Source organism: Gossypium hirsutum, chromosome D10 (genome assembly GCF_007990345.1).
Source record: "Gossypium hirsutum isolate 1008001.06 chromosome D10, Gossypium_hirsutum_v2.1, whole genome shotgun sequence".
In the NCBI taxonomy this organism is placed as follows: domain Eukaryota; kingdom Viridiplantae; phylum Streptophyta; class Magnoliopsida; order Malvales; family Malvaceae; genus Gossypium; species Gossypium hirsutum.
In genome coordinates, this window is record NC_053446.1 from 2,431,419 (window position 1) to 2,570,830 (window position 139,412).

At 31.7% G+C, this 139,412-nt stretch overlaps 12 protein-coding genes and 2 long non-coding RNA genes across 21 annotated transcripts; 4 read left to right on the forward strand and 10 right to left on the reverse strand.

Annotated features, from left to right (window-relative positions):
- The first annotated feature begins 10,213 nt into the window (after positions 1-10,213).
- LOC107941064 (receptor-like protein 4) lies at positions 10,214-18,453 on the forward strand. 4 transcript variants are annotated; one of them, XR_005919539.1, is made up of 12 exons: positions 10,215-10,471; positions 11,469-12,559; positions 12,706-12,853; positions 13,436-13,507; positions 13,684-13,755; positions 14,106-14,177; positions 14,251-14,328; positions 14,476-14,657; positions 14,756-14,888; positions 15,000-15,168; positions 16,684-16,747; positions 18,182-18,453. XR_005919539.1 is itself a non-coding variant. In XM_041102746.1 (10 exons), the coding sequence occupies exons 1-9, from the start codon at positions 10,402-10,404 to the stop codon at positions 14,875-14,877; spliced, it is 1,872 nt and encodes a 623-aa protein (XP_040958680.1). In that variant the 5' UTR covers positions 10,214-10,401; the 3' UTR covers positions 14,878-14,888; positions 15,000-15,347. The 4 variants fall into 4 exon arrangements, 3 of the variants coding, with proteins under 3 accessions (XP_040958680.1, XP_016730068.1, XP_016730067.1); XM_041102746.1 differs by lacking the exons at positions 16,684-16,747; positions 18,182-18,453 and having other exon boundaries at positions 10,214-10,471; positions 11,504-12,559; positions 15,000-15,347; XM_016874579.2 differs by lacking the exons at positions 16,684-16,747; positions 18,182-18,453 and having other exon boundaries at positions 15,000-15,347.
- Positions 18,454-18,668: 215 nt separating this feature from the next.
- On the forward strand, positions 18,669-19,755 carry LOC107941065 (ethylene-responsive transcription factor 12). The gene has a single exon (XM_016874581.2). It carries the CDS (start codon positions 19,040-19,042, stop codon positions 19,547-19,549), a length of 510 nt encoding a protein of 169 aa, XP_016730070.1. The 5' UTR covers positions 18,669-19,039; the 3' UTR covers positions 19,550-19,755.
- Positions 19,756-33,430: 13,675 nt separating this feature from the next.
- Positions 33,431-34,906, reverse strand: LOC107941067 (ethylene-responsive transcription factor 4). The gene has a single exon (XM_016874583.2). The coding sequence runs from the start codon at positions 34,450-34,452 to the stop codon at positions 33,718-33,720; it is 735 nt and encodes a 244-aa protein (XP_016730072.1). The 5' UTR covers positions 34,453-34,906; the 3' UTR covers positions 33,431-33,717.
- A 5,365-nt stretch (positions 34,907-40,271) lies between these two features.
- On the reverse strand, positions 40,272-41,437 carry LOC107941053 (uncharacterized). The gene is made up of 2 exons (XR_001695540.1): positions 40,866-41,437; positions 40,272-40,588 (listed from the first exon to the last, which is right to left on the reverse strand). It is a non-coding gene; the product is annotated as an uncharacterized lncRNA (long non-coding RNA).
- A 3,118-nt stretch (positions 41,438-44,555) lies between these two features.
- LOC107941057 (protein NUCLEAR FUSION DEFECTIVE 6, mitochondrial) lies at positions 44,556-47,057 on the reverse strand. Of its 4 annotated transcripts, XR_001695541.2 has the most exons (4): positions 46,755-47,057; positions 46,553-46,674; positions 45,334-45,406; positions 44,556-44,782 (listed from the first exon to the last, which is right to left on the reverse strand). XR_001695541.2 is itself a non-coding variant. In XM_016874571.2 (3 exons), the coding sequence occupies exons 1-3, from the start codon at positions 46,901-46,903 to the stop codon at positions 44,775-44,777; spliced, it is 279 nt and encodes a 92-aa protein (XP_016730060.1). In that variant the 5' UTR covers positions 46,904-47,057; the 3' UTR covers positions 44,556-44,774. The 4 variants fall into 4 exon arrangements, 3 of the variants coding, with proteins under 3 accessions (XP_016730060.1, XP_016730058.1, XP_016730059.1); XM_016874571.2 differs by lacking the exon at positions 45,334-45,406; XM_016874569.2 differs by having other exon boundaries at positions 44,556-45,406.
- A 5,819-nt stretch (positions 47,058-52,876) lies between these two features.
- On the reverse strand, positions 52,877-54,183 carry LOC107941059 (protein E6-like). The gene has a single exon (XM_016874572.2). It carries the CDS (start codon positions 53,969-53,971, stop codon positions 53,132-53,134), a length of 840 nt encoding a protein of 279 aa, XP_016730061.1. The 5' UTR covers positions 53,972-54,183; the 3' UTR covers positions 52,877-53,131.
- A 5,030-nt stretch (positions 54,184-59,213) lies between these two features.
- Positions 59,214-62,742, reverse strand: LOC107941060 (uncharacterized). The gene is made up of 9 exons (XM_016874573.2): positions 62,440-62,742; positions 62,209-62,336; positions 61,997-62,044; positions 61,753-61,866; positions 61,209-61,277; positions 61,026-61,079; positions 60,711-60,866; positions 59,767-59,847; positions 59,214-59,681 (listed from the first exon to the last, which is right to left on the reverse strand). The coding sequence occupies exons 1-9, from the start codon at positions 62,588-62,590 to the stop codon at positions 59,616-59,618; spliced, it is 867 nt and encodes a 288-aa protein (XP_016730062.1). The 5' UTR covers positions 62,591-62,742; the 3' UTR covers positions 59,214-59,615.
- A 2,615-nt stretch (positions 62,743-65,357) lies between these two features.
- LOC107941061 (uncharacterized) lies at positions 65,358-67,610 on the forward strand. The gene is made up of 2 exons (XR_001695542.1): positions 65,358-65,465; positions 67,409-67,610. It is a non-coding gene; the product is annotated as an uncharacterized lncRNA (long non-coding RNA).
- Positions 67,611-70,166: 2,556 nt separating this feature from the next.
- Positions 70,167-74,351, reverse strand: LOC107941062 (triose phosphate/phosphate translocator, chloroplastic). The gene is made up of 12 exons (XM_016874575.2): positions 73,738-74,351; positions 73,581-73,655; positions 73,368-73,433; positions 73,185-73,263; positions 72,428-72,548; positions 72,240-72,335; positions 72,025-72,137; positions 71,862-71,939; positions 71,630-71,746; positions 70,852-70,951; positions 70,663-70,763; positions 70,167-70,439 (listed from the first exon to the last, which is right to left on the reverse strand). The coding sequence occupies exons 1-12, from the start codon at positions 73,998-74,000 to the stop codon at positions 70,422-70,424; spliced, it is 1,227 nt and encodes a 408-aa protein (XP_016730064.1). The 5' UTR covers positions 74,001-74,351; the 3' UTR covers positions 70,167-70,421.
- A 3,309-nt stretch (positions 74,352-77,660) lies between these two features.
- On the reverse strand, positions 77,661-78,549 carry LOC107941063 (protein DMP4). The gene has a single exon (XM_016874577.2). It carries the CDS (start codon positions 78,345-78,347, stop codon positions 77,718-77,720), a length of 630 nt encoding a protein of 209 aa, XP_016730066.1. The 5' UTR covers positions 78,348-78,549; the 3' UTR covers positions 77,661-77,717.
- A 33,695-nt stretch (positions 78,550-112,244) lies between these two features.
- LOC107925134 (receptor-like protein kinase HSL1) lies at positions 112,245-115,991 on the forward strand. 2 transcript variants are annotated; one of them, XR_001691903.2, is made up of 3 exons: positions 112,274-115,082; positions 115,163-115,606; positions 115,689-115,991. XR_001691903.2 is itself a non-coding variant. In XM_016855709.2 (2 exons), exons 1-2 carry the CDS (start codon positions 112,469-112,471, stop codon positions 115,552-115,554), a joined length of 3,006 nt encoding a protein of 1,001 aa, XP_016711198.2. In that variant the 5' UTR covers positions 112,245-112,468; the 3' UTR covers positions 115,555-115,991. The 2 variants fall into 2 exon arrangements, 1 of the variants encoding a protein (XP_016711198.2); XM_016855709.2 differs by having other exon boundaries at positions 112,245-115,082; positions 115,163-115,991.
- Positions 115,992-122,120: 6,129 nt separating this feature from the next.
- Positions 122,121-128,257, reverse strand: LOC107925146 (guanylate-binding protein 3). The gene is made up of 14 exons (XM_016855728.2): positions 127,827-128,257; positions 127,027-127,188; positions 126,868-126,933; positions 126,641-126,784; positions 126,375-126,488; positions 125,927-126,028; positions 125,585-125,770; positions 125,325-125,414; positions 125,115-125,249; positions 124,898-125,020; positions 124,586-124,671; positions 123,863-124,475; positions 123,665-123,742; positions 122,121-123,474 (listed from the first exon to the last, which is right to left on the reverse strand). The coding sequence occupies exons 1-14, from the start codon at positions 128,088-128,090 to the stop codon at positions 122,434-122,436; spliced, it is 3,204 nt and encodes a 1,067-aa protein (XP_016711217.2). The 5' UTR covers positions 128,091-128,257; the 3' UTR covers positions 122,121-122,433.
- Positions 128,258-130,139: 1,882 nt separating this feature from the next.
- LOC107925023 (NAC transcription factor 56) lies at positions 130,140-131,181 on the reverse strand. Its single transcript, XM_016855594.2, has 3 exons — positions 130,902-131,181; positions 130,547-130,833; positions 130,140-130,460 (listed from the first exon to the last, which is right to left on the reverse strand). The coding sequence occupies exons 1-3, from the start codon at positions 131,083-131,085 to the stop codon at positions 130,140-130,142; spliced, it is 792 nt and encodes a 263-aa protein (XP_016711083.2). The 5' UTR covers positions 131,086-131,181.
- Positions 131,182-133,210: 2,029 nt separating this feature from the next.
- On the reverse strand, positions 133,211-138,981 carry LOC107924957 (glutaredoxin-C9). Its single transcript, XM_041102747.1, has 2 exons — positions 138,419-138,981; positions 133,211-133,609 (listed from the first exon to the last, which is right to left on the reverse strand). Exon 1 carries the CDS (start codon positions 138,900-138,902, stop codon positions 138,447-138,449), a length of 456 nt encoding a protein of 151 aa, XP_040958681.1. The 5' UTR covers positions 138,903-138,981; the 3' UTR covers positions 133,211-133,609; positions 138,419-138,446.
- Between the last annotated feature and the right edge of the window lie 431 nt (positions 138,982-139,412).

Consider the following 139,412-nt stretch of genomic DNA (forward strand, 5'->3'; position numbering starts at 1 on the left):
GTCTTAGATAAGAATATGAATGTGGCTTCGATGCTCAATTTGTATCTTAAATATCTATGTTGTTTATTTTACTAGAGCACACGTGTCAAATATTTTTTGGACCAAATGATGCCATTTGATCTGAGTATCAAATTGAGCATAAAAACCAAATTCAAGAACCAAATTAGAACAAAAACAAACCCAAATATCAAATTGAGTACTGATACCAAACTCAGATCGCTAAATAATATATTAACCCATTTTTATTCAGATTGTCAACAAGTGAATATAAAAAAAAAAGATGCTAAAAATGCCTCAAAAGACTTTCTTTCTTTGTTTGAGATCTTCTAATAATTACATTGAGCTCCGATTAAACTTAAAATCGAACTGGATCAAACCTAAACAAGAAGTAAACTTTCTTCATTATTAATTTTTTCTTACACGAAATCTGAATCTAAAACTTTACTTAAAACAATTCATCCTTAAACAGGAAAAAGAGAAAACAACCAAATTAATTTCCGACAGGGAAGGGGTGCCTTTTTATGTGTCATAATCAAAAGTCGCATTAAAATTTTTCACATGAACAACATGTACTCTAGCTTGCGCCGTTGGTGAGAGGTAACTGCTGTTTTTTCATATGTCAAATAGAGAAACAGTTAAAAAAAAAGGAGTTGACAGTTGGAATTTTCTAACATGTTAGTGTCTTAAAAACCACCTAAACAAGCTTCTTTTTTTTTTTTTTTTGAAATTATGGGTCTCTCTCATAAATCTTCAACTTTTATCTCGAATCTATCATGGAGAATAATGAGAGCATAAAACAGTAGCATTACGTACCGACCATCGTTTTCCTTATGCTTTGCCCATTGGAATATCGAAGGCTGTTTAATACTACAGCGAAAGCGTTTGTTGTTTTGTTCTTGTTGCTTTGCATCATATACCAAATTTGAACGGTTGGTCGACAGAATTGTGTTCAATATCGTCCTTTGGTTACAGTCCCTTTTTGATTCTGAGTCGAGTTATAAATTGGAAGAGGAGAAATTACGATTTGAATTCCGGTAATTTTTAAAATATTTTAATTAAATTATCAAAATATCAATATTATATTAATCAGCGGCTTAGATATTAAATGTTAGTTGAAATCAGATTCAGCAGCTTTTGATGAAGGTTGGGAATTAGCTTCTACGGCATGTGCCTAGAGATAGCGATAAGAACACAGGTTGCATAGCTAAAATGACTTTTGATGGAGAATATAGCTTGATTTATATGAAAAAACCTCTAATGTAATTAGCTTATTTTTATTCACCAAAAATTTAAACATATACATTCATTGCATGGACAAGTTTAGGTAGAAAACAATAGATTTAAGTTATCTATATGGTAGGTGTCATAGGTTGCGCATTCTAATCTCGGGACAGTAGGTATAAACACACTTAAGATTTGATCAATGTATTTTAATTATACTCCTCATCATGTCTGAATTAGAGTTTAATGTCCAACCTGACAATTAGGCTAATAGAAAATTGAGTGATACGATATAAAAATTTTGAAAACTCATTTACAATATTTCTATGATCAATTTAAGATTTAAATATAGTTTGATAACATCTTGTGCAATTAACCCTAGCTTCAATAATACTAACAAGAACCGAGAAAATTGATAAACACCGATTAGGGTGCTTCATATAATTAAAATTGCCACTAGACCAGATGGATGGTACAATACCCACCCATTAAAACATATAGTATTTGCTTACACAAATTTTTTTTCGACTGTGACAGATACCCTTCGTCAAATCTCTGAATAATCTTAACAAATATCATTCTATCTAAAATTAGGTCGTCAAGTTTAATTTTTTCGATAAGATTATCATGACTCACTATTAATAAATATTACTATCTTATCACATCAAGTCACATAATTAATAATTCATTAATCAAAAGGACTCGCGATAGCTTATGAATGTCTCCCTTAAATACATCATCAAAAATTCCATGACAAGGGACACGAATGAGATCATCAACTCTCTACAATCCCCTCGTCAGTTATGACTCTCGATCCACCAAGTGAACTGCCTCGACCCTTCAACTTCCAATTATATCTTTGTATGAATTCAACACCCAGAGATTATTAGGATTTCCAGGGTTTTATGATGAAAACATAATAAACATTAGAAGCATCCTGTGATTATTGATATAATTGCAGCTGCATTATAAGCATGAAAGGCTGTAGCCACGTGTCATGCGTTTAGAGTGTGGCCCGTGGTTCCCAATCCCACTCATGTCTCTCGGTTGATAATGCATGTGTTCCAAAATCTGATGAATTGACTAAAGTTTATTTTGATTTTCTATTTTGGAAAATAAAGTTGGAGCAAATAAGCCCAAGGTTCCTTTTCTTTCATAGATGAATCGAGTATGTGGACTATAAGGATTTGGATATCGAATATGAAGATTTAATATATTATCATTTTTTTTTGTCGGTTAAGTCTTAATTCGATTGATATAAGCATTGTTATCAATGCAGGAGGATGTGAGTTCAAATGTATTGAAACGCATTATCCTTTTATTTATGGGTTAAGGAGTAACCATGAATAGTTCTAGGTATTGTGTCAAAAAAAGAACAAATATGATCAGAACCTGTAAATTTAAAAAGATCAATATGATATACGAAGAGTAAATATATTTGTTCAAATCTATAATGAGTATTTTAAAAAATATCAATATGATATATGAAGAGTAAATATATATATATATAGCTCATAAACTCAGCAAAAACTTAAAAGTGAAAGTGGAAGATTACAAGTTACAATTAAGGGATAAATAACAATGGAATTACATTTTCTTTTAATTTGTAATGCACAAAAATAAAATTACAAACAAAATATAAATATAAAAAAAACAAATTTAGTTTTGGGGTTTAAATTTAATTTATTTGATGTATAAATGCATGCAAATATATGTTCAACATATTTTTATAATTATTTTCTTTATTGAAAATTTTTATAATTGTCTTCATTTACATACAACGATGATTAAAGCTTTATTATCGTATGACATGAGGTCAAATCTTATCATCTTAATATTGTATAAAAAAATATATTTTTTGTATTTTTCGGATCAAAATACATTATATCATTCTAAAATTAATTTTAAAATACTTAAAATTAAAATCTTAATAATAGCGAAAGAAAATCAACCTTTAATTTTATTTAAGAGATAAATCTCAAAACTATACACAAGGGACATAGCTAGAGGGGCAAGTAGTGGCCTTGGTCCCCCTAACTAAGGGTTATAATTTCTCTTTTAGTCCCTTTTAGTTATAAAGTATTCAATTTAAGTCATTTTTGAACAAAATTTTTAACTTTGACCCCCAAAGTTCTAAAATTTTGTCCCCCAATAATGAATTGCTGGCTTTGCCCTAGTACATGAATTTTGATTTTAATTCAAGTGTATATATTTAAAGAAATAAATACATCACTTTATTTTTATACTAGATAAATAAAATTATTTTCATATATAATATGTAAATATAAAATAATGTTTTATCGATAATTATGTTAATAATTTATAAAAATTAAATCAAATCAAAATTTTAAATATAAAATTATAATTCATGTATAACATTAATATTTAACCTAAATTCATATATGAATTTTATTCCTTTATTTAATAATTGATGCATATTTAGGACCAATTTAATCTCAATAAGATTTCAATTGTGTCTTCCAATCCAAAATGATTGGGCCACTGAAGAGAAAGAAGCGTACAAGGTCTGCTGGATGAAATTTTTGTATGTTCCTTTGACCCAACCTTCAATATATATATTAATGGAAACACTTAAAATTTGCATTTCTTTATTACTGAGTCTAACCATTTAAACCCCTTGCAAATAGTGAATTGATGAGGGAGTGGCTTTTTCTCTCGATTTTGAGAATAATCTAAAGGAATTTACGGAATTTAGGGGCTTTTCTTAGAATTGAGAGATAAAAATCCGAACATAAACACTTCAAGAACAATACCTCTATTGAGGGTCTGAAACTAACTTAGAGAGCGACCTCTCCATGAATAAACAAAAATTTGTCTCAGCCAGCCTGCAAGCTCATGCAAATGAGTGCAAAGAATTGTTTCCATATCAAATAACATCAAAACAGAAGCATTTAGAATTCGTTATCATAATAAATAAAAAAATAAAATGGGCATATTTGTTTCATTATTTTACTTCCCCCTGTTTCATTGGTAAATCCACCAAACAAATAAACCAAAACAAAGGCATTGGTCCAAAATATCCCAAAGGAACCTTATGTTATATAACCTTCGGGACTAAGAACCCAAATCAACAACAAAATCAATGGGAACCCACAAGCAAAACAGGATCTCCATGGATGTTGCAGCTGATAGTACTTCACTTGATTCACTCTCATTTGCTGGCCTCGTATGCATTCAAGATCAACAATCCAAGCCTCCTCCCCATACAGCCTATCACAGCAATAAAGATGACCAAGAGTTCGAGTTCATTTCCGGTACGAATCCTCTCGGCAGTAGCAAAGTGTCGATTGAAAACCATGCCACCGATCACGAAAGATCAGTTTCTCGTGAACCGAATCAAGGTAAAAAGGAGCAGAGTGCGTCTAGGTCATGGTTTGGGCAGAAATTGCTTCTATCATTCGTTTCCCCATGCAGGGAATGTCATGCTGTGAGGCCGACTACGAAACCACATACAGGGCCACAAGAAAGTAGTATCAAGTTACTTTAACTTCGAGCCTACTGTTTCTTTTCTGTTTGGTCCTTTCAGAATTGAATCAATTTAGAGTTAGTGTAGTTGAATAAAAGTTACATAGAGAGACCTTATATACTATACTTCATCACTGTTGATTCACTGTTTGGGTTAAATTCAGCAATATAACGGCAGTTGGTTTTTAGCACCATTATATAATTATCACTGCTCATTTATATATGATTCATCATCAGCCATGAATGGTGATTAAACTTGTGCTAATGGGGTGAAGCTTGACCAATAGATATTAGATAGTAGATACTCTGAATTTTTCAACTTCAACAATAGTTAACCTCAAGAATGACAACGGTTCAGTTGAAATCAGTTTTGAAATAATTCAGTGAGACAACCTAGAGGTGATTAAAGTTTTGTCCATGAAAAAGTCGACAGACTCAGGTGTTATCTTGCTCAGAAGGATTCAACGAATTTTGAATTTTGAAGGATAGTGAGCGATCATATACATACCCAAAAATTGCAATTTAATTGTGGATGAACTGGTAAAGATTAACCTTACATGGCAGGCAAGCTTATAGATTTTTGAATTGTCTCCTAAGACTGTGTCTATGGCTCTTCAACAAGACAAAGCATTTAGCATTTTTTAGCATTTGATTTGATGCAACTTTGTTTTAATTTTCACCAAAAAAAAACTCAAAATAGCAAATCAAATATAAAAGATATTGATGAAAAAAATATGAGTAAATAATTAATAACGATTCACCTGAAGACTAAGAGATAGAAATAATCTTTTAAGAGATGAGAGAGAAGAGCTCTCATGATTTCTCTAATATCGAGAGAAAGAATAAGGAAACTTTTAAGTCATAACTCATAAAGGGAAAATTTATATAACCCACAAGTTTCATGTGACAAACATGAGGTATATAAGGTTATGTATAAATGGTATATAGTACACGTGTTTGTAGTCATTCAACACTTTGATGATCATATTTGAAGTTTAACAAATAAAATAACAACAAACAAAAATGAATTTAATTTATTCAAATAAGTTGGATTAAATAATTTTTATATAATTTTTTTCAATAATTCAAATATAAAATTGACTATAAATTAAATAAAAACATAATTGACTCCATGTGAATAAAAATTTTAACATAAATAAAATCAAAATCAGATTGATATTTTGCCTCTCAACCCTAGCCAGCCTTGCTTTGCAGCAATGGTCTTGGGCTAATTTCTTTTAAGAAAAGCCGACTTTGTGAATGTTAAAAATATGATCCTTATCTCTTGCGGTATAAAGAATCTAATTCATATAAAGAAGGTTAAAATATGCTTTTGGTTCCTGTATTTTTTTATATATTTAGAATTTAGTCCACTATTTTTATTTTAGAAGATTTAATTTTTTTAAAAAAATCTAAGTCCAATTATAAGTATTATTAAAATTCTTTTATTAGAATCAAGTTTTTTACAACATCATTTTTTTATTACACGATTACCAAAAATGAGTTATTTTCTAATTTTAAAATGTCATAATAACAAATTTAATCGAAGAATTTTAATTATATTAACAATTGAATCCTAAAATTCAAATTATTATAAAAAAATAGTTGATAATACGATTATTAGTAATAATAATAATAAAATATACATCATATACAATTTTATCTAATTAGTCTAGTGCATATGTGTTAGATTATTCTCTCTTTAATATTTAATACTTGCTCTTTATTATCATATGTTGGTTATTGACCGAGTTCATCATCTGAATTTGAATCTGCATCATCAAAATTATCAATATCTCATTCTTCCATGTACTTTTCGAAGTATGAATCATCTCAATTCCATATATGATTTAAGTTATGAAATATGCAACATGCCAGTACGATCCAACGTTGTTCATTTTTTTGTTATACTGAGGTGATGTTGTTAATATAAAAAATAATTTTTTTAGAATAACAAATCTCTTCTCAACCACATTTTCGAAATATTAAATGTTTCAAATTAAAGAGTTAGCGAGTTGTCTATGGTGACTGTGTTTGACACCATTCTCTCAAATGGTATCGTACCCCACGGTATGGTGTAAGAAAACTTTTTGTATTTACATCATTAACATCAACCTTAAAATATTTGGGTTTACGGTCCAAAGAGTCTTTAGCTTTAATTATAAAAACATATATAAATTTAATTTGAAAAAAAGACTTATGCTAGGTTATATTCCATTTTTATAATACATAAATTAAATAAAAAATAATATCAAAATTTTAATATATAACATTTATAAAAAAAATTATAAATTGTTCCAATAACTTTCATAATACTTCTTATTAATAATATAATTTTTTTTACCATAACTTTATAAAACTATTTTTTTATAAATAAGTTATCATAAAAAAAAAACTATAACATTTTTATAATGTATAGCATGGACACATAAATAAATTATGTCCATACTTCTTGTCCATAAACTTTTATAAATATATTATAACACTTTTATAATATGTAAATTAATTTTTTATAATAAATTTTTTAGTCATAAATTTAGAATTTTTTAGAATTTAAATAATATAATTTTTTTGTTATATTTTTATAAAAAAAACATATTTTTTTAATAATATAATTTTTTAGGACTTGTATATAAGTAATTATTTGTCATAATCATCCCAAACACTCATTCATATTCATGTTTATAATATAATTTTTATAACATGTGTAAAAATAATTTTTTGTAATTGACTTTAAGTGTAATTACCGAGAAATTATTTTATAAACTATTCCACCACATCATCTATGGTCCCTTCCAATAATTCAATGATATTTCAATAATTTTTTCCATGTCATTAGCACATAAATTTTGTAATTTTTTACTCTGAACCCCGGACCAGAACCTTAAACCCCGAACCCAGATTCTTAAACCCTAAATAATCAACATGAACCTTGAATCCTAAACCACAAACTCTTAACCTCGAACCCTAAACCAGAACTTGAACTCCAAACCCGAACTCGAGCCCGGAGTTTCAAGTTCGGGGTTCAGTGTAAAAAATTACTAAAATTATGTGTCAATAACATGAAAAAATTTGCTGAAATGTCATTAAAAATTGGAAATGAACCATATAGATGATGTGGTGGGAAGGGTCATATAATAATTTCTCGTAATTACCTGTATTATTACTTCAATTCTCACTCTTCCCTAAAAATTAAAAAAATATAATTACATATAAATACACCGAAATTTAATTACCGATTTACTTTTGAAACACGATTTTAATGTTAAATCGTAATTTAATTACAACATGCAGATGCAACCCTGTCATTGTTACGTCGACACATGTGTTACAAATTTACAATACACCCCCCCCAACCTATCTTTTCGAAATACACAAAATAATTTATTTTTAAAGTCAATTAAATAAAAAATCCATTAAATTCCATTCCATCTAAAGAAATATCGGCCATAGATACGGATCGTATATTTATTTATTTATTTATTTATTAGAAATTATTTTATCTTAGTAATGTTTTGAGTTTTTCTTTTCTTTTCTTTCGGGAGGGAATGTTTACTTCTTTTACTTATAATAATAGTACAATACCTTAGAGTAAAAAAATAAGGATTAAATTGATAAAAGATATAAATATTTATATTTATCTAAATTAGGGTTCATGCTTATTTATTTACATTTTATTTTGTGAGAGTGTGACTCGCATTTATCGGAAAGTTTGCATGCACTTAAGACAACAATCAATGAACAGTCGAAGAAAGGCCAAAATAAGCCCAAAGTCGTAACGAGTAGGTAGGGCTTGTCGGGACAACACAATGTAAACCCCAGGCAAATGCGGCATCGATGTTGTGATGAGGAGAGCTGGTATGTCACGACGTCACAACGTATTCTCCTATTTGACAATCGCGTTTTAGGCTTCAAGCAGGACTGCTTCTCCCAGTTTTATTCTGATTATTCTAGAGATATTTTAGTATAATTAGAACTCTAATGGCCATTGTATTATTGTTTTCACATGCCAATTAGCAAAAGTTTTTCTTTTGAGAGCAACAAGATGTAGTCGCAAATAAGTTTTTGGTGAGAGATTCGTGGTAACTATGGAGAGAATTTTGTTCCCGAGTTAGGGTTTTATTTTCGGGGTTGGGTAATCTACGTTTAGCACATTTAGGTTTATTTTTTCCATATTTTACTATCGTTTGTTTACTCATTTAATAAAAGTTGAAACCTCTTTTACCTGCAGTTTTTATCCTCTTCAGAGGAGTCTTTCACGTAAATATCTATGTGTTTGATTTTTTTTATTTTACTCGTTTTTTTACTTATACGAGTAGATCCCAACATATTTCAATCCAATAATTATTATAATTAACTTTAACAATTAAACATCATAAATGCTATGGTAGGTTAACTTTAACACACATTGAATTGCATTATTTCAACATTAACTAATTTCGTTGAAGAAGGGTCCTTTGGGTGAGAAATTTAAAAGCTTGTCCATTTTCCCAGCCAACGAAATATCGATAATAATTGCTCTATATATATAATTAATCAAAATAATATATAAGGCTAGTCAAAATATTAGGTAGAGTTAGTAGTCAACGGCTACATAATTTTTAAGAATTTAATTTTGCTATTATAAACTTTTCATACATTGTTAATAAGTAACATCATGCAATTATTTTAATTTCATTTTTAAAATTGAAAAAAAATAGGAGGGCCAAAGCTAAACATTTTGTGTTAAAATGACTTAAATTGATAGATTAATTTCTTCAAGGGGTCGAAAAATATAAATTTCCCAAACAATTATACTAATCAATTAAGGGGCCAAGACGTTGGTCTAGAAGATAGCGTTTGGCATGGGAATCAAATTAAACATTGAAAAAGGAGATTAGATACTAAATTGAAAAAAACTTAAAATACAAAATTAAACATTGAAATTAAACCAGATACAAAATAGTAAATTAACCAAAAGGAAAAAAGAAATCATAACTTGACCCCATTTCTAAGTTGCTTTGTCGATAAAGGCATTACTGTGGCACATAACACTCCGCGGATTGCGCACCAAATCGTGCCCAAGTGAAAGTCAAAAGTCAACAAAGCAACTCCTCTCTCTGACCATCATACCATTACCCTCAACCGTCCGATCAAAAAGTCAAACAAACATCATAAGGTCATTTAAGTAAATTCAACAAAAATTTCGTTTCCTCCCTCCTTTTTCAGTTCTACTCGTCAGTAGTCACGTGCCTTTCATCGACGAGTTTGTTTCACAAATACATATATCACGTGGCATTATAGTAAATCAACTAAAAACTTCCCCTTTCTTTTTCTTTTTCACATCACCAGTCCACCACCAGGCCCCGCCACTAAATCTCCACCGCCCCACCATTTCGTAACCCACTTCCATCACCGTCTGATTAGACGGGTCCATTAACATTGATGAAACTCACCTGTCGCTGATTATCTCCAACTCTATTTGGTCAACTTAATGAAGAAAATTTTTAAATTCTCAACAGGTTTTGCTGCAATCACGTCCCCAGCATAAACACACACATACGCTCTTTCTCTCTAAAAAAGCAATAAATAATAATAATAAAAGATAAAAAAGAGAATGTGAGAAAATGATGAGACCATTGCCAAAAAAGAGAGAGAGAGAGCAAAAGAAACCACAGAGGAAGTGAATCGAAGGCTTAAACTTAAGCTTAAAAGATGCTGAGATTTACTCTATTATGGCTTCTCTTTTTCTTTTTATCTCTCGTTTCATCTTCAGCTCGGCCCGGTTAGCTTCTGTTACTGCATTTTTTTTAAAATAACATGTTTAATTTTGTTATCTGTGTTATTTTTAGTTCATTAGAGGTTCGGTTGGATATGTTTGATGTGTGAATTACATTTGTTTTTATTAAGCTTCTTGTAAACGAGTCTTGATTTTTTATAATTCAGTTTACGATTCGTTTTTTCTCTTCGGTGATTTGGTAGATTGGCTGGTTTTTGGAATGTGAATTTAGAGTTTTGTGTTGATTTTCAGTGAGTTGTGAGAATTACATTTATTTTGATTAAGCTTCTTATAAACGAGGCTTGTTTTTTTATAATTCAGTTTACGATTCGTTTTTTCGCTTTGGTGATTTGGTAGATTGGCTGGTTTTTGGAATGTGAATTTAGTGTTTTGTGTTGATTTTCAGTGAGTTGTGAGAATTAAATTTATTTTTTTTAAGCTTCTTATAAACGAGTCTTGTTTTTTTATAATTCAGTTTAGGATTCAATTTTTTGCTTTGGTTTGTTTGGTCGATTGGCTGTTTTTTTAAACGTGAATTGAGTGTTTCGTGTTGTTGTTCAGTGAGTTGTGAGATTGAGTCAAAAGGAACGGTATCGGGGGATATGAATGTGTTTTTTGTGGAATTAACAGTGTCTGGATCGAAAATGTAGGAAAAATAATCGAAAGCAAAATCATTAATGTACATTAAAAAAAAAGAAGAAAAAATTGCTGTGAAAAGAAAACAATTCTGCCATGGCCAGACAGAGGAACAACATGAATATTTTATGGTTTTCTTGTGGATACAGTTGTCCATGCCACAGGAATTTCTTCACCGATTACATATTACTATGTTGGTGAAATAGAATTCTATGTCAAATCTTTCTATGGACTTGTGAAATAAGAAATCAAAAGAAAATTATAAGCATTACCATTTCTTGCAACAGTGAGTTGTAGCTTAGAGTTTGTGGATAAAAGTGTATTCACTTTTCATATTTTATCTAATACATTCTTCTTATATGGTTAGTTCTTGGCATAAATGGCCATGTTTTCTTGCTGCAGCACCTTTTGCTATGCGCATAAGCTGTGGGGCTCGTCAAAATGTCCGAACAGCACCAACATATGCACTTTGGTATAAAGATTTTGGGTATACAGGTGGAATTCCAGCTAATGCAACAACTCCAAGTTTCATTACTCCGCCGCTAAAAACACTCCGATATTTCCCTCTATCTGAAGGTCCGGAAAATTGCTACGGGATTAATAGAGTACCGAAGGGACACTATACTCTGAGGATCTTCTTTGGATTAATTAAACAGCCTGATTTTGACAATGAACCTCTATTTGAGATATCTGTTGAAGGCACCTTGATTCATTCACTGAAGTCAGGCTGGACTAGCCATGATGACCAGGTGTTTGCTGAAGCCCTTGTGTTTCTTTTAGATGGCACAGTATCTATTTGTTTCCATAGCACTGGTCATGGAGATCCAGCAATTATTTCTATTGAAATTCTTCAAGTTGATGATAAAGCATACTATTCTGGTCCAGAGTGGGGGAAAGGTGTTATCCTGAAAACAACTTCAAGACTGACTTGTGGCACATCAAAACCAAGATTTGATGAGGATTATAGTGGGGATCATTGGGGTGGAGATAGATATTGGGAACCCATCAGAACTTTTGGCCAAAATGCTGACGAGCCGAGATCTACTGAAAATAGCATTAAACAAGCTTCAGATGCACCAAACTTCTATCCAGAAGCCCTTTATCAAAGTGCAGTTGTTAGTACTGATAGCCAGCCAGATCTAGCTTATACAATAGATGTGGATCCCAATAAGAACTACTCCATATGGTTACACTTTGCAGAGATTGATGCTTTAGTCACAGATGCTGGGCAAAGGGTGTTTGATGTTCTGCTTAATGGTGACACTATATTTAAAGAGATAGATATTTTGAAGATGAGTGGTGACCGGTATACTGCACTAGTGCTTAATACAACTGTTGCTGTTAGTGGTAGGACACTGACAATAACCCTTCACCCTAAAGAAGGCCACCGTGCTATCATTAATGCCATTGAAATCTTTCAAGTAATAGCTGCTGAGTCCAAAACTTCATCAGCAGAAGGTAATGCTTTCTTCTATTATTTCTGCAGACTGTTTATGCTGATGTGTGTGATTGGTCATTGGAAATTGTTTTTTACTGCAAATGACCAAGGTTCTTCATGAAAGGTGGTAGATATTTACTAACTTGTTGATAATTCCTGATTCTAGTTAGGGCCTTACAGGCATTGAAGAGATCACTGGGGCTTCCAAATCGTTTTGCGTGGAATGGAGACCCATGTGTTCCCAAGGAGCATCCATGGAGTGGAGCTGATTGTCAATTTGATAAATCTGGCAGCAAGTGGTTCATTGATGGCCTGTACGCTCTTGAGCATTTTCCTAATCATTGAGCTTTATTATTTATTTCTTCTGAGAATATCTCTTCTTTTCAGTATGCTTCTGTTGATGTCTATGCTATGGCCTATCCATTGTTCTTGATAGCTAAAGCTATTCTTGAACTGTTTTCAGCATTTGAGTTTGTTTGTGTCGTGTTAAAAAAATATGAGAACATGTGCATATGCGAGGAAATTATATTATCATGTGAGAAGAAATTATAAGTCAAAGCTGCTTCCATTGATCTCTTCTCTTCTATTTGGTTTTACCTAACCCATTCGGCCCTAATATCTGCACTTCATTCGTTCCTACATCATCTCTGCTCTCTGATTTTCTGAATGCAAAGGAAGCATCAATGATCATATACGCAAATTAGTTTTTGGAGGGGAAGCATCAATTACATATAGCAAGTGTTTCCTAGAATATATATGTATCCATTTTATGAGCCTAAAATATAACTGTTTTAAACTTATATTTGCAACTTTATCATTTAAAGCTTAATATACGTTGCCTTCACCAGTTATATGGGTTTACCATAAGTAATCGTCTTTTAATTTATGCATGACAGTGATCTTGCCAACCAAGGTCTTAAGGGGTTCTTGCCTGATGACATATCCAAACTAATTCATCTACAGAGCTTGTAAGTACAGATAGTTCTTTTCTAAGTTTCACTGACAGAAAAATTATTTTCCCTTGCTTGCTTTCTCGAACTATCTAAATGTTTTCGCATATTCTTAATTTTACAATAAATGAACCTCCTCTTCAAATATGCCTAATATCCATTTCTCTTGTTTATGTTGAGCTTGGCCTTGATAGAAACTTGAGTGGAAACACAATTCACGGGGTCATTCCACCATCACTTCGAACCATAACCAGCTTAGAATTGCTGTAAGTGTATCATGATTTCTTTTCCTTATTGAATATTCCTTTGATTGTAATGATTTGTGTATTTTCTGCATGAACATGCGATGTTGGGTTTGATATAACCATCATAACTAATGTTTTCTTGATCAGTAGCACATCCTTGGAGTTGTTTGTTGCATTCTTCTTTCAATAGCAATCACACTTGAAAGGACACTAAACTCTTGATGCTAGATATTGGCATTCTTTTCTTGAAGGAAACTTTGAGTTTAGAGTCTGATGTCTGGCTAAGAGAAGCACATGACTATTTCACTTTAGAACACATTTCGCTAGGCTCTATCAATGTTATTCATATGATGTCTGGATACAAATTGCAGGGACCTCTCCTACAATTTCCTCAATGGATCAATTCCTGAAAGCCTAGGGAACTTGACCGCATTGCGCAGATTGTAAGAATTCATTTGCTTGACCCGGAATCTGAACATACGACTGAAGAACCTGATTGAAATTGTGATTGTGCAGGAATCTTAATGGCAACTCTTTGTCTGGAAGAGTCCCAGGTGCACTTGGAGGAAGGCTTTTGAATGGAGCTAGCTTCAAGTATGTTCTCCCAGAATTTCGTTAGTATTTGCCTGAAATGTTTTTTATGAGTATCAAAACTGCCACATAATGATCATAAGTAAACAAATTCTTATACAAGACAAACAAGCACATGCACTTGCACATGCTTACTCTAGTTGCTTGCAGTTTTACTGACAATGCTGGTCTCTGCGGCATACCCGGATTACCTACATGTGGACCCCACCTCTCTGCCGGTGCAAAGGTTGGCATTGCCTTCGGTGTATCCCTATCATTTTTACTTCTTGTTATCTGTTCAGTTTGTTATTGGAAAAGACGGCAGAACATTCTTCGAGCACAGCAGATAGCAGGTTAGTACCTTCATGATTTAACAACTTAAAAAATTTATTTGGTGCTTTTTTCTCTCTTTTCTCTGCATTGCATATTCATATTTCATTGGCTTGTGCAGCAAGAGGTGCTCCATATGCAAAAGCAAGAACCCAATTCTCGCACGATATCCAAATGTCAAGGCACCATAATCATGGCCATACTCGGACAGCTGCTGAGAATGGACCAAGCTTGCTATCGTGATTAAAATCATAGTAATAATCCCAACTCTTCTTGTTTGGTTCTGCTAGCACCACAATCATTTCTTTAGCTCATGATGCTTCTGCCTAAATCTTCTTTATTTTGTAAAACTCTCTCCTTAAAAGGCCCCTATAGAATCACTTCGAAAAGGTCAGATACCCCAACAGTCACAAAAAAAATGCAGCAAAACTGAAGTACATTATCTTCTGTGATGTGTGAATTTTGGAAGGAAAATCATTGTCTACTCGCTCGGGTTGTGGCAAAGTGGGAAAACGGCGAACACCTAATTCTCATGTAAGCTTTGTTTTAGTCAGTTTAAATTCATTCTAATTGTTTCTTAGATATTTGTTTAGATTTTCACTTTAGCAAAATAGCATATGTTTATGTCAAATAGTCTTGTTTATAGATCAATATACAAATAATAATATACAATTATAATTTAAGGTCTTATTTATCCTATATTTTTTATGAAATTTTTCTGCATCCGATAAAAGTTTTCATTAAATTTGAATTCAAGTAATATTGAATTCTTAAACGCGAGACAAGTTTTCTAGTGCTGTTTTTTCGTTCATATGATTCGAATTCAAAATTTTTATCATTCGTCTTGATAGTAAAGGGTTTATCTTTATAGTTGTCTATTATTAGGGTAAAGAAAATTTGATTTAATGATTCCTAATTAAATTTGTTCATGGATTGAACCATTCGCTCAAGTTTGAAAGCCTGTTCGATTGTCTCGTTTAAAATATGGTTCGAGTTTGAGCTTGAACATTTAAAGCTCAGTCTCACCTTGGCTTATTTTTATTGTTTGTAATGTTTTTATATTATATTATATTTATATATTATATAATTTGTAACCTATGAAAATTAAATCTATAGTTGTATTATGACTAAAAAATGTTAATATGACTAAAATTTTAATAAATGAAAAATATATAAATTTATTAAATTTTAAATTAATAATAATATAAATATATAGTTTTTAATTTTTTTAAAATGAGTTAACTTAAAATAAGATTAAGTTTGTTAATTACAAATATGGATGAGTTTAAGTAAAATTTTAGTTTCATATTTGAAGTAAAGTTAATGGCAAGCATAATGTCTAATCCATGGAAATTTCTAGTTTTAACCCAGCCCAATTGATAGAGTCAAGGTTTTTTTTTTTTAATCAATTTTTCAATTAGTTGAATTGGGATCAGGTATAGAAAAAATCTACCCTACTCTAATATTAGTTTAAAATAATGGATATAAAAAAGTGATGTTACCATAAATATAGCTAAAAATAACTAATTGTCTAATTAAGAAGTATTATTATTATATTTTGATAAAAAAATTAAAAGTATAAAGGTTGATCTGTTTCTATAGTCATTATATTTGTATTTCTAAGAATTTAGTGCATTTGCTTTTTAAATTTTTAAATTTTGGTTTACCTTTTTTTTTGTTAAATTATTGTCGTGACATTTTAAAATATAAAAAAATTAATGTGATATTTACGATCAATAACATGATGACATATGTAGCGTGTCAAAATGTAAGGCTACCACGTATTACAATGATACGTTAGCGTATTTGAACGGTGTTAGTTAAGTGTTTAAAAAAATATTAAGTTGACTTAAAGTTTTCAAGTTCAAATATAAGATAGATCCAAAATAAATTCAAGTACTAAATAAATAGAATTTACAAAGTTGAGGTAGTTTTGTATATATTAATTTTGAGGCAAGTAATAATTACGTATGAATAGTAAATTCTAATTTGTTTTTAATTATGACGCCAAATTCTGCATTGATTGACATCATGCTTCGGTCTATGTAGGTTAGAGGTCTGACATTGTGATTTCCACGCAGCGAATCCATCTCCCTAAGTCCAAACAAATAAGGTATATGAATGTTTTTGTTAATAAATACAAAAACCGATATTTATTAAAATTAATTAATATATGATTTATAATAAATTATAATTAAAAACCGAACATGAATCTGAAAAATAATAAAAAAAATTTATTTACTTGATAAATTATTTTAAATTTTAGATAAGCCATTAGTAAATTGAAAAAAATACTCTCTTTTTGAGAGGTGTTGAGGTTCGGTTCTAAAAAAAAGATAATGCTCAACTTCATTTTCGACCCAACTTGATCGATTCAATAAGTTCATTTCACTATTAAAAAGAGAATAAAATATTAAAATATATATTATATTTTATATATTTCTAAAATTAAATTCATATTATGAATTTGTGATTATATTTTTCAAAAATACTAATTTTTTTAAATTTTTTAAAATATTTACATATTCGGTAAATTCATTAACCATAAAATTTAAAACTACTACATATCTAAAATAAGGATAGAACCCTCAGTGACTTCATTCTTATTTAATATTGATGTAGTGTAATAGCAAGACAAGAATCAACAGCCCTAAAAACATACAACATAAATAAATAAAATAAAATAATAATAATAATAACATCACGTGAGAAGGTGTCAGTAACCTGCAGTGATTTTCACCCCCCCTACCCCTTTCTTCCTTTCACAGTTTCTCTTCCCAACACTGGACTGCTGCTGCTACCCTTTTTTTCCTGACTCTCAAAACCGAGTCCAACACGCCACCCCACTTCACTCCAGACTCACTCCCTCCCCAACTCAAACTCGGTCCTGTCTCCTGCAACTCAGACACCTCCTTATGTACCTTCCACGTGGGGTCTCTATCTCTCTCCTCTGCTATTCACCCTCCCACTCAACTACCCCACACGTCATACCCTCTCCTCCTGCTCTCTGATCCTCTCTCTGCCATCTCCACCAGTCCCCACTCTTATATTAATCATCATCTTTTCTATTTCTTTTAGGCATAATACCTTTTCCCACCGTCCCACTTTATGAAAAACTCATTTCAGTCCCATTTATTTTTTTCACCTTTAAATATATGTTTTTTATCAAATCACTTCAAAATTTATAGAAAAATTAAATTTCTTTTAAAATTTTCTGTGGTAATATACATGTAAATTGCAACATGGATAACACGTCAATATTTAATTAATTTTTTATTAAATTTATTAAAAAAGTATAAAAATTTAAAAATTAATTAAATACTGACATGTCAATTCACGTATATGCCATGTCAATACAGTTAACAAACGTAGATTTTTTTATCCATTTTAAGGTGATTTGACAAAAAATAAAAGTTTAAAGACTAAAAAGAAACTAAAAAATGAATAGAGCCCTAAAATGATTTTTTTCGTAAAGTTAGAGGGTCAAACACGATATTATGCCTTTCTTTTATTTATAGTTTTTATACTGAAAGAATATTAAATGCAGGCGCCGCTGAATACCCGTACAGAGGAAAAAGAATAGGGCATACGTAAGCACCGGCGCTGAGTTCACTCAGTTGACAGACACACCTCCCCCCTCTGCTCCACACGTCTAATCAGGCGGCGGCTCTCTCTTTTCTTTATTTAAATATATTCTTATTTTATAATGGGTTAATGTCTTGGTTAGTCCTTGAGCTTTCATCTAATGGGCAATGTGATATTTATATAAAGAAAAGGTCTAATTTGATACAAAACTTTAATTTAATGATTGGTGGTGGGATTTGATTAAATTATTATTTCTTATTTTAAGCAATAAATAAAATTTTAAAAATTATATTCAAAATATTATATCAATCATATAATGACATTCATTTATACGTCCTTGTGAAGTCATCATGAAATTAGATGATATTAAAGCTTTGGGGTAGGTTGGTACATAATAGAATAGTAAGATTTCTAAAATCAGATTGATGATCGAATCAGTCAGATTATCGACTAATTCATAAGTCAATCGATCTAATTTTTTAATCACACCGATGCTCAAAACCAATTTAATCCAATTCAAACAACATTCCGGAATAGTATAGATACCAAATTGAATATTTTGGTTATACAAATACTGGATTAGATATTAAATTAAAGTTGAGGGGCTAACTATGGAATTAGCATTTAACATTTAAATTTGCAGTAATGGGTACGGGAGAGACCGTAGTGGGTCACTTCTTTTTAACTACAAACAAACGCACACAAAGTCCCCTCCGGTCTCCCTTTTCATATCATATTTACTTTTTCTTTTTTTTCTTTATATTTTCTCTTCCACTAATACTAATAACCCCCAAAGCTAAAACCTTTGAGCTTCTCTTTCATGGCGTCCTCAAGGGAAGGTCACTACAGAGGTGTAAGGAAGAGACCGTGGGGAAGATACGCAGCTGAAATACGTGATCCATGGAAGAAAACAAGGGTTTGGTTAGGTACATTCGACACACCCGAAGAAGCTGCACTCGCTTACGACGGAGCAGCTAGGTCCCTCCGTGGTGCCAAAGCTAAAACCAACTTCCCCACACCGTCTTCCTCTTCTTCTCCGCCGCCGGCTCTTTCTCTTGATCTTAATCTCGCTTCTCATAATCCCCATCGTTGGGCTTTAGCTTCACCTCATCACCATCACCGTTTTGCCGCCGTCGGTGATTTCCTTCAAGCTGGTGGTATTAAAGATATGAACTTTGGTCCCGACCCATCGTCTTCGACGAGACCCAATGTCCTCTCCGTTTCAACTTCCCCTCCGGTGACCGCAAATGGTAACACGGCGTCGTTTCTTGGGATTGTTCGACGTGGTTTGCCTATAGATTTGAATGAGCCACCTCCACTGTGGCTGTGAATGTGGTTTTTCTTCTCTAGGCATTTTGCAGGCTCCCTTTTTAACCTTTAACCCTTCCTTAGGCATCTTTGCTACTTCTGTTTAGTAATTATTCTGTATTTTGAGAACTAAGAATCATAAAAAAAAACATATTAAAAACTGAGGACCCTTTGTGTAAATATATGTTTTTTCCTTAACTTATGTATGATTTAAAACACTTTATCAGATGTTTTTATCTTCATTTTTTTATTTTACTGCATGAATATGATTTAATCGTCGATTTTAATCTGCTACCCGGGAACCAAACAGATACAGATACAGAATCTCTGTTTCTAAAGCCATAAAGGATGCATCTTTGTTGAGGAAAAAAAGAAAAAGCACATGCACGCGCAGGTTAGGTGCGAGTGGGGCTTGGACAGTTGGCGATGGCAGCTAACACTGTGTAAAGTTGGGGGGTGTATTTAGACGTGGTACAAAATGCGAACCAAAGCGTGTGGATTTTGCATTCCTATTATAGCTCGCGTGTTCAGAGATCTGGTTTACATTAAAGCAGCAGCTTATTGTTTAGACCAACTCGCTTCGTCGCGCGTTCTTTCTACTCTCCAGTTCCTATTATATTGCCCCCCGAAATATTAGTTTAGTTGATTTATTATTCATTTGCCAAGTTATTTTATAAAACTTTAAATACAATTTTATCATTGTTCTAGCAAAGGTTAATTTATTTTTAGTATGATGTCTTTTAACTTTCCTTTTTTCTGTCTTACATTATCGTATATTACTGCTATTATTATTTTTACACTAATTTTTACGTTAACTGCAAATAAATATACCGTCTATTTAGAATCTTATACATGGATCTTACAACATTTTCTACCCCTAGAATATTGGGTCGTGCTTTAACTTTAGAGTGAGGTACTTCTTACTTAAACCCTAATTTGCTTTTTCAAATAAAAATGGGATTTAAGAAAATGAAGGGAAATTTTGTAGAAAAGGCAAATGGTGGGGGTAGGATTCTTAGTTACACTCGATTTTATGGGAAAATGTGGTCCATTTTGTATCTTGTCCTTGCTTACCTACCTCTTGCATGCCTCAAAACCTATGAAAGTTATCCATTACGAATATAATATTTGCTTCTTTTCATATGAATCAATAAAAGAAAATATAATAACACTGTTGTGTATGATATTAAAGTTTCCTGGTTTAAGTATTAATTCTAATTAATAGTTTAGGTATCACATTGAACATTTTCAAAATACGTGTATTACATTATATATTTTATGAAAATATAGATTTCAAATAATGCACAAATTGATCGCATTAGATATTTTCAAAGTACATGTATCATATTGGGCATTTCATAAAAGTACGAGTACAAAATGATTACCTTACAGTACACCCACTATGTCGGTGACAAAAAATTATTGTTTGTGCTCGTAAAGAACCTCAAAATCATATCCATATTCGTTTGTTTAAAATTATATATGCTTGTATAATCTCTTGTTTGTATTAAATGTACTTGTTTTTAAACATCAAACAAATATGTTCGTGAACATGACACAAATATTGTCACGAACATATAATTGAACATGACCATATTTGTAAACAAATATACATTTAATCGTGAATAATAAGAGAAACATAAATAAACAGACAAACAATAGTAATATTATCAATACTATAATAACCGAACAATAAACAAGCTTCAATGATTTATTAAATGAGGTTATTCATGAACATTGGTGAATTAAAATGTCTTGTTCTTGTTCAGTTTGGTTAATAAACAAGCCTCGGAATCCTGTTCATGTTCGTTCACTTAATTTTACAAACGAATGCAAATGAACAAAAATCATCCAACACCGTATTCGCTTACAACCTTAATATATTCTAGTAATACTAACAATGATACAAGTCTGATATAAAAAGCACAAATTTGAAGTAGATTGATAAGCCAAAATCAAAAGCCAAATAGGGTTAAAACATAGTGGCAAAAATGTTAAAAGCAATGTACCATACTATTATTGCACTATGCTTTTTAAAGGATCATGCGGAATGGAAAGACTTTTGAGTCAAAATAAAAAAGGCAAATTGGCATATTGATAGCCTTCCATTGAATAGTTTCCACCCAAAAAAATTCCCATTGCCATATTGGTTGTGTACCCCCCATGGATAAATAAAGGCCAAAAGCATAATAATGTGGTTGAGGCGGCCTAGCTAGCTAGGGAATACCAACATTGGATCGTTTTAACCCCTAAAATGATGGCTTAGGGTTTGGCAGATCATGGTAGAAACATTGAATGGTATTCAAACCACATCATGGGAAGGTTGTCTTGTTGCAACAAAAGATAAATTAATGAGATGTATACATTAAAGATTGTTTAGGTAAATCAGTGAATACATTTATATTTGTAGGGTTTCTTTCAGAGTTGAAATTTGTTACAAAAGTTGAGTAATGTTGATACATGGTATCAACAGAAGACGAGATGGAGGGGTATGGAGTCCCGGTTCAGAAAGCAGAATCCAAACTCCGAAATGGAGTATCTGAGATTACTTAAATCATAGCTATTTTGGATCGATAATCAAATTAAATTCCGAGTCGAATTATTATATATTTTATTGTAATTATATAACAAGTACAAGCATCAATTTAAACCCAATCAATCTAAAGATCATATTGTAGTTTTAGTCTCGAGTACTTCTAATGAACTCACTCAGCAGCAAACCTAACATTTCCTACTTGATGTCTATACCTTCAATAGCAAATACCTCATACAAAAAGGAATAAATAACAAAAATTGCATCAAGCAAAATAACTCCAATAGATTTGCTTTAATACTCTTATGTTCATGGTTTTCATGGAAAATTGTAGTCCCTAGTTAAACTGAGTGACAATTAGTTTTTTGGTACTTTTCATTTCGGTTTTAAAAATTCATATTTGAGGTTTGTAATTATCTTCCTCAACAATTTTATCTTTAAGATTTGAGCATACGTCTCCCCTTAAAATACGTGTCTAACCAATACATCGATCACTTATTGCTAAATTTATGACAATGAAATAATCCCCTTTATATAACAATATCGCCCATAAATCAGCTCTATCTTTATCCCTAAAAAAAAGAAAAATCCTACTAATTAACAAATCTTCACATTTCAAATCAAATCTAATCAAATCTCTATTGAGTTAAAAATATTGACTAGTAAGATATGTTCATATTATTGCAATATTTGTAACATTCATTTAAACAACAATTTACCCAAGTTCAATTATCGTTTTTTTAAAAAATCACTTTTTTTTTAATTTCTCAAGATATCTTCTGTAAACCCATTAAGGGATAGGTGCTGATCACGAGTTTTAAAATTACTCCATACCCTCATTTAATTATCAACTCGCACGAGTAATATATTTATCATTATTTTATTACCTCGATGGGTTATATTTAAATAAATTTAACCTATGATTCATAGCATGTAATGAAAGCTAATAGTTTTCTCATTGACAACTTTTTCTCCTACATTTTTCATTATATATATATTCATCAACTACAAATTTAATGTTAACAATGTCGTATTGATCTCGACCTACCAATCTTAAATTATTTTATGTTCCATGCATATGATTACATTATTATCTAACCCAACAAACTTTCTTCAATCAATAATTTTCAATATCTCTGATTTTTTTAGAAAGATAAAATTTCGCCATTCAATCATTGGTTATCCATCTTTAGTTAGATAGGTTATAAACTATTGGTTAAAATATGTTGTTAGTGCTTATACTTATATAGAATTTGAGTTTAGTCCCTATACTTTAAATGCTAAAAATCCAATCTTCCTATTTATTTTGATTTATAAATCCTAATCTAATCATTATCTTCGTTGGCAGTTTTTGTTACAATTTATCAACCTAACATGTTTATTTCCTGTCAATCATATGTCGTACATCATACAAGGTCGACAAATTATGACAAAAAATACTTACAATTTTAATGACGGGTTGAGATTTTTAGATCAATAAAGTAGGAGGACTTAATTTTTGGCTTTTAAAATGTAGTGACTAAATCCCAAATACTATAAAATTAGAGCGACTAACATCATATTTTAACCTAAACTATTCAATGCATCTTTAAAAATAATAATTTAATCAAGGTACATTTCTTTTTTCAGTATCACTACAATATGAATTATATATGATTGTTGACCCTCTAACACGAAATTAAAAAATATTAATATAATATTCACAAAGAGCACACTAAAAACATTCTTTAACAAATAAATAATATAATCAGTAAAAATGTAGAGCATCACTTCAATACAAAACCAAGTAAATAATAAAGAATTACTGTCGTCACTAAAGCAAATTCAAGAACAAAAATGCAAAATTCTTAATAAATTAAACTAGAGAGATTAAATTCTTAATTTTGAAAAAGTAGAGGGATGAAAATAAAATTAGACCTAAAACACTATTGAAACATGTTTCGTGGTTCTAGTTGTAAAACAACTAAAGGCAAGAGGCTTTGTAGTTTAAGTTTAGGCGGTGGTGACCATAAATCAATTTGAAGAACACAAAAGATTACAACTTTGATTGATAACATAATGTATAATGTATGTAGGAGTAGAGGAGGTTCCTTCTCTAAGGTCAACATATGCCAAATTTACATCTCTTAATCAATGTTACTATCTATAAAATTCGAATCTAATTTATATGCACAAAGCAGATAAAAGTATCGTGAAAATTCGTATATTACAGGTTTACGTTTTGCACCCTTTACTTTAAAGCAGACAAATTATTCATTGTATGTTAAATCAAAAGGCAAATTAAAAATTACATCTATTTATACTGTTAAAAACTAATATAACTAACATAATAACTAGACAGTGACATGTACACTTCATCCTAATGTATATAGACTAATTTTTAATGGTAGAAATGGATGAAATTTTTAACACAAGGACTAATTTACTGTTTAATCTAACATACATGGACTAATTTATTCATTTTTTAATAGAAGGGACAACATATAATTCGACGCTCTTAAAACAGTGACCTCTATAGCACTTTTACCACACAAAGCATTGGAACCTTAATCACTTATGCCAATCCCATTAGCTTATTGCTTATGCAGAAAGACGTGCTACAACATATTTTATTTTCTATTTAAAGATTGAAAAGAGATAGTAATTTTTTTTAGGGATATCAAATTCGAACCCTAAATCCATAGCTTAGAAAAAGAAACGAGTATTGAAAAGGAAAGGGGGAGCTTAGTGAAGGTTTGGAGTTTTATGGGTTGGTCAGCATTTTGGGATTTGGGGCCATTTTTGTTGGACGGTGGCTTCGCTTTGCTTATTAATTTCATCATCCAAAAGAATTAAAAGGAAAAAGAAAATACATGAAGTAATTGTCAAAAACAGAAATCCCAATGAACCCACGTCATACCCATTTGTTCAAGCATTGATAATGATTTTGCAACAACTAGGCTTCATTTCTTCAAAGTTATCCCCAAACTATTGCATGGCTTCTAAATTAGACCTTCAACTTCAAAACCTTTTAATTGAATCATTGAAGTATCAGTTCATACTAATCAAATCCTTTTATCGATCTGACAATTAATTTAGGTGTTAAATGCCTATTCAAATATGATACGGAATTTTTTAAAGGTAGTGGATTAAAAGGTAAACACATGGGTACTTACAGTATCGATAACTATATCCAAACTAATCATTCGATAAGTATCCAGTTTCCTAATAAGTCGTTTTTTTTAAGTATACAGGCACAATAACAATTACGTACATATCCAAATCAATAAGTGAACTAATACTAAAAGTCGAACAATAAAAAAGGGAATCACAATGGAAGTTAGCGGTAATGCCGGCAGTTTGCTTATATATAAAATTGTATAATTTTGAGTTTCATTATTCTATTTTATAAAAACTAAAAATTTAATTCTTATAAAGAAAATTATATTGGTCTGTTTGGTAATAGGCTGATTACAGTAATTGGTTTAATCAACTGGTTCTATTAACCGTTTATTTAAAAGTGTTTAGTAAAACTTAACTGATAATGAAAGCTGATAAGTATCAAATGACAAATAAGGGTACGACACATTTTATTGCTAACGATTTATTTATTTATAATACTTTAGTCTTTATTTGGTGAAATTACTGAAATAAAACACTATTACGAAGAAAATAAAACACCCATTACGGAAATTACTTAGTGAATATTTTTGTAATTTTAAATAAACAAATTTTTTAAGTTCTTTAAGTGCAAATATTAACCTTGTGGAAATTGATAAATATTAATAGTGTATCGATATTAACCTTGTGAAAATTATGTCATGTTCTTTGTATGTAAATTAGTGATAATTATGTCGTGGCAATGTTGATTTTTATAGATTGACGGTTAAGGTTTTTTTTTTTTTTTGAGATTTACTTTGGACTTTGAATGTGAAAGTGAAAATGAGAGAATGGAAGCTACTAATATCTTAGCACATTTATTAGATTTGAGAGCATTTGGGGAAGGGAGTAATTTTTTAGCAAGTATGATCAGATATGTCATTGCACATATCTCATTCCCAATCAATTTTGAAAAAAGTTATCCATTCTGCCATTTTTTCTTTTTGAGGTTTTAACTCAATAAACTCTTACAGATCTCCATTAACCAATCATTACAATAGAGTGTTTAACTACCCAATCGTTTATTTGAGCTCAAATCAACTAAAAATTACTTAAAACACTGCTTACCAATCACCTCCATTAAGTGATAAGCATGTTCTAAGTGACTTATCATTTTCCACAATTTTCATTAAACAAATATATCAATTTTTTTTATCGTAAATTATTTGACTTAAAAAAAATAAATCTATAAAATGACTTATGTTCAATTTATTTATTTATTTTTCAACCAAGTCCTTAATTTATAGGTAAGGATTAAAAAGATATGTTAGTTGGGGGCAGGACTTAGGATCCACACACAAGGGAGGCTTTGTTTGGACGGTGGCTAAATCCCGTCCGCAAATTCGGTGGTCCCAATGTGGACAATCAAAATACATAATTAAATATAAGGACTTCACTTTCATCTTCAAAATTTCTTTATAAAAATACAAAAATTCAATTAAATCCCAAAAGAGAGAAAACACAATAATTATTCCATACATCTCCGTAACATGGAGGATAATGGGGGGCCCATTACGACCAATTTTCTTTTCTTTTACATTTAGGCATAATCATCATTTTGATCACCAATATTTATATTTTTTTATCAATTTAGTCCTAATAACACAGCTAACACGTAAAAGAAAAGGCTATATAAAAAGTGTGTTGACTAAAGTAAACGCTTTGTTAATTTCAAAGGGAGAAGAAAAAAGAGCAATGAAGAAAGGGTCAAATTTTGGTACTAGTCCTTATATTATGCCTAAGTTGCGTATTTTAATTCCTCTATTTTAATTTGGTCATTTCTCATCTTTGTACTTTTTAAATATGAAATTTCAATATTAATCAAGACAATAACAACTAAATTCATTAAGTTGAATTTTGCTATTCTCAAAATTTTGTATTGACAATATATTTTCATATGTCTAATGTCGTGTCAATTTGCTAGTACTCACGAAAAATTATATTATTTTAATTAATGAATTTAATAACTACTGCTTGAGTTAAGAATAGAATTTCAAAATTTTAAATAATAATAAGAATTGTACACGATCAAATTAAAGAATAAAAACTGAATCAATAACAAAACATAGTGTGGGACTAATAACATAATCTGACCTAAATGAATTAATTGTATCGTTATAGGTTATCGAAGGCAATCGACTCATTCGAGAGAAGTCTTTGAAGTATCGTCTATTGGGCAATTGATCGAACTCCCAACAATGGTTGTTACTGGGCTTGGGACAACTATGCTTAGTTTTAGTTACGAGCTTTGTCTCCCAATTCCATTAAGTGCCTCGAGTGAGAGCACAAAGCGCATACATCAACTATGGAAATGTTAGCATTTGCTATTGGTGGGGTTTGAACCTAGGTATTAATCTTACTGACAAATACCATATAAGGGCATGAATTCAAACCCTATCAAGAGCAAAATGCTTACATTTCCTTGGTGGGTGAAGGCACTCCCAACGTAAACCCTTCTAAGCTCTAGATGAAAGCAAGAGACTATTTGGGGCGAAAACTAAGCACAGAAACTTTGGATCCAATACCAATCATTGTTTGGGATTCAACTTGCTACTTGATAGACAATATTTCAAGGACTTCTTCTAAAAATGTCGAACCCTTCAACTTGCGTAACTGAAATTTCAAAACTCAGAAAGTAGAAACAAAATGTACAAAAATTAAGTTTACAACTCAAGGACTAATAACAAAATTGAACCATTTTAAATTCTAGGTATTTAGACAAAGAGAGGTCATTTTGGTATAAATATAATCTTTCGTGGAATCATAGTGGCAACCAATGAAATCCCAGCACGATGAATGATGGCAAATGGACAAGAAGTAGTCGGTTTGGATAGTGGTTTTGGACCAAGAGTACTATAATGTTGTTGAGCATAGTGGGGAACATGGAACGTGACCGCCGAACAACCTTGGCGGCTTACGTCTATGAACTTTAATGTTTGTTTTGTATTCTTCTCACCTTTGAAAGCAATCGCCCATGGCTACGGGTATCGCAATACTATTAAATATTTGCACTGAGCAGGATTGGATTGGATACGATCGAATTTTTATAAATTTTTTTAATTCGAATTAATTTTTAATTTTTAATTTTTATACTATAAGATAGTGGTATTTTTTTTTGAAAATTGATTTTTTTATATTATAGTCCTCTTAATAACGTAGTCTTTAGTATTAGGATGTAATTTCTCTCATTAAGACTATAAAGTGCTATGATTTTCTTAATAAAAAATTGGAGTTCATTGAAAAGAGGAAAAATCGCCTAATAACTACAATCCACAGTGAATAATCAAAACACTCTCTCCTCAAAAATACAGTTCGCTAAATGAGTGACCTTCCTTTAATAAACTAAATAAAACCAGAGGACATCATAAACACAGCTTTCAAGAAAGTAAATAAAGCTTTGAAAAAATCTTGAGCGTCCCAACTTCAGTCAGATGGATTTACCCACCAGCGATCTTTTCTTGCCGCAACCTCGGCAAAATCAAGCAGCTCCTCCACCCAGTATTTGTTCTTGTTAAAATCGAAGCCTTTGGTGGTCGGTTGAAGTGCCATAAGGTTCTTGTTCCTACTGGAAAATCTGAACCAACAAGCACTAAAACGAGTCGCAACTTGCTTTCCATCAACAATATAGGTGTTGATAACTAATCGGCCCGTTTAGGGTATTTATGAGTCTCTTAATAATTGTGTGTGCGTTTCCTTCACTCTTCCCCGATTAGACCTAATTTTTAGTAGTGTCGAAAAATATAGTTTCGAAATCTCATTTTTATAAATCGAGTCAATAAATATTAAATATGAATATTTACAAAGTTATTATATTAATGAATTAAATTTCAGTTAAATAATTTAATCGAAACTGTGATAAATTATGGCCTAGTGACTAAACTGTAAAACTTTAATCGTTATACATTTTTAATTAGGAAAAAGCTTGGGGGCTTAGATAACAATTATCCAAAGAATTAAGATAGTAAATAAACCAAATTAAAAAATATAATATTAAAATTTGATGTGGATATCATTAACTTAAGTTAATTAAGGATTTATGTTAATTAATTAATATTAAAACATGTTAATTAAAGTATAAATAATAAACAAAATGAAAAGAAAGAGAAAATGTTATCATCTTCAACCGGTGGAAACTGAAGAAAAGAAAGAATATTAATATGGTGTGAATTGATAAATATTAACCTTGTGAAAATTATGTCATGTTCATTGTATGTAAATTAGTGATAATTATGTCGTGGTAATGTTAATTTTTATAGATTCGCGGTGAAATTTTTTTTTTTTGAGATTTACTTTTAACTTTGAATGTGAAAGTGAAAACAAGAGAACGGAAGCTACTAATATCTTGGTAGTCCTTTATTAGATTTGAAAGCATGTGGTAAAGGGAGTAATTTTTTAGTAAGTATGATCAGATATGTAATTGTACATATCTCATTCCCAATCAATTTTGAAAAAAGTTGTCCATTCTGGCATTTTTTTGTTTCTGAGGTTTTAACTCAACAAACTCTTACAAACCTCTATTCACCAAACATTACAATAGAGTGTTTAACTACCTAATCGTTTATTTGTGCTCAAATCAACTAAAAATGACTAAAAACTCTATTTACCAATCACCTCTATTAAGTGATAAGTAGCTTCTATATATTTTAGATGCTTCAATGAGACACTAAGTGTCAAATTGATAAGTCCCAGGCACAACCTTTACTTCGGTTTTACTGTTGAGCTCTAGGTGCAATCTATAGATTTCGGATTCTTTGATGAGACACTAAGTATCAAATTAGTATGTTGGTTGAGACCTATGTATCTATTTAAGTTCGAGTCAAATAAAGAGGAGATATAAATTAGGAATTATTCAAATGATGCTTTAAATAAATTAGTGTTACGAAATTGTACTACAAATACAGATATGCGATATATGATTATTGATAGCATGTGGGGCCGGTATGGAAAGATAATTACAAAGTTTGAAGTTTGAAGTTTAAAGATTAAGTTGAAAAAATAATTAAGGGGGTGAGGAAAGTGTGTGGAATTACAATTTACAATTACACCTCTTGTTAGTTAGGTAAAGTTGTAACCACGTGTGAGGCTGTCAGGTTCTCCCGACACCGTACGTGTCTCTGACGGCTTTAACATTTTTCTTTGTTTCCTCATGATATGGGGCAATCCAATAATAGCAAAACTGTCTTGCCTTTGAAATTGAAGTTTCATAATTTCCTTTTTTTTTAATAAAAAATATTTATCTATAGCTAATAATAAAGTAGGCCAAATAAATAGCCTGAATAAATTTGATTAGACATTAAATAATATTTTCTGAGCCCATGAATGGCAAAATCTGTACGACGGTCGAAAACGACGTAGCATAAATCCCCAAAGCAAGTAAAGATGCGGGACAGCCTTCTAGAAAACTAAATAAAATAAATAAATAATAATAAAAACAGAAAATCAGCAGCCATGGAAATGAAAAGAAAATATTTTTTTTTAAAGAGAGACAAGTGTCACCTCATAGGAAACGAATTAAGGCAATATATGTATATAATGGTAAGCCGGCAGCCGCCCCACAATTCTTCAACCTAACCTAACATCTCCTTTATTACGATTCTTTATTTTTTTATTTTTTTTTATTATTTTTTGCCTCTTTCCACTTTATTGTATTATTATTTTGACGGTCGATTTTAGTACATACTTGTCCTTTTTTTTAAAATATATATATAATTTCTTTTTAAAAATGAATATTTTAGGGTTTCAAGATTCAAATACAATATTTAGATGTTAACGTTCGGTGTTTTAAAATTTAAGTTTTAAAGTTTAAGGTTTAGAGTTTCAAGATTTAAAGTTTAGAGTTCGGATTAAAAAAATGAATGTAACTTGATTCAAGGTTTCAAAGTCTAGGGTTTTAGGATTCAAGATACAATGTTTTATTGTTTAGGATTTCAAGGTTCAAAATATAAAATTTAGAGTTTAAGATTTAGTAGTTTAAAATTCAAGCTTCAAAATTTAGGATTCAGAGTTTCAAGATTTAAAATCTAGAGTTTAGATTAAAAAATAAATGTAACTTAATCCAGTGTTTTAGGATTCAAGATATAATATTTAAGGCTTAAAGTTTAGAATGTAGGGTTAGTTTAAGATTTAATATTAAGGGTTTATCAGTTCAAGATCCAAAATTTAAGTTTTGGGATCATTCAAAGTTTTAGTTAAAAGAATATGTGAATGATATAAAAAAATTAAAATATTATTAAATAATTGATAAAAAAAAAAGAAAAAGAAAACGCGAGGTTTGTATCTCATACAGTATAATGAAAATGAGAAATTATATTAATTACAAAACCAGCAACAATAACGAGGGGGAAAGCGAAATCTTTGACTTTCAGCATATGTATCGGCGACCAAAGACCGATAAACACAATAAAAAGCGGCAGCCGCGCATCCACACTTACCACTTCCAGCGCTTGCGTTCCACGTGGGCCCGGTCTTGTCCCCTTCCCCCTCCACCTTTTATTTATTTATTATTATTTAGTTTTGACGGTAAATGATTAGATTTTGGAAGTGGTAGAGACGTAAAAACAGATTCAATAGATCGGACGGCCGTATAACACGTGTAGTTCACACGCGAATCTCGAGAAGTTAAAAACATGGGAAAAAGTTTTTAATAATTATTGCCGGTCTCCTACTTAGAAACCCGCTCTTTCCGCTTACGCGCGCCGCTTGTTTTCCTCTTATAATATCACTCCCATCTTTTTACCCCCCCTTTTTTTACTGTTTATTTTGTTACTGTATAAGACATAGTAATTATGCTAATCTTATTAAATTTCGCAATTGTTTTTATTTTTCTAAAATTTTAAAATATAGGGTAAATAATTAAAATAGTCACGTTTATTTACCTCAAGCTATATTTTAGTCACTTATATTTGAAATGTTACATTTTAGTCACTGAGCCATTAATTTCTGTTTAACGGTGTAACGATAAGCTAACGTGCCATGTTAAATCATCATTTTAAACAAAAATTTTGGGTTAATTTGTACAATCAGTCCCCATTTTTTTTTCGTTTTGGGTAATTTATTTTTTTCTTTAATGTTAATTTAACTTTCCTTTTTCTTTTCCCATTTTCTTCTACTTCTTTCTTTTTTTTCCTCCATTTTTTATTTTTTAACATAAATTTTCTATGTTTTCAATTTGTAAAAATTAGTTCTATACTTTTATTTTTTTGAACAATTTAATTTAATTAACGGTTTAGTAACTAAAACGTGACAATACGATAACGTAAGCGACTAAAACGTAACATTTTAAATATAAGTAACTAAAATGTAACCTAAGACAAATAAAAATAACTATTATAATTTACCCAAAAATATATTAATAAAAATAATTGTGGAGTAGTCACCCATACCTAAGGTGTCCATGGGATGGGCCTGAACTAATACCGAAATTTTTTTGGGCCTAGCCCGAACCCGGCCCGACCCATGGACACCTCTACCCATACCAACTGAATCATTATCATCTTTACCCATTAAAAATATATATATTGCTATTTCCTAAGAATTTTAGTGAATCTTGTACTTTAAAAATTAAATTAAATTATTTACTGTTCAATTATTATAGTTGTTAATGGTTTTTAGAAAAGATTATGTGTTTATTTTTTTGTTAATAATATATCGAAGACAGTTTAATTAAAATTTAAAACTAGAAAAATTTTGACAGAAAATACTTATTATTTTAATGATTCAAATTTTGTTCTAATTTAATTTTTTACTAAAGTTCAAATTAAGATTGTTTTTTTGAGCTTGGGCCAAATTAAAAGTTTGTAATATTTTATTACAAAATTGAATTAATTTGGATTTCAAGTTTTGCTAAAAAGGTTGAAATTTTAGAGTTGCAATAATGTGTGAAATCAATTTCAAATAAACCCTAAATCAGAGGAATCTCTCATGGTGATTTAGTTAATCCATTACTTTCAATTGTGTTAAAGAAAAGAAAATACCAAAAAAAAAAAACAATCCTAATAATTGAAATTATAGTAACTTGCAAATTAAGAAAGTTGTTACCATATCACTTCAAAAAAAAAATATATAATTTCAGGTTTTTTCTATGGCGTTTATTTTACTGCAATATAGTTATAGTATTTAATTTTATTATCATCGCTAGTAAATGTATGGTCTATCTCGTGTATATAACTGGTAATTAGTATTTAGTATTATCCATTTTTTAAATAATTAACAAAGGTTAATTAAGAAAATTGCTCTTCGTAATTACTAATTAATTCATTGAAAATAAAAAAGAATTACAGAAATTAATATGAAACAACAGACTACAAACTAACGTTTCTCTGCTGCAAAAAAGGGAGGTTTTTCATCTACGTATTCACAATTTACGCCGCTCTCGCGTAATTTTTTTTTTGGGTATAATTTCTTGTCTAATTTTCAAATTTGGGACTAAAAAGAAGATTAACGATTTTAAAGATAGAAAATTGAAATTTTGTAGGTTTTTTTTTCCGGTTCTTGATATCGGCAATTTTAAAAAATAATAATCACGCGACTTCCGGAGCAGGTTGGTTGAGATCGATATTGAGAAGCGGTCGCCGTTTGATCTCGTGGTGGTTTAAATCAACGACGGAGGACGAATCTGAGTCGCTTTGTACACCAGCGTTGAAAGTTTCGTGATAATCACGGTGATCGAATCTCAACCGTTGTTGATACTGCTGTCCTTTCATAACACCGGGTCGGACCAACGCGTCGAAGTAAAAAACTTGGGGGGCTGCAACTGCCGGGACGCCGTTGGCGAAAAAACCGGTGACCGACGAAATTTGAGGGAAAGGAAGCCTGACGGCTGGAGATCCGTACCCGATGACTGCACCGTGTCCGAGATTGAGATCCAACGGTGAACACTTGACGACTGTCGGCGGCTCGTGGCTTGATGACTCCACGGTGCTACTCCGGCTAGGGCTGTGATTGTTATTGTTGTTGCTGCAGTTGGTATCGCCATTGTTGTTACAGTTACTACCATTGTTGAGGATTTCACCAGGGAGGGGGAAATTAGTCTTCGCCTTGGCGCCGCGGAATTCTCTGGCGGCGGCGTCGTAGGCCTTGGCCGCTTCCTCAGCTGTATCAAAAGTTCCAAGCCAAACACGGCTTTTCTTCCCTGGATCTCTGATCTCAGCGGCGTAACGACCCCATGGACGCTTCCTTACTCCTCTAAAATGAACCTCTTTAGTACACCCATTCCCGTTTCCCTTGACGTCCGCCGTTTTCTCCCTCGGCGCCATTTAGGAAGCTCCGTTTTAAGAGTGATGAAATTTTGTTGAGAGAGGAAAAAATGGTGGGGGAATTGTCGTTTGGATTTGTTGAAATTGGTGCAAGGGCACGACGATGTTTTTATAGAGGGGAAAGGACGAATCGGCGAGGAATTGAATGAAGAGGGGTGGCCACAGTCAACAACAGATTTGACTGAGAGAAAAAGATTGGTGCGTCATGGCAGTTTCGTAAGTTTCATAAAAAACCAGATTACGTGGCTTGTGGGGTTGTCTTGAAGACAGCATACTCTATCATCATTATCATCATCCAACGGCAGTTGTACTGTTCTTGTTTGTGTGCGGTGCTTTGGGCTACATATCACTCTCTCTTCCTTCACGTCATTTTCACTCACCTTGAAAATAAAACAGCAAACTCTAGCACTTACCCTTTGTACTAAAAGTTTGGTATACAATTACAGCCTAAATTTTAAATTGAGGATTGAATTTTAAAAAGTTTTAATCAGGTTTTTGAAGTATTACGAACTAAAGCGCAATTTTATCATTATACTAATATATAATTTCATAAAATCCAAATAGATTAAAAGATATTTTACCATTTTTGGGGCGTCTGACTACATCTCTGGTTAAATTCTCATATGAATGTGTAGCATATCGAAAACAAATGTATCAAATTGTAAAAAAGTAATTACCTATTGCATAAACAATATGGATCTGATACATTTAAAAATTTTATATAAAGTTTAGTATCATGTTCAAGTTGCTTATATAGCTTGTACACGTGTTTACTGTCTTATTTATGAACTTCAAATATACACTATATCAAAATTCAACCATCATTGAACACTTAAGTCAAAAGAAAATACTTGATTGATGCCATACAAATAGAATACAGATTAAATTAGGATATTTTAAATTTCATGGACCAATTAGTAAATTTGGGAATAATTTGAGGATGATTGATTAAATTTAACCTTCCTAAAAAAGTTTAGGCCGTAATTAAAAAAACGAGGCGCGTGAAGAAAAGAGGCGAAAGTGAGAAAAAAGGGAAGGTTGAACAAGTTGTCGGCATATTCTGCTAACTCGCCGTGTGACTTGGCTGTTTTTTCTATTCTAATTTCAAAAACTTCCTTTTTACTTAAATTCCCCTATTGAACCGCTCGCTTGGGGCCCAACTGGTGTTCGTCCCAATGCCCAATAACATCTCGCCACGTTTCTTTTGTTCCCTTTATGCGCGTTGATAGGCACTCCAACGCATGGCTGGCTATCCACATGAGTAGCTTCTGACATCTAGTGTCAATCTCACCCGACAACTCTCTTCCCTTACTCCCTTCATTCCCCGCGTCAATCGCACACTCTCGTTATAAAATTACCCCACTACCCTTCCAATTCCCCCCCTCTTATTTGGCCATTATAAATTAAATACTGTTGCTGCTAATGGATTTTTTTAACTGACTGTTTAAGCATCACGTTGCGTATGTTTGAATTAATGTATTGTAAAATTGTGGTTAAATTCTACTCTTAGTCTCTGTATTTTGTGAAAGTTATAGATTTAGTCATTATACTTTTATTTGATGGATTTTAGTTTCTCGATTTTTTAAAATTTTAGTCTAGACCTAAACAGTAGAAATTAAATCCATTTAGTTAAATTCAATTACTAGTCTTCCACCATGCGTACAATTGTAGATTTAGTACATTTTCTTTAATTAGATCAATCTAAGTCTCTATACTTTTTAAATTTTAAAATTTTAGTCTTAACATAAATAACAGTCGATAAGTCATTAACTGAAATTTTTTAGTAATATGTGAAAATAATAAACTGACATAATATTACACATATGATAATATGTTTTTAATGTTTGAAAAACACAGAGACTAAAAATGACCAAATAAAAAGTATAGAGATTAAATCCATGACTTTTTCTAAGTACAGGGACTAATAGCAAAATTTCACCTAAAGTTGTTACTTTGGGTTTTTATCTACCTAATCTTCACGTGTTTAGCTTTGATGGTTTTTTTATTATTATTTAAGGATAATATTGGATCAAATTTGCATAAATAAATCAGATAGATTTAAGTATCAAATTTAGATTAAAAAAAATTAAAAATGGCAACGTGGCGGCTACCAAGTGTATGGATGGAATAATATATATTATAGAATTTTGGCCTAATGGCGGCTGTGGGATAGGTACCTATAGTTCACATGATAAAATCCATTTTATCGAATCGAATTTATAATTATTTTTTATAATATAAATAAATCTTTTTACACTATAGTAATTAAAACAATTTTAAAATGTTAAAATATATATTTTAACAAACTCGATTGGTAAGGGTATTGTTGCTAATGTAGGAGGATGTGGGTTTAAGTGCGCTGGAGCACAATATCCTCTTATTTATGGGTTGAGAGGGGCTATGGGTGGTTCTAAGCATTATGTTAATAAGAACAGATATAAAATGATTTTCTTGTCAAACCTCAAAAATAGGGTTTTTATCAATTGTTTTAATTTCGAAATATTAATGGCTTGTGGTATGCGTGCAAGGGCAAAATTAGAATTTTTTTTAAGGCGGCCGAAATTAAATTATAACTTTTATCATAGCAAAAATGAAATATTATCATCTTAATAGCTTATATCTTTATAATTTTTAAAGGATTAAATCAAATTTTTATATTTTTAAGGGGGTCAAAGTGTAATTTTACCTTTACTAATTTAAAATTTTAAAAGACCTAAATGAAAAATTTCCATTTTAACCTAGCTTATATCCTTTTCAATACATAGAACATTTCAAATATGTAGGGAAAAAGAAAAAAAAAAAGAATATCAATGTTTTTTTTTAATTTTCTTAAAGAAAATCAAATCTAAAATTTGCAGACATCGTCGATTGAGTTTAACTTAATTGCATGAGTATTGTCGCCAATATAGGTAGACGTGAGTTCTAGTGCGCTGAAGCGCATTGTACTCCTATTTATGGGTTGAAGAAGGGTTATACATGGTTCTAAGTATTGTGTAAAAAAAACATGCATCTGGGTTCACCATAATTCAATTATGCTTGTTGACCATACATCGAACCATGTTTTTAGCATTATTCCCTCCTTCTTCCCCATCAAATGGACAATGGAATTCTCATGTTTTTGCAGTTCTGTAATAAGTCAACAAAAGAATGTGATTCCATACCACGTGCTTTTGTTTAGTCACAATAAGATTGTTTTATCTCTTCATCAAACAACTCGCTAAGCTGATCTCCAACAGTCCTACGACAATATTTGATAGAATCTCTATTCAGATAAAATGGACACATACATGAATAACCTTATTGAGTCCGAGTAGTCACGTACACACCGTCGCATCAAACTACATAGATCATACCATAACTCGTAACTCCATCGAATTAAAAGAACCCACATATATAAATCAAGGCCTTGACCGGAGAGACTAAGCAGCTTCACTACACCTGTTCCTGCTAAAATTAATGGTAGGTTTGGATGGGCGGTGCGTTTACCTGCTGTTAGTATAAAAACAGCAATGACGGTGAGATTAGATACTGTAGCGTGAGACAAAAAGTAAGTTAAATGTACCGCACCGCATCCAATCGTCTATCCAAACCCACCTTAAGTGGCCTTTATTACCATTCCATTAGTACTTAATTTCTTAAATATTATACGACTCTAAGCTTAACCGGGTGAACCGTTCCCAAACTTCATATCTAAAGCTTATATCAATAATGATCAATCATTACACTGAAATTACAATCAATAATTACGAGCATTGAATTAAATAACCTAAACCCAACTAGCTAATTAATCTAAATATGAAAGGTTTGTAGAGGGACTATTGACAAGTCCAAAAGAATGTGGCTAAAAGTCTAAAGAAAACCAGCTTCAACAGTTTGATAGTCAAGCTTAGTTCCAATGTTCAAAGCTGATGGGCTATGTTTTACTTGCACTTTCAGTTGGAAGGACCAAAAAGTTTCAGTTGGAACGAGGCCAGATTTTTAATTAAATTCGGAGTTAAGTCGAGTTAAATGTACAAATAGAAAAAAATTGAACCCAATATCTTACTCAAGAGATATTGACCTATTTACTATTTCACTTCAGCATTTAGTGATATTTAACTTAATAAAACCTACCCCAACCTCCACCCGATGTACCCCAAACATAACTCAACCTTGACCCTAACGAATCAGGTTGAATCAAAACCTATTGAATTTTAGGGTATTTTTCATCCCTAATCAAGTTTAGTTGAGAATTATAGTAAAACCTTATCATCACATCATCATATCATCATGGTGAGAATCTGACAAGATCATCAATCAACACTAATTATGCTTTAGACTTATTGAACATGGCGTGAAAGTGAAACCTAAGCCCATTGAGTCAGAAAAGACTAATTGCTGAAAAACGATAAACCCTAATAGCATTGCTTAAGTGTGATGGTGATTACACACGTTGATTCGATGCACTAACTCCCACTGATTTTAGTGGTGCCACTCTGTTTCAACTATCAGGCTCCCCCCACTAACCATTAGCCAGCCGCCATTGCCCCTCTCTCTCTTTCTCCTGTTTCACTCTATGTAATGAAAAAAACACAGTTCCACCAAACAATATTAGAATAATGTTTCAGTTTTGACGTTACGCTAAATCATTTGCTTGCAAGTTCTGCAACATTTTATATTTGGTCCTTTGGGTTGTGCTTCGATCATTATCACAATATCACCTTCTACCTGTATCATAAAACATCCAACTAACACCCACATCAAACACATAAAATTGTATACATGTTTCAGATACCAAATTTCAATTGTATTAAAGGTAAAACAAGCTCATTATATCTTAATATCTTCAATAAACAAATGTCAGTTTTTTTAGGTAGAAATGGGTAATGGTTAAGCCAAAAATTTTATGTTGAGATCAAAATTAAGTTACAAAAAATTTGAGGGTTTAAAATTCAACTTTATCATTATGTAAACTTAAGACTAAAACGTAAATTTATGATTTTTAAGGTTAGGGTTTCTTCGTAAACTGAAAATTAGGCTTCATTTTCAACATGAAGAATAATTAAGACATCAATGCTCCAATACAGGTGTAAAAATGGATGGATATATTACTGTTGCTGATATAAGAATGTGGTGCAAAGGCTGAACACAGTTCAGTCAATGAAGATTGGTAAGAGAGATCGGCTCTTTCAAGAGAAGTCTTTGAAGTATTATTTGTTATGCAATTGATTGAGTCCCCAACAATTGAAGGTATTGTCATGGTTTTGTTTCTCGTGCTCTACTGAGAGTCAATATGCCGTGACCAATTGCTTTAAGAGGGTTCACAGAAGCGAGAGTACCTCATACATACGTGGGCGCATGACCATCTACCAAGGGAAGAACCCCTAACCTATCTCATATAAATTACGTTTTAGGAAAGTTGGTAGCACTAGCCCAAATGGTACCACAGTTACAGGTTAAGTAAGCTTTAAGCCTATGTAAGCTCTATATTTATTCATGTGACCTATACTAACACTTCCCCTTAAACTTTGCGGGTCTACTAATTGAGGTGCTATGAGTTGACCCCTTATACCACATGGTGCTCCTTGATAGGTTCACCTATCACTCATTGATTTCTAGTTAGATCGACTATGTGTGTGAAGTGACCATGTCTTATAGGAGTTGTTGAGTTGTTAGAGGTAATGGATTTAGGTACTACTAAACGGAACAAATCTTGTGCCAAAAGAAGAGATGACGGCGAAGGTGATGGATCAGTGGAGTCAAATGAAGTCTCCGGCGGAGTGTCTGTAACAAGTATACAATCATCCATTTCGCTCCAAAGTGGGATCAAAGCTTTTCCCTTTTAGTTTTAAGGATACATAAATTTCATTATATTTGATACCCTCAAAATCTAAGATTTAATCAAAGATGGGGTACATAAATGGATAAAATACAGTATACAAAGATGATATTGCTCTATACTGAGGGCAAACAGCCTTTCCATTTTTGCTCTAACAATACATAATTATCATATTACATTTGATATTTGCCCAGAATCTAAGTTGTAATCAAATATTTACAAAAGCATCATGATCCACATCTCAATTTGCAAAAAGATAAATGAATCATCTCCGTTTTCTCCCCTTTTTGGTATTACCACCCAACAAATCCCAAGAAACTGAAAAACCAAACAAAGAATCACATGTCCAAACATTAGAATTTATAAACACATGACAAAATTATTACAAAATACTCAGTACCCAATTTATAGTTTTAGCAGGTGATGCTTGTGAAGCCAAAAAATTTCATCCAAAAAACAGAAAGTTGGGAATTTTCTTTTTTTACTCAAAGATCATTCCTTTTTGTAAAATAAAGCTTACCCAGATTTATTGCAAATTGGGACATGGTATAATTGCGAGAAAATTATAGAAATTGTTGAAAAAAATGAAACGAACCTGAGAGATCGAACAGCGAGATGTTGAGAAAGAACATGGAAGAAGAAATTGGCACCGTGGAGGAACACCACAACTCCCGTACACCCCAATACAAAAAGCTCCATCATCATTGAAAAATAATCAAAGCAAAGCAAGGATCCCTTCTTTCTCAACAAAGAATAAAAAAACAGAGCACGAGAAATCCCGAAATACAGTGAAGGAGAAGAGGCTGAAATGCTTATAAATTGGACTTTGTTTCGATGATGATTATATAATTAAAAATTACTAATAATAGGAGTGTTATTAAATTATTATTAATAATAATTAAAAAAAAGTGTTTTTTGGGTGTCAGAGTATGATCATATCCAATTCCTATAATAATGACTTTCTCCACTTTCTTACAACACGAAAAGGAGACGTGATTGGGTGATTGAAACTGTTTGGACGGCGGATATTTTTTACAATGTTTTTACGAGCGTGTTTGGCCGTGTGATTTTTCGTGGCGTACTTGACAATGGTGTAGCTTATGGGGGAAAAGGACAGAAGATAAAAGAATGGGTGAATTTTTTGATAGGTCCCTCTATTATAGGGATCTGATCAAATTAGTCCCTGTACTGTTAAAAAGACTAATTGAAATTGTTTGTTCTTTTATCATTTGTTAGTAAAAATAGCTAACTGTTAACTACTCTTATTAAAATAGTATAGGGATTAAATTGATTCATTTAATAATAAAGGGACTAATTTGATACTGTTCCTATAACATAGGGACCCCCCAAACAGTTTAACCATAAAGAAAAGAGAGAGAGTGAGTGGAATTGATTGGGGAAAATGGGAAGTACTATAATATGGTCTGCCTAACTATCGTTGTGGGTAATCGTTCATAGCCACAACCTAGCGACCGACCCGCCGCCACGAACCGCTGGGGTTGCACTCCTAGCTGGGTTTGGTTGGACTTTTTTTACTTGGGGCTGTTGGCATTTGCAAGTGGCCCCCCCTGCTTTAATATATAATTGGTTGTTTAAATTTTTTTTTATCATTGTTAACCGTTAATTATTCCTACGAGACATCTCTTCTAATTAATATTTTTTATAATTGGATTGGTGATTAAATTGATTAGATCATCGGTTCTAGATCCGTTTAGTTGATTTAGTTTAATTGAATAAATAGTTAAAAATCATCAAAAATATTAAAAATAAAAAACATTATTCAATCGACCCGCATCGATTCACCTCATTTTCCGAATTGATGCGCCAATTGATTTTCAATCTGACCGACCATTTCGGTCTAATTCCAAAAACATTGCTTCTAACTCATTATGGCGACATAGATTGTGTGTGAGTGCGTGTCGTATGGGATATTTTTAAGAAAAATCTAAAATATCATTTCAACTAGAAGCATAAGGTTAAAATATTTTGTTAGTCTCTATATTTTGATAGAATTTGAGATTTAATCCTTATACTTTTTATAGAATATGAAATTTAGTCCTTGTACTTGAAAGGTTGAAATTTAATTCCTCTTTCTTTCTAATCTAAATATCCCAATCCAATTATTAATATTGTCAGGATTTTCTATAAAAAAAAATCTCAACTTGGCACATTGATTAAGTTGTTTTCATGCAAAGCGATATATGATTGACAAAAGATAAATATGTTAAGTTAATAAATTTTGACATAAACTATCAACGACAATAATAATGTGACTGGGATCTTTAAATTGAAAAAGTAGAAGGATTTAATTTTTAACTTCAAAATACAGAAACTAAATCTTAAATTCTATAGAATTACAAGGACTAAAACCATAATTTAACCAAAACATATGACTAAATTATACCAAATTACAAAGATCAAATTATATGAAAATGAAGTATAATAAAGGACCAAACCCCTTTGATCTATAAATTATATCGAAAAAGTATTTTGTTTAATATGGTTTGTCTTTTTCTTTTTGCCAAGAGACCCCTTCCAATAAGAACATTATCCCCTTAGTCTTGTGGGTTAATATGATCTCTGTGAGTCTTAATTCATTTTTGTAATTAATTAATATACAAAATGAAGTCGGTGGCTTATTATAATATACACCCCCCTCTTCTTGGGTTTTTTTTCTTTTTTTATCAATGATGAGATGAGATTCCATTATTTTAAAAAATGGTGAGATAAGATGAGATTTAATTCATTATCATCCTCAACATTCTAATATAGATTGCTGTATGAGATGGGTGGGATATATATATATTTAACAATAATCTCATTGTAGATTTTTATTTTATATGTTATTTTTTATTATATATTCTAATATATAATGCGCTTAAGTGCACTCGAACCTGCGTCTTCCTGCACTAGTAACAATGCCAATGTCAACCGAGCTAAGACTCAATCGACCTATTTTTCAAAAAAAATTAACATTAATCTCATTATAAGTTCTTATTATATTTGCTCCTTTTTATAGAATACAATGCCTAGAACTACACATAATCCCTCCTCAATATTTAAATAGAAAGATAATTCAGCGCACTTGAACCTATGTTCTCTTGCACTGACAATAACACCAATATCAATCAAACTAAAACTCAATTGACATGGGTGGAATATATTTAATTGCAGTAAGACCATTAAAGTAATACATCATTCCCTGATTGAACCTCACGTTTTTTCTGTTCCACTTTGTAGAAGAATGTGTATTTTAGCCACACCAATATAACGTGACAACCCAACAAACTAATCCATGTTAGATGTGAGATTGCCATTGCCAGAAGGTGGCACGTGAGGGTTTTGGTGTAGTAGTTGTTTGCCTATAAGAAACTCGATGTCTCTTAAATAAGATCTCGAGTTTAAATTTGGTGGGTGAAAAAATAAGTTCGAGGATACTTGTTCCTTTTTAAATAGATCTAATCTCTCTTACAAATTTCTCTTAGTGTCAAATCTCACATTCAAGAATTTAATATGAATTTTAGTCCTTGAGCTATTATTAGATTCATTTTGGTATTTATACATTTTGTTGATCTACCTTAATACTTAAACATGACACAATGTCAAAATATCACATCATCGAACCTTTTACTTTTGCCAAGCCCAAAAACCAAAATGGGCCTAATTACAAAGTTCAAGGACTAAAAAGTTATATTAACTCTTTACATATCGGAATCCATTGATTAAACCCAAGGTTGTTTTTTTTTTCAATAAGCATGATTAATGTTTCATGGTTTTATGATAAAAATAGACTATTTCTTATAATTTTTAAAGTTAAAAAATCTTAATCTTAGTAAGCTTCAAAACATGACTTGAGACAGAGCGAGAGAGAAATGAGATGACGTTGAGAAAACGACAGGTTATTTCCTCACATTTTTAGGTCAAATTCATTTATCAGTCCCTATACTATGCATAGATTATAAATTTAATGCATGTATTTTTCAAATTAGTCAGTTTTAGTCCTTTTATATTTAAAATCTTAAAATTTCAATCCTAAACCAAATCGCCGTAGCAGTTAAATCTGTTATAACAAATTTTACCATGGGTCTTGTAAGTTCAAAATGTATTTTATTAGTTCTACTCTAACATGCATCATTAACTCACTCTGCAGCATCCAGATATCAATGCTACTTAAAACTAAAGACACCTGGTTTTGTTCTCTAAAGCATACTATCCATGGGGAACTACTTTGATCATATTAACCCACAAATGATATTAAAGAGCTTTAATTATTCAAGGAAGAAGAGACATTAAACCTGGTGATGATATATTTTTTGAACTTATAAGAACAGGAAAATTGAATGTATGTTTTTATCTGATACCTACTTCCAGATGCTCACAGAACAAATGTTGGGTAATAACATCAGATATTTCAGATTCGTCCAAGAAGAATACAATGCATCAAGTCCTACGAGGTTGATCGGAATTTTTCACGGAGATGAATAGCTCCGCATCCCAACCACAATCATCCATCTACAGTACAAAAAAAAGAGGAAAAAAAAGGTGTATGGTATTAGAAATGTATTTACCAGTTTATCCACACAAAAGAAGATATTCAACAGTATGGTTCTCATTTTGGCTGCATTTTATGAAGGACTCAGGTCAAATATCTCTTAATTGACACACGAAGAAAACAACTAGAAGATATCACTCTAGGATGGTTAAAGGTTCAAAATCTAGGGCTTGGGAAAGGCCAAGTGTGGAAGCATATGCCCAATTCATCAATTTCCAAGAACTAGAATATCCTGAGATTATAAATGTCTCTTGAAATCACAAGTTAGTCAAGATGTGAATGAAATTCAATATCTCTGGTTTATCTAACTGTAACAAACATTGATGAAAATAACCAAATATCATATTCATCAGCTGATCCTTCCTTTGAATCACAACACCTTCAAATGCACCTATTTATGGTTTTAATTCCTTACAAATTGTAGACTGATAAGAATGTCACTCATCAACTTGTTAAAGTTATGAACAGGGGAAAGCATCTAAAGACCCTACTAAAAGCTTTATTCCACCACCTTGTCTTAAGAGTGCATTTATCAAAACCTCTGCCCGAACTCTCCGATATTCATCATACATCATCATTGCAATCTGAGTGAAACAACAAATCATTATTGGTCTTATATCCACCTTATACTGGCATGAATAAGAACGTAAATAAGGTTTAGTTCACGTTAAGTTATAACACTTACTAACAGCTGAATAACAGTCTCAGCTCAAATATGCATAAGCAAAGCCTATATCATCTGAAAGTAAGCATCAGATTTCATGTATTTTTCTTTGAAAAGTTATAACTAAGTTGCATCACTGAGAGTCTTTTTAACCCTTTCCCATCCATACCATAGGTAAACAAGTAAGCAATTCTAAACATTCAGATAACCAAACAAAATGACAAACTACAACACACAATTCACTTTTCAGAAGCTTAACAGTAAATTCAAAATCAATCAGTTAACTGAATTAAAAATATATTTAGCAAGATTTCATCTGATGTTTCTAAAGCCATGAAATTGCAGGGCATAGCATTCAATCTCTTGCCATTTCACAATTATGATCTCCTCAAGCACTGAAGAGAAATTACAGTAGAAGTTCCAAAAAGTTTAACAATGAAAAACTAATGCAAGTCACTCCCTCTCTGTGCTTGCCCTTCATCTAGTCTGGTTTTGCCCTACAAAAGGAGAAAATAATTTACATTCTTCCATTTATTTACGAGGCAGAGAGCAATTACTACCTATCCAAAAAGGGGAGAGAAAGAAAAGATGAAAGAGGGAGTACAATTTGCTACATTTGGCTATTGTTTTTGAGTGGTTGATGCTAGTCTTAAAGTCGGCCGATTTTGCTTAGCAGATACACCCTACTTTCCCTCATAATTCTAGTTCTAATGAAATTTACAACAATATATCTCTTTCCTTCTTGGTATTTAATTGCCAATACTGAAGCTTATCACTGGGAAACCACAAAGTTTAGGTATAGCAATCATAAAAAAAAAAAAGGTTTGAATATTGTCATACGAGTGCACACACTTTTAACTCAAAGGATCAAACATGATTTTCTTTAATTTTGCTTCTATGAGTAGGATCAAATACTTCTACTAGGAACTTTAACTTTGACTCGATGAGGCATTATATCTTAATTCAATTTCCATTGATTCATTAAAAATAAGCTAGAAACTTTGAATCCTTTAAAATAATTCAACAGATCAAAATGAGAAGGAAAAAAGAAAGTGGATAGGAATACCTTCAGCGGTCCAATTGGATCTCCGGCGAGAAACAGAAAGCATGGAAGTCAACAAAGCCGAAGCAGTGGCTGTGTGATAAGGTAGCAGCGTTTCCACACAGCAGCTCATCTCCACCGGTGACCTTTTCAAATTCATTTTAGAACTATACTGCTAATTTATTTCATAAACGAGTACAAGAGAAGAATTAATAATATCCATTACCTGAAAATGCGAGCAGGAAACGAGTTTTGCTTAGAGATCCGAAAGGGCGAGCAAGCGGGTCGTGGCATGGACTTGGTTGCACCGGCGAGTCTCGCGGCCGCGGTCCCTCGGGTGGCAGCGGAACGGAGGACGGACCTGGCGGCGGACATTTTTGGTGGAAGATTTTGGAGGGTTTTTGTGTTTTGGGGCTGAAGGGTTTTAGGCTTTCGAGGGGTTTTTGCAAATCGGACTGTTTTTCTGTGTATGTGATCGTATGGTAAAGCTGTTGGTTCTTGCAAATCTAACTCGACACGTGGATAGCTCTTTTTTTCTAAAAAAAAAAAAAAGCCGAAAGGGCAAAACTATATACAACTAAGAAATATCATTCAACGCATCTACTGATGGATGAAATCCAGATAATTCAAACCAAATTCAAAAGTAACATTTTTATCCATCAATCAATGTGCAAAAGCAAAGCTAACAACATCAAATGAACCACAAACACTCAAGTCCTCACTAACAACACAGACTCTAGGATAATTCTGCAGAAACCCTTCTCAATGGCCTTCTGAACAGCACAAGCTAAAGCGACAGCCTCAGCTAAAGGAGTGCCAAAAGCTTCAGCAATCGAATAGGTGAAACCAGCTAGCACCAGTCCTTCATGGTCATGAACAATGCCTCCGCAAGTAGCACATCTTGTCTTCGCATTCCATGCTGCGTCAACATTAACGGACGTCGAGGTAACAATGGAGCATAAAGAAGGTTATGCACCAAGAACTCGTGATGGAAGGATCAAGTTCTTAACATTACATCTTGAGGGGAAGAAACTCGCCCCTGATGCATGACCTAATTCCTTGCCTCCCATAGTTGCCAGAGAAGCACAAGAAAACTAGTGAAGGCTTTTTTATCCAATATCTTCCCCATAGTCGTCTCGAGCCATTCGATCACATTGTAGAAATACAAACAAAGCAAATCATTATAAATACTACATAATGTTAATGCCTCCCTCGAGTTCGCCTCTTGGGAAAACATGTCATATCTCTCAATCATAGGAAGGATGTCAGGGCCAAGCGTCCACCCAAAAAGTTGAACTTTTGAAAAGGTTTTTACCCTCTCAAGTTCCTTCTATAAGATTCAACGAGGTCCTCAAACTATTGCACAAATTCTAACAAATGTCCCCAACTTTTGAATATCTGGTATGTTTTTTAGGTGATTCTAACAAATGTCCTCAAACTATTGCATAGTTTCTAATTGGTCCCTTAATTTCAAAATGAAATGATTAAATCTTCAAAAGTATTTGTAATTGAATTAATAATGTTCTTCCATCATTCTAACCTTCAATATAGGCATTAAATGTCTGTTTGTATTTAATGTGAAGCATATTTAAAACATTTAAAGTAAATTATAAACATAAATATACGTATAGCATGAACTATTTGAATCTAACATGATAAAAAAAATGTAATGCCAATAACATTTATGATATATATATTTTGATAATAGAATAGATTCAAGCAAAGTTGGTCAATAAGTACAAATATATTCAACAAAAGAACAAGGGATTCTTCTTGTAAGGATAGTTTGCACTTTGGTAGAAGGAAAAACATTGGATGATAATTTGTGAAATGTTATAGTTCATGGAGATTAATCTATTCAAAGTTTCGTGGTTTTCACTTTTAATAATGTCGTTTTTAAGATTTAAATTTGAGTTTTTCCTTTGAGAATGCAATGTCTCTTGCCATTACACTCTGCCACTTATTGGTTGATGGTGGATTATGAAATGATCTAAGCTTACTTTCATTTACTTTGTTATCTCGAAATCTTTGATACATCAAAATAACAATTTCTTCAATGACATCTATTTAAAAGATCTCATTATAGTGAAATTCGGTAGGATTCTTTTAAATCAATGGTTGAAATGAAAAGTGAGAAAAAAAAATCAATCCACCGTTTTGCATTAGAAGCATGAGTTTATCTTTTAACCAATTTAATCAATTTCAACACAAAAAGGAGAGAAACTGGTTTTCAAAGAAAATCAATGTATTTGATAACTGATTTAACAAGTTTCCAATCATCAGCACAATTTTACCCGTTTTTGACATTACTTGATCAAACGACTACAGTCTACTTATTATTGTCTTTTGACAACAACCAATAATTTTAAGAAAATACCGTAAGATTTCACTATAATAAAATCTCACATTAGACATTTACCCAATTTATTGAATGAAAATCCATTTTTTTTTTAAATGAATCTCTAAGCCCAATTCAGTTTGCTTTTTAGTTTCTGCCTCTCTGATGTTATGAGGTAGCTTGAAGGCCCCAAAATGGATGGGTAATGATCAACTGGACTCTGAATGCTGAGCCAACAGCCCTTTGGGCATTTCACTGTGTTTATCCACTTTGTTTGGATTTATTCGCAATAGTATTGTCGTTTTGAAATAAGAAAAGCAATGCGATTCCAAAAAGAGTCAAGGGCCTGGCCCCCGATAAAATGGTTTTATTCCAATTTTAGACCCTCTTAAAAATTATCAATTCAATTTAACTTTTTATAATGAAATTCATTTTTTCATCTTGTTCCCTCTAATAAAAAATTCCCGGCGTTGCCCTTGAAGAAAAAGGCTGGCAGAACACCGCGAACTCAGCCGGTTAGGGTTTAGAGTAAAATTGAGATAAGAAATATAAAAATTGAATCAAATTTTACCCCGCCCCGTCTACGCGTCAAAGTCCCTACAACTTGACCTAAAAATGGAAGATTGAGGAACATGCAATTACAGGTTAACAAATATCTAAAACTGAGGGACATTAAATAATTACCATGTGACTTTCTCCCCTTCCGAAATGGAGCAAATTGCAAACAATATAGCCATCATTATATGGCCAATATACCATCAGGAAATGCCCTTATTTTATGCCAACATCATGGGGCAATGAATCTCGTTTTCTCACCAGCCTGGCAACAAGTTGCTGCCCCTTACTTCCCAATTCATCAAATTATGATTTTGATCCTCAATCTTCCTCAAAATATTTAGGGTTTACTTCCAATAAGATATAATTTGATCTTTACTTTTATATGGTCATTAATTTAATTCAATCATTTTTAACTTGTATTTTGCTCCATTTATTTAAAAAAAACAGACAAATTAGCCCATGTATAATGTATGTTAGATCAAATAATAAACTGGTCATTTCTGTTAAAAATTGCATTCATGTCTATTGTTAAAAACTGACGTGACTGACTAAATAGCCAGACAATTTCATGTTGCGCGCCATATGTGCCTTATATTGATATACAATGATCGATTTTTAACAATCAAACTGGAGATAATTTTTTTAATGGAAGAACTAGTTTGTTCTCTAATCTAACATATAGAAATTAATTTACCCATTTTTTGAGTAATTGAGGTCAAATGCAATTTGGCTTATAGTAAAAGAACCTCCATAATACTTTTATCGACCAAAACATGTCAAATTAAAGTAAATAAATTAAATTTCAAATTTTGATATAGTAAGATGATCAAGATCATAATTTGGTTCTTCTCAATTAGATTTTTCTTTTTTTATCAACTACAATATAAATAAAAATGTCTGGATTCTATCATCTAAATACGTTTCTCTAAACAAATTTCTTCCAATCAGATGGACTTATTATTATTTAAAATGAATTTCATTATAGGTTTTTAGTATATCTGTTCCTTTTGATGCCATGCTTAGAACTATTTACAGGCAATCTCTAATCCTTAAATAAGAGAACAATGCACTTCAACGCACTCGAACCCACATCTTCCAGCACTGCTAATAATATTAAACTAAAACTCAATCTGCAATAAAATGGAATTATTAAATGAGATAAAGTAGGTGATGAAACCCTAGCTCATGGTCAGCTATTGTCCCCTTTTTAACTTCTATTTCAAGCAAAGTAGACCAGCAGATGGGAAAATTAATTTCATTTCATAACATTATGAAACCATATCAAACCCACCACCTTTCTTTCCAAGGCTAATCTGACCTAGCCTCCTTGTATTTATTATGACTTGTTGGTATTATGCCCTCATGTATTTTCTTTTTTAACCAGAATTTTGTTAATATTTGCATTAAAATGTTGGGAAAATAAAAAGATCTGGGTACAGCTAGAATCAATGGTGAGAGGTAGAGGGAACTGAAATAATGTGTGGGTGGGTGTAATCATTTGTTTCTTTACAGTACAGCACCAGTATTTTACATCTCTCTTCAAATTGGTCCATTTCTTTTTAAAATTAACCATTCAATTCCCAGCATCATGAGTGCTCCCACGATCATATGCTCCTATTTTCTCACATTGGGTTCCATATTAAGACACTGTACTGCTAGTTAGGGCACCCTGGTCCCAAAAATAATTACTAGGCTTAGCCTCACACTTTTGAAGTTTATCAATATATTATATTAAGGTCAGAACCTAACCCTTTATAAAAACTATAGTATTAAACATTAATTCCATGGTGACCATATATAAAATATAGACCTACACAACATTAGTCTTTGTATGGCTATATAAGTTCATATATGTAAGTCAAAAAGAAATTGGACCCAAAGCTTTAGAACACGAATAAAGTCATCATTTATCCGTCATTCACGGAGAAGATAATCCAATTCAAATGGATGATTTTTCACTTTCCTTTCCTTTTTATTATTTAGAGTTTTTTAATTATATGTTTCTTTCTAAATTCTTTAATTTTGAATTGATTGAGTATTAGTTTGATTGACATTGACATTGTTGTCAGTATAGGAGTACGTGGGTTCGAGTGCATTGAAGCACATTATTCTCTTATTTAAAAGTTAAGGAGGGACTGTGGGTAGTTCATAATATTGGATTCAAAAGATTAGATATAATAATACTAATCAATAGTGCAAGGGGTAAATTGCAAATCGTAAAATTGCTTATTTTTCTTATAATGAAAAGGGATTAAAACCTAATTTGCATAAAACGAGCAAGTAGAGCAAACGATCCAAAGGAAATCTCAATTAATGGGATTCTTAATTTCATTATTTCATTGCTTAATTCTGGGCAATTTGTGACTTGCCTAAGAATGATGATAAAGGATAAGAGCTTGAGAAAGGAAAGTCATGATATTTACTTTTTCATTGTCATGGATTTTAAAGTCCTACAAAATGTACACTATTATACAATTAGTCCTTTTAAGTATCAATTTCACATCTTTTGACTGCTAAATCACATTTATTTCATTCGGTGGAAATAATAGGAAACCAAATCAAAAAGTGCCTTACTGTCAAAGGCATGCACATGTATTTATATTTATTTTCAGCTATTGAATGGACCGCCGTATAAAAAGCACCATCAATGTACATCAACAGTCCCTATTCATATCTCTTTACCACATGCCAAATGGGTGTGTATTTATACCATTTATGACCCATGTTATTGACAATTGTTATCACCATCCAAAGATAAGATATCATCAACTATGGTAGCTAGCTAGTAATTTGTGTTGCTTGATTTGAGAATGGATTGTATCAAATTGAGATTTCATTTTATCTGTGTATCCCTTTTCAATAGGAGAATGATAAAAAATTATATTTTTTTTCTAAAAAATTCAAATCTAATTAAAAATACTAAAAATCAGGAAAAAATATTAATTTGTTATTCTCTTATTGAAAAATGATAGAGATGAGAGAGAATTACAGTTTTATACCATCCTTGAAATTGAAGAGAATCATTTATATATATATATGAAATCGAATAGACAAAGTACACAATCTCAAAGATCTTTACGAAGATGTATATATATATGAAAACTACTAGATAGAATTCAACTTTTTAATAGGCTTTGTCATGGGTTCATAAAACAAGAAGAAAAGATCAAAAACATGATTTAAGATTTTGTCAAGATTATCAATGATGAGAATCATATGAAACATCAATGTCATCATGAAAAAACTAATTAAAACTTGGATTTTTTTTTGTTGTCATTTTGTTCTTTAATTAAGCTCTAATAATTTTTTTGGACAATCACTTTATACTATTTATAATTCTTCTTTAGGACACTTCAGCTCACTCGAACTCACGCCCTTTCGCATAAACAACAATATTTGTACCAATCGAGTTAGACTCAATTATTATTTTTGTTTATTTTAATTGCACAAAATTAAAATAGGAAGAAGATATATATAATATTGGAACATATAATTACATTTTTATTGCATAACATTGTTTAAGAAAAGTAAAAAGCATAAGGCTCCCATATCATATCTTTTAGCATTTCAATATCAAAAGCAAAGGATGCTATCAAACCCTGCAAATAAAATAAAAAAAGATCACAAAGTAAAACACAAAACCCAATAAATAAAGCCTTTAATTCTTTACTCTCATTTTGCTAATTAATTAGCATATACGTATGGTTTCATGGCTCGAACTCTTCTTCGAACTCCTCTTGATTCTGATTGTACTTTCCCATGTTATTGTAACGGTTCTCGTTGAACTCGTTCCTCGAACCGACTCCCCTCGAGTTCTCGAACCGGTTCGGGTAGTAGTTGTTCTCAGAACCCACACGATAGTAGTACTTCCCATTCTCCAAGTACCTAGTATCACTCATACCTTGCTTCTCAACATTGTTGTACTCATTGTTACCATTGTAATAGTTGTTGTTGTTCTGGTTTTCCTTAGTACTCCATCCTTTCTCAGTGAACATGGCCTCATTGTTACCATTGTAATAGTTGTTGCTATTCTGGTTTTCCTTAGTACTCCACCCTTTCTCAGTGAACAAGGCCTCATTGTTACCATTGTAATAGTTGCCATTGTAGTTGTTGGTTTCCTTGGTGGTCCATCCTTTCTCATTGAACCTGGCTTCACTTTGCTGCTCAGTGTTCCCGTACGCATTTGTCTTGCTATAAAAGTAAGAGTCTTTGTTGTTGGTTTTGGACGCTGGGATGCTATTGTAGGGTTCATCAGGGTGGTATTTAACAGGTGTGACATAGGGTTCATAGGTTTCTTTGGTACTGGCGGTGCTAGGAGGGAGCTGACCAGACTCGTGACCGTAAAGCCCATAGCCATTTTGGGTCTCGGGGACAAACCTTGGCTCTTGCTCCTTCTTCCCCAAAGTGGTTTGTTCTTCTTTGTTGGTCACCTCTTTCTCATTTGTGTTAACACTTGGGATTTTGCTAAAAAAATCCCTACCATGTATTTCAACGGAGAAGAGGGCTAAAAGGAAGAAGTAAGAGATGAATTTTGGTGAAGAAGCCATTGGCAAAAAAAAAAAAAAAAGGGAAAGCAAAGATTTTGTAGGTAATGTAAGAGACTACACACTAACGAGGAATACGTGATGATGCAAAGTGCTTATATAGAAAGAGTGGAAGAGCAATGATTTTGTTTTCACTCTAAATTGTTAAAATTTTCTACTCAATTAACGGAGGGGGTGAAGATGGTTATGATTGTAGGGACTTGGATGAGAGAGAAATATCAAAAGAGGCCCTTTTACTTTGTGGTTTGTTGTTAATCAACCATGTTTCATTTATTTCATTCTCAATATCATGAACCCAATGTTTTTAAAATCAGAAAGAATCAAAAGTAATTAATATAATTTTATTAAAATCTCAACTCTTCCTAGATTCAAGTCACAAATAAATTATGTTTGCAATGTGTAAATTAATTACAAATATACCCAAAAATATATATAATTTTATTGTATATTGACATACATTATTATGCATAAAAAATATAAAATCCTTTTTTGCATATAAAAAACAATCATGGCATACAAAAGTTTATGTTAATTATTATATTTTAAAAGTGGTTTTTGTAAAATAAATCTACTAGGATTGTTTATAATTTCTATTTCCCCACAGTGGGAAACAAGTGAAATGTGTAAGCTTTATTTGTTTTTTGGTCACATAAGATTCCCTCCTCACACTCCACTTAATTCTTTACCAAACCTATTAATTAAGATCACTATTATTTGTGTATCAAACTATTGAGTGTTTCGTATCTTCTAAGCAAAACCCAATTTCATTTTATTTCAATATTTTAATAAAACTCATCAATTGTGTCTTAGCGTGTTGTCAAACTAGTGTAACGACGTGGATGGGTTGAGGAGGGATTATGAATAATTCTAAACATTATATATAAAAAAAAATAGATATAATTAGAACTTATAAATTTATTATTTCGTTTTTCTATCTCTTAAAAAAATAATAAAAGGGCAAAAAAAAATTAAAGTTTAAGAGATTTGAAGGAAAAATGTGTTGGGTGGCTGGTTGGATTTGGTAAAATTTAATCTAATTCAAATTAAGTTTTCGATTGGTTGAACTTAAATTTAAATTAAATAACTTAAAAATATTTATTTAAATTTAATTATAAAAAAATAATATTGATATAAAATTATAGATTTTAAAATTTTTTCAACATTAAAATTGACTACTTAAGTCGGTCGGATCGATCTCAAAAAAAGAAAGAATCAAGTCATTACTCGATCAAAATCGATTCATTAATTTTGGGATATTATTTTTAACCTAAACCCTCTTATATCTGGTAACTATATCAAATCTTAAAAAGCTTAGAACACATTATAATGGTGGGATAGGGAGGGGGGGGGGAATAGAGGGCATCGTGGGCTGTGGAAATTTAGAGATGAAAGGGAGCGGCGGATGATACTGCGAGGATTAAGGGGGAATTGGTGGGACATTAAACTATGTCGTTTAGCGGCTGTCTCCATGTTCTATTTTTCTACACCGTAGGTTGATTTTTTTTTATAAAAATTAATAATTGAATTTAGGTATAATTATATGTGCCTTATTATTATTTATAGGTTTTGATTATATCTGTTCTTTTTGACACAATGTCTAGAATAGGTATAGCCCCTTCTCAACCAATAAATAGGAGGATAATAGGCTTCAACGTACTCGAACTCACGTCCTCTTACATTGGTAACAATATCCATACTAATCAAATTAAGATTCAATCGACTATTGTTTTTCAATTTTTAAAGAGTGGTTAAGAATTGTAATTAATAATAACTTTTAATGATTAAAAAATATATTTTTATTAAATAAGAAAAAATATAATATAATATAATATAAAGAATTAAAACAAAATTTCACTTTATTAATTAAACACGTCTAATAATGTATTTACCCTAATAAGTTGCTTCAAATGCAAATAACTTCCATAGCTAGCAAGGAAAAAACAAACAAACATTCTTTAATTGTAATTGAATATTGGATACCAAATCTTTTTAAATAATCTTTAGTCAAATATATAAAATTTTACGAAAATTAATAGGATTTAAAAAATAATTGATTGAGTCTTAGTTTGATTGATATGTACATTGTTATCAATCCAGGAAGATGTAGACTTAAATACGCTGAAGTGCATTGAAGAATATAGAGAGAGGCCATAAGTAATTCTAGATATTGCATAAAAAATAACAGATATAATCTAAACTTATTTTTTTTATAATTATTCTGACTCACGTTTGAGACTCATGCAACGAAAATTCAAGCACCAATGTCTAAAGCAACATAAATATATATGAAAAAAAAGAATGTTGTCATTTTGTTTTGATAGCCAAATAACATGAAAGTGCGACTTAAAGTCTAATCTAAGGTTAATCTTGATTAACACAAAATGAACATTTTTCACATTAACATTTTTTGATTTATGGGTTTTTGATTATTCTTACCTGAAAATATTGCATTCCCATGTAAATAAAAAGTTTTGGACATATAAAAAATATCGTATAAAAAAGTATAAGGACTTAAAATGTAAATTAACCGACATATTAACAAATAAATGGGATGCAAAATAATCTTTAAAATTAAAGAAAAATACACATATTTTCTAGGTCAGTTTTATTATCTATTTTCGAGAAAAGATATAACGTGGTTTTTAATGTTTAAACTCACGAGTTAGGAAAAAAATTGTAAATTCTTACTCTTACTTTTGGTTTCTTGTTGCATCCCATTGATTCAGTGAAGTTTTAGTTGCGTGATCAGCGGCAGAGGTGCTTTCAGCCAATGCAAAGCATGTATCCATCAGAGCTGGCAATCAAACTCCTCCCACCTATTAACCTAATTTTGAAAATCAATGTTTGCCAAAAACAGACTAGTAAGACATGTATTTTAACATAAAAGAAAAAGCAAATTGAGTTTTAACTCGATTGGTATTGTTGTCAATGCAATAAGGCGTGGGTTTAACTGCACTGAAGCGTATTATCCTCCTATTTATGGGTTAAGAGAGGCTATGGGTAGTTCTAGGCATTATATCAAAAAAAAAAACAGATATAATCAAAACTCATAATTAGATTGTTCAGAAGAGAAGAAGAAAGGCACTATCGCTAACTTCAATTTACGTGAATCAGATTGATTTTGGATGTACTTAAATTTGATTTTAAATCTTTTTGAATTATTTTAAGTTTGGATTAGTTTAGGTATGAATTGTTTCTGAGTTCAAGTTATGTTTTTCCAGTTCTGGTCATCTCATTTTACTCCTTTATATCATTTTAAATTTGATATTTCGATTTTAGATGGAGCAAATTCAAGTTTTTAACATTTTATAATCAAATTATATGAGATCGAATTTGGATTCAAATTAGTTGAAAATACCCCCAAGTGTAGTAAAACACAAGCTACATGAAACAGGATGAATAAAGTCAAAGCAATTGGTCCCTAAAAATGAGGTAAAAGTCTAAGGTAGCTGCCTGCAAAATTCAACTAAACTGAATTCACAAAAGTAGAGTTTCTGTTAATGTGGTTGGGGTTTGGTAGGTTTACATTTCAAGGAAATTTGATGGGTAAAGTAGTTGTACATCAAATAAATTCAAAGTTATTAGTTGGGTTCAGTAATTCCCTACCAACATTTAAAATAAGTGTTGGTTTTGTAGTAATAAATAAGTGGGTGATGGACATATCAATTGATTGGTTATATCATTTTTAGTAGGATCAATTTCGGTTAGTTAGATTATTTTAAATTCAAGTTGTTTCGGGCTTTCATCATTCAGATTGAGATTTGTTTTTTTAGTATTATTCATGTTCGTTTTAGGGTCCATGTTCGGGATTTGTGGCTGTTCCTCTCAATAATATTGTCTTTAAGCTTCAAATTTAGGTTCTCCCTTTGAGAGTGCAATGCACCTTACCATTACATCCAATCACTTGTTGATTGTTTTGTCATTTTAAATGGATCGTTTTAAATTATTTATTTAAATTATTTTAAGCTCAAATTATTTTAGATATAATTCATTTCGATTTTAAATTTTTTGAATTAATTTAATTTTGAATTATTTTATTTTTAAAATAAATTAATTCGAATTCAAATAGATGCATTGGACCTGCTCATGGCATTGATAAGGTGTGGGCTAGGCGAAGGTCAAAATGCTACAATGAAATCCATGTGGTAAATAATGGTCCCAATGAAAGCACATCAAGAATCACAAGGGACCAAATAATCAAGAGAATTTAAGCACTTATGATTTTAGTAGTATTATGGATGGTCTTATATTAAGAGTTAAAAATGAATAAATTAATCTTTATACTTAAATTAAAGAGTAAGTAGATACTTCCAACAACTTTCATCCATTTTTATTGTTGAAAACCAGCATGATTGATAGAATAATCGAACAGTTACACTTGATATGTCATGTGTATCTCATTTTAACATATAGGGACTAGTTTTTAATAGTAGAAATGAATAAAATTTTTAACAAAATGATCAATCTACCCTTTAATCTAATGTATAAGAAATAATTTACCTATTTTTTAATAGAACGAGCAAAATACATTTCGACTCTCAATGACTAATTCAATTAATAAACATCCCTTTACCCCACCATTTCCCTTGCCATCAATCCAATTTTATATCTTTCAAATTTCAAATTTGATTTTATTTAAAATTTTAATATTCAAACTCGATAAAGAAAATCTCCAACTCGTATCTAATCCGCCCTGCTCCACCCTGATATAATAAACAAATTCTTTTATAAAAACTTATAGAAGTTTTTAAAAATCTAATTAAAAAATAAAAACAGTTATAAAATTAAAAAAAAATATTTGGATAAATTATTTGAGGAAAGACATCTTATTATAGGTTCTGATTATATCTATTATTTTTGGCACAATACCTCGAACTACTCATAACCCTAACCCATAAAATCTGCTTTTACAAGGTATGATTTGAATTTTTTGGGTGATTGATAGTTGGGGGCAGTTGGACCTCCTGGAAATCTCTGAGACCCTTTTTTGAGTAAAAAGAGAGACTTCCCACTTGGGCTAAAGAAGGGGGACTTCTGCCGAGTGTCTCAAAATTTTTAATTTTTACAAACTTATATCAATACCAACATTTCTAACAAAAATCATTAAAAAAATTGGTAAAAGTTAGATATATGTGTATGCTTCGAGCACATGGGAGAATTTACCTGAAGAAGGGAGAAGGCAAGTTGTCCAAAATAAAGGTTAAAAGAACAAAAAGGATAACGGTAACAATCATGAGAATATGCATGCTGAAATGATTTCATCTTCTTTATCCTACCTAAATATTTGTGCATAATTCCGTATGAATCATTATTACTTTGCAGTAAAGCTCTAATTGTGGTGCTAAAAGCATAAAAAGTAAAATCAAAATGTAGCAGCTAGCAAGCCTGATGGTAACTATTTCAATTTCCGAGCGTGAAAAACTCAGGCTGCAAATTTCAAAAGTACATATCATATTGTATTAATCTGGACACTGGAATAAACTCGTGTTGCTGGTTACCGCTGATGTGATGATTATACGCCGATTGACCCGGTGCTGTGGTGTGTGCGTGTCCCAACTCATCTTTCACCTTTTAGCTGTGCGGAATCAGATTCTATATTCTAGATGACAGAAGAGAATATAAACTGCAATGGAAGAGATTTCTTGACCTAGCTGAACTGTGATGACAGCACCATCCAAGCACCCAGTACAGGGAAGGTAATCAATGCGGAAGCCTGAAATACAACCAAAATGAATTATACCAGTAATTCAAGTAAAATTTCAGGAACAGAAGAAGGCAGTAGATACACGAGAACATACCAGAAAGAATACCAATTCATCATTGACAAAAGCTGCAGTAAATTCATTTCTTCGCATTTCTTGTTTGATGAAACCTTGCAACTGTCAACAAACGGGTAAGAAACAAGATATTTGTTTATTTCAAAGGCAAAGGTTTCCAGTGAAGGGATACATATGTATCTTTGTTCTTAGGCACTATTGATGCACATTAACTAGTAAACTGGAACTTGTTTATATTATTTCCCCTTAAACCATTAACATTATTGCAACAAGCACAAGGTAGACAATGATGAAATACAAATTCCTGGTAAATCTAAATCCTTAATTCGTATATCAAATCAAATTCTGCACTTCGGAGGAAAAATGAATTGTTATCACCTAAGGACCAAAAAGTATTAGAATGCAGAATTCATGTTTGCAAATGTTGCACAGAGATGATTGACAGAGGATTCAAGTTGGAAGTGCAAGATAATTCTTGACTCTGTCTAACAAATTAATCTCACTGTGTTGAAAAATAATGCCCGCATAAAGCTGAAACCATTCGAGGCGACATTCGCATGGGACTCTAAGATAGAGCCAAAGAAGGTTCACAATCTAAGTCATCAAGACACTAATCGTACTCTCTATAATTCAGGGGAAAAGAATCTTTTTAGCTGATAGAACTATGATTCTATGATTACTGACAATCTTGTTTACAAAACTGAGCAACCTAGTTGGAAGAGGCCAAAGGTTTCCAGATTCATGGTGATTAAGCATAAAACTGATTTAGTAGAAAGAGATCATGCCTAGGAGTTTACACAGAGCCAAAGGAAACGGTCAACTTATCCATTGAGCATTTTCTATTGTTGGAAACTTTCACAAAGTATACTTTTATGTAGTTTTGACATGTGAAGATCTCCAAGAGTAACCTGATTCGTTTTGAGGTACATTAATCCTAGAAAATCACATTGCAATGCTAAACATACCTGATGGTGATACTTTTTAATTGCTGAGTAAAATCTTCTCAATTGTTGCAGAGCTTGAGACATGTAGTACTTAATGGTAGATCCTTTTCCGAATGAATAATATTCCAATGCACCGAGCATCTTTGGAAGATGTCTTTCAGAAAGGTCATTAAAGAACTATATTTGCAGAAAAGATTTGATTTGATTAAGACTTGAATGAAAGATAAGCATTTGGCAAAATATCATTACTTTTACAAAAAATTCAAATGGACTGAGACAGATGTAAAAATAATAATAATAAAAGGTCTGAAAGACTATGTCAGCTTATTATATTACCTTCAAGAATGAGCATCTCATGTACCTTTGCCTTTGATCTTGCAATGCTCTCCTCTGTATGACAAAAAGCAATTATGCTAATTAACAGATTGATTATAATGGCAGAATGTTTACTTTTTTCTTTTAAACTTCCTTATGAATTGACGAATAACTGATATTAATAAGGTCCATCGAAGGCAATACTTGTGCAAGTTGAAGCGCCTGCTCAAGATGTTGAATTTGAATCCATTGTTCTGTAACAACTTCTGCCATCTGAAAACAAGGGAATGAAACTTTAAGAGAGAAAAGTACAACTATTTCAACATCAGCAATAGAGAAAACAAAATCAAAACGGAATAATTTTTATCAAGTTTTCGACACAACACAATCAAGGAAAGGCCAAATTAACCAAGATTGAGTTCTGAGAACAATGGTCATTTCGATTAACAAAAAAAAAAAAAAGAATATCCGGGTGAAAAAACTTCCTTTATTCTTTTTCTTTTCATGGTTTAACATCTTAGCAGCAACCAGAAACTGAAGTCTGAATGAACCCCCTTCCCCAAAAACGATACATAAATCTAGAAATTAGAACAACAATAAGATGGTCTTTAAAGCATTTTTGCTGTTCTTGATGAAAATTCTTTTAAGTTGATAAAGGTCATAATAATACACAGAAATGCTTAGTCATTCAACATTCACTAGCAGAGTCTCTACACAGAAATGAAATTAATGCATGCACAATGCTGACCTTTTCAACTTTTAAATTAACAGCTTCCACCCTATCCTCAGTGTCCTGTGCTTCCGATTCCATAACATGAAGTTCAAAGTTGTTCTTTCTCGAAGCATCCCAAAGCAAACGTACCTAGGAGAACGAGGCCTACTACTCAAGTCAGATGAATATTGCAAATAAAGCAAGCATTACAGGCAAGGAATCCAATAGTAGAAAAAAATGGAATTAGGGATTATATTTATATTAAACCATTTAAACGAACCTCCTCTTCTAGAGCCTTAAGCTTTTCATCAGCAAGTAATGAATCATCCTGCAATTAACATAATATAGAAATTACAATTCATAGCCGAATAAACCCTAATTTAGTACACTGAACTCTTCAAACTACGCTTCTTTAGGGAAAGACATTCAATAACTGAAAATAATTGAAAACATAATAATAAAAAAGCAAAGCTTCTTGGCTAAGAATTGAACCTTAAGAGTGGATACAACAGACTGCAGATAAGTGATCTTGTTTTCCATGCCTTCGAGAAGCTTCTCGCGTTCCTTGAGAAGAAGGGTTTTAGCATCAATGCTTTGAATTGTTTCTTCGAGAACAGATTCTACAATCATATTTACAAAGCATCAAAGAATTGAAGATTACGATTAGTAATTTGTTTCTAATGAAGCGTTTATCGTTAAAAAGAATTTGAGAGGGAAAATTACCCAAACGAGAGAGCTTTAGCTTGGCGTCATCCAATTCACGGATCAAGAGGTTGTGGTCGTTGTTATTTAGTTGATCTTGCGATGTGAGAGAGATGAAGAAGACGAAGAAGAAGAAACCAGTGAAAATGGCGGGCAAGAGAGGAGCCGCCATTGCTGCTTCTTGAAGTTGCTAATACGATCTTTTCTTAAAGAAGCTTTTTGTTGCTAAGAGAAAGATGGAGTAATGGTGGACTTTGGAAGGACAGATCTGCTTTCCCATAACTAACCATTGTTTTTAAAAAAATTGTTTATTTGATATTGTACTTTTCAAAGGATAAAATATTTATTTTAGACATTATTTAGTAAATTTTATAAAACTAAAGAAAAAAAAAGTTATAAGAGTCAAAATTCAACTTTCGGAATATCTTTCAAAGCTCAAGTTACTATTAATATCACGGGACTAGAACTTCAGTCTGACAAGTCGAATCGGTTTAGTCATTTTTAACGAAAATAAATCAACGATCAAGATTAGAGCTTCTCTACCATTGAAAGTTCTACAGGATTTAATCTGTATATAATTTTATCACTTTAAGATTTACACTATTTAACCTAGTAACTCTAGTTTTGTAGAAATGTTTCACTGAGCCATAAAGGCTTCAAGTATACGAGTTCCTTCATGGGTTCCACGAATCGGGACAATTCATATGGGTCAAATGTGAGTTGACTTCTATGCGGCGTTTTGTGCACAATAATCACATGCTTTAGTCCGTGACCCGTGACACTAGTCTAGAGAATAAAATAAAAAATTAGATTGAGACTAATTTACCTGTGTACCTATTGAATCTCATGCCTAGGCTTTTGCTCTACTCGAATCTAACGTTTTGTTGCTTGGCTTTTCCTTTCTTTAAAGTGATCAAATTGTTTACACATTTTGTGCTTCTTTGGTGGAACTACGAGGAGAGATTATAAAAGTTCCCTTTCTTCAGAAAGCATCGATGCTCTTGCAAGGTACAGAGCATAAGCATTCTTCTGGAGTCCCTTTGAAGCTTGGATGGGGTGCTCGTTGCGCATTTGAGCTATCTTCCATTAATGGGATAAGTTTGTTTGGTGAGCTTTTATGCTTAAGCTTGTGTTTTGTTAGGCTGAATTTGAGCCCAGATTATTGGATATCAACAATAGTTCTCGGGTTTCAAAATACCTTCCGAAAGATCAGCAGTAACTGCTGCAATAGGACTTGGCTCCACGGTGTGCTTCCTCTAGACTTTGACTATCACTTCAGGACTGCACCCTAGGTCCGCCAGCAAAATAAGCACATACTTTTATTTCAGCTATTGTTGTTGCTAATGATGCGTGTTACAAGGTTTTTTGTTATCAAATTATTGATTAATTAATAAAAAATGTTGTTAATATCACAGCTTGGACAGTTCTAAATCAAGAATATGTAGCCTTAGAAGCAAGTTCTCTGCATGATGAAATCACAAATACTATTCACATGATGTCTTTTTTTTTGGGCACGTATTCTGTTTCCGGGCCTAAACAGAAACCAAAAATGAAAAAATAAAAAAACAATAACAACAAGACTCATTAACAACAGCCCAAGATCCAATTACAAAATTACAGGCCCAATACACAAACCCTAAAGCCCACAATATTAATTTTTTTCAGAAAACTAAAACAAAACCCCAGCCCCTTCATGCCGCGCCCCATGTCGGCATGCCCATCGCCCGAGGTTTGCTCCCCTAACGCACCTCTTGCACCAAAATGGCAAGACTTGAGTCTCGTCATCGCTGTTGACTTCACCACCTGCAAGAAAAGATAAAGAAAAAAGACAGAGACCAAACAGTGCAAGAACAAACGCATAACAGTAAAATATAATATGTAAATCGGCTTTAAAAGCCCCAACAATCAATGTAATTTTTTTACGGAGAAAGCAATAAAAAAAAGCAAAGAAAAATCAAATACAAAAAAAGCAAAGAGTTAACAAAAGTAGTTTTTTTTTAAATCTCGTCTAATAAAAAAGTAGTTTTTTTTAAATCTCGTCTAATAAAAAATATAAAAGAGTAAAAAGGCTCGATTTTTACCTTCGGCGCTTTGTCTTCGACCGTTGTAGGAATCCATCGTCGTAGGGGCTATCTCTTTTTTTCTTTTTTCTTTTTTAAAAAAAACCCCAAGAAACTGAAAGGTTTCATCTTTTATTTTTATTTTTGAATTTTGGATCATTTTTTGGGAATTTTGACTCCGGATCCATGCTCTACAAAAAAAAAAAAGGACTCGAAAGGGAGTCTTTGTAACAGCCCAATTTTCAATAGTGTTAGAATAGTGATTTGAGATCACTAAATCTAATGAAAACGTTAGAAAAATTTATTAATTAATAATTATAAGTTCAGCGTGATTTTAGAAATATTTTTGAATTAGCAAATTTTGTGATTTAAAAGAAATTATTAGGAAAATTGGGTCGAAAACGAGGTATCGAGACCTCGATATTATAAACTGAGCTGTAAATATTTTTATAAATATTTACGGAGTGTCATTAGGGTAGTATTAAAGTTTCGTTAAGAAATTTTAATGTTCCGATGGTTAATTGATTAAAAAGGGCTAAATTGCAACAAAGGTAAAAGTTTAATTATAGATTAAAGAAAAGTTAAAAGGACTAAATAAGTAAATATGCCAAGTCCCATAAATGAGGCGGCATATGCATGATAAAATCTGAGATTTTTTTAAGTATATTATTATTTTATTATATTGTAAATTATATTATATTATTATATTATTATATTATTATATTTTAAATAAACAAAATTGTTGACAAATGTATGGTGTATATGATGAAATGTGGAAAAATAAAATACATATATTAGTAATTATTACACATTTACTTATTATTTAAGTAAATAATTTTATATTATTATTTTATTGTTATTATATTAAACTAATGAAATAAAAGATAGAAAAGAGAATAGAAACAGAATAGCATGGACGAAACAGAGAAGGAAAGAAGGAAAGAAAGAAAAGAGAAAATTGAGGTTTTGAGGTTCTAAGCTCATTTGGTAAGTCAATTTAATCCATTTTCTCTTATTTTTGATGTTTTTGGAATCCTAGAGATAAATACTACTTGATTTATGTTGATATTTTGAAAGTTAGTAGATTATTAGATGATGTTCATGTTGAATAAATTGAAGTGTTAGGGGGGTTAAATTGATTGAATTTCAAGTTAGAAGTTAGTAAAGGATTTAATTGTAAAATAAAGTGTAAGTTTTGAAAAGTAAGGACTAAATTGAAAGAATCCCGAAATTAGGAATATATGGTGAAATTGAAGAGCTAAATTGAGTTTGTAGTAAGAATTAAGAGAGAATATGGAGTTAGAATGGGAAAATAAAATTAATATTGATAAGGGATTAAATTAGAATTTGGGTAAAGTTTAGGTACAAAAGGAAATATTTTAATGAAATTGTGTATTAATGATTTTTAATTGTTTAATTACGTAGCTAATGTCGTGCAAGAGTTATTGTCCGAGAAAGAAAAGGAGAAGGTGAACAAGGAGTGACTCGAGAGAAATTTCGGTTAATATTACCATAATTCGAATTTAATTATTAATTGTTATATTTTAATTAAAATGCATGCAGATAAGTAAAATTAGGTAAGCAATAGAAATGATAATAGTGATTTGGATTGAATGAAATTGAATTGAATGAAGAAAATACGTGAGTATTTGAAATGCATATTGATTGAAAAATAATTAGTGATTTGAGTTTGATTGGAAAATAAATTAAAATATAAATTGAATAAAAGTGAATTAAATTATGATTATGTGTGAATATGTGAATTGTGAATTGATATGTGAATTGGAAATCGAGATATGAGATTTGAAGATATGTGAATATGTGAATTGTGTATTGATTGAAAAGTGGTTTGAATTGAATCGAAGTATGATTGTATGCGAATATTTGAAATATGTATTGGTATTGAATTGTATATTGATTTGAAAGTGGGAAGTGAATCTGAGTTGAATTGTGATTGAATCGAAAGTGAATTTGAAATAGAAAAATGATTTGAATACCCTATTAACTAGTCGGGCTGAGTCGGATATAGTTGGCATGCCATAGGATTGGAAGTGTTCAGGGATACTTCGACCTTGAGTCGATGAGACACTGGGTGTCATACTGTTACTTCGGATAGATTCGATGAGGTACTGGGTACCAACTTACTTCGGCTTGGCCGATGAGACACTGGGTGTCACTTTATTACTTCGAACTATCCGATGAGGCACTGGGTGCCATTCTGGTGTGTTTGGTTGGATCCGTGTATCCGCCAAAGTCCGAGTCAAGTTAATAGGGATAAATGAATAATTTTGATAATATAAATTTTATTGAATGGTCTTGAATATGAATCGAAATGAGATATTAAATTGAGATATGGAAATGAAATGTATGAACCAAGGGTTCAAGAAATAGTTAACGATATAGTTCATGAAATGATTTTGGTAGTATGAGATGATGTAAAAATATAAGTAAAGATAAGCAAATTGAAATAGCTATTGCTGAGAAATGATAAGTGAAAATAAAATGATTCGAAATAGTGGAATTATATGTGAATTTAATTGAATACAAGTTATTGAAATTTATTTATGGATTTAATATATTAAATGTTTATTAAATGATTAAAAGTATAAATTGAATATAAATAGAAATGATAATGAATGAGTTGATAAATTGATTGAATTTGTATGAATTGAAATGAGTTATTAGAATGAGATGTTGAAAAATCCAATAGAATTGAGATAGTGAAATAAGGCATGAATACAATTAAATACAAGATTGAAATATTGCTTATTGTTATTAATTATCAAGTTGTTTTAAAGTACGAGACAATTAACGAATAATTATAGACATAAATTAAATGTATATAATTTATCGATTAATGTTATTAAATTGAATTATGCTAATGCCACTGAGTATTCCCATGCTCAGCGTACGGTTGTTTCCGTGCGCAGGTTAGTAGAAAACCAGTGTTCGGTCCAGCATCCAGAGTAATCTCGACCTCAGAGAAATTTTAGTGATGTACCTTTCTTTTGATAACGCGGCATGTACCTAAGTAATATATATACCTAAGTGATGTATAGGAATTAATCATTTTGAATGTTTTTATCTATGATGTTGCTAAAGGAAGATGTGTATGTGATTAAAATGGTTTAAGTATGAATGTGTTTGGTACTATGTATGTTTAGGTGATAAATCATGCATGGAAATCATGAAAGAGTAAAACTTTGCAAAGAAACAGATTTCAAGCAGCTACAGTGATGTGACTTTGAAAAATCACCTAGGATAGTATATAATGAGTTAGAAGGTGAATGATATATGGAATTAAAGCTTGTTGTGTCTATTTTCATGGAAAAATAACGGTTTAACAAAAGGAGTTTTATATTTTAAGATATGTGAATTTTCGTGACACAGGGTCAGAACAGTTTTTGGTGTCCCCTGTTTTGAGTTTAGAAAATCATTAAAAATTGTACAAAAATATTTATGAGTTTTATTTTACATGCTTAGATTCCTTATTGAGTCTATTTTCTGTAGAAACAAGTAATAACTTCATATGAAAATCCTACAATGAGAAAATTTATTTTTAGTGACAAGAGATCAGGACAGTTAAGTGGTGAAACATGGGAAACTTTATCTAATAAACTGTACTAATTGGCTGAACTAAAAATTTTAAAAATTTTATGGTAGGAAGATATATGAGTCTAGTTTCAAGAAAAATTTACGGAATTAAATTTCGATCTCGTAGCTCGAGTTATAATTAATTTAGTAACTGCTGCACAATTGGACAGATTCGCTATAAATAGTGAAATAAATTTTCAAACAAGTTTTTATACTCCGAATTAGTAAGATAAGTAACGCCTCGTGCTCGACTCCGGAAACGGTCTCGGGTAAGGGGTGTTACAGTCTTTTTCGATTTTCGGCCACTAGAGGCGGCGGTTTCCGTCATCGATGACAGGCGATCATGGCGGAGACTCGCCGGCCCCATGATTGGAGAGAAAGGCAGCTTCAAAATAAAATAAAATGAAAATAACTGTTTTTTTTAAAAAAAAACTAAATTAAAATGATTTTTTAAAATATATTTTACTTATATAAGCCCCCAAAACGGCGTCTTGCTTAAGCTTTAGATGCCAACACGGTGTCGTTTTGACGCAACCTGACTACTGACTCGACCCCCCACAGGATTCACGTGTTTTTTATGTGAGGGGTCTATTTGCACCTTTAGTCCTTCTGATTTTTAATTATTTTTCAATCCAATCCAATCCTTATTTTTTTTAATTTTTACCACGGAATTTTGGTTCTGTTTCATTTTAGCCCCTCTCGGAACGGTGCATTTAGGTTGATTGGGATAATTTCCCATTTGGCCCCTATTTCTTTTCACGCATTTCATTTAGATCCTTTATTCTGTTTTATTAATTATTTTTTTATTATTTACAATTCATACCCCTTAATTTCATTCTGATTTCAATTTAATCCTTAGTTTACTTAACTTCAATCATTTTTACAAGCTGTTTTATTTTATTGTTATTTACTTATTTATTTATTTATTTTCAACCTTTCATAATTTATTTTATTTTATTATTATTTACTTATTTATTTATTATTCCAATTTCAGCCTTTCATGATTTTTTTTATTTACTCATTTATTTATTTATTATTTCAATTTTAGCCTTTCATGAATCTTTTTATTTTTACTCATTTACTTATTTATTTATTTATTATTGCCCTACCTTTTATTTTGAAAATTTATATTTTTCATATTTGTACATTTTTGCCATGTTCATTATTAGTTCATTTTTTGTTTTAGTTATTTTATTATTTCTTTTTTTATTTTTGGCATTTTCATGTCATGTCTTTTAATCATACATCTTCTAATTTTTATTTTTATTTTAAGTTAACTTATTTATTTTATTATTTTTATTTTTATTTTAAGTTAACTTATCTATTTTATTATTATGATTACATTCTTGCAGCTATAGTATCCCTTTATTTATTATTTATCATTTTGATATCTTACCCATATAGTTATTTTATATTATTTCATTATCGCTATATCATATATTATGTTTAAACATTTATCCATTTTTATATTATATCTAAATAAGATAAATATACATTGTTTTAAATGTTACATTTGTTATTACTTAATGAAGGAAATTTTAAAATTAAGACAATGTCCAGTATTTAGAGATTCGAGAAATCGTGCCCTAACTTACAGGGTTCGACTTTTTCCTTGAACCTAGATAACCGAACATCCCTTTTAAAATTAAAACACATGAGATTTAATTGAATAATGAGCAAACTTATTTTTGAGGATTCGAGATATCGTGTCCTAACTTATGGGATATGATCTTTTCGTTTACCTCTAGATAAGAAAGCCTTTTACATATGTTTTAATTTAGTTTAGTGATTTTAAGTTAAAATATCATCATGCAAGATGGGATCATGTTTTAAATTCTCTTCAATTTTTTAATTTTCAACACTAAGACATCGAGTAATCAATTAGGTACCAATTTTGAACGTCACGAGGGTGCTAATCCTTTCTCGTGCATAACTGACTCCCGAACTCATTTCTTGAATTTTTGTAGACTGAAAATCATTTTAATAAATCAAACATTTTATTAAAATTACGAGGTGATCCAATCACACCTCGTAAAAATGATTGATGACGACTCCCATTTTCGTTCGATTTCAAAAAAGTTTAGACAGTCGAAATTTATAAAAGCTTCTAATGAAATAAAGCTTAATTTGAGAGACAGAATAAGTAATAGCAGTACACATTATTTCAGAGTCAACACTGGCTGATCCACAGTTATAAATAGGTTGTTCTCTGAATTTTAAAAGAAAAAATAAAATGAAATGATAAGAGAAGAAAGAGGGAAAAATAAAAACTTCACAATAACAGCAAGGTAAAATCAAATTTGGTCTTCATCAGGACTTCCTCCAATTTCCTTGCCTCCTTTTTTATTCTCATGCTGCTTTCATTTGCTGCCAAGAAAAACAGATTGGGTCGGTATTTGATACACTACAGTAGAGTTTAAAACTATACACACCAGTTTTTATATATTCATTTTGTATTACATGCTAGTATCACACAATTCTTATAATTTTAATTGTGGAATTTAAAATTTTTAAATAACCATTGTAATAATTAAAAACTTAAGGGACGGATAAAGCAGTTATATATATGTCTTGAATGTATTTAACTCACTCGTTTCTCTTCTTCCATCTTGGCCTTGATGAAAGAGTAGGCGGCCACTCCAGCAATTGCTACGGCTGTTCCTATACCAGTCTGAGTTGAAATCTTGTTTCCTGCACCAAGTATAGTTCGTTAGATATGGTTGCCAGTATCCTAAAATGAAGAACAAAATCATGGACTCTGCATAATTTATTAACTTACCAAAGACAATGATTGAGAAGCCAATGACAAATACACGTTTCAGCACGTTGCCCACTGCATGGGTCAGTGGTGCCACCCGCTCCAGAGTATTGGTAGCCAACTGAAAAAGAAAATAAAAACCTTCTTTAGCTTCGGTTGCATATTTGAATAAAAATATTAAATTTGAAAATATCACTAAACATCAATCAACAAGCTAGTATCACTTTCCTTAGACCTCATCATGAGTATAATACGGTATTGTTATCTTTGAGTGTTAATTGATCTCTCAAAGATTTATCACTTGAAGGTACGCTTCCTAAATTCAAACCTAGACGGATATTGCTAGTTGATAGATCATGATAGGAACATTAACTTGGATAAAAATGGTTAGAGCTGTTTAAAATATAACTTAAGCTTAAGTTTTAATATTCAAAACTTGAACATAGTTGAACTTATTTTTTTTAATTTTGTAATATGTTATTTTTATTTTATTTATATATTATGTAATTTATTTCATATGAAATTTATGTTAAAAAATACATTAAGGTGTTAATGTTTACAAAGTTGATAAAAGTAAAGATTTATAATTTTAACATATATTTAAAAATATTTTTATTTAAAAAATTAAAAATAACATATACAAGTTTAAAGGTTGGATTCAATCATTCATAAATATAAACAGATTTAAATAAACTATTAACAGCTCTAACCGGTAAAGAGAGGTCATGCTTTAGACAGATGAAGCATATCAAAAACAGAAAATAAACTTAAAACACTAAATATGGAGAAAATAATTTACCTGATTATAGAGATGGTAGAACATTCCCACCCAGAAAAGATCTGAGATGAACTTAGTCATACCCACTTTAGCAATAGCATCATTGAAACCATGCTTCAACAATTGAGGACCCTCAAACTGCAACAATCAGATGGGGAAACACGGAAGGGTTTTAAACAGACTGTGTGCTTAAGCTTTTAACTATCTAAAAAGCTGCAGCTGCATGCATTGAAACCTCTTTTCTTTTACTTACAATGAGGGCTGGGGGAATACAGACGAAGAGAGCAATGATGGAAATATAAGCATAGACATTTGTACTGTCCATATCCGTCTGCATATATATGAAAAAACCAACAATTATTATAATTCAAAGTTATGAACAAACTGAAAAGTAAGAAGAAGAGGAGAAAGGTCACCATAGCTTTCTTGGAATAGATACTCCTGTAAGTGAAGGAGATGTTGGAAATCATTGCGCTAATGAAACCCGTCCAATTGAATGACAGCTCAGTCAGTGATGCCATGGATACACCTGCATTCAGTTTGCAATTAATTAATGGCATTCAAACATGGTAAAATTCACACTTTGAACTGGTTTTCATGAGGTGATAGAACAGAGAAACAGAGAGATTACCAATAACAACAGGAGCAAGAGACAACCATAGAGTGATTGGTATTGATTGTCCAAGTATGAACTGGGAAGCAGCAGCGTTGAAGAAAGGCTCAAGAGCTGCAAAAGCAAACAACTTGTTCCTTATCAGCCTCATAAGCAATAGTGCACTATACATATATGCACAAGAGAATAAATGCATGATGTATTACCTTTGATAGTGTGGGTGAAAGAAACAGCAACAGCTGCAAAGGAGACATTGCTAGTTACATGACCAAGTCCATGGCATACAGCAACAGGAATCAACAACTTCAGTAGGTTTGAATCAATAGGCTACACACATGAAAAAAAGATAACAATTACATGGTATTAATCAGTTGAAATTTGGTATAAAATTCTCATATTTTCTTCAAAAGGTAGCAATGTTCCAATCTCCGGACATAATGCTACGAAAAAACATAACCACGGCAGTAAAGTTCGCACATGCAGCGGTTTGTAATCACTCAAATTCCAATGTAAGGAATCAAATGCAAACGCATATACATTATAATGGAAAGGAGGAGAAAATAGGTCTGATTCTGATATTTGTCCTCTACCACGCTAAAATTTGATATAATTATATCTCTCTGCTTTTGTAATGTTATTAGTAAGTCCAAAATATTAAAAGCATTAATTACTACCGCTAATAATGTAAAAATTTTATATTGTTATTTGGTCATATAGTTAGGGCCCGTGGAATTCTAAAAGAAATTCTAAATCATCACTTTTAATGGGATCAACTTCAACCTACTAATAATATTAAAAATAGAAAGATCACATTGTGTGAAATTAAAGTAAAAAATTTAAATCTCAAATTTTAATATAATGCACCGACTAAAACCAGAATTAGCCCAATAGTATCTGTCAGAAAAAAAAAGAAAAAAAAAAAGAAATAGTAAGTTGAGATAATAGACTTGAAGGTTCACTTACAGCCCGCTTAGGGAGGCCTACAGCCCAGCTCACCAAACAGTAAACTACCCCAACGAACAAGTGAATGACCGATACAAAACTGCGCCGAAAATGCCATGAAAAAAAATCCTTCATAACAAAGCCATGCTATGAACAAGCATTGAGAACCCAAAAAAAATGTAAAATGGAAATTCATGTACTCACTAGGGATAAGGGAAGTAATTGTAGATCTTCTTGTTGAGAATGTTGAATATTACATTCAAGAAGTACCTGGAAAAAAATTAAATTAAATTAAATGGATGATCGTGTAATTCAAAAAAATTGAAGTAAACTTGACGGAATCTTAACTGCCGTTTTGACTCATTTGAAAGTGTATCGTTGAACGGTTTTTTTTTTTTTTGTGCTTACGTAACTTACCACATGAAGAAGAAAAATCCGGTAACAAGAGCAGGATACTTCTCGAAGAATCCAACCGGAGCGATCTTCCCCTCCCTGCAATAACACACGAGTCAGTGAGTCAGTGACTGAAGCGTGGACTAGTTGACCGAGTCAGAACGGAGGAAACGGACCTCACCCGGCGGAATCGCTTCCTCCCTCGGCCGGTGACGACGCGGCAGCCGAAACCGGTTTCAGAACCTCTCGCTTGCTAACCGACGAGCATTCGAGTAGCAAGGAGGGCCTTAGTTGCCTCCGCCATATGACGTTCCCGCCTTCACCGACGGCTCCGATCGGCTTAGCCGAAGCATACGAAACGTTGACAATCCCCGGCGAAAGCTTCGGCCTGAGCTGAGGTAAGCCGGTGATAACAGAAGCGCGTGATAACAATCGCGACTCCATTGCTAGAGAGAGAGAAAAGGAAAGGAAAGGAAAGGAACGAACGAAAATGTGTGTATGCTAGCAAGAGTGAGCTCTTAATGCAGAGACGCAAATTAACTGTCTCTATTTTTTTTTTTAATTTTTCTCAACTACTAACATTTTCTATTTTTGTGGTTCTCAAATTTCAAAACCAATTACATCATTTTTGTTCCTCTGCATCCAAACACAGGACAATATAATGAAGCCTCTTACTTCATCACGTAGAGTCAACGGTGCAGTACCGCAAAAGAACATAGAAAGAGGGAATATGGTTCGGCAAATAGAGTATTGGGGCTTTTTTTTTTATTTGGGCTGAAACGAAGATTCGATAGTTAAACCCTTTAATTTTAGTATTTAGTGTATATAGATATGTTCTTTACATTTTTAGGGCCCTGAGTAAAATAATAAAATAAGGTCTTAGATTTCTTAAAAGTTAGAGAAAAATTTTTTTAGGTCCCTCAAAAGTTGTTAAAAATTTTTTTGACTTTTAAAAGTTAAAAAATAATAATAATAATTTTGGGGCGCTTAAAAATTGAAAAACAATATTTTAAACCCCTTTCAGCCTTGGGCCCTGGGCGGCTGCACCTCTAGACGACCTCCAAAGCCAAGTTTGGGTGTATGGAGGTTTGCAAGAGCTTGTTGAACAAAAATCTCCAAAAAAAAAAGCTAAGATATATAGACAACTTTTTTCACACATGATTGAGAATGATATATGTGGAATGTCATATCTAACCATACTTGCTCAAAAATTAATCTCTTTGTCACATGCGCTCAAACCTAACGAGATATGTGGAATGAGATATATATATAAATATATATATCTATTTCGTGAATATTTATGCACTTCTAATTTATTTTCAATTTATTTGCTTAAAATGATTTCTTATACAACTTTATAATAATTGAAATATGCTACTTGACAAATTTATTCAGAGTGTGACATAATTACCACTAATTTATTTACTAAGAACATGACATAATTATCATTAAGAATATAGTTTACAATTATATTGATACACTATTAATATTTATCAATTTCCACCAAATAAGGACCTTACAAAAATTATTTATTTGAATTTTTAAAAATATTCACTAATTAATGTTCATGATGAATATTTTAATTTCTTAATAATAGTATTTTATTTCAATAATTTTACCCGATAAAAAATAAATTATTATAAATAAATAAATACTTAACAATAAAATATATCGCGTATTTCAAATAAGTTTTCAAACCAACTATAAACAATTAGCCAATTGTGGTAGAGTCGTACTTATTAGATTCAAGACTAATCCGAGGGAATGAAAAGTAAAAGGGTGGAGACAAAAATTGTGGCTGAAGATTTAGGGATGACAAGATTTTTGGCGGATGAAGAGAAAAGTAGGGCCGGTTCTTATCCCCAGTGAAAGGCTCGTGAAGGGAAGAGGATATAGTGATTCTTGTCCAATCCTTACTGGTCTATTCCTTGATTTTCCATAACATCCTTATCTTCTTCAATCTTTTCCTTTTCTCTTGTGTGGTGAAAACTGAAAAAAATAAATAAAATATTTTATTTTTTGTCAGATAATACCCATTTTAGGATCATTTTAAAAAGGATTGGTAAGAAGAAAGAGATTGGTAGCGAGTGGTACGTATGAGAAAGGCTGTTGTTGCATGTAATTTTCATTGGGTTGTGGTTATAGTTCTGACACATGTACTTTTATTTAATAAACAGGACACCTGTTTCTACGATATTAAAATTCGAAATTATTTTATAGATCATTTCTATCATATTATTTATGGTTTCGTCTAATTAGAAAAAAGATATATATAATCTTTTTTTCTACATCGTATATATACTTAGACTAAACTTCTAAATCAAAGATGATGTATCTTATTTTAATTGAGCGGAACTATGAATGATATGATGGAAAGAGTTCGTAAAATAATTTATTGTCTTCAAATTCATTTTCATGTGCCTTATCATTTGAGCTTTTCTTTGTTCTTTTTAATTTATCATAATTTTAAACACCAAACTCAATATTTGGTACGAGTAAAGACAAATTTGTAAAAGAATTTTTCTATTCACGTAAAATAACTTGTATGCATTAATATCCCATGTATGCATTAATATTTCAATAAAGGTATCGTGGAGGCGCTTGTATTAAAAGTTATATTGCATTTTGTTGTCTCTACTAAAAAAAAAGTAAATTAGTTTAAGTACGTTAAATCCAAAAACAAATTGATCATTCTATTAAAAATTTCATTTATTTTTATTATTAAAAACCGATACGTGACTTGTCACATATAACTATCTAGTTATCCGTCGGCTAGAGGCTAGCCTGAAAAATGATCGGATCAAACCTCGGGTAAGGTTTTTTTGGCCCGATCTCAGCCTGAATTTGGTTTTTTTTGCTACTATTTTCTCACTATTTTGTTACCATTTCACTATTTTGTTGTTATTATTTGGATATTGTATAGCTCTTATTTTATTGTTAATTTTGTTGTCATTTTAAAGACATTTGCTTGTTAAGTTGCACCTATCTTAATGTTATTTAAGTATAAAAACTTTTTAAAATTTATTTTAAATTTATTTTAATGTTTTTAGTGCATTTAATGTATTATATATTTTAATTTTTTTAAATAAAATTTTAAAAAATTAATAAGAACAAGTTGGGCCGAGTTTTATCATTTTTATCTAAATTGAATTTGAGAAAAAATTTAGGCCCATTTTCAAATCAGGCCTAAAAATTTGTTAGGGCCTGACCCAAGGACAACTCTACTGTCAACTACACCAATTTTTAATAATAAAAATGAATTATTTTCTTTTAAAAAATTTAATTTATTTTTCGATGTAAAAATTAATTCACTTATTTTTTTAAATAAAAAGCACAACCTCCATAACTTTTTACCCAGTGAAAACTCATTTTCTCAGGTTACTAGGCATGTTTGGGTACAAATTTGATAGGGAAATTGCAACAAACGGTTTGGCATATTGGGTTGAATACGCAGATGATGCCATTAAGCCCAACAAAACACACAATAAGCTATCCAGTATCAAGCTTATCTTTTTCAGCTTCTAAAAGATTGGGCTGTTGAATTGTTTCAGGTTTGGGCCTTAGAGTTAATTTCCCTGTTGAAGACTATAATTTACTCTCAATACTTCAAAACCTTCTAAAGTATCGGAATCGCATTAATCAAGTATTTTCTTTCGGTTAATCTATCAATTTGTATTAACTTGGATATAAAAAAGAATATGGATTAATTGTTAATCATATTCATGCCTATCGTATGAACAATTTGAATTTGACATGTCAAGGTCACTAAAACTATTAGTGAGTTTACATTTTGATCAATCAATTTCAAAATATTACAAAATGGTTACTAAACTATTTAAAAGTATTTATTTAAGTAGTCGGGCTGTTAATTTTTAAAAAAAAATGGTTTAGCTGACAAGCTCAAAGTGACGATTTGATGTATGGTACCATTAACGAGTTGAAGAATATACCTTATATTCAAGTCAATCTAATAGTTAGTATTAGAGATTGAAAAAGAAAAGTATTTAGATATTAGTTCGTAAATTAACGGCGTTTAAAGTTATTTTATAAAAAAACTAAATTATAAAAAAATAAAAATAATAATAATAATGCAAAGAATACAAATAGAGAAACTCTTTCGATAACAATTTTAATAGTTTAAAGGGTATAATCTCATAAACGTTAATTGGCCGACAAAGGAAAGCCAATTCCATGGCGTGTAGTAGGGAATACAACAAACAACATACTACCCAAAACCCCAATCCCAACCGGCAACGCCGTGAGCATCTCCTGAGCTTGTCTCGACGGTGCCGGATAAAAGCAATTCACCACGTTCTGATCAAACAACGCCACAGCCGCGAACACCAGTATCGACAAAAAAGCATGTACGAAATCTATAAACCGCAACCGGTATTTCGCCGCAGATTCCGGCGGTAAAGTGGCCGAACCATCAATGACCCACAACCCATTCAAAGTTGCCAACCCGTAACAAACATTCCCATCCTTGTCTCTGAAACTATCCGTGAAGCTGGTGAAGAAACACGACAACCCACAAAGGAGTATCAGTCCGGCAGTCATGGACCGACACACCGAGTCACAGTCACCTTGGTTAGTGAAAATGGGGGAGAGAAGCTGGAAAGCAAGGACGGTGCCGGTGGGTAATAAGTTAGCCAAATGTGCTGTGCTTTGAAATGTTTGACTGATTGCTATTTGTATGAGAGTTTTTCTTTCGGGTGCGGGTAGTACTGCCAAGTCTTGTAGGAGGTGTTCATGCGATTCATCATCAGCATTAGCTTGAAATTTGATATCCATGGCTGAGAAATGTTCTTAAATTTTATATATGTGTATATATATATATATTTCTCTGTTACTTTTGCTGAGAAACTGTGTATATATATATATAGATTATGGAGGTTGATCCATTGAGTAGACATGTTCTTGAGTGGTGGTAAAGGAAGGGAAGAGAATGAAGCGATGCCTTGCAAGGAAAAGCAAGCTTCCAAAATATAGAAAATCATCAAGGTTCCGCCATATCCTGAAATGGGAGTTTTGGTTTCAAGCAGGGGCGGATCTAAAGTTCACTAAAATGGAAAATTTTACATTTAGGTGGTTTATAATTTATAAAATTTTAAATTAGTAATAGTAAAATTATACTCTTAACTCTCCATGATAAAAATTTGATTTGATATTTTAAAAATTATAAAGATATAGGCTATTAAAATGGTAAAATTGTATTTTTACTATCATAAAAATATATAATTTAATTTCGCCTCCCAAATTTCTAACTTCACCATTGCCCCCAAGTCATATTTTTGGATCCGCCACAGGTTTCAAGATTTTACTAGCATAAAATTTACGGGGAAATGATAAGTAGCTAGATATTCGAGTATCGTGGATTGGGAAAAAAATAATGTCCGGAGAGTTTTTGAGTCCAATTCAACTCAAGTTTGAATTTAGTCATAGCCTAATATAACTACTCCATGTTCAAAGTTTCGATTTAGTTCAATTCTGGATATAGTCTAATTTAATTACTAAGTTTTTTAGAAAAAAAAGTTAAGATTGATTGATACTAACAATTATTGGGTCGAGTAGTAAGAATTTCAATATCACCTAAAAAAGGTATTATGTTTGAGTCTTATGAACGAGAAAAACAACATTAGAAAGATGTGCCTCATTTTAAGTTCTAATCCAACTCGCCTTCAGATTTAACAAGGATTCAATATAATTGCCGAATATGGTTAATCAAATAAGGGTTTGATTTGGCTCAACATTAAATTTAGTTGTAACCCAATATGACAGGTCATTTAGGGATTCAGTCTAGCTCAACATCTAATTTAATCGAAGTCCAATACAATTACCAAGGTTATAGATAAAAATGTGATTAAAAAGACCAATTAAAACTAATGATTATTAGGTGGAGTAGTAAAAACTTTAATGCCCCTTTTAAGTAATATCTTATGTTTGAATTTTGTGGACAAAAATAACATTAAAAAAAGTTATTCATTTAAAAATTAGGGTAAACTATCCTATTAGTCACTTTAAATATGAATAGTTTCTATTTTGGTCACCCTAAAATAGAAATTAATCAAGTATGTTACTCCACCGTTAAATGGTGACTAATGGTGCATTTCTACGTTAGTCACTGTAAATAGGGGTTATTACTATTTTGATCACTCTAAATTTTTTGTGTATAACTATGCTGTTAGTCTTCCATTACCATTTAACGGTAGAGTGATCAATTTAACCAATTTTATTTTTGGAGTGATCAAATTAACAAAAAAAATTGAGATGACGAAAATAAAAACGGCCCCTATCTAGAATGACTAACATTAGAATTTACCCTAAAATTTTAGGGTTAATGTCTTTATATAAGAGAGTTTGGAGTGAAGGTTTCAATGGACCGACTTTTAATGAAAAATATATTTGATTTTCCAAATGAGAAGTGTGTGTTGCTTATGGGAAAGTCAGCAGATGTCATTCTTTTTGCCGAGACGCAATGCATAATATAAACTACATGTGAACCGGCAATCTTTTCCATTTTTATTTGTTTATGGGTTTATCTCAATGCTTGTTTTAGAGGCTAATATTATTCTCTGCAATTTCAAGCTGCCTTTTTATATAACCATCGCTTGCACGTCATAACTACAGATTACTTACAGATTAATGGGCGGAGAGACTTTGTGATGTGCTGCCCTTCGGGTTGGGGACGCAATCCCTGCCTAATCCCACTATAACTAATTCATAACTTGATAATCCCTTGCTTGATTTATCTTATGGTCAAAGCTTGATTCAAGTGAAGGTTGTTCTTGTTTATCTTCGAATTAGGTTGTAAGGCTTTTGGTCTTTTTCTAGAAAAGTTTTTTGAGATGACGTCTCTTTGAAATTGATAGACCCCTCAACATATTCGATATTGTCCTTAGTTGAGGTTTTGTCTCTCAACCCCACGGAAGTTGTCCAAAAGAAGTGGTGGACTCAATAGAGTGGAGCACCTCGTCGAGTGCTTGAAGAGACGAACCATGCACCACACAATTTACATAGACATGATCATGGGAGGTTTGAGCAAAAATGGGTTTAGGCAACAAAAATAAGATTAAATTAAAAAATTGTTTGGGCCTTAGATAAATTTTTTTGGCTTGGGCCCAGCTCGAATTTGTAAAAAAAAAATACTGCTGTTTTATTTTAATGTTCTTAGTGTATTTAATATATTATATTTTTAAAATTTTTTTTTATATAAAAATAATATAAAATTTTTTAATACGGTCGAGTCAGGTCGGACTCGAATTTTTACTTTTTTATTCGGATTGAGCTTAGACAAAATTTTAAATTATTTTACAGATCAAACCTATAAAATGAACCTAAAATATTACAGCCCGACCACGATCACCTCTAAATTCACGACCACGATTACCTCTAAATTCACATAATTAAGAAGTTTTGGTCGAATAATACTTATGAAATTAGGTAAATACACAAACCGACTGTAAAACCCTAAAAGGAGGCCATTTCTTGTTTGATCATCATCCTTTATTTCCCAGACAAATACATTTTAAAACGAAAAGTAACTTCCCATCAAAGCAGTTTACGTTTTAGTGCTTTTAGATTTTATCAATGGAATTAAGGTTAAATTTGCATTTTTTTTTAAATTTTTTTTTAAGTTTTAAGCAAAGAAACTAAATAAATTCTGTGTTGATATGATAGTTAGAGTATTCACTGTCCCAAATCAAGTATGACTTGGGTTCGAATTACCCTGATCGTGTTACTATTAGTGTTCTACCCTCTTCTTATAACTAAAAAAAAAGCAAAATTTTCATTTTTTAATCAATTGGAGGGCGAATAAATAAATTTCATCTTCATCTACTTCCAATTGGGTTTGGCCCATTTTCTAGAAGCAACCCAACAATGATGAAACTCGGCCCATATCATAAAAATTTCCTTTAAATAGAAAGGGATAATACCACAAATAGCCCTAAACTATAATAAATCTCTCAATGTGATACTTATTTTTTAAAAATTACAAATAGCTAAAGTTTCACTTCGTCTAATAAAGTGGTACTTGTCATTATTGTGATTAAGAAGAAATGGTATGGCAATACATAATGATGCCACATGTTAATACGAATAATTTTAAAATGCACAAAGGGCATATTTTACGATGCTATGTGACGTCATTACGTGGTGATATGTGTTAATAAAAAAATAATTATTTTAATTTTATAATTTTTAAAATGACATGTGGTACTATAAAAATAGTGTCGCATGTCAATGACACCACATTGAGATCATTGTGTGGTGCCACAAGTCAATGGGGTCACTTGGTATCATTATCATGGTGTCCCGTGACATCTTTTTTTATTGATACGAGACACCACGATAATAGTACCTTTCTAATAGACTGAATAAAGTTATAAGTATCAGAATTTTATAATCGATTGAACTGTCAATTTTTTATTATCTCAATTTATGTTTTTACTTATTCATAATGGTTTGCTCTATTTCTAATTATATATAATTGATTTTCAAGTCAGTCAAATCAATTGGTCGGTTTGATTCTTAGAACATACCTATAAGGGTTACAGGGTTGGACTTTAGCCTAACAAACCGCGTGATCTTAGATAATAAATTCATTCCAAATCTACCTAAATCAACCCAGGCCCTCAAAAAGTGAGAATCTCAACTAAAATTCTCTAGCGAAATGATGCTTTACAAAAGCAAGTGAAGCAAGACACAAAAAAAAGAGAGAGGATGAGGAAAGAACACAACTTGATTCAATGTGTTTTATAACTTCTCTGAACCTCTAAATGCAAATTGAGTCCCTAAGTGATTATAGATGAAAGGACAATACCTTTATTTATGGTTGAGCTCCCTAAAATTCAACGATACAAAATGACTTACATAAACAATTGATATTAAAGTCAAACTACAATATGAAAGTCTCAAGAGATTTAAGTTCTATACAATCTTATCGTTCGGGCTACAAAATTGCCCTTGTTACCAGATTTCAAATAAATGGATTTTTCTTTATATTTCACGAATCGAGTCAATCTTGATGAATTAAGTGATATACAATCTTATGTGCGTATTAATCATGAGCTTTGATGCGTGTGGAAAAAAAAGTATATTCTCTTTTGGTGTGGGACATTTGCAATCATTGTTCAAAGTTAATTTCGAGTTTACATTTACCATTAAATTAACAAACTTCCACACCCACCTCTAATATACTTTTTTACTTATGAGCATTGATCATGAGGCTATTTGGTATAACATGGATATGATAAGACATAATGATACCATATGCATGCCTAATTTGACATCCAAACTTTCTTTTTTTTTATGATGTTCTAAATTGATGTGTATTTTTTTTGCCCATCAATTTATTCTATTTTGGTAATTTTGTACTTTGTGTTAACAAGTATTAGCTAAAAAATAAATAGGGAAAATAATCATCATGATTTCCAACATTAATTATTATTTCTAATTATGTTTTTAAGATACAAATAATAACCTAATCAAAATGGACCCTTATAGTAACTTTGTTTTCTTCTAAGCTATATAAGATAAAATTACAAGAGAAATTGTCAACTTTGTTATTTTATTTTATTTTGTATTTAAAAGTTTAAAAGTGAAATATCTTCAGTCAATCAAAGGTGAACAAGATTGAAATTTGAATGTTTTATTTACGTGAATGGTTTAAAATAAGATTTTCCAGGGAGATCTGATCATGGGTCGGGGTATTCGTTTAAATTTAAAGATTTGTTCGAAAAGTGAGAGGGTTTGAGTAAAAATATAAGTTCAAAAAATATACTTGGACAAAAAAAAGGCCTGTTTAGAAAGCGGGTCAGGCCTCAGGTAAGACTTTTTTGGCTCGGGCCCGACTAGACCCGAATTTGACAAAAAAATTCTGTTGTTGTTTGCTGTTGTTTATTGTTGTTATATTGTTTTGCTACCTTTTTCATAGTATATTGCTACTAGCTATTTTGTTGTTATTGTTTGGATATTGTATAATTTTTGTTTTATTGTTAATTTTATTTTTATTTTAGAGGCATTTGCTTGTTAAGTTGTAACTATATTAGTGTTAGTATAAATACTTTTTTATATGTATTTTTAATTTGTTGGAAAACATTTATTTTAATGTTTTTTAGTCTATTAATTTGATGTATTATATTTTTAAATTTATTTTTATATAATAAATAATCAAAAAAATTAATACGAGCGGGTTGAGTCAGATTCGGATTTAACATTTTGTATCAAACTCAGGCCTAAAAAACGGGTCTAAATTTTTACACTAATCCGACTCAACCTATAATCAGCTCTATAGTCTCGCCCCCTAATTCTGTCTAATTTTAAATATATACTTGTTGAGTCTATAATCTAGAAAAGGCAGAAAACCTTGACGTTCCCCGAGAAACCTCACCCAAAACACCCATGGCCAGATTGCCAAAGATGAATGAAGGGGGATCCCTCGACAAAACATGATAAAGACCCAACGTTCGTCGGACACCTTATACTACCTACGAACCTGACAATAAGACTATGTTGTTTAACTCTCCTGATAACAACGAGACATGACATGCAATGAAATCAAAACCCACGTGAGAGAACATCCTAGCAATACAACATATCTTCCAATTACATTACACAATACATATCAAAACCTCTCCATGACTAAAGACATAAGAGGCTCTCTTCCACACCCTAAACCTTACCTCTTTAACACATATTAAATCCTTGAAAATCTCTTTCTTTGATCAGCCATTTTCGATTTTCCTTCTCAATTACTCCAATCATAAATAAGAAGGAGAAAGCTTGAAAAAAAAGGCTAAGTTTTGTGATGATAAAAAGGAGAATGAGCCACTATCCCTTTTCGCAGACAAACTCATGGGGGGGCATATAGCACAGATGCACAAACAAGTATGGTGGTGAAGGGATTTGTTTTATTACTTTTTACTGCTCCCTTCACCAACCCCATTGCTCGCCAATAATTGAAACCCTCAACCTTTTCCCCCTTAGGCCTCCATCTCCAATTGATTAGCTATACCTGAACTGTTCCCCCTCAAATTTAGGTGATCTGCATGCTTGGAAAAAAGCCTCAATTATGACATAGCCATGACCTCACTTTTACAAAGGCTAATTTTTCTTTTTTAAAAAATACTAGCTTGCAGAGCAATAGAATTTGCCTTTCTTTGACTACTATGTTTCAAACATTGTTTTGAATAAATCTATAGATTTCAAAAATGGGTCAATGCTGAAAAATATTATAATAGAAGGCATAATTCACAAGACAAATATTCTTTCTCTTTTGGTCTTATATTATTTTTGTGTACAATCCTAAACTAATTAGTCCTACTTTCTTAGCCTAGCTTCCAAATCAGTTTATTCTAAATTTTACGAGGATAATTTGGGTTGAAATTTTATTGTCATTCGTTAATTTAAATAGTTAATATTTTTAATTATTTCAACAAAAATATTGACATCATGTTTACATATTTTTTATTGGAAGGTTAATTTTCAATGGATAGTTAATTTTGTTAACTATTTTAATTAGAGATCGTAATAGATATTGCGTATTTAGATATTTACAGATATTCAGCTAACTATTTGGATATTTAATTATTATCTGCAGCAAATAATGGATATCTAAATCTACTTTATTTTTACAAATAATGATCTGAATTTATCGTTTGCATTACTTTTTAAAATTTTTATTTAAAAATATTTTTATACCGACTAAATGTTGATACTAGTGGATTGGGAAATTAGATAGATAATTTAATTAGTTTAGATTTGGATTTAGATAATAATACTCGTATTTAATATAGATAATCAACGGATTAGGATTTTAAAGCAAATTTGCATATATCCAACGTGTTGTCATTCTTAATTTGAATTAACTAATGACATTATAAAAGTAGAAAGATCAAGTTATTTGAGAAATTAAATATACAAACCGAATCACTAATTTGAGCATAATAAAGGGATCAAAACCATAAAAATCAAATTGTTTGTGTTCATAACATGTGGCTAGAATTTTCTTAGTTAACAATAGGGGGTCCTCAACTTCTAATTGACCAATAAAAATTTTTCTTTCATTTTCTAAAGTCACATGATAAACAAGTGGAACTGCATTAGCATGTTTGAATGAGGACTATAAATTCATGATTATACCATTCTTGTAGATTGTATTGAAATCATCTCATTCATATGAACACCTCATCTGTTAAATGATTGCTATAGAAACCATCATCTTTATTTATTTTTTTTATGATTAAGGTATCATTCATACCATTTTATAGTTTATATGAAGATTAATATTTTCGGGTTTCATCTTCAGAGTTTGAACTTAAATTATCTAAAAGTTTGTTATATCTTACCACTACACCCAACACTTGTTAACTATTATTCTTCTGTTTTACAGTTTGAACAAATCTTAAAATTACTTTATCTAAATTAGCCAGTTTAGTAGTTGTCACTTAATCAACTACTGTATATACAATATATATATATAGGGAAAGGATTGTATGAAATAAAAACACCCCATCATCTTATATCCTTTATTAATTATTTAATACCATTTCAACATATTTTTTCATGTCATTGACATATCATTTTGATAATTTTTTTAACGTGAACCCTGGGTCTAAGGTCCATGGTTCAGGTTTCAAAGTTTAAAATCCAGGATCTAGGTTAAAAAAATTGTCAAAATGATATGTCAATTACAAAAAAAAATACTAAAATGACATTAAATAATTGATAAATGATACAAGAAAATAGACTGTATCTGTTTCATACAATTCTTTATATGTATGGGAATCAAAAGAAACCAAATAAAATCTTTTTCATTGATGTTTCCAGGTAGACCAACCACTAATCATTCACAAGCAAAGCTAAGAAAAGAGTTTCAAGTTTGTACCAAAAGAAGAGAAAGTTAGAAAGAAGGCTAAAAATATTTTTGGCACAACACATGCAAAAAGCTGGGGAAATGGTGTGAATGGATGAAATGTAGAATTGAAGCATAAGAGGATAATTATGATTGTAAGCCACCATTGCCCTTTTTTTCTCATCTTTTATCAAACCTTATTATAATGAAATAAAGCATATACTTTCCCTCAAAGTTTGTAAAAGAGGGCTTTGATCTTTTGGTCCCACTCAAATCTTGGCTAATGTGGGCTACATAAAAATGGTCTCTTGTGGGTTGTCATGTGCTCACCTACAACAGTTCTAAGCACTATAGGTGTATATATATAGTTTAATACTTTAATTTGATTCTTTTGAATTAAGATTATAATAAAGTGTTCACACTTTTTCTTTGACTTGCACACCTTGTTGATAAGTACTCACTTGCTGAGGCGTGAAAGTGGTGTTCAAAGGTTAACAGTTCGATTAATTAAATTGAATTTTTAATATTTAACTCTCAATCGAATCGACATATTTCGGTTAACTCGGTCGATTAATTAAATTAACTAAATTATATGTTTTTATTTTTTATTTATTAAAACAAGTATAAAATATATCAAAAAATAAATTGATAATGTTCATTTGATCGAATTAACCGAATTAAAACTACATATAATTTGTAATATTAATTATTAATTTAGATTAATTCAATTAATTACTCGATTTCAAACCGAATTAACCGATAATTGAACTTCTAAAAAATCATTAACCGACCTTCGACCGAATTAGATCGGTTCGATCGATTAATTCGACTCCTAATTTTGTTATATCCCATAAATCATTCAATAATAATAACCTTTTAATATTGTTGGCAAACAATTCTTTTGGAAAATAAAATTTGGGTTGCCGAGAAGGAAAGGGGTTGAGGCGATTGTATCAAGAACTTGAAAGATATTTACCAAGTTATTTGTACTTTGTTTTGATGGGTACTTGTGATACAAGTATCGAGTCATGGAAAGCCCTCAATTTGCGTACTTGGAAGTGATAAAAAAAAAGTGATATTCTATAAGTGAGTATTCGATCGGATTGAGTAAAAATTTAAGTTAATTGAGTTGATGAGTCTTATTTTATCATTTTAACTCAATTTCAAATTTTTATGAATTAAGTCGAGTAAAATGAAATTCGCGTCGAATTGAGTGGAATTGTTCGAATTAACTTAAAAAAATTAAACATGTCAAATTAAAATATTGTTATAGTATAACTAGTTACATGTTAGAGCGCATAAACTTGAAACTATATATATTTGAAAATCTTTTCGAAGTAAAATGATAAAAAAATAAGATACTTTAGTATGATAAACTTAAATCATTAATTAAGTTATTTAGGTTCCAAAATTATTATTTTAGAAAATTTTTTAAATTATAACTTTCTTTATATATTATTTAGAATTTTTATAGTTTTTTTTAAATATAAATTTTGAAATTTTTATAAATATTTTGAATTTTTGAAAATTATTTTGAATTATTTTTAGAGAAAGATAAATTTAATCATTTTCAAGAGATATTTACACCAATGGGTTATTCAAATTATTCAAGTTGTAAAGTTCAACTCGACTCAAATTTGAAACTCGAGTTACTTATTCGAGTTGACTCAAATAACTCGATTTGGTTAACTTGAAACTCGAATTTTTTTTAAATTAAATCAAGTTTTACACACCGTATGTTATTCTGCTAAATTTTGTCATCCTATTGAATGATTGAACCTTCGTTTATTAGCAGGGGTGGAATATAAGTGGAATTAGAGTTAGACCTTTCAAAATAATTAAAGATTTTGTTTAGATTCCATAGATTTTTTTTTAGAAAATTCTTAATGAACTTTACAAAAATTTTAAAAATTTTAATTAGATTTTTTAATTTTTTTGGGTAAATTACACCAACAGTCACTTAACTTTGGGGTAGCTGACAAAACAGTCACCTAGGTTTCATTTCAGTCACTCAACTTTGGAAAAATAACAAAACAGTCACTAACGTTATTGAAAAGTGACAAATCAGTCACTCATTAACATTCCGTCATAGGCTTAACGGGATAGCTGACGTGGCCAATTAACTAGCTGATGTGGCCAGTTAATTTGCCATGTTGGACGAGTAATCAAAGAGTCAAAGAAGAAAAGAAAAGATGATTGATCCTTCTCTATGTCTTTCTTCTTTTTCTTCTCATCTTTCTCTTCATCTTCTTCTCCCTTAACCTCTTTCTCTTTATGCTTCTTTTATTTTTTCTTGTTCTTCTCTCCTTTCTCTTCATCTTCTTTCTCCCTCAACCTTGTCTTTTACCATCTCCTGTGTCGAAACCATCTTTTTTAAAAATAAAAGTTTTTTGTTGTCGACTCTAAAAAAAATAAAAATTTGGGAGTCGCCACCAATCTTTTATTGAGGTGTGATTGGATCACCTAAAAAAACGGCTTTGGTCTACGAGTTTTAGAAAAACGGATCCGAGAGTCAGTTACGTACGAGGAAGGATTAGCACCCTCGTAACGCCCAAAATTAGTACCTAGTTAATTAATTAGTGTCTTAAGGTCGAGAATTTGGAAAAAACGTAATCCTTAGCAAAACTTAAAAGGTTACTTATTAAGACCCTTATTATTTCAGAGAAAGAAGACACCACACCCAATGCGTTAGGGCACAGCATTCTAATTTTCCCCAAAATGAATTGGCCAAAATACTTGTACAATAAAACTTTAAAAGAATATCCACTTATCCAAGATTTAAGAAATCACACCCAATACGTTAGGGCACAATTCCTTTAGAATCCCAAACTCGGAATATTTCCTTTACTTTAAAAGAACATCCACTTATCCAAGATTTAAGAAATCACATCCAATACGTTAGGGCACAATTCCTTTAAAATCCCAAACTCGGAATATTTCCTTTATTATTTTTAAAAAAATCTTCATTTCGAGAAATCAATGCGTCACATCCAATACGTTAGGACACAACGTGTTGAATTCCCAATAATGAGTTTTTATTTTTTTGATTGAAGAGAAATGCTCGATTGTTAGATTTAACGAAGAAAAATCGGAACCCAATACGTTAGGGCTCAATTCCCTTGAAAATCCTAAATACGAACATTATCTCAATTTTAAAAAATTTTCTATCTTTAAATTTGAGTAAAAACTGATGTAATGTGATTTTATACATACAAATGCTACAATAATAATAGCAATAATAAATACATCATCGACATAAAAATAATATAAGCAAATGAATAAAAAAAAAGGTAATCCATGACATGCAAAATATTAAATGTAAACACAATTATACAATAGATGGGATAGCAAACAAATAAATAAGGATCAAAAGATGTACACATAGAAATTATGAAGATTAAAAATATGCATATAATTTACAAATAAAACTTTAGGTTGTAGAATTTATATATAAATACAACACATAATATACTTATGAAAATAAAGAAAAAATAATTATACATACATATATAAAATAATAAAAAATAAGTATATTTTAAAAAAGGAAAAAAAAAGGTGAGTATTTAATCACTTAAAAACGTAAATATATACATATATATATGAAAATATTCATTAAAAAAAGGAAAATATTAGTTTTTTAAAAAATATATATATTTGTACATATAAAAGGAATATATATAGATAAAAAATTAGAATAAAAATAATAATTACACTATTAATTAATAAAATAAATAAAAAGAACATAAAAAAAACTAAATTGAATTGCAATTACAATATCTGGGGTAAATCCGCAAATAAATAAAAGTAAAAGGACTAATTTGAACGCGCGAGTTACATAGAGGGGCTGGAAGGAAAATTTTCCCTTCTCCTCTAAAACGGTGTCGTTCAAAAGGATTAAATTGGAATTTAAAATAAATAAAAGGGTAAATTAAAAAAATAAAGAAATCTGAATTACAAAAACATTAAAAGACGGAGGGACTAAATAAAAAAAATTCGCAGTGGTATCACCTTCTCCCTTTTTTAAAATCCTAAATAAGTAAAAAAAAATAATCGAAAGAAAAAAATAGTAAGCCACCTTTAAAAAACTGCCAATCGTTCTTTTTTTATTCCTACTCCTCTTTTCTCTTTTCTCTTTTACAATGAAGGGAGAGGCCTCTGTTTATAGTTGAGCCTCCCCAAATCCAACGATATATATCAATTACATCAACGACTGAGATTAAAGGGTATCTACAAATTAAATCTCTAAGATTACAAAATCATATCTTCTAAGATTGCATATCATATCTAAGATTATATATCATATCTAAGATTGCATATCACATCTAAGATTATATATTATATCTAAGATTGCATATCATATCTAAGATTGCATATCCCTGAAGATTATGTTTCCATAAGCTTGTAGATAGACCTTCAACCTTTTCAAGTAATGGGCAATTCTGATCGGGCCAAATAATATTACTTTGGGTTTTCTTTTTTGTGAGCCCGGGCTAAAATTGGGTATTACAGCTGCCCCTTTTTGCTCGTTGTCGTGTAACAGGAACGGAGCAAAGACTTTAGAAATGACCAATTTTTGCCCAGTCACACTGGATCTTAGTGCTCTTCTTCTTCAAACAGCAACATTCCATCCTACTGCATCTTCAAATGTATAAGAATTGGTGCTTCAATCTACTCCACTGTAATATCAAGGAGATAGGACTTACAATCTTCAACCTATTCCACTGCTAACCAGGGAGATATGATTACTGGCTTCAATGTACTCCACTGTAACCACAGGGAGGTAAAATCCGCCATCTTTGATCTGCTCCACTACTGCTTAGGGAGATAAGATCTGAAATCTTCAATCTATTCCACTGTTGCCCAGGGAAGTAGAATTACTGGCTTCAATGTACTCCACTATAACCACAGGGAGGTAAAATCTGCCATCTTCGATCTGCTCCACTGTCAATGCAGGAATGCAAGATCTACTATATTTAACCTGCTCCACTACAAACGAGGAAGGCAAGGCTTTGTTTTCGATCTGCTTCGCTGTCGATGCAGGAAGACAAGATCTGCTCTTTCACTGATCTGTTCTCTGGGGAGCATGACCTGTATAATGAACCTAATTATGCCTAATGATTAGAATGGCATGATCAACATGCATCAAATGCTCCTAACTAGACATGTATGAATGGTGCTTGCATGAATGCAAAATTTTATTTTTCTGAGAATGATCCCGCTTAGGTTGTCATTACTCGAAGTTTATTAAGGCTTTGTGACTAACGTGCTACAACGCCTTCTTGCTTGACTGGCTTTTCTGAAGAAATATTTAGCCAGGTTGCCCCCCAGTGTGAACCTCCAAGTTTAATCCATTGGGGCGCAAAAATTCATACCATCGTTCTCCCACTGTAACCAAAGAGTATATGACTTTTCTTCAATCCCCTTCTATCACAATTCAAAGATACAGGATCTAAATCTTTCTAGTCTCTTACACCATTCCCAAAGTGTCGTACCAAAGGCTCATGCGCAACTGAAGGCTCTCTTCCCTGAGGTAACCTCTTTCTATTGCCTGGTGATCATTAATTGCTTGTTGACCTAGGCTTTGTCATCAACACGACATCCAATTTTTTGACAACAAAATCCAAAGAGAAAGTCCTAGTTTAGACAGTTCCTTTTCAGATTTCCAACCTTTAAACCCGGTGCGTTCTAAATAATAGTCCTGTTTCAGGCTCTTGTATTATTTAGAAACTTCTAGAGTAATATGCAAAACTTCCTTCGTGAAAGTTTTATTAGTCCATTGATCATTATTCTAATGCAACATGCTTGCAAAAAGAACAAAACGATGGATGAAATAGAGATAATTCTGAGCATAGCTTGAAATAAATAAATTATCAAAGATAGAAAAGAAGAATAACAAAGAGATTAATTGGGAATATGTATCTTAGAAACGAATGAAGTGTTCCGAGAATAACAAATTTAGTATAAATAATATGAATATTGGGTGCCCCAGATATCGCAGCTTGAACTTCTCTGTACAAACTTTTTTTTTGAAGATCCGTTTGAGTTTGACATGTGTTTAGGAGATCCACAGTACTCTGCCAATGCCCCAAGATGTTGCCTACCTTTTCTTGATAATTCTGGTATAACAAGATCACCACATGCCCCAATCTGGTTAAAATTTGAGTTGCTCTAATCACCTCGTGCCCCATTCTGATCAATATTTGAGCCACCCTTTTTGGGTTTTCAACTCAAATCCCCTTTGGTCTCAAAGTGCCATTTGTGGGTTTTCACTTTGGCCTCTCCATTTTTCCTTTTTTTTTTGTTTTTTTGTTTTTTTTAATTTGAACTTATAGGATTAGACAAGTCTTCGTTATCCCTTTCGATCAGAACCAATGTAAAATCTTCTTTGTGATCAAATTTCTTTGATAGAGCCTTTTGGGGCATAATTTTAACTATGACGAAAACTTTGGATCTTCCTCTTCAATTAATATGAAATCTAACAATGGAGAAATGACAACTTGACTTCGATGGGCTAAACCATTATGAGCCAAAGAAGAAGGCATTGCCCCGGCAAGGAATGCATCATTCATGATGTTAATCTTGAACATACTATAATTTTTTTTTTGATATTGCATTGTTGTTCAGATTACAATGTCAATGCATACCCAAACATGACCATACGAAGACATCTTTGAACTCTTTGAAGTAACTCAATAAGGTTCTGCTTCATTTATTCGGTTATGCACGTTCCCTTAAGGTCACAATCTCCATTGTCTCCTCATGAGGTAAGATTTCATTCCTGTTCGATCATCTGTAACAAGTCTGAAAATAGGCCACAATCTATGCCATCTTTAAAGTCATGAGATCCCTCTAAACACAGATTCCACTAAAAGGAACTTCTGAATCCGTAACAGCATCACTCATGTCGTTGACATCTGAGGACCCATAATAGGTACCAAAGAATATACAAAAGAATGTATGAATAATCATTTGTACAATTATGAATGAATGGAATAATATGGAAGAAGATCCGAAAGAATGAAAGTATAATTATTCGAAAAGAATGAAAGAATATTGGCTTAAAAAATGAATGCAAAGATGTATTTTATTAGAATAACAACGTTCAGACATGAGCCTATTTCATAAAGGAATTCTTATTGCCTCTAGGCTGAAGGCAACAAGTGTGTTTTAAACATTACCCTGAGTAATCTCTAAATACTACAGGGGCTTCTTCTGCAGTCTAATTATTTAAAACACTCACAAGTCTACAAGGGTAAAAATCTGACAAGGTCTCTTCTTCAGTTGTTTCATCGTGAACACTTCTTGACACCCATTCATATTCAATCATGACTGGGTACTAGATGAACCATCTATCTTGACAATACCCATGTTGATGAATTTTTCAACTAACTTTTTGAAGGTAATGCAATTTTCTACAGAATGCCCTGTAATTCCTGCATGATAATCACATTGTGCACATGCATCATACCATTTGGGATACGGGGGTTGTGGAGGCTTCACATGTAAAGGAGCAACAACATGCGCATTGAATAAGCTTTGATACAGCTCCTTGTACGACATTGAAATTGGCGTGAACTGGAGCTTTTCAGTACCTGGCTTCACACCTAATTTTTGTCTTGATGAACCCTGTTGGTTAGCAATCAATTTGTCGTATGTATTCATGTTGTTCACCTCATTTCCCTTTTCTTTTGGGGCTTGTCTTCTGTTATTTCCTCCAGCATCAATCTTTTCGCTCCCTATGGCACTTTCAAACATTTCACCATTCATGATTATGTCAGAAAAGCTTTTTGTCGCACTCCCTAACATATGTGTGATGAACAGAGCTTTCAATATATTTATGAATAACATTGTCATTTCCCTTTCCAAGAGCGGTGGCTGAACTTGGACGGCGACCTCCATCCACCTCTGTACATACTGCCTGAAGCTTTCATTTGATTTCTTTTCCAAATTCTGTAAGGTGATTCTATCAGGAACCATATCTGTCACATGACTGTACTTATTTATGAATGCCTGTGCCAAATCTCTCCATGAATTAATCTGGGTACGGTTCAATCGATTGTACCACTTGGATGCTGCCCCTGTGAGGCTATCCTGGAAGCAATGAATCAAGAGTTGGTCATTATTGACATAACTGGTCATTCGTCTGCAGAATATGGTAATATGAGCTTCGGGGCTACTAGTTCTATTATATTTCTCAAACTCTGGCATTTTGAATTTGTAAGGGAGCACTAAATTCGGAACCAGACTCAATTCTTTAGCATCCATCCCATAGTAGCCTTCTGCACATTCCATCGCTCTAAATTTCTCTTCCAGCCATTTGTACTTTTCTTCTAGCTGTTTTGGCAATTCATCATTCATTTTTTCCTTTCCAGCCATCTCATCGAAATCAGGAATAGCAGGATTAACAAAGTTGGCTCCGGGGTTAGAGCCTGATCCTGCTTGGAGATTCAATAGCGTTGCAGCGTCACCCGGAGGATTAATGGTAACAGATGACCTACGCGGGTATATCTCAACTTGTTGGGGGGTAAAGTCTGGAGGATAAACAGGTCCCTCATTACCTCCTTCATTATTGAGCACAGAGCCTTTTCCTTTATCAGTTCCTTTGTTGAACCATTGAGTTAACTGAGTCATCATACTCCCTTGAGATTCTATTATTTTGTCTATCATTTTTTGCTGCTCATTCATTTACTTTTGAAGTTGCTCCTGCATTTCCTTTTGGGATTGTTCTAGTCTTTCCATCATTTGATCCATATCCTTTAGTTTTCAATCGAGTACCGTAGCGGTGTTTAGTAGGCTGGTTGGTTTCCAGATTAACTGAGGAATGATTTATACCAATTGGAATCTTTTAGTGGACTTTAATGCATATGATATCATGTAATGTGAATGCATGCAATGAATGCATAAAGAGATGTTGATTCTGATTCAATTCCATTTAAAGAACTTTACTAGAAAACAAATCTCTTTACATAAAATGAATATTTATACGGCCTTACCCTCATAGGCGAAGACATTCGATCTTCTTCTTCATTCGAGCGTTAAGATAAATCTCATGAACTCTTCAAAAACGTCTCTTCTATCTCCTTTTTGCTCAATCCGGGCCGTAACTTGTTGTTCGCTCATCCTCGTGATGCTCGTTGGCTTCTCTTTAAGAAGGTTCAACGGTTCTCAAATAATCTTTGTCATCTTGAATTCTTGGGCAACGGAGCCATAGTCCTCCATTAAATTATCATCCTTCTCTTATCATGTGTTCTTGGACCATATTCGGACAACCATATTGTCATCCACTTTATCAAGAAACCCATTTTCTTATGACCAGCTCTTTATTTAGCAATTGAACATGAATCAACACCTCTTTTATAATGAAATGAAATGCCATGACATGTAAATAAAACACGAAAAGTCAGTATCATATAAACATATAATATAATAGTAAAATTCCTACTCGGATATCTACTAGGGTTTAGTATAGTTCTACTTAGGGTGGATTCCTAAGGTTCATTATATGAGGTTTGGCTTCTAGAGTAAAGGTACCCGAACCAGCAGATTCCTCAATCCTCACCCATTATAGGCTCATATGGATCGAGTTCGATTCAGGGGAATACATTTCCCTATGGCTACACGGAGATAAAAATCTCACGAAGACATAGGTACGGATGTATCCCGGAAGCAATCCACTACCCTACACGGAGGTGAAAACCTCACGAAGGCATAGCTTCTTACTCCCACTTAAAAGGGTAAAATTGTTCAACTCATGAAATGTATAATGCAAACAATATTTAAGTAATAAGATAATGAATGCGAAAGGATGTCATGAATTTTTTTAAAAAAATATTTTTCTCGACCGTAAGACAAAAAGTAATCAACTTTGTGGCTCGACTCTTTTTTTTTAAATGTCCCCAGCGGAGTCGCCAAGTTGTCGAAACCATCTTTTTGAAAAATAAAAGTTTTTGGTTGTCGACTCTAAAAAAAATGAAAATTTGGGAGTCGCCACCAATCTTTTATTGAGGTGTGATTGGATCACCTAAAAAAACGACTTTGGTCTACAAGTTTTAGAAAAACGGATCCGGGAGTCAGTTACGTACGATGAAGGATTAGCACCCTCGTAACGCCCAAAATTGGTACCTAGTTAATTAATTAGTGTCTTAAGGTCGAGAATTTGGAAAAAACGTAATCCTTAGCAAAACTTAAAAGGTTACGTATTAAGACCCTTATTATTTCAGAGAAAGAAGATACCACACCCAATGCGTTAGGGCACAGCATTTTAATTTTCTCCAAAATGAATTGGGCCAAAATACTTGTACAATAAAACTTTAAAAGAATATCCACTTATCCAAGATTTAAGAAATCACACCCAATACGTTAGGGCACAATTCCTTTAGAATCCCAAACTCGGAATATTTCCTTTACTTTAAAAGAACATCCACTTATCCAAGATTTAAGAAATCACATCCAATACGTTAGGGCACAATTCCTTTAAAATCCCAAACTCGGAATATTTCCTTTATTATTTTTAAAAAAATCTTCATTTCGAGAAATAAATGCGTCACATCCAATACATTAGGACACAACGTGTTGAATTCCCAATAATGAGTTTTTATTTTTTTGATTGAAGAGAAATGCTCGATTGTCAGATTTAACGAAGAAAAATTGGAACCCAATACGTTAGGGCTCAATTCCCTTGAAAATCCTAAATACAAACATTATCTCAATTTTAAAAAATTTTCTATCTTTAAATTTGAGTAAAAAATGATGTAATGTGATTTTATACATACAAATGCTATAATAATAATAGCAATAATAAATACATCATTGACATAAAAATAATATAAGCAAATGAATAAAAAAAGGTAATCCATGACATGCAAAATATTAAATGTAAACACAATTATACAATGGATGGGATAGCAAACAAATAAATAAGGATCAAAAGATGTACATATGGAAATTATGAAGATTAAAAATATACATATAATTTACAAATAAAATTTTAGGTTATAGAATTTATATATAAATACAACACATAATATACTTATGAAAATAAAGAAAAAATAATTATACATACATATATAAAATAATAAAAATAAGTATATTTTAAAAAAGAAAAAAAGGTGAGTATTTAATCACTTAAAAACGTAAATATATACATAAATATATATGAAAATATTCATTAAAAAATAGGAAAATATTCATTTTTTAAAAATATATATTTGTACATATAAAAGGAATATATATAGATAAAAAAATTAGAATAAAAATAATAATTACACTATTAATTAATAAAATAAATAAAAAGAACATAAAAAAACTAAATTGAATTGCAATTACAATATCTGGGGTAAATCCGCAAATAAATAAAAGTAAAAAGACTAATTTGAACTCGCGAGTTACATAGAGGGGCTGGAAGGGAAATTTTCCCTTCTCCTCTAAAACGGTGTCGTTCAAAAGGATTAAATTGGAATTTAAAATAAATAAAAGGGTAAATTAAAAAAATAAAGAAAACTTAATTACAAAAACATTAAAAGGCGGAGGGGCTAAATAAAAAATAAAATTCGCAGTGGTATCACCTTCTCCCTTTTTTAAAATCGTAAATAAGTAAAAAAATAATCGAAAGAAAAAAATAGTAAGCCACCTTTAAAAAACTTCCAATCGTTCTTTTTTTATTCCTCCTCTTTTCTCTTTTCTCTTTTACAATGAAGGGAGAGGCCTCTATTTATAGTTGAGCCTCCCTAAATCCAACGGTACAGATCAATTACATCAACGGCTGAGATTAAAGGGTATCTACAAATTAAATCTCTAAGATTACAAAATCATATCTTCTAAGATTGCATATCATATCTAAGATTATATATCATATCTAAGATTGCATATCATATCTAAGATTATATATTATATCTAAGATTGCATATCATATCTAAGATTGCATATCCCTGAAGATTATGTTTCCATAAGCTTGTAGATGGACCTTCAACCTTTTCAAGTAATGGGCAATTCCGATCGGGCCAAATAATATTACTTTGGGTTTTCTTTTTTGTGAGCCCGGGCTAAAATTGGGTATTACATCCTGAATTTGGGTCTTTTTCTTTCAATCCAAATGTGTTGTTGCTCGACAAAAACCAAAGGGTCAAACCCACAACAGAACAATGGCTACAAATCAAGAGCCACAACAATCGTTGCTGAACAACCCCAAGCCACCCGCATCCCTGAAAAACCAAGCACTCAAGCACTATGGAAGCCAGTGGTTCCAATCAAACATGAACAGACTATAGGATTCAAAGAAAAAGAAAGGTCAATAATTGGTAAATACAAATTTCAAAGTATTAGATGACATAACATGGTACTGATTCAGATTTCAATTTCCATAGGAACAAGTAAAGTAGGTCCATAATACAAAAATCCAAATGGATATTCAAAAGAAGAATGAACTCAACATTACACATTTGAAGTTCAATGGCAAACAATATAAATGGAGGTAAATAAGTAGGGGCTTGATTGTATTGTTGCATGAAACTTAGTTCATATCTACGGGGATCTCACTTTTTCTTGGTAGCCTCTCCAGCCTTGGTCTGCAATGTGGGCAAAGTCACAAATAATAGATAAAACAAATTCAAGAAAAAATAGTTGAAAAAACAAACACCGAATTACCTTCTTTACACCTTTGACTTTCTTAGTCCTGTTTTTCCTTTTTATTCATCTGTTTCTAGACTTTTCAACCTTGGTATCAAGTCCATTCTATCATCAGAAGGAAAAAAAACTTCAGAATCAATGCACAAACTGCGTATGTGCATTAGCACATGCACTCAACTTGTGCGGCAGAGGGCGTTGGCCATGGAGGTGTCGGTGCCGTGGAAGCGTAGTCATCTTTGAGTTCCCGAATTTTGACCATTGAGAATCACCGATACGAAGCTCCTTCCATTTTCTCTTCTTCTTCTCTTATTCTTCTTTTTCTCTTATTCTTCTACTGCCCAAGGCTCTTAAATGGGTTTAAGGTTGAAAAGGACTGTTAAAATGACAGCTAACCCAACGTTAAATGTCATGTCAATTTTTCGTTACGTCTGTAAACGGAAAATGGTTAAAAAGACTGTTTTGTTATTTTTTCAAAGTTGAGTGACTGAAATGAAACTTAGGTGACTGTTTTGTCAGCTACCCCAAAGCTGAGTGACTGTTGGTGCAATTTACCATTTCTTTTAAAATTCTCATTTAATTTCAAAACTTTCAAAAAAATTTAATTAGATCCATCAAATTTTAAAAAAAAAATAGTTCCCTTAAAACCTTTTCGGTTTGATTTATTAATTATCTTTTTGAAACCTCTCAGTAAACGAACGCATGCATTCGTTTTGAAACTTTTTTTTAGATAATTATATTTATTTTCTTTAAATTAAGAGTTAATTTTTTAACTTCATAAATTTTTTTATTTATTTTATTATTTTTCACATGTAATTATTTTTTGGGTTATTTAAATAACAAATCACATCTCATTAAAAATATTCCATGTATGAAATTTCACATAATCCCGTTAGCTTTTTTAGAGCTACTTTCATCAAATCTGTTAAAAAAAAACAAAAATTGATGGTAAACATTAATAACTAAATTTATCATTAACAATGCACAGTAAAATTTTGTACCCATTTTGTTTCACCCTTACAATCCCATTTGCCATAATTACTGTAAACCACATGGATCATTTGTAGCTAAAGTACCATAAATAAAGACCCAAAACATACAAAATTAATTAAGAAAGAATGTACAAAATCTGGTAGCTAAAGTGAAGGCTAACACAGTACAGTACTTAGGTGACACAGCAAAAGAATTAGAAAGCTCATTATCACATCGATCTTGTTGTGTAAGAAAGTAGGCACTTCATTATTTAGCTAGTACCCACGAAAATTAAGTGTTAGAATTAAGTGATTCGAATTCCTATTTAAATAAAATATAATGGTAAAATAAAATAAAAGTAAAATTCTTATAAAATTACATTTCTTCTTTTTTTTTTAGAATAAGTTTCTTAAACTTTATTAAACTCCATCTATTCGATATTCATTAGAATAAGGTGTTTTAATTTTACTACATTCCTATTAGAATATAGTTTTACAAGCCTATAAATAGACATAGTTTACTCATTTTGTAATTATTTGAATTCGACATAGTGAATTTTCTTCTCCTCTGCTCGTGATTTTTTTCTCGAAAGGGTTTCCACGTAAAAATCTGTGTGTTCTTTATTTTTATTTCTCTTTTCTTTACGATATATTGTCATTACCGACATTCTATTTTTACATTAAGAAATTACAGTTTTTTTCTGAGTAAATTATAAAAAGAAAATAAAACCCTAACAACAACACGATTAACGCGACTTAAATCTAAACTACACCCAAAGCGATAAATAACTTAACTATCAAATCAACACACAAGATTTTAAGAAATTATAAATTTATGGTATTGAATAATGAATATCAGGTTTAGAAGGTGTTTTTGGAAATTCTAGTTGTATTTTGACCTGGTAAAAACGTGTCTTAAGGTAGAAGATTGATTATGTTGGATGTATTTGTATTCTTCTTGATAGGTACTCATGATATCGGGTTCAAGCTAGTGAAAATTACAGAGTCACGGCTCTCAATACATACAGGTGGAAGTTATAGAAAGATGTATGGTCTTACTAAGGGTCAACATGTGGATTCGTTGTGACTTGACTGGGGCTCAAGCCTATGCGTGCAAAGTCTTCCCGTCTAATGGAGATTAGTCTTCAAGGTCCTATGATTACAACTACGTTTGGTAGTTTGGTTGTTTCGATGCGGTCAATAAATTATTTTATGAACCATTTTTATCATATTATTTATTATTATTTTTTAATTATTTAATACATTTCAATATTTTTTATGTCATTAACATATAAGTTTGATATTTTTTATTCTAAAACCCTCGAGCTTGGAGTTCGGGGTTTAGGATAAAAAAATTTATCAAGATTATGTATTCATGACATGGAAAAAGTTGTTGAAAATCATTAAATAATAGGAAAGGGACCATAGATGATGTGGTAGGAAAGGTTCATAAAATAATTTCTCGTTGTGTTCTCCCATATGAGTAGGGGTGAAGTTAAGGACCCTAACCCCTTAAAATGAAAAAAATATATTTTAAAACCTTTAAAAATTAAAAATATACCATTTAATCTCGACCCATAAAAAAAGTTCTAATTTCACCCTTACTAAAACTTCGTTTGGTAGTTTGGTGGTTTTGATGTGCTCAAGAAATTATTTTATGGACTATTCCCACCATATTATTTATGACCCTTTTCTAATTATTTAATAACATTTAGTAATTTTTTTATGTCATTAACACATAATTTTGGTAATTTTTTTACTCCAAACCTTAACCCCGAACCCTAAACCCTCAGGAGTGGGGTAAAAAATTACCAAAATTATATGTCAATGACATAAAAAAATTGTTAAAATATCATTAAATAATAGGAAAAGAGTCATGGATGATGTGATAGAAAGGGTCCATGAAATATTTTCTCATTATGCTCTCCCATATGAGTAGGGGTGAAGCTAAGAACCCTAACTTCTTAAAATGGAAATTTTTATTTTAAATCCTTTAAAAATCAACCCATAAATTTTTTTTAATTTCACCATTACTAATGTTGACTAAAAAGTACTAATTAATTGATAAGAATGTAGGTAGCTAAAGTATCATAAGTGAAGGCTAACATCGTACAATACTTTGGTGAGAGCAAAAGAATTAGAAACTTCATTATTACATAGATCTTCCTTGTGTAAGAAAGTAGGCACTTCATTATTGAGCTCAAACCATGAAAATTAAATTGTCTTAACTACTTCTATAATTAAGAATTGCAAATTTATGAACTTGAATTATATGATAATGAATACTCCATAAATTTACATTTTACAAGCAAAAGAAAAAAAAAAGAGTAGTGCTTGAAAATTGACCATAATAACTGCAATTTTAATGATTTTTTTTCTTTTTTATTGCTTTTCTTTAATAATATTATTTTAGGTTCTGATCATATCTGTTCTTTCTGATACAATACCTAAAATTATTCATAGCCTCTTTCCAACTCATAAATAAGAAAATAACGTGCTTCAGTGCATTCAAACTCACATTCTCATATGTTTATAACAATATTCATACTCATCGAACTAATAAAGAATGGGGAATACTTTTGTAAGAATTTAGCGGTAAAAAATTACATTTGATTGTTTGGTGTTAATTAATGGGATAAAATTTATGGCATGCGGGGTGACATCATCTTGGTATATTGTCCCACCTAACATATTCTTTTTTTTAATAATTTTAGAATTAATCTTCTCAATTTCACTATCAAATTATTACTCTTAAGGAAATTAAGCCATTTCCCCAAAAAAATATCTTTTTAAATTTACTTTTTGGAAAAGCAATGTATAAATATTGATTGTTTTTTAAGTAAAAAAAGTTGATAGAATAGTGGTAAACTTTTAATTGTAATTGCAATTCAACACGTATTCGATTTTTAGATTTGTAATTTTTTATTTCCTATTTAAAAATAATATAAAAAGATAATAATTTTAACTTAAAAAAGAAACGATATTTTATTAATTTTATAATTGAATTGATGATTCGATTAAAAGTGATATCAATTTTATTAGTGTAAATCAAGTAATGAGTTGAGATTTTATGATTGAGAAATAGTATGAATGATAGATGATAAGATCTAAAATTGATTGCTATTTTATTGCAATTATGAATGATGTATGGTAGCCAAAACATTGGGACCCTTTGTTATTGTTGTGTGGTAGCATCTTTAACTATGGGACAACCACCCACATGGACCCTCATCCCCCTTCATTATGATTTAATTAACATTACTTTTTACTTTCATATCACATTTATATGGCCTCTCGTACAAATTTGAATTTTACTCTCCTGAGAGAGCGAGTTGAATGCTTAAAGCGTTTATAATTTACGGTTTGATCCAGTTTGAAAAGTTTGAGATATAATTAATTTATTAAAGAAATAAAATTGATAGGTAAAATAGGAGATCCATGAAGGTGAATGACCGAGTTGAATCTATATAAGACTATACTGATTCTATTAGACATTGATTATAACAGAGTTGTTTAACCTTTAAAATGGGTATAGTTGAAAACCTATTATGTTGTTATTTTTCAACATTAGTGAATTTCTCTTCCTCTGCTCGAGTTTTCCACGTAAAATCTATGTATTATTTTTTTATTGCTTTACGATCATTCCTACTGCCATTGTCGACGTATAATATAACAATTTCAATTTTAACAACGTGCCATTAAATATATTAAGATTTTACGAATACATAAGTATAGTTTATACTACAAACATAAATATGTTTCATCAATTATAAGTTAAAATAAATTCAATACCAAACAAATTGAAAATCGGAATAGATTTGTGATTTACATCAAATTAAATCTGGACAGGAGTAATATATAAATAAACTTAAATTCAAAATAATTTGAGGGGAGAATCGAGCTATTTACACGTGATATTTACACATGATGGAGCTCAAAATTGAGTGTTCAAAATCTTAAGTCAATCAAAACCTCATTGAAAGTATATAAAATCACAATTTTTTGAAGTTTTTGTAAAATAGTAATAATCATCTCAAAGCATAGTAAAAATATCATGGAAGTCATTGTACTAAAATTTGAAATGCATTTTGCTGTCTCTACTCAAGTCTCTAATAAAAATTGCATCCATTTTTATTATTAAAAACTTATTTTTATATGTAAACATGAGTTATATGTAGCACCTCAATATTCCAAAACCTTAAAATTTCGACAAATCATACACTTTTAATACATCAAATATAATCCTATAATCACTCCAACTTTCACATACACGAACAAGAAATTGTTAATTGCAAGCAAATATCAAAATCCCAGACTCGTGCAAGCACTTTCTTTTAAAATTCACTCTTTTTCTACATTAACCAAGAACAAATTAACATATACAAACAATATTGAATAAGGTCCAAAACAGTGGTGGGTAAAGCACTAGGCAGTGTGCTGCAACATGGGCATTGGCAAAGGGGATCAGTCGGAGCCGCCAACTTGGAAAATATATGCACTACCCGGTGTCTCGATCCAGTACTTGCTGTGATTAGTGGGTTCCATTTATCTCCAAATAAAAATATTATCGGTTTTTTTATTTTTTTAATATTAATTTTATAGTATCTAAAATTATTTATAGTCCCTCACAACCCTTAAATAAGAGGATATTGTGTTTTAACACACTTGAATTCAAGCCCTCCTAACAATAATACCCATGTCAATCGAACTAAGACTCATTCGACTATTATTGTTTTTTATTAACTCAAATACAAGTGTTGATCACTTTATCTAAATATAAATATTTATTAATTTAGGTGTTTAAAAGGTGATATTTCCATATCATATTTAAAATATGAAGAGGATGGTGATGGAGATAGATAGCCCAGATTCCCACTATCATCAACCAGTGCCTCTGTTGACTTACACTTTGCTTTTAAGTAAACGCTTACTGAAATTTGCTTTCAAGGACTAGATTATATTATTTACTCATAGTGTATCGATTTATGTATTTATATGTTATAAAATTATGTACCTTGTAAACCCTAGCAACTTCTTTTTATTAGGTTTTGTGGCAGGTTTATGTTTTGATTACTTAATTTTAAAATATTTGAAAGTTTTTTATTTATTTATATTATTGGTCTGTTAAAATCGTTATTGTATGACCTTCTATGGTCGCACCAATTGAAAGCTCTCATTCTCCTTTTTTTTTACAATTTAATTTTTTTCATGAAATAGTTTTGAACGTTATTAATCTGCAAATCAAAATTCAAACAACTTTCTCTAATCTCCGATATTGACCGTTAGATCGACTTGAATCTAAGATATGTTCTACTCGTCGATGGGTACTAATTTACTTTACCTATCATTGAAACGTAACTTAAAACTCACTAGTAATACTTTTTAAATAAAAAAAACATTAATAATCCAGTGACAGAGATAATTTTTTTGAATAATTTAATGATTTAATGAGAACTTTTGAATTGTTTAGTAATTATTTTATAATTTTTAAAATTAAATGAAATTTAATAAACTTAGGTAACAAAAATTTTCACAAATATTAAAGAAATAGATGGAAGAAACACTGTTTGGTGGGCAAACAAAACTGGCGAGACAATTTTTTTTTTAATTTAACTCTTTATAATTTATAAAATTTTAAATTAGTAATAATAAAATTATACTTTAATTCTCTCAAAATAATAAAATTTTAATTTAATTTTTTAAAATTATTAAAATATAAATTATTATGAAATTATAATAAAAATATATCATTTAATTTCAACTCAATTTTTTTTTACTCCATCACTGCTTTTATTCATTTTTAAAGTGTTCATTTTCCTGGAAAACTGACCACATGATTAAGGCAAGTATCTTCACAGAGAGCTTTGTTGGTTTCAAGAAAAAAACTCACCTATTTCAGATTTTTAAAAAAGGAATAAGTTTCAGAGAATCCAGAATCCTGTGGGAATTAGCGAACCGACAAATTTGTTAAAAAATAATAGGAAAATTTTGGAACAAATCAACAGTTTTTACTGTATTTTTTTCTATCTGAAAGATTTTTTTATCCCGTTTCAATTAAATTTTAATTCTCGATTGAGTTTTAGTTTGATCGGTATAAATATTATTATCAATGTAAGAGGATATGAGTTTAAGTGCGTTGAAACATTGAACTCCTATTTATGGATTGGAAAGAGACTATAGATAGTTCTAAGCATTATGTAAAAAAAAAAACAAATATGATCAGAACTTATAACGAAATTGTTTTAAAAAAATAAAAATCAAATTTTAATTCGGTGTTTTATACACATCAAATTTTATTTTTTGTTCAATTCTCATATTTTACTAATCTCGTTATATATGTGACATGCCATTTTATTCGGTTAAAAAAAACAAACAAATTTAAATTATTTCCATCTAGACTAAGAAAATAATTAACCTGAGAAAGGGTCTATTATTTCTCCGAATAAATCTATATTTTTTAAAAATCTAGATAGAAATAAGTTTGTTTTTAAACTAATAAAATGTCATATCTGTAATTTACATATGACTTAACGACAAATTGAGCCACATAGATAATGAAATTAGTGAAATGTGAAAAATGAACCAAAATTGAAATTTGATGTATAAAAATATACCAAATTAAAGTTCATATATAATACTGCAAATTGTATCAAAATTAATGTAAAATTTAAATATTTATGTCGTTTATTTTATTTATAAAATTTGGATATTAGACTTAAGAGATAACAAATCCTATATCACTCGACTCTACAAGTATTGATATTGTGTTCGTTATATTGAATATTGGTGTGATCCTCTCCTTTTATCTATTTTCTTTGCATATCGAATCATTATAAATATTCTAACAAAGTAATTAACCCAAAAAATAGTTAAAATATGCCTTAATATTCTTAATAAATTTAGAATTTAGTCTCTCTACTTTTTAGATTTTAAAACTCAAGCCCAATTATTGTTTTGTTAATTTCAAATTAATTACAACTTTGTTACATTACTACCAAGTGAGTATTTTTTTTTTCCTTCAAAGTGTCACACCGATAAATTTAACAATAAAAATTCAACAATGTTAATAATTGAATCTAAATTTTAGATTTAGAAAAGTAAAAATATAAAAAAAAAATTAAATTTACGAAAAATACAAAAACTTATAAAAAATAAAATCGAAAACACAAAATTTTGACAAACTTGTTGAAGAAGTGAGAAAAATAATTGAGTGTACCGAGATGAAAATAGAGCTGTTATAAATGGCTGGGGAAAACATTAAATAGAATCACGGTTCTCATGTTATATATTCATTTATTATGAAAATTATAAGTCAAAAATACCCAAAAAAGAGGGCAGTAAATCTTAAATTTTTGTTCTTTTTTGCCAGCTAAAGTTAAATTAAATGAAAATTTTGGGTCCACTGTATGTAAATGTATTAATTTCTTCAAAAATATTCAAGAATTTAGAAATTTCCTTTTGGATCCTACTCTGCTCAGTGTTTACTGAGCTTTGTCCCCAATTCTTACAAGTTAAATGCTTGGAAGGTAGATGAGGAAAAAAAAACATTTATTCCACATTACCTAAAAATTTGGAAGGTAGATGATATATTATAAGTATAGCCAAAGAAAAATTGAATATTGATTTGACTTATCATTCGATTTAATATTGTAGAATAATCAGAATTTTATTTCAAAATCGGTTCAAACTGAAGAGAGAATTGTATGAAATGGGGTGTTAGGTTATCCTTTACCCTTTTTTTTAATTCGGTAATTTTTTTAATCTAAATCCTAAAATCATATGAATCCTTTTGTAATGACCCGATAGTTACGGGTGTCGAAAAGTGTATTTCTGGGACTCCGTTGTTATAAAACGGACTCGTAAATATTTATTAAAAATATTTATAAAGTTAGTTGTGCAGTTAATTAGGTTTTGGTTAGGTGATTTTGCATAAAATAAGAGTAATTAGGTATAACGACTAAATTGCATAAAGGGTGAAGTTAAATTATAGATTAAAGAATAATAGAAGAGACTAAATAAGCAATTATTCCAATTGCTTTGAATGAGGCCGGATAAGTGTATTTTATTATAAAACTTAAAGTTAAAATATATAATATAATATTATAATAAATCTTAAATGTATATTATATTATATTATATTATTTAATGTGAAATTGAATTGTATTGTATTGATGAATTTTAATTGTTTTAATTTCGTAGCTAACGTTGTGCCGGAATCTTCAACTAAAAAGGGAAAAGATAAAGTCGACGATGAATAGCTCGAAATTTCTGGTTTGTATTTCTATAATCCGAAACTATTTATTAATTGTTGTAATTTTTATTTAATGTATATGGTAAGTGTTGAGGTAAGTAATTGATATTTTGATAATTGATTGAATGTATTGAATTGGTAGATATATATATTGAATGGATTGATTTTTGAATTGAAATGATTATATGTGCAATTATGTGATTATATGAAAAATTAGTATTGGATATTGATTATATCTGAAATGTGAAATTAAACCCTATTAACTGTATCGGGCCGAGTCGGATATAAATGGCATGCCATAGGATTAGAAGAGTTCAGGGATTTCTTCGACTTTGAGTCGATGAGACACTGGGTGTCAATTTATTACTTCAGATTAATTCGATGAGGCACTGGGTGCCAATTTACTTCGGTTTAGCCGATGAGACACTATGTGTCAATTTATTACTTCAAATTATCGATAAGGTACTGGGTAACAAACTGGTGTGTTTTGGTTGGATCCGTGTATCCGTCAAAGTCCGAGTCGTGTTAATAGGGGTAATTAAATGAAATGATACTATGATTGGTATTGGAAAACATTGAATGTGAAATGAAAATAAGACACATGAATTGTGTATCATATTGTGAAAAGCTACTTGTATAGCAAGTATGAGATTTGAAATAGCAAGTGATGAGAATTAAATATGTTATGAATGATGTGTTTATGAATTGATGAATTGAATGACTAATGTTATTGTATGATGAAATATATATTATAATATATTATCTTTAATTATTCGGATTATAGAAATACCATTGAGTTTATACTCAGCGTACGGTTTTGTTTTCCGTGCACAGGTTTAAGTTTGATCGCTGATTCAGCATCCAACAACTGTCCCGAACTTAAACGTGGTGATGTTATTCCTTTTTGTGTCGGCATGTACCTAGGGCATCTAAATGTTAACTAGTTTGTGGATTGATTGTAAATAAGATTATAAGTTAATATTGGTTGGTTATACATACAAATATGTGTTTATGTTAAAGTGATGGTATGACATGTTTTAAATTAGTGCATAAATAAACATGAAATACGTAAATTTGGATTGAAATAAATATGTTAATAAATTAGATTGGAATGATGTCTATTAATAAGTTTTAATAATATGATTGTAATACTTATGAAGGTACATAGATTAGGTATTTAGAATTATCGTTTTGATATGTTTTAATTGTATTTGATTGTGTTTTGAATTGGTTGAACAAATGGTTTTTGAGTTACTTAGTGTTCAAGATTGCAGGGAATGGTAAACTTGATGTTTAAGGTTCATTCTGAGTCCACACGGCTAACACATGAGCGTGTGGTTTGGCTGTGTGTCCCCTGCAACTTAAAATTTTAAAAACAGAATGCTCAAGGTATTTTCACACGGACAGAGACACGGGTGTGTGTCTCATCCGTGTGTGACACACGGCCTAGCACACGAGCGTGTGACTTGGCCGTGCGACCCCTGCACCTTAATATCGCAAGTCAGTATGCTCACATGGCCTAGCACACGGACGTGTGGCTTGGTCATGTGACTCAAGTCAGTAAGCACCTAAATTTGGACACGGACTGGGACACGGTCGTATGCCCCTATTTCGAATATCCACACAGCCTGATACACAGGCATGTCTCTTGACCATGTGAGCCATACGGCTTGGACACACGGACGTATGTCCTCTGCTCCTTTGAAAAATTTTGATATTTTTGAAAAAAAATTCTGAGTACCCGATTTAGTCCTGAATTTGTTTCTAACACATATTTTGGGCCTCGTATTTAATTTGAAAAGTTCGGTAATGCTCCGTAACCCTATTCCAACAACGGATAAGGGTTAGGGGTGTTACACCTTTCTCTTATTGTCTGTTTAGGGTAAAAAAATTACCAAAGTTATGTATCAATGACATGAAAAAAAATTTGTTGAAATACCATTAAATAATTAGAAAATAGTATAGAATAATGTGGTGCCCTGTTTCATACAATATTTTCTCCAAACTGAACCGTTATCGCTTTTAATTTGAAAGTAAAAATATTTCATAATTAAAGTTTGTATATACATTTATTAATTCAACCTTAAAATTACCATTGAGTATAAAAATGAAAAACAAAGAAGTAGATGGAAAATGGTCAAAGGTTTCATCTATTTTCCTCTTTCTTCAAGTTAAATTCGAATTTATAGTCTCAAATGTTTCTAGTTGAGATTGAAACAAGTTAGATAGCTACTTATTTGAAAGCATTGTACCTTTGATAGATTATTATTATTATTTTCAATAAATATTATTTTATTTTATTTTTATTTTTAAGTTTAAAATTATATTAATTATTTTTGTGTTATGATAAATTAATTTAATATTTATATAATAAATAAATTTTTCTTTATCAACAAGTGTTGAGTATAGTGGTCATAAATCTTGAAAGAAACATAAAAAATTATTATTTTTTTAATATTTCTACATAAATAACCAAAGGAGGCATTATGTTTAAGTGTGACCTAGTTCCAAATAATTGAAATTTATCCCATGATTAGAAGAAAAATTAACTTACAAGTTATAATTAATTATGGGAGGAATCACTTTACATGTCATTCTTCCACACTCAATTTTTTTCATGACAAGTGAAAAGAAAAAAGAAAAATGGAATTTTCACTTTCCATTTTAATTGATCTCAACTATAAAGTTACATTCTATTATCAATGAAGATATTGGAGGACTAATTGGTAGTGATTTGGTACCTATGCCTATTTCTAAAATTAAAATTTTGCACAATTCCAACTCCATTTTATTTAAAATTTTAATATTCAAAAAGATATTAAAAAAATCCGATTTTTAAAATATTTTTTCTCCTGCACTAGTAACAAGACCGATGCCACCAGAGGCGAAACTAAAAAAAAGTTTTAGGGGTGTCGAAATTAAATTATAATTTTTACGACAGTGAAATTGCAATTTTACTATTTTAGTAGCAAATATTTTTATAATTTTTAAAAGATTAAATAAATTTTGGGGTCAAAGTACAAGTTTACCTTTATTAATTTAGAATTTTAAAAAATTTAAAGAGCCTAAATGAAAAAATTTCTATTATAGGATGTCACCTCAAAATGTTATTTAATTTCTAAAAAATTAATTAAAATGCATATCTAACTAAAACAAAAATAAATTATTTCTTAACAATATTCTAAGAATTGTTTAATTTTAATTAAAAAATGATATTTGGAAAAAAAATTCACTCTTATAACAAACCCCATACCCTAAGAATTGTTTCTTTAACAATATTCTCAAAATTTAATTAATTCTAACCTATTCAATCAATTTATTTGATTTGATGAACTTTTATTTAATTTACGATATTCCTAATCAATTCTTAATTTAATCGATCTGATTTAATGATATGTTTAGTGAATGATTTCCTTTCGTCGGTAATGTGTGGGACGTAAGAAAAATTGCATGGGGTCAAAACTAGGTTCAAACCAGATGTGTAAGTGGTCAAAAACCGTCAAAAGCTTTGAACATGTCGTCGTCCTCTTGCAGCACACTAGTAAGGGCTTTCAGTTCTCACGCGAGACTCCCAGAACACTCAACACCAACCACCCCATCAATCATGCTCTAAAAACACTCCCAACAAAACACATTTGCTGTTTTCTGCCTCTGCTCTGCGCCCATATTTAAATACATCTCAGTTTATCTCCTTGCCTCCTTCATAATGCTCTGCGCCCATATACATGGTGGGTCATAAATATCTAAGTTTGAACTGTAACTATGTGCCGTAAATTTTGAACGAATATGATCGAGATTCATTATGCATAATTAAAATATGTATTTCTTCAAGCTCCGTACATATGATAAGTTTTGAATATCTATGTTCGAGATTTATTATGCGTAATTAAAATTTACATATTGGATGCTATATATGCGAGTTTTAGTTTAATTAATTAATATATTTAATATAATTATAAAAAAAATTGGAAATACAGTTTTTAAGTTACCCCACCATAACGCTCTCTACACTTCTTCTTCTTAATCATCTCTCTCTCTCACTCTGTTGCGCATTCATTCATTTCATGTCTCTCTAATGGCAGAACACCATCTTTGTCACTCAAAACCCCTCTCTCTTCACCTCTTTCAATTTCAAATATATTCACCCCAAAATCTCTTCCTTTTCCTTAACCCTTAAACCTAACCTCCTCCACCATTACCCCCCACCCCAAAAAAAATGCTCTTCCATTTCCTCTCCTTTCTCCTCCTCCTCTTCTTCATCTTCACTTTCCCTTCACTTTCCCTGTCTCTCAACCAAGAAGGTCTCTACCTTCTCCAACTCAAATCCTCACTTTCCGACCCAGACTCCGCCCTTTCTTCATGGAACCCTCGCCACCCTACTCCATGCAACTGGCGCGGTGTTTCTTGCGACGCCGCCACCGCTTCCGTCACTTCCCTTGACCTCTCCAACGCTAACCTCGCCGGTCCTTTCCCTTCCTTCCTTTGTCGCCTCCAAAACCTTTCCTACATTAGCTTCTATTTCAACAATATCAATTCCACCATACCCGACATCTCCACGTGTCGAAATCTCGTCCACCTTGATCTCTCTCAGAACCTTCTTACCGGTGAGCTTCCTCACACTTTGGCTGACCTCCTTAATCTTAAATACCTTGATTTGACCGGTAATAATATCTCCGGAGATTTTCCGGCGTCGTTTGGACGGTTTCAGAAGCTCGAGGTTTTGTCCCTCGTTTACAATCTGCTAGACGGAACTATCCCTGCTTTTTTGGGGAACATTAGTACGCTTAAAATGTTGAATTTGTCGTACAACCCGTTTAGTCCGGGTCGGATCCCGCCGGAGCTTGGGAACTTGACCAACTTGGAGATTTTGTGGCTCACCGAGTGTAATTTAGTCGGCGAGATACCTGACTCACTGGGGAAACTCAAGAAACTTGCTGATTTAGACCTTGCACTTAACCATTTGGTCGGGAATATACCGAGTTCGCTCACGGAGTTGGTCAGTGTAGTTCAGATTGAGCTCTACAACAACTCGTTGACGGGCGAGTTACCTCGCGGGTTCTCGAATTTAACCAACCTGAGACTCCTCGACGTGTCGATGAACCGGTTAACTGGGAAGATTCCGGACGAGCTAACTCGGCTACCACTTGAAAGTCTCAACCTTTACTCCAACAACTTGGAAGGAACATTGCCACCGAGTATCGCTGACTCACCAGCTCTGTACGAACTCAGAATCTTTCAGAACCGACTCACTGGTGAGTTACCTCAAAATCTCGGCAAAAACTCACCGCTCAGATGGTTCGATGTGTCCAGCAACCAATTCACCGGCCCAATCCCAACCAGCTTATGCGAGAAAGGGAAGCTAGAAGAGATGCTAATGATATACAACTCGTTTTCAGGTCAAATACCGTCGAGTTTAGCCAACTGCAGGAGCCTGAATCGGATCCGACTCGGTTACAACAAATTATCCGGCGAAATACCCACCGGATTTTGGGGTCTCCCCCATGTTTATTTACTTGAACTCGTTAACAACTCGTTCTCTGGACCAATTGGGAAATCAATTGCAAATGCTGCAAATTTGTCCCTTTTGATTATATCTAGAAACGAGTTCAATGGTTTCTTGCCTGAAGAACTCGGTTTAGTTAATAACTTAGCTAAACTCTCTGCTAGTGACAACAAGTTCAATGGGGCATTGCCTAAAAGTATAGTAAACCTTGATGGATTAGGGATCCTTGATCTTCATGGGAATGAATTAGAAGGTGAATTGCCTAATGGGATCGATTCGTTGAAGAAATTAAACGAGTTGAACTTAGCTAACAACAAGTTTTCTGGGAAAATCCCAGATGGAATCGGTAGCTTATCGGTGTTGAATTATCTCGACTTGTCCGATAATCAGTTAACCGGAAGAATCCCACTCACTTTGCAGAGTTTGAAGCTTAATCAGCTTAACCTCTCGAATAATTTGTTATCTGGTGAGTTACCTCCTTTGTTCGATAAAGACATGTACAAAAACAGCTTCTTGGGGAACCCTGGTTTATGTGGGAATTATAGTGGTTCGTGTGGTGGTAAGGATGAAGATAAGCTTAAAGGTTATGTTTGGTTACTTAGATCCATCTTTATACTAGCTGGTTTGGTGTTTGTTGTTGGTGTGGTTTGGTTTTACTTGAAATATAGGAATTATCAGAAAGCTAAGGCCATTGATAAGTCTAAATGGACTTTAATGTCATTCCATAAATTGGGTTTTAGTGAGTATGAGATATTGGATTGTCTTGATGAAGATAATGTGATAGGGAGAGGATCTTCGGGTAAAGTTTACAAGGTCGTGCTTAGTAGCGGTGAGGCTGTTGCTGTGAAGAAGCTTTGGGGTGGTTTGAAAAAGGGTTGCGACAGTGTAGATCTTGAGAAAGGTCATGCTGAGTCACAGGTTCAGGACGACGGGTTTCAAGCTGAGGTTGAGACATTAGGGAAGATTAGGCACAAGAACATTGTTAAGTTATGGTGTTCTTGTACTACCCGGGATTGCAAGCTTTTGGTGTATGAGTACATGCCGAATGGTAGCTTGGGTGATTTGCTGCATAGCTGCAAAAGTGGTTCACTCGGTTGGCCGACGAGGTACAAGATTATCGTGGATGCAGCCGAGGGACTTTCGTATTTGCATCATGATTGTGTGCCTCCGATTGTGCACAGGGATGTCAAGTCCAATAATATCTTATTGGATGGTGACTTTGGCGCTAGAGTGGCGGATTTCGGAGTTGCCAAGGTGGTTGATGCGGCTGGAAAGGTTGCTAAGTCTATGTCTGTCATTGCCGGATCTTGTGGTTACATTGCTCCAGGTTTGTTGATTATCTTTATTATCAATCTAGTAATTGAAAACGTTAATGTTTGCAATGTCTTATGAAAACTTTTGGTGCAGAGTATGCGTATACGCTTCGGGTGAACGAGAAGAGTGACATATACAGTTTTGGAGTAGTAATACTCGAGTTAGTCACAGGCAGACTCCCAATCGACCCGGAGTTTGGCGAGAAGGACCTCGTAAAGTGGGTCTGCACCACTCTAAATCAAAAAGGAGTGGACTATGTCCTCGATTCCAAACTCAATCCATGTTTCAAAGAAGAAATGTGTAAGGTCCTCAACATCGGTCTCCTTTGTACAAGTCCACTCCCGATCAACCGACCGTCGATGAGAAGGGTGGTTAAGTTGCTGCAAGAAGCCGGTGCTGAGAACCAGCTGAAGGCTGCCAAAAAGGACGGGAAATTAACTCCTTATTACTACGAAGACGGCTCGGATCAAGGAAGTGTAGCTTGACAAAAAAATATTTTTTCACCCCCATAGCTTGTTGCAAAAACAAGGTCACAAAGTGAGACACACAGCCCCTAATTGTTTTTGCTCTCAAGTTTTTGCCTTTCATTGTTACCCTACTTGATGTTTTGCTTTTACAGGCTTGGTTTAGTGGGGAAGAAAAGAGATTTGGGGATGAAATTTTCACAGTGAAAAAGATAGATTCATTAAGGAGTTAATGGACCAAACTGTAAATTGTATTAACAATTAAGGTCTTGAAAATGATTTTGAATTTATTATGTCCACCAACTGCCTTACTACACCGTGTCCTAGTCTAAACCCAAATTCTATCTTTTTTGGGTTCTAATTCTGCTATTAGTCCTTGTACTCTATGTAAGTTGTGAATTTGATCTTTGTACTTTAATTTAACCAATCATAGTTTATATATTTTTCGAATTGATAAATTTTAATTTCTTTTCTTAATTTTTGTACTTTTCGGATTTTTGAATTTCGAAATTTCTTTCTTGTCACAAAAGACAACAGTTATCTACCATAAGCAGAGTTTCACCCATTATCTACCATTGCCTGCTAAAACTGGTTAGACAGGTCTCAGATATGAGCTATGAGATTTTACAGTGTTGTACCTATTTTATTCCTTGGTTCATCAAGTCACTCAAATGTCATCCATTGATGAAGTAGTTAGGTATGGTAGGTTGCCATTTATTAGAATGGAGCTCTTGGATTCTGCAAGCTTTATTATTGCACTACTTGTTAGAGACATGAAATGAAATCCATACATCAATTCGGAAAGTGACATTGGACAACACCCATAGTTCAGATCAAGGCCTCAGAGTTGCTTAGGTTGTCATTTTGCATGCCTTGTTTGTTTCTATTGCTTTAAAACCCAAATTTCACACATTACTGCAAACATTTAACCGATGCCTTCAATGTCTATTCTTTGGTCAATCTACTTTTTTTAGTGGAAATCTTGATTAAAAAGGATAATTTTTTAAAATAATGTTAGTGCAGCAACTCGTGCAGTAATTTATATGTATTTAATGTTGACAAGGTACTAATTATATTATATGCTATGTTCGATTAATAATTTAAAAATAATAATAATATTTTTTAAAAAGTTAATAAAAATTGTAAAAAAAAAATGAAGTACACATGAAAAGGGGTGAATCTAGAATTCTTTTAGGAGACTGAAATTGAATAATAGATTTTTGAGAGATCAAAACATGATTTTATAAATGTATTAACTTATAATTTTTATCATTTTAAAAGGGATTAAACATAATTTTCTTCATTCTGGGGGGCTAAAGTATAATTTTACCATAAATTAAAAATAAATTTAATCATCTTATAAGGGACTTAAATAGCAATTTTATATTTTTGAGAGTCAATGCCCCTGCCTACCCCCTCAAATTCGCCCTTGCATGTGGATCAACATATGAGCTGCCATGTTATTTAATGTTTTGGTCAGTATTTTTGTTTAAAAAAACAACAATTCAACTTCTTTTTTTAAAAGGTTGATAGCCAAATTTAAATCTTTTTAAAAGGTTGAGGATCAAATTTAATTAAAAATAATAATAAGGGTCAATTTGACAAAAGATGTAAACGTTAAGGGCTAAATTTATCTTTATGTTGTTTTTTTTTTTTTATCCTTTATGCTCATTTTACAAAGATTAATCCTTTTAAGATTCATAGTTGCCTCTTTCAACAATGTCATCTTCAAAGTTTGAACTTGATTTCTCTCTTGAAAATCCAACGTGCCTTAACACTACACCCGATAACACCATCTGGAATATTCAAATTTTGAAAGGGTGATAAACCAAAAATTCCAACATAATGGGCCACTAAATAATGCACTTAATAAACTAGCTTTGTTTGTTTGCTTTACAGAGTTAGGCCAAGCTTTCCTTTCAAACATAATTTAGAAAGCTGTGCATGTTCTCCTGTCTACCCAGCAAACTGCTGGATATGATTGAAACTTTGGGTCTTCTTCTTCTTCTTCTTCTTCTCTTCCTCTTCTTGCGTGTCAATGTACGACGAGGCAAATTCAGCATTGGAATATCAACTTTATTTTTATTGCAATGGATGGAACACACCATCCCAAAAAAATCCCACAGCTAGAACAAATTTTGATGTAATTTGCAACACTAAATTGATGCTACATGTAGTGCTAGTTTGGACCATATCTATCAGCATCCAATTTTGCTGCCTGTCCTTTATTTTTCACCCATATATTGTGGATTTGAGGGTAAATAAAACACTAATGAAACACATTGAATTGCTCCAAAATCTATGGGAAATTTACCATCTTTCCCTCTTTATGGGCATCGACGGTCAAATTTTAGTATTAATTTATGTATTATGTGTAAGTTGTGGATTTAGTCTCTTACTCTATTTGGTTGTTTTCGGTCTCTGTATTTTAAGAATTTAAAATTTCAGAGCTCATTAAGTTTTGTTATTTTCCAAAATTTGATGAGACAAGCATATTATCATATATGTAATGTTATATTAGTTTGTTATTTCTATACATTACTCATGAAAATTTCAAAACTCGAAAAGAATAGAGACTAAAATTTATCAAATTTAAAAGTATAAAGTCTAAAATCGATCAAATTAAAGAACAAGGACTAAATCTAAAACTTACACAAAACATAAAAGATTAATAGTAGAATTTGATCTAATTCTCAAACTATTATGGATATTTAGGCCTCTCTCTTTTATAGTAAATAAAATGGTTTGTTGGTGAGACTCGAACTCTAATACTTCATACTTGTTACAGTATTAATGATGAGACTCAAACTCTAAATTCCGTACTGATAGTAAAGTATTAACATTTCTTAACGAAGAATCAAGTTCGAAAACTAAAGTTAGAACTAAAAGCAAAGCCCACTTATGAAGCCCATATGAGTGGACTAAGTCCATTATATGTTGGGCATTTAAGTCATTTGGATTTTTCTGTATTTCATAATTATACTGAATTATGATTAAATACAAGATCGAGTTGAGTTGAACCATTAAATAAATAGAAAATTGGTCGTCTTTATCATTATTTTCTCAAACTTTTTACTATTCAATTTAAAACAAAATAATAATATTAATTTAAAATGATTTAAAAGTAAATAAAATAATTAGTTTAAATATATAAAGGGTTAGCATTTAGTAAATTGGTAGTATTTTTTTTTATTTTACAAGTAGTTTTAAAATTTTTATCACGTGTCTTCTTTTCTAAAATATTAAATATTTAATATTTTACTATACATTATAGGACACTTGTCAATCTCTAATCATGTTTGTAGAGTCTGAAAATTTTGCCGACAATGTACTAAATATTTTCCCATATATAAAACCTCAAACAATCTAAATTTAACAAACATAAAAGAAACCTATATTAAAAATGCTACTGTTAGATGTAGTGATAAAATATATTGTACATGAAAACTCAAACTCAAATATCAAAAGCAATATCGTTTTATAGAATATAAAATATATATTGATTAAAAAAACACATAAATTTTTTGATAATTAAAATTTTGCATAATGTGATCTTAAATTAAGTTTCTAAAGAATAATTTAAAGAATATATTAATAAATTTTCATAAATAAATTTTAAAAAACAAAATTACATGAAAAACTATAGATGTAAACAAAATTACGTGAAGAAATTTATTTTAGGGGAGCAAGGTTATATTATACTTTTTTTAGGGAGGTCAAAGTATAATTTTATCATTGTTTTAATATATTATTTCATAATTTTTAAAGGGATTAAAAAGAAATTTTATTATTTGGGTGGTTCCAATGCCCTTGCTTACTCCCTTGGTGTCGTCCCTGATCGTTAATATTTTTTTTTGTTAAATTTATCAGTGTGACATTTTGAAATAAGAAAAATATACACTTGGTAGCAATGTAATTAAAAAAATATTGTAATGAACCTAAATTAAACAAAATAATTTTAATAGTGTTAACAGTTGGATCTAAAATTTAAAATATAAAAAATAGAGAGACTAAATTCTAAATTTTAATAGGGTGGACTACCCAGCCTTTGGACAGATCTACCTATAACAAAGGCGAAACTAGAGGGTAGGTTGGGGCTACCTCCCCCAAGACTGAAAAATTATCCGTTTAATCCCTTGACTATTTATAATGTTTTAAATTAATTTAACAGTAAAATTATATTTCGACCCCTCCTAAAATTTAAAATTAAATCATGTCCTTTCTGAAAGCAAAATGTTTATAGCTTAATCCCTTAAAAATTATAAAATTTTATATTTATACAATAACGAAATTACTTTTTTAATTCACTCAAAAATTTATAATTCAAATTCAACCCTTCAAAAAAAAAAAGTCTCAACTCTCCCTGCCTTATAACACCCTAATATGATCCAATATCCCTAACCCCAAATGACCTCAACAATCAAACTACTACAACAAACACAAACTTCAGTTTACACTCAAGCTTTTTCAATCATATCCCAAAAAATTTATATATTTTAAGAAAAAAAGATAAAAAATGGAAGAAATAAATTCCTTAGCTAAACATGAATAAAGAAAGAAAGAAAAAAGGTTTCTTTGAGCTTGTTGCAGAAGTGGGTGAAATGCACACCATTATTATGGGATAAAAACAACTATAATAATAAGACCACCACCACAACAAGAAGAAATAGAGAGATGACATGCTGCAATAACTCCGCCACCGCCGAGTTCAAAATCCGTTGTGGCATCTTAACCATTGCTTGCCCCATATGCTCCCAAGATGAGGGAATACATGACTATTTGCCGGGGTTACCATCGGGGGTGAACTGTGAAGTTTGATCCAAGGCAAAGCCAAATTCTACAATCTATACCATTTAGAGGCAAAGGCAGTATCTGATAACTACAACCTTCTTCATCCTTTGATTGATGAGTTTGTTCAAACTCTAGAAGGTGAAAATGGGATTTGCTATACTCATCCTCAGAGACTTCCAGGTATTTTCATGCTTTTATCTTACTACCATACCTATAGATTCAACTTTTACTGCTAGTGGCTGGTCGTCTCAAGGGATTTAATGAAAAATTTCAAAAAAATTTAAAGGTATAATGAAAAGTTTTAAAATTTTTGAGGGGGTCCATCTCCTCTTATAAGGTTTCCACAAATAAGAAGGATAAAGATAAAGTTGAGGCTTAGAAATTTGGAAATTCATCATGAATGAATCTATCTAAATTTATTTTAATTTAATTATGGATATATTCTAAATATCAATTCGATTGTAGTTTATAATAGTTAATCTTATTTATATTTATATCCTCAAAAACTTTCTATTATGATAAAATGTGAATTTTTTATTTTAATTTAGTATAATTTAATTATTCGTGGATTCAAATTAATATGAATGTGAACTACTATGGTTAAAATCCACATTATCAATGACCAATTGAGTCATAGCTCAATTTGGATGGACATTGTTGTCAATGCAGCAGGACGTGGGTTTGAATGCGCTGAAGTGCATTATCCTATTATTTAGGGGTTGTGGAGGGGCTATGAGTAGTTATAGGCATTGTGTTAAAAAGAACAAATATGATCAGAATCTAAATGAGCCTTAGCGATGAAAGTATGATTGAAGCCCATATATAAGAATTTATATTGTATTTTTTTATTAAAAAAATGGATAAAATAGTTTATATATGTTAAATTAAAGTAAATTAGTCTTTTTTGATAAAATTTTCATCTATTTGTGTTGTTAAAAACTAGCTTAGCTAACCGAATAACTAGATAATGATACGTGACGTGTCATGTGTACCTCATGATAGGAACAAGTTTTTCACGATAAAAATAGATAGAAGTTTTAACAAAAAGATCAATTTGCTTTTTAATTTAATATATATATACTAATTTGTCCAACTTTTAAATAGAATGGACAAAATTGAATCTAACTCTTAGTACGAGTCTATGACAGGATATTATTGCAATAATAAAAAAGTAATGAATTCTTTGCTTATTTTCCTATTGGGGATTTATGGATAATTTATTAATGGTGTAAAAGGTATATAGGTTCACGTTTCCAAATGATACATGCCGGTGTAAGCAAAGACACTAACAAAATGCGAGATAAAAGTGTTTTTTGTCATCCGAAAATTCGAAATTGAAATTTTGGTTAAAAAGACATCAATCTTCATCGCTCAATCCAACATTTATTATGTCATAATTAAAAATTTTAACAATGAAATAATTTAACAAACTCTAAATATGAAATACAAATTACATAATAAAAAATTAGATTAACTATTGAACATTTTTTTAAAAATAAAATCAATGATTGAACCGATCAGATCATCGGTTCAATTAAAATAAATAAATAAATTCAACCGATTCCAATCTAACCAATTTAAAATCATTCTTCAAATCGATATGCCAACTGGTTGATTTAACCCAATTCAAATCCAATTCAAACATCGTTAGCTATAACCATCCATTTTTATAGGATTGATGAATATTAGAGCCAATCAAGAGAAGTCATTAGACCCCCAATCCGAAACAGAAAAGAGAAACAAGAAATGTTACTTTTTGTGTAATAGGCACAAATGATAATTCAGGCCAAGTGAGGTGAATAATACAATCAAACTTACAATATTCCTTCAATCAAGTACTAGGTTTAAGAATTCAGATACAACTATGAACTTAAAAGAAATCACACCCTATAATAGTTCTATATATAAAGAAACCCACTGGGTCACCACAATCAAATACACATAAACATTCCTATATATGACATAAAACCCTTGATGATGTCAGTTTAAATCAATTATAAAGAAAAGACGGCTCGGCTCAGGTCATCAACTCGACTCTATCAAACTACAAAGTAGATTACAGGTGTACCTCCATATACAAAGTCATATTATCAACTCAAAACACAACTATCATGATTTCTGCAGTACACATTTTTCATACAGAGCAAGGATTTCTTTCTTATTCGGATTCCTCAGCGCAAGCAGCTCTGCGCCGAAATTGTGTTTCGTGAGTTCCTGTTTAAGTTTTTGTACAGTGAACTTCGTATAATCCTCTTGATTGTTTTGTTGGTTCTGGTTGTCGTCATCAGCTTTGAATACTGACCCGCCATCTTCTGACGGTGAATGCCTGAGGGGGCTAGTTGTGCTCTTGGACTTCTTATTTGCTCTTAAAAATTGGTCACTCATGTCTATATCTTGCACAGATCCGACTCCCACTTCATCATCTGTCCTCAATCGCTTTCCGTGAGAAGCAGCTTTTAGCTTACTATCCAATGCAGTTTCGTTTAGACGAACTGAAGTCAACTCTTGCTGCAATTGATCAAGTTTTGCCTGTGCAGCTTGTAGCTGAAGAGAAAGGGCTTCAGCTCTGTTATTAGCATCTGCATGTGCTGCACGTTCAGAGTCCAGAAGGTCTTGAAGTACTTTGACTGTACTAGCCCTCTGCTCATTGTTTGTTTTTAACAGTGACTCGATCTCTTTCTCCCTCTCTTCGACTCTACCCTCTAATAATGCAACTTTTGAAACAGCATCCATCTCTGACACACGAATTCTATGTAATTCGTCCTCCAAGTCTGTTTTCTCTCTCTCCAAGTTCTCAATTTGTCTCTCGGCCCTCTCAATATGAGCCAATCTTTCCATTGCCGTCCTCTGTATCTCGTTTTTCTCCTTTTGAGCAGCTACAGATTCTGCTCGTGCTTTATCAGCCAACTCGGTTGCTTTCCTCGCTTCTTTCTCAGCTATTCTACACCTTTCTTCAACTTCTGCAAACCTGTTAAATTCAGATGAATACTTCTGCTCCAAATAGATCTTCTCCTGTTCTAAAATCCTTGCTTTTCCCTCAAATGACTGGGCCTTGGAGTTAGCATTTTCTAGCTTATCTGCTAACTCCCTGATTTCAACCTTTAATGATGATATCTCCGCATCGTAACTCCAGATTTTTGACTCAGCAGCCTGCAAAGCATTTCCCATTATTAAATACTGTGAAGTTTGTAAATGCACTTAAACATTGTTCAACTCATTAAAGAATTTAAACCTATAACATTCTTGTAAATCATAATTTTAAAACTGTGCTAGTAATCATGTGCCAATGCATTAGATATAAACACATACATAATCATATGCATATATATAACAAGCTCACCTTCAACTCTAGCCTTAGTGTTGTCAAGCACTGCTCAGCATGCTCAACCTTTGCTGTCTTGTCCTTTATTTCCTCTTCCTGCAATGTTCATCAGAAGATAAAACAAATCACATTTTCTTGCTGCAACTTACATTTGCATATACATGATCGAATGAACAAGAATGTAGGAGTGAATGCAAGGCAAAAAATATAAAGCACCTTCTCAGCCAATGAATGTGAAAACTCTTCCCTCAGAGAATCTTCCCTGAGTTGAATTTCCTTGCTTGACCGCTCTTGCGCAGTTGCTGCCTTCTCCAAAGCAGTCTTAGCCTCTCTAACAGCAAAGTCATACTTCCTTTTCCACTCCTCTGCCTCCTCTTGAGCAGACTCAGCTTGCTCTCGAGCAGCAGCCAGCCTTGCTTCGGCAGCAGTGCTCCGGGACTTGAGCACTTCAATTTCAGAGGCAGTCTGATCTTCTCTGGCTTTCTGTTTTGATAACACCTGATCATATTTTCTTCTCCAGTCTAATGTTTCTTGCTTGGCAGAATCCAATGTTTTCATTAAACTAGAACATCTCTCCTTCAGTGAACTATTATCACCTTGCAAATTATTCATACGGCTTGCATATTCATCAGCAAGCTTCTTCTTGTCATTGATAGCATCATCATAACGCTTCAGATATTCAGATTTATATTTCTCACTATCTTCCAGCTGCTTGTTAACTAACTTCATCTTATCCTCAATTGCACGACATTTCAGTACAAGGGAATTCTTCTCTGATACAATCTGATCTATATGTCTCCTGGTGAAATCCAGTATTGTCCCCTCCATACTGACAGTTGAATAGAATAGACAAGATAATAATCAAAACTAGAGACTTAATCCACAGTAGACATGGTATAAATCTCCAAAAGAAAATAATAATATTGTGTTGATACAAACCTTTGCTGTAAAAATACAGCCAGTTTCTGCCATTTTCCAGGGCCATGGCATGATGCCTCATATTCAGACAGAAGAGCATCAAGAACCTGCATATAACATTCTAATAAGCCCAATGAATACCACACACTATTCCTATAAATTAAGACTGAAACAGAAAGTCAAAAACAGATAACTCCACTCAGGTTGGTTGATTAACCAGCCTTCTTCCTTATAATTTTAGTGATATAAAATCAAAATCAGGAATATCATTAAAAACAGCAAGGATTAGATTGAAGTCCTTCACATGAAGAATAAGTAACAGTGATCGCTTACCTTCACAATTTTTTCTACACTTGCATCAGAAGCATGGCATGCTGCTCTCAATCTCTTTCCCATGCTTTGTATAGCATTCGAACATTTCAAATCTGCTTCCATAAATGCATTCCTTTTATAATCCTGCATAAATGACCAATCCATAATACAAGGCTTACCATGAATTTTAATAACATAAAAATAAAACGTTACGATGTAGCATTGAGTAACTCTATACTTCAAATGCCTTTTTGAAGAATTTCTGTAGAAGCTCCTCATATTTCTTCCTCATTGAACCAACTCCTACAGCACTAGCATTGTATACAGCCAGCGATCTTTGAACTGCTTCTTCATGAGCCTCCCTCAACGCCGCCTAGGACCATCAAGATTAAAATGCTAAAATATTATATAATTACCACCAAACAATTATGATAAAAGCATCACTTACTTCCTCAGGTGACTTTGTACGGTCAAAAGTTGACATATAAATCTCTGAAGCAGAATCATATGCCCTTCGACACTCAGCTTCTTCAACACTCTGTATGAAAATAACACTGATAAGAATCCTTCTAAGGAAAATGAGGGGATTTTTATACCATTTAAGCTTTGGAATATTTATATAACTTTTTCAGCATCAATGTCTTTTTTAAACCTCTTTGGTGCCATTAAAAATGCATCTGGAAGCATGTCCTGACAACAGTAACTAACCTGCCATGAAGAAGATATAGTGGGCACTGCACCTTTATTCAAAGCATCCAGATAAGATTCTGTGATACCTATAAGAACAGGCCCCGTCAGTATAGTAGCCCCAACCTGCTTTGGTCTTGTTCTCTCAAAAACAAATTTTGTCAATGCATCAAGCCCGGCTCGGAATTCAGGTCTCAGTTTGTCAAGCTACATATTAAAACTAAGGTCTTAGTACATAAGTTATGCACGCCAAATAGAAAAAGGCACAATCAGCACTAAAAGAGGGAGGAGGGAGAGCAAAGATAAAAATAATAGTAGAAAACAGAGAGAGATTGGCATATATGAAAGCAGTTAGATCCTAACCGAAATTTGATCGAGTCTTTGGAGATCATTTTCATTGTTCAAAGGCCTCACAAGGGTAAAGCATTCTCTATCAGGAAAAAGAGCTCGAATGGAATCTCGGATCTACAATAATTAACAATGCATAATCAGAAAGTACCACAGAGAAGAAATTTCCAAATACTTTAGTTAATCATATCCTTCATGATGAATACTGGAGAGGTGAATCCCTAATCTGTGAAGGGAGGAAGGTCTATGACAGAGAAGAAAAATTCATCTACTTAGTTCTTCATATCCTTCATCACAAACATTGTAGAAATGAATCTCGTGAAGAAAGGAATGCTATTAGGAAAGCATCAGGATGAAACTCTAACTAGAATCCCAGAGATACTTAACTTCAGCAGATAAACTAATTCATAGAATTTATACTGACTTCCTTTACTCCCCGAATTAAACCCAAGTTAAGAATTACCTCATTTTTGGCAGCTATATCTTTCCCACTACCGTCAACTGGCCGTAAAGCAAGCTCTAGGTAGTCACGGGGAGTGATTTTCTTATTATCCTCCACCAAGTCCAGATAAAAATCCTGCAAGTAAGACAAATATTTTACAAAAGAGAACTGAAAAAGTGTATTTTACAATCATGAGAAAGCTCATCACATCCATATTCAAGAATCAAACATGTCACAAACAATAATAAGACAGTGTGTGCATGTTTCCATCTGTAATCAAATATTACCCTAAGAAGCCAAACAAAGATTGGGGAGAACTGCCCAAGTTCAGAAGCTGTGGTTGTTCTTGCTCCAGCTTTGACTCGAATATGTTTTGTCATTTGAGTGACAAGAGAGAGACGATCCAGTGCAGTTTCATCTATGCCTCCCATCTAAATATCAGAAGAATAACCTTATTAACATGGCGCTTAAAAGGATTAATGTCTCTTCAAAAATGGAAAAGAAAAGAGCCAACCTGGTTGTAGATGAACATACTAGATAAGAGGACAGCTAGGGAAAATATCTGAGTGCTGTATGTTCCCTGTCAGGTTTGCAAGATACGAGCATGAGTCAAAAATAATCAAACCAATAAATATAATCAACCCATTCCCACAAAAAGTAAGTGAAAACTAACTGTTTGATCGTAGGCATCTATTCCTTCAGAATCTAACAGCAAAAGATTGTACTCAGTTCCATCAAGAGCAGTTCTCTTTAATGGTGCACTCCACAACCAAAGCCCTTTAGTACATGGTCGATGAGTTGATGCTACTTGAAATCCGCTACTCCTTCCAAGAAGCTATAGCCAAAAAAATGAATGCATAGCAATCTCATAGGTAAAAGAGACAATATGCATTACAATGCTGATAAAAAGAACAGATAACATGCAAGATTCAATACAGAGAAAACCACTTACAAGTTTACAATATCTAACCACAATACCACAAACAACTCAATAATTTATGCCTTACAACAATTGAAATAGGAGTAAGACTAAGTTTTATAGCAAAATTCACATCTCCTATGAATAGAGCAAAGATGTTTCTCGTTAACCCATATATATTTTTCTCTATACACATACTCAATTAAACATTATCATAACCAATGTGCTTTTCCTAACAAGTTTACATTTCTCACATCTTTAGTAATCTCCACTTAAATAGTTAAATGCACTAATATGAACTTAAATTAAAGTTGATATTTTCCCCTTACAGCTATAATAAATGAGGGCTTCTAAAAGCAGAAAAGTTAAGCCAAAAAGTCCTCCAATTGATCAAAATTACACATTCCGTTTCCCTAAACCCTAAGCTTACAATATAATCTACTCCAAAAGTCAAAAACCCTAGAATTCATCATTTAACGTACAAAAGCACCAAAACAACACAAATTTCTTCCAATTATAATCAAAACAAGTCAACATAGAAGAAATTAAAATACCTGATTTAAAATGAAGCTCTTTCCCTGACGAGCCCGGCCACAGACCGAAACGACTCCAATTGGTTCCTTAACAAGCTGCAAAACCGCAACCGCTTCCGGATCCATCCGGAACTTCCCTTTCTCATCGCAATACACCAATCGAATCGGCCTAGCTGGACCGGTCACTGGAGAAGCCGACGCCGACGATGAAGAGGCCGAATGACCGAATGATTGCGGGGACACATCAGCAGCGGACTCTTTTCCTCTACCAAAATATTTCATCATCTTTGCTCAGGTCCTCCGCCGATCAGTTGATTTTCTCTCTAATTTGGCTTAGCTTTGCTTCTTTCGTTGTTAATTTTTTAAGATTTTTCTTTGGAGAAGGGCTTGGCTTTTGCAACGTTTTATTGGTGTTTCCACTCTACTGACAGAGGTTTAAAATTGGGGAGGGAAAAGGTGAAAATGACTTTTGCGGCTTTATTTATAGGGCTACTTAGATGGGATTGTAAAATTACGCTAATATATTTAATTGGGTTAATTTTACCAAAACTCCCCAATAATCGCTAAGATTCTAAATTAGTACCCAAAATAGCAGTATTATATGAATTAGGTCATTATGTCCACTTAGCCAGCAATTTATACGTTAAATACCGGTTTGAAAGTATATTTAAAATATATGAATCAATTTATAAGTATGTGAACGCATGTCTATTGAGCATACAATTCGAATTTGATTTATTAAAAAATAAACAATTTAAATAAAATTTAAGAATATTATATTTTTAATACGATGGATACAAATTATCTATGCAGTAATTGCACATCCAAGGCCAAAGGAGGGTGCTGGAAGGGACCCTTTTCCCACCTAAAATAAGAAATTATTGCTTTAAATCCTTGAAATTTGTAAAATTTTAAGATTAATATATGGTAAAATTATAGTTTGGCCTCTAAAAATGTTAGAATTTTGATTTAGTTCTTTTGAAAATCATAAAAATATAAGCTAGTACAATTAGGAAATTTTATTTTAAATCTCATAAAAATATATAAATTAATTTCGACCCCTCATAAAATTTCTAGCTTTACCCCTTGCACATTTATTTACAATTTCATACATATGCCTTATATATGCTACATATGAAATTTTAGATTGTGTTTAACACCTAAGCTAATAGTTAAACTGAAAAAAGTACACAATTAGAATGATACTGATTCTTTAAGTACTTGATTAGAACGTTTTGGAGTATAAGGATCAATTTAGAATTTAGGTCATAATTTGGGGCTGTCTTTTGAAATAAACCCTATTTGTTTCTTTTAGTTGTTGTATTTGTCGGTACGGTGAAAGGGTGTTTTGTCCTTTTCTGACTATTTTAGTCTCACATCCAGAACATCAGCTTCGTAAACTCGTCATTAAGTAATTTTATTTTATATTTTTAGTATCTTATTATTTTATTAATTTATCATTATTTATTACGAGTAATATTATAGTGTGCATAATGGATATTAAAATTATAGTATGCATTCATCCTCTTTTATTAGTAATTGGATTCGATTATATTCAATTATATTCGGGGGGAAGTAGTTGTTGAACGAGTGTTGAGGGATCATCACCGCCATTGGATCATTGAGTTTAATAGGAGATTGGGACTTTGTTTTGTTTTCAATGCTGAGTTATGGGATATATTAGATGACTTGACCGTTTTTCATAATAGAAGTTGGGACGAAGTGTTGATTCGGACAGATAGCGTAGAGGTTATTTAGGTCATTCAAGTAGTTTTCTCAAGATCTTCTAATTCTACACATATAAGACGAATTCAAACATATATTATCGAAAATGGATCAATGAGAAACATCACATATTCCTCGAGAAGAGAATACAGTTGCTGATTACATCGCTAAATTGACTTTTAATAGGAACGAGGGTTTGCTGTTGTTTAGAGAGAATCCATTAAGTTTTAATGGTTTATTCTAAGTATTGTATTGACTATTCTTTTCACACACACACAAAATTATAGTATGTATTTTTTTAGTTCTAAAAATGTCATTGGAATGATTTGATGAATTGGTTTAAGTTTAAATCGCATAACTTTGGTGTATATTAAAGATTTGAGAGCAAAACGTGGGGTCATACCAGCCATATCCAGTTGTTAGTTTAACTTTGTGGAAAAAAGAAAAACACTACTTTCATTGATTCAACCCAATGTAGCATCGGGGAAATCTCTGATTCCCTTTCATTATTCTTTATCTTTGATTCCCTTTGTTGTAACCAAACGCAATATTTATAGTATATAATAACATGAACAATATATCCTTCCCTTTGTTTGGTAATGAAAAACCTCACACAGCATCGTCACTTGAAGAAGCCATTACCAGTTCATCCAAAGCTCCAACAGACAGTACCCTTTCAATGGACTTTAGCACCTCTCTCACACTGGTATCTATGGGTGTTGGAGGATACTCTGGGGACCCTTCTTGAAACACCTTTTCATCGAGCTCTTCACTTTCAAGGCCAACTATCTGGTCCATTGTAGGTAACTGATGATCATATTCATTGATTCCAATGGTGATTTGTATTGCCATCTCTTGACCTTGTAAGTACCCACCAGCCAATGGAGCTTTGCCTTTGTGACTAACTCGGCATAGAACCCAATCATCCAACTTAAAACAAGAAGATACACAAAGAGATTAAAGTGCAGTGACCAAGTCCTATAGTTTCAGTGGAGAAGAAAGTAATATAAACTTACTTGCATTGATCCTTTAGGTCTTTGAGATACAAAGCAATCATCGAGCAGTCTATATTCAATCATCATCCAATCGGTTTTTACACCTTTAGGAGGACGTCCTTTGTAAAACACTAAAGCTTTCTTCATTCCAAGGCATTGTGAACCAACAGAAGCGATGATCGGTTTATCGGTCCCGGTAGCCTTCCAGTATCCCGATGCCGCTGCTCGGTTCGGGCGTGTTCCGTTCGGATACTTCCTTTCTCTTGGACTAAAGAAAAACCACTCGTTCTCACCAAATAAAGCCTTATCTGTAAGCATGAATGCCATAAACATAATATATATTATATCAGATGACAAGCAGAAAGGAGGAGCCTACCAGGAAGTTCCCATGGATTGAACTTGTAGATATTAACATCAGCTATAATGGAGAACATTAGGTGATGATTGGAGGAAGGGAAAACCTTCTGGTTTAGATAATGAATGATAAGCTCTTCATCAGTAGGATGGAATCTGAACCCTGGGGGCAAGTTAGCAACATTAGACCTATTGTTTCCATCCATGGGACAGTGGGGAAGATAGTAAGAATCATTTGCTTCATATTTATATATACCATAACTTGTACAAATTGGTGGTGATAAACAAGAAGATTAAATAATTTATTTCATGAAAAATCTTGGAGAGATCACCAACCATACATAATAATCATAAACAATTTATAGTCTGTCACTGTCTAATAGTTGGATATTCTAATATGTTGTTTTGCATTTGGTTTTACATGCAAGGTTTCTAGTCTCCATGCAGTTGACAAGAAATCTAGTATAACATCCTCGTACTGATTGGTTGCAATTATTAAAATAATGGTAATTAATGCAGCGAACCTTCGGTTGGGGACGTCGGGGTGAAAGGTTTTCAAAAACGATTCTTACAAGGATGAGGGCCATTATAGGAAAAAAATATCAGAGCAGGCATTTAAGTAATAGATAGTATATACCAGATACAGCACATGCCAGCTAACTGTGTCAGTGAACATTATGCATGCTGCATGCATGTGCATTGCATGACTTATATATATTATACTCCCCAGTCATTGGATGTCAGCATGCATGCATGCTGATTAGAAGTGGAATTATATAGAAAATATCAGATACAATTTAGGAAATCAAGTCGAGACAGTAGTTCAGTAGAAATATAAATATATATGCGATTTCATGGAGGGGGAAAAATGACAGAGACTAACATTGGAGTTGATTCCAAGATAATTAAGGAAATGACATATTGAAGCAATAACTTCGTATTTATCAAAAGTTCAAATTTTAAAGACAATATTATTATCAATATGAATCGTATATATGTACCTCCTACCCTTATATTTTAACTCATTTTGTGTGCACAAATGAAATGGTACATACCCTCGAAGGCTCCACATTCAAAGTCCCTGCAATATTATCTTAATCACAATCTATTTTAGCCAGCAAACATGTTATTAGTGTATTCTTCAATTCCAATGGGAAGGGTTAGTTTTAGAAATCAAAAATATTTGGAGGGGTTTTAGAAATTATAAAGTGCCATTGTCTTAATCTTTTGACCATTCCAGAAACATGAATCTTCAAAAGGGTTTTGATTTTTATTTACTTTTTGTTTCTTGTTTTGGGGCTCTTGAATATTGCAGAGAACAGTATAGAGTTTAGAGCCAAATATACGAATCCTTTGGCCAGTTGGTGCCTGCATATTTGATGTTGTCTTATAGTCTTTTAGTTTGGCTCTTTTTGAGGACATAGAAGAGAGCAATGACAGTAACATCTTAACTGAAAATTATATTTAATTGGATGAATTGACCAACAATGGCAATGGATTGAGTATTTATGCTAATCTCTGAATTTTTGCTCCTACAAAAATAATTACAAAATATAAGCCGGTGCTGGTACTAGTGTACTTTATCGAAAGTTTAAATGTCTGGATAAGCGATAAGTTGATAATATGTGTAAAAGTATATTGTTAGACTTGAACTCATACTCTATAGCGGGGAATGCGACTACTTGAGCTAGCTATAAGACATAGGTTCAAGTCAAACCATGTTTAATGTATATGGTCCGTCTTCTCAAGCTCTTAATGAATCACTCCTGCTCTTTGAACTTGTTGCCTCTCTAGGCTGCTTTTATTAAAGGATTTCTAACTTTTGAAAGAAGTCTACCAAATATCATTCGTTTAGGGCTAATGAACTCTTCAATTGGTGCGGTCAATATGGGCGAAGCTAAAAATTTATTTTAGAGGGGACCGAAATTGAACTATAAATTTTTTAAGATATGATAGGTCAATATGGGCGAAGCTAAAAATTTATTTTAGAGGGGACCGAAATTGAACTATAAATTTTTTAAGATTTTATCATATATTAATTTATAATTCCTTTATTCTTTAAGGATTACATAATTTTTTTATATTTGAAAAGTTAAAAGTGCAATTTTATTCATAAATTAATTTAAAATTTTATTATTTTTAAAATAATTTAACTTGGGGATCCAAAACCCCTATTAGCTCCTAGTGTCGCCTCAAACAGTCTAGGAAGAGTTTAGCCTCTCCCAATTAGAAGTGTTAATAGGCTAGCCCAAGCCCAAACAAAATATTAGGCATGATTGCTAGGCTTGGATTTGGCCTGAATAAAAAATGGGCCTAAAATTTTACCCAAGCTTTATCCAAATAAAAATGTTAAAACACAGGCCGGGTTGGGCCCGTTCTTATTAAATTTTTTATATTATTTTTTATATACATAAAAAATTCTAGAAGTATTAAAATAAATATTTCCTGACAAGTTAAACATAAATTAAAAATATGCATAATTAAATAACATGCAAATACCTCTAAAACAGTAACAAAATTAACAATAAAACAATAATTATACTGTAATACCCAAATTTTTACCTGGCCCACAATAAACAAACAGTCCATTTTTACAAACAGGCCTATATGGCCCAAAACTCGAAATACAGCAGGGGCCCAAAGCTCAGTGGCCCAAATCATTTGCAAAAACCCTAGGGTTTCCGAAGAAGACCTTTGCCTCGCAGCCACAAGCGTCCCTAATCTTCATACCTGCACATCAAAGAGAAACAAAAAAAGGAAACACAATCAAATATTCGAAAATCAAATAAAAAAACAGATTTGTTTCTTCTTTAGATTGGTTTCTGCTATTATGTTTTCATTCGGCTATAAAGAGCCACAAAAACACTGTAATACGGATCGGAAAATCAATAAGAAAACGATTACTTTCATAGAGAATACGATACAGAGCAAAATCAATCCAAGGTTTACATTTACAGTTTTTTTTTATCTTGCTTTATTTTAATCTATTGTTATTTTTTTTATATTCGAATATAAAAATAAATTAAATAAAAGGAAAGAAACAACATTTCTTTCAGAAGTGACGTCGAGACGATTGAGGGAGCCACCCCCGAGGATCGATGGCCAGAAACCGAAAGGTTTCGGGACTCTTTTCACATTTTCAGTTTATTTTTTGAAGGTTTGAACCCAGATTTGGGCTTAGCGGATTCGAAAAGGTTGAAAAGGATGTTTTCTTTTTTCTCCGGCCACCGCATACGGCGTTGCCGGCGCCGGAGGTCGGCGGCCGGCGTGGTGGCCGATGACCAGACTGGAGACCGGACGACTGAGAGGGGGGAGAGTTTTTTTTTGGAAAGTTTTTCATTTTTTTTAAAAAAGGCTGAATGAAATGAAAATTTTAACCGAATTTTAGCTTAAATAGCCCTTTCAAAACGGCGCCGTTTAAGGCTTGGGTTGACCCGAATCCGACCCGAGCCAACCTTAGGATCCGCGTGTTTTATACGGAGGGGCAAATTGCGCTTTTAGCCCCTCCGCCTTTTAAATATTTTATAATTAAGTTTTTTTATATTTTTAAATTCGCCCTTTTATTTAATTTCAATTTCAATTTAACCCTACCTGAACGACGCCGTTTTAGAGGAGAAAGGAAAATTTCCCTTCCAACCCCTCTATGTAATTCGCGTGTTCAATTTAATCCTTTGGGTTTTATTTATTTGCGAATCTACCCCAAATTTTTATATTTGTAGTTCAATTTAGTCTCTTTTAATATTTTTTCTTAAATTTAACTAACTTTAATAAAGTAAGTATTATTAGTTTTTTAAATCTATATATATACATGTATATTTATTTTTTATACATGTACATATTTATTTTTTAACTAATATTTTTCATATTTATAAATACATATATTTTTTTAATGTATATATTATTTTTAATATATTTTACATGTATATATATTTATTTTTTTCTCGAATATTTACATACACGCATTTCTTTATATTTTCGAAAATGCTTAAATGCACATTTATATCTTTAACACATATATTTAAAAATTTTATATATGTATATTTATATATTTTTCTTTATTTTCATAAATGCATTATATAAATTTTATAATTCAAATTTTATATGTAAATCATGTATTTTATTTCTCATAATTCCAATGCATATGTTACGCGCTCTTTTTATTTATTTATTTATTTTGTTTTTTGTTGATTTATGTTTTCATATTTTTATTTATTTGATACTTTGCATGTTATCGATTTTGTTTATTCATTTATTCATATTATTTCTATGCCATTGTAATATTTATTATTGCATTGTATATTTAATGTAGCATCACATCATTTTTTTTACTCGATTTAAAACTTTTCAAAATTGAGATAATGCTTGCATTTAGGATTTTCAAGGAAATTGAGCCCTAACGTATTGGGTTCCGATTTTCTTCATTAAATTTAACAATCGAGCATTTCTCTTTAATCAAAAAATAAGAACTCATTATTGGGAATTCAACACGTTGTGTCCTAACGTATTGGATGTGACGCATTGATTTCTTGAAATGAAGATTTTTTCTAAAAAATAATAAAGGAAATATTCCAAGTTTGGGATTTTGGAGAAATTGTGCCCTAACGTATTGGGCCGCGATTTCTTAAATCTTGAATAAATGGATATTCTTTTAAATTTTTATTACACGAGTATTCTGGCCTAATTCATTTTTGAGGAAATTAGAATGTCGTGCCCTAACGCATTGGGTGTGACATTTTCTTTCTCTGAAGTGATAAGGGTCTTAATACGTAACGTTTTTAAGTTTTTGCTAAGGATTATATTTTTCAAATTTTCGACATTAAGACATTAATTAATTAACTAAGTACCAATTTTTGGGCGTTATGAGGGTGCTAATCATTCCTCATACGAACCGACTCCCGGACCCGTTTTTCTAAAATTCGTAGACCACAGTCGTTTTTAGGTAACCCAATCACACCTTAATAAAAGATTGGTGGCGACTCCAAACTTTCATCGACAACTAATTTTTGTAATTTTTGTTTTTTTTCAAAATAAAAAAATGATTTCGACATATACAATATCCAAATTCTAAATAATAATAATATAGTAGCAACATAATAGTGAGAATTGAGAAAACAACAAAAATATAGTAGCAAAACAGAAGGAAAAAAACAACAAGAAAACAACAATAAAAGACAACAATTTTTTTTTTTGTAAATTCGGGTTGGGCCAAGCTCAAGGCCTAACTCCTTTTTTAAAAGGGTATTATTTTTTTTACCTAAATTCATTTTTCGAAATCATATTTTTACTCAAATCTGCTGATAACCCGACTCATTTACGGTTCTACTCTAAACCGAGTCGAATGCTTGGAAAGGCAAAAATTTCGCAAAGCAGAGGTCCGTAAGAAGATAAACCATGAGCACCAAACCTGGACATTCCATGATTACAGTCCAAGCCCAACTCACTGCCTCATGGATATCCAAAACATGATAGTTTATTAATTTTTTTATATATTTAAAATAACTTAGAAATGAAATAAATATAAGTGGTTTATAGTTGACTTAGAGAAAAAGATCTTAAAGCTAGAAGTGAATCAAAATGTTAATAAAAAATTCACGGTAAAATTTTTTATTTTACTTTAATCAATTCTGTAACGAGTCTATAAAATACGAAAAATTAATTATTAGACTCGCTCTTAAAACTACTATGAAAAATTAAAAAGAAAATAATGATAAAAAATTCAAAATAAAATCAACAGTTTCTCCGCTTTGTCTGATGGACCAATAAAATAGTTTCCCGGTTAATTACTTATCTAATTATACCTTTTTTCTGGGATCATCATTACCCAACACAATTAATGGAGAATGATGAGCTGTTTTTTTTTTAACATTTTTTAATTCATATTTGTAGATCACCATTATCTTTTTAACTTCAACAAAATTTTGCTTTAATGTGGGTTTTTAATTTTTTTTAATTATAAGAGGAGGATAAAATCGTAATTAGAACAACCCGAACTTAAGTCATATTTGGAGTGTTTAATATTTTTTACCATCAAACTAGCACACGAGATTTAATATGAATTTTTAATTTTATATATAGATATTTGCTTAACCACCAAATCATTTTCAACTAATTAATAAAATTGTAGAATAATTGTTAAATAGAATCTAGTCAATATCTTTGAAGCACCGTAATATAAGGCAGATAAGGAAATCTAAGGATGTGGTTAAAGAGACTAAAGAAAGAGAATCGACAGAGTTGAATTTGGTTGACTTGAAACTAAGTGCATTCCAGAATACCTAATTAAAATTTGCCTCTGCTTAACTCACAAAATTCATGCAGGTTCAAGTCTTTGAAACTCTAAATTTTTATTTGGATAATTTTCTTTAGACAAAGTGTATGATTTGGTTATGTTTATAACGTGTGTATTAACTCTTTAATTGTACGATACCAAAAGAAAATATATCCAAAAATTAGCTTCTTTACTTCAATTTGATTAAAATAAAATGAATATTATACACAAATTCCGAGTGAATAGTTAACTTTAAAGTTTAGAGCTAAATTTATTGATATCTTGAACTTGCTCTCGAAGTAGTTCAAAAGATGACTTTTTTCAAAAACGGCCTTTCAACTTCTTCTCCACAATTGAACTGTGGCATTCTTCAAAATTCCTTCAAGTTCTTTAAAGAATTTTGTAGAGATTTCCTAAACTTTTTGAACTTGTGAATATGTAGAACGGTTTTAGTGATCCTTTTTTATAATGTCAACCATTTGAATAAAAAAGAGTTCTTATAGAATTTAATTGCTCCATTTGAGCAAATCACATTAATAAAAGAGTGTTCTTGCAAAATTTAACTGCTCCGTTCAATTGTTCTATAGGAATTTAAATTTTTTTATTTATTATTTAACTCTTATTAATTTTATTAATCAGAGATAAAATAATCATTTAATTATTTTATTTTTAATTAGTGATAATATAAATTTTTAATATTATTAAATTAATTAAAGACATCATTTTTACTCTGGTAATTTCAATTTAACCCACGGATGATACAAATACCTTTCTAACTTTTGTAAAATGAAGAGATGGTCAAATGATTAAAAGTTTTCTTAAATTGCATAAATTAAGTAATTATTTTGCTCTTCCTAAAAAAAGGTAATCATTTTGCTTTCTTTGACAAGTTTATGGTGGTTGAAAGTGCTTGGATTTGGTTAATTTCTTGAATTTTAAAAACTGTCCTAATCCAGGTTTAATCCATATCCTCATGATGCAAGCATTTAATTAAAAAATTTCCCAAAAAATTGCATTTAAACCCATCAAGTGGGAAGGTTGAGTTAATCTTAGAGGTAGGAGCCATATGAAATTGGTCAATTCAAATGTTGTACTTTTTATCATTTTGGTCCTAAAAATTTATGATCGAGACCTTTGGAATTACTAATTTACATCAATGGGTCAAATTATGTTTTTAATTTCTATCCAGTCCCTCAAAACATTATCAAAATCAAGTAAAAACTGTTGAATTTCTAATAAAAAAAAAGTAGGAAGAAGAGGAAGAGCAATACCAACAAAAAACTAGAGATTTCACAAAACTCATAGCCATAAAGCGCCAGCATCTTTCAAAACAGGCACCAATTCACCAGATATATGAGTAGACATTACCCTATCCAATCCCCCAAACATCTTCCCTCCCACGAACACAGCCGGTAACTGAATCCCACCACCACCACCTCCATCGCCGCCGCCGCCGCCGCCGCCGATCCTCGACAACTCACCGATCGCCGCCTCTTCTTTCCCTTCCTCGACCTCGCAAACAACCGGGTTCGCTCCATGCCCTAGCAGTAACCTCATCACAACATGGCACATGCAGCAACCACGTCTACCGAAAACCACCACAGCATTCTCCTCCACCAGCTTCCTTATACTGCTTTCACTACCATTGGCAACCACACCCCCACCACCACCGAGGAAGTTAAGAAGCGGCGAACGGCTGCCGACGGCGGTGGCTCTGGTGGTCGAATATGATTTATATGGGATTGCTTCTTGCATTGAGAATTTGAGATTGAAAGAATGTTTTTTTTTTAATGCAAAGCAAAGGGGGAGGGAGGGGGCTTTTATTATAATAATGGTGTTATTATATATATAGGGGGGCTGAATAAGAAGACTTTCACGTCAACGCCGATTACGTACCGTGGGACGTCACGGGGTCTGTGGGTGATGTTGTTCTACGTCACCGTTTGGTAGACAGATTCTCATTGCTATTTTGCAAGCCCCCCCCTCCCCCCAACTCCCACAATTGAGCGTGACCTTTCCTTTATCCTTTTACACACTGTGAGTGTGACAAAAAGCCAAAAGGCAAGAACCAAATATCTTTGTAAAATTCTACTATTAAACCCTATAATATGCGTAAATTATGGATTTAGTAATTTACTTTAATTTAATTAATTATATTTTTTTATTCTTTTTAAAATTTAAAATTTTAGTCTTGGTCAATGGATAGCAATTAGATTTGTTTGGTTAAATTCAAGGTTTTCAAAACTAGACCAATAATCGAAACGA

Excerpts from the sequence above, each read along its gene's own strand:
- LOC107941064 (XM_016874578.2), top strand. The coding sequence starts at position 10,422 with ATGGCTTCTCTTTTTCTTTTTATCTCTCGTTTCATCTTCAGCTCGGCC. Across the intron at positions 10,472-11,468 it reads TTCATCTTCAGCTCGGCCCG|TTCTTGGCATAAATGGCCAT; the intron begins GTTAGCTTCTGT and ends TTATATGGTTAG. Across the intron at positions 14,658-14,755 it reads TCGAGCACAGCAGATAGCAG|CAAGAGGTGCTCCATATGCA; the intron begins GTTAGTACCTTC and ends TGGCTTGTGCAG.
- LOC107941065 (XM_016874581.2), top strand. The coding sequence starts at position 19,040 with ATGGCGTCCTCAAGGGAAGGTCACTACAGAGGTGTAAGGAAGAGACCG.
- LOC107941067 (XM_016874583.2), bottom strand. The coding sequence starts at position 34,452 with ATGGCGCCGAGGGAGAAAACGGCGGACGTCAAGGGAAACGGGAATGGG.
- LOC107941057 (XM_016874569.2), bottom strand. The coding sequence starts at position 46,903 with ATGTCCGCCGCCAGGTCCGTCCTCCGTTCCGCTGCCACCCGAGGGACC. Across the intron at positions 46,675-46,754 it reads TTTCCTGCTCGCATTTTCAG|GTCACCGGTGGAGATGAGCT; the intron begins GTAATGGATATT and ends GAATTTGAAAAG. Across the intron at positions 45,407-46,552 it reads ATCCAATTGGACCGCTGAAG|ATTGCAATGATGATGTATGA; the intron begins GTATTCCTATCC and ends TGTTTCACTCAG.
- LOC107941059 (XM_016874572.2), bottom strand. The coding sequence starts at position 53,971 with ATGGCTTCTTCACCAAAATTCATCTCTTACTTCTTCCTTTTAGCCCTC.
- LOC107941060 (XM_016874573.2), bottom strand. The coding sequence starts at position 62,590 with ATGGCGGCTCCTCTCTTGCCCGCCATTTTCACTGGTTTCTTCTTCTTC. Across the intron at positions 61,867-61,996 it reads TTAAGGCTCTAGAAGAGGAG|GTACGTTTGCTTTGGGATGC; the intron begins GTTCGTTTAAAT and ends TCGTTCTCCTAG. Across the intron at positions 61,080-61,208 it reads AGGCGCTTCAACTTGCACAA|AGGAGAGCATTGCAAGATCA; the intron begins GTATTGCCTTCG and ends TTTGTCATACAG.
- LOC107941062 (XM_016874575.2), bottom strand. The coding sequence starts at position 74,000 with ATGGAGTCGCGATTGTTATCACGCGCTTCTGTTATCACCGGCTTACCT. Across the intron at positions 73,434-73,580 it reads GGATTTTTCTTCTTCATGTG|GTACTTCTTGAATGTAATAT; the intron begins GTAAGTTACGTA and ends ATTTTTTTCCAG. Across the intron at positions 72,138-72,239 it reads TCTTGCTCCTGTTGTTATTG|GTGTATCCATGGCATCACTG; the intron begins GTAATCTCTCTG and ends AACTGAATGCAG.
- LOC107941063 (XM_016874577.2), bottom strand. The coding sequence starts at position 78,347 with ATGGATATCAAATTTCAAGCTAATGCTGATGATGAATCGCATGAACAC.
- LOC107925134 (XM_016855709.2), top strand. The coding sequence starts at position 112,469 with ATGCTCTTCCATTTCCTCTCCTTTCTCCTCCTCCTCTTCTTCATCTTC. Across the intron at positions 115,083-115,162 it reads TTGTGGTTACATTGCTCCAG|AGTATGCGTATACGCTTCGG; the intron begins GTTTGTTGATTA and ends CTTTTGGTGCAG.
- LOC107925146 (XM_016855728.2), bottom strand. The coding sequence starts at position 128,090 with ATGATGAAATATTTTGGTAGAGGAAAAGAGTCCGCTGCTGATGTGTCC. Across the intron at positions 126,934-127,026 it reads TAGATGCCTACGATCAAACA|GGAACATACAGCACTCAGAT; the intron begins GTTAGTTTTCAC and ends CAAACCTGACAG. Across the intron at positions 126,785-126,867 it reads GTATGTTCATCTACAACCAG|ATGGGAGGCATAGATGAAAC; the intron begins GTTGGCTCTTTT and ends TCTGATATTTAG.
- LOC107925023 (XM_016855594.2), bottom strand. The coding sequence starts at position 131,085 with ATGGATGGAAACAATAGGTCTAATGTTGCTAACTTGCCCCCAGGGTTC. Across the intron at positions 130,834-130,901 it reads CAATCCATGGGAACTTCCTG|ATAAGGCTTTATTTGGTGAG; the intron begins GTAGGCTCCTCC and ends TCATGCTTACAG. Across the intron at positions 130,461-130,546 it reads GACCTAAAGGATCAATGCAA|TTGGATGATTGGGTTCTATG; the intron begins GTAAGTTTATAT and ends TCTTGTTTTAAG.
- LOC107924957 (XM_041102747.1), bottom strand. The coding sequence starts at position 138,902 with ATGCAAGAAGCAATCCCATATAAATCATATTCGACCACCAGAGCCACC.